We start from the raw sequence: 111,570 nt of genomic DNA, 5'->3' as shown, positions 1-111,570 counted from the left end.
CTAATTGTAATTACCCACAAATAACACGGATGATTCCATACAACACGCATCGCAAGTACAACAAAAGATCGGCTCTCTACTTTCATTGAATTTTGGGTGTTTTGTTCCATTTTTTAGCATTTAAAAAAAAAAATCAATGTTTCGAAACGGTATCCTGACTGAATGTTGACAGTTGACGTTGCTTATCCTACCTTTGTTATTAGTCTGAATAATTCATAATTTATGCTTTTTTATCTCCAGGATTATAGGTATCATTTCCTAGAAATAAGGTTTATTGACCATGAATTCCAAAAATAAGTGTAAAACTAATAATAAGTTGGTGTGTTTATACATGGTAGTGAAATAAAGTGTTAAACGGGGGGAAAAGGGGGCCAAAAACATTGAAAAAAAGTGCCAAAAGGGTCGAAAAAAGAGACAAAAACGTCAGAAAGAAAATTTTCAGTTTTGACCCGGGGGGGACCACAAGTGCGTGGTCCAATGGAAGACAACACAAGGGTTAAGCAAACCTGGCCAATAAAACTGATTCTGATTCTGATTTAACCCTCTGAAACTCAAGCCATTTTTGAGCGTTTTTTGCTCCTGTCACATTATTACTCAATGTGAGCTAATTTTTCTCTCTATCTGCAAGTCTGGCATCTCAAATTAAAAAACACAGCCATGGTCAGAAGTAGGAACAGCTCCTAAATATCCTTTGAGAAGTATAACAAAGTTATAATGGCATAAAACATAAAAAAGGAAAAACGTAAGTTAGATTTATTTGGTAATTTATTTATACAAAATAGTGAATCGGATAATAACCCATTTCCCAAAGGGAACCCATTTTTATACAATACAGGAAAAAGAATAATTTTGGCTGTACATTATTCACACAAATTAGTTACATTTGTCCAAACTTAATAAGCACACAAAAAAGTCCCTTCTCAGCTGAGTTCATAAATATTCCCGAATAGTATTTATAGTAAACCTAACCTACATGGGAAATGCCCTAAATGCACACGCACACAAACAAACTAAAGATTTAACATTGAACAGCGACAAACTCAGTTATTCATTTATTGTAAAAAGCAGTGTTTTTAGCCTTTTTTAAAAAGTGTTCAGTGTGGAAGCCCCTCTCAGTTCCACTGGCAGGGTGTCATTGGGGCATAGACATAGCCATAGACATAGCCAGGTTAGCTGTTCCCAGTAGCTTCAGGGGACGCACCCCCCCCCCCCTCCCAGAAAGGGGCGTAGTGATGAGAGCCTCCTCTGGATGACGTTTTGCAGACCGACACTCATTTAGAAAGCAAATAAAAAATAAATGTGCAATTATGAAATAAAACTCTGAAATAAATTAAAGGTGCTCTGAGCAATGTCACGCGTTTTTTAGGCTACATTTTTTTGTCACATACAGCAAACATCTCACTATCTGCTAGCTGCCTGTCCCCTGAACACACTGTAAAAAAACACACAGTCTCTGTAGACAGCCCAGGCTCCAAAACGGCAACAAAAACAAACTGCGCCAACCTGCACCACTAAACATAACAAACAGTGTTCCAGCCAATAACCAAAGAAGGATTTGGGGGTGGGGGTTGGGGGGGTTAGTGCGCGGAAGTTAGGGGGAAAGGACGGGAGGAGGAGGAGGGACCTGTAGGGGAGGTTAAGTTATTCCAGTCTGCATGTGTTTTTAATAATAATAATAATAATAATAATAATAATAATAATAATAATAATAATAATTGTTGTTTGTAAAGATTGTTTTGTTTAATTATTAATAGGACAGTCTGACGTTAATGCTGAAATAAATAGGCTAGATAGGCTATGTCGATGTTCACCCTCCTGAATATGACGTTTTATGGCTTCCAAATAGCGTATGTGTGTCCAACATTATAGTAATGACAATTACAAGAGGAAACTTGAACTCATAAAAACCTCCTTTGTTGTAGTTTCGTGTCAGCCGCAGTGACGGAGGCATTAGCTGCGCTGCAGTCGGCGCGTGCACTGCGGGGGTGCATTGCTACGGGCAACCGCGGCTCTCAAGTGCTCGACATGATCTCTCTGGCAGTTGCAGCCAAGCAGGGAGACGACATTACTTACAGGGAAAAGTTTTAAAAAAACAACTTCATGCTGTGAGGATTTTTTCTGACGGTTTAACAGATATGACTGACATACTGCGGCTGGTGCCCGAAGCGGACACACGGACTTTACCTACTCTCTCCCAGCTCTCTGAAAACGGTCGGACAACCCCCCCCCACACCCCCCTACACACACACACACACACACACACACACACACACACACACACACACACACACACACGCTTTTTTTTCTAATGACTGTGTGGTAAATAGTTTATTCTGCTGCTTGTAGTTTATAGTCTGTCTATACACTGCTAGTAAAGTGCGCATGCGTCTCCATTTAACCACATAATGTGTTTTTTTTTCAGATATCAACTGTATTTGGGCTGATATGTCCGCCTACATTGAACGTCAGATGACCTCACAGAAGGTTAGCCCATCTATCTATCTATCTATCTATCTATCTATCTATCTATCTATCTATCTAAACATGTACTGACTGATTGATTGACTGACTGATTGATTAAAACAGGGGGTCCACCTGGCAGGACTGGGGACCTTCACCTTCTCTCAGCAGAAGTTGGACATAGGAAACAAGTTCACAATGATCCAAAGACCCATCTTTCTCCTGGCTGGGAAACTAGTCCAGTCTCTGGGTTTAAAGCAGCTCAGGCCGCTGGCTGCAGGTGAGCGAATTTTTGAAGAAAAGCTATAGGCTACATGTGACTTCTGAAGATTTATTTAATCACAAACTCATCTGAAAAACAAAAAGAGTGCCACCAAATGGATAAAATATATACAATCAGGAAAATTAAAGGCCCTAAAAACATCTTTAATCAACTTTTTACTATGAGTGATGGAGTCCTATAAAGACACAATGTAACACGTTTGGTTGTTTTAAGAGATTTCTTTTTTTTTTCTGTGCTTGTGATAGCACATACTCCCATGCATCAATCGGGATTTAGAAATATTTGAATCAGAATCTTATAATAGTTGGTGGTTAGGTCGCTGTCAATCAAATGTGATCCAACGACAAAGTCCTCATGAAACAAGCTGAGTTTTTTTTGTTAAACTCTTAATAAACGTAACTAAACATGTTTTATGACTTTAATTGTTACCTATTTAATCATGAATATATAATGTAAAAAAGCCTTATTTTGAAGTTATATGGGCTTTAAGTAAAAAAGGGAGAAATGAGAATGCTGGACAATCATAGCTGCATTAAAATGAGGATTATATTATTATATTATAAGGATTTGTTGGTTTGTGTGTATGTCCCTTGCAGCAACACACCTACCAGTTGTGCAACTGAACTTTGCAGCTGTGTCACAAGATACTCCTTTCAGTCGTGACGTAGTGGAGGGCTGCATTAGAGAAACTCTTCTTCTCCTCTTCAGAGCTTTGGCCTCTGAACAAAATGTATTCCTCACCTTCCAGGGAATTGGAGTTTTGTCGTTCAAGAACAACAAGGTGGCTCGCTTACTCATACTGTATTTCTAAGTTGCAGACTATGACCACTGCTTTTCTGGTAAATGTAATGTCATCTGATGTTATTCAAAGGTGCGGATGAAGTTCAACAGAGAATTTATTAATGCCATGGATGGAACTGGTCGGCTGCTGTTAGCCTTTAACAATGTGAGTATAAAGAAGTGCATGTGTGTTTGCATGTTACAGTTAGTATGTTACAGTGCATGATACAGTACAATAGGCTATATAATGAATGTATATCATATGTATTGATACAGATCATCTTTACTTTTGCCCCTGCAGAGACCTGGGAGCAGTGTCTCTTTACTGTCTGGTGGCCTGTCCAGGCTGCAGAGGCCACAGACTGCCAACCCTGTCGCCTTGCCAACTGTCTGCTCTCCTCAGCCTGACAATAAAGCTGGTGACAAAGATCTATGGTGCTTGTCACCAGCTCCAGACCAGAGGAATGCAGGAAGTGAAAGAGCTTTTTGCACTAAATTAGGTATTGAATCAAATCCAGATCCTTTCAAATCTCCTATCAACTTGCTGCAAAGGAAAAATATTTCTTTTCTTCGTAGCTGAATCTGAAATAAACATGTGGGGGCTTATTTGATTTCTTGCTGAAATGTTAGCTGACTCTCCGTTAAATATAAAGCTACAGGCAACGGCCGATTAGCTCAGCTTAGCATAAAGCTAGTCTGGCTCTGTCCAAAAATAACAAAATCCACCTTCTGGTGCTTCTAAACTCATTGATTAACACGTTATATCTAATTAGCTTAATCCGTACAAAAAACTACGTGTAAAAATGACAATTTGGGGTTTTATGGGGAGTTATGTGCAAAATTTCTTGGGAGCAGTGACTTCCTGGAGTCTCGGCTGGTTGTCTGGTAACCTTTTGGTAACGATAAGACTCGAGGAGGTTTTTGTGCATACAAGCTAGTTGTTTTCCAATGCTTCCAGCTTTATGCTAAGCTAAGTTAAGGCTATTGTGCGTAGTTTCTGTCGCCCCCATGAGGAATTCTAAGTAATGACAACAGAACTGTTGACGCGTCCACATGATACAAGCTTTCCATGATCGCGCGTCACCCCCAACCCTCCTCCTCACAGTTGATAGTTGCCAACGAGGACACGGCGGATTAAAAAAACATGATGGACTCTTCAGAAGAGGTAATAAGTATTTCCCAAAATGTCAAACCATTCCTTTAAGCTGTGTCAGTTCACTTGAAGAACTGGTTGCACCAACAGTTTGAGGTGGAGCACCGGTTCACAAGTTACGCAAAATGACTCAAGCTTTTACTTTCAATTTGGTGTAGGCTACTATAGGCAATATTTAAGAATGGGAAACTCTACAGCTAGTTATAAAAGACTGAATTTGTTAGAGCTTAATGAGTCTAGGAATTTAACCTACTGTACTTGGATCTGCTATTGAAACCCATCTCTATCAAAAACTGAATGAATAGGGTGCAACAAAGGTTAAGATACAGCAAAGAAAGAATAGCTGTTGAGTTCAGAATGAAAGAATCAATAACGATAAATCTGGAGCTGCCATTTAAAGAGCAAGATAAGTTCAGTTACGTTTAGGAACAGTGAACCTACTCAGACTTGTATGTCTCCACAGAAGTTCCCCAACAGAGAGAATCTAAATCTCATCAGCCACTGCAGCCTGCCAAGATGAAAGCTGTCAGCCTGTCTGAAAACCTGAATCCAAAACCCCCCATGGAGGCCACAGACAAGTACAACACACACAAAGACACAAAACCACACAGACAGACAAGCACACACAATCTATGGGGAGGTACAGTTTGCAGTGCACAGAGCTGTTGTTTGCAGGTAGATGAGTCAGTGAGAACTGAGAGCTCAGTGGTGGTCTTACATTGTTACAGTCCTGAGGCAGCTTCCAGCTCCATCAATGATGCACAACTACCTGTGGGACAGATTTCTCTTCTGTCATTACCTATCCACACTGTCAGAGAGCGAGAGCACGCACGAACACACACACGCACACACACACTTAACTTGGAATAAATATCTGGATAATCACTTTATTCATTTGGTTTCTATAAGAAATATTTTCAGTACATCTCTTTTTCTGGTTCAGTAAAATTATAAATAACTTTTATTATTTGTCAATCCACACACAGTAACTACAGTTAAAATGTATCTTTCGCAGATCCCCTTTTACACAACCTAGGAAGGATCTAAAGATAATGTGTAAAGTTAATTATATGTTCATGTAGACATGTTTACACCAATGTAATAATCTGTGAAGAATGTAACACTTAATTCAAAATTTCTTTCGCACAAGGAAATCACACTGCTTAGATAATCCCCTTTACCGTATTAAGATAACACCAAACTGCACATGTACAAGGGACATCGTTCTCTTTGATGAACAATATACAGAAGTAAAGAATCTGTTTCCCCTCCCAGGCCTACCACCTCCATCACACCACCAGAGGTCACTCCCAAACTAGAGGAACCTCACGTGAATGTTGGCTGCTCTGGCCACACCCGTGCTGGACAGGTGAGTGTTTGTCATAGATTGTATAATAAGGGGGCGGAGCCACAGTGACGTTACCTATCGGTTTGTGGACTACATTTTTGAAGCCCCTAGCTTGGCATTTTGGAAAGCTGTAGCTTTGCGAAGCCTCTATGATGATTAACATGGCCATTAAAAATAATGCAGGTTTAAGGCACTTCAGCATTGGCTTCACTTTTCAGACCTGTAGGCTATGTCCACTTCTTTTATGTCTGTAAAACCCAAACAAGCATTCTCTACAAATTTGAAAGCCTGTGAGGAAAATGAAAATAACTATATGTTCACGTTACTAATAATTACAGTTTATGATTGTAATAACTGTTGTTTCTTGTTATCATAGGAACTGTGCTACCTGTGTATGCAGCGGGCACAAAGAAATGTTCCAGTCTATCTGAGGGAGCAGCAGCAGGCAGAGGAGAAAGTGTACGAGAAACTCTTACTGCTTGAAGAACAACAGAGAGACAAGCAGTACATGGACGAAGAACAGGTGTGTGCGTGACCTGTGTGTTTGCGTGAATGCATTGTGTGCACTTGGTGTGTTTGACAAGGACAAGGACAAGAAGTGAAGCAAATTGGCATCTTGCATCATGCGTGCAAATTTGATTGCTGGAATGCTTGTCAATCTGTGTTAATTCCCCTGTAGTCTCGCTTTGCCAGACCTTCCTCCACAGCGCTGGTTTATTGGCATTTCTTTAAACCAATCACAATTGTCATGGGCGGCGGACGAAGCCACGGTGCCGCTGCAAAATAGCCTCGGGAAGGAACTTGTTTTGGTGGAACATGTGTACATTTAAAGGTTGTTTTAGTCTTGCAACAGAAAACTCAGATTCAACAGATAGTCTAGCTAGCTGTCTGGATTTACCCTGCAGAGATCTGAGGAGCAGTCAACCGTAGTCCTCATAAATCGACCCAAATTTAAAATTCTAACACAAAGAAAGCGACATGTAACGGACATCCGGCCGAAAAGAGCGTCACCCGGCAGAATTTCCGGCGGCAACGGAGTAATCCCGGAAGTGGAACATCGTCGACAGACTAATTCCCCTGAAACATCCAAACAGCCTCTTTGAGCTAAATGCTAATGTCAGCATGGTTACATCAGGAGGTGTAATGGTTACCGTGGTCACCACGTTAGTTTAGCATGTTAGCATGCTAACATTTGGTAATTACTGTTACACAAACACAGCAACGGCTGATAAGAATTTTGTTAGTTTTGTAAGTATTTGGTCATAAACCCAAGTATTGGATAAAAGTACTTTTTGAGCTAATGATGGTGCTATATGAAGGGGATCACACAAGTTATTATGATCCTGAGGGGAACATGAATGAACCAAATAGCAATCCATCAAATAGTTATTTGTCAATAGTAGTCAAGATATTGCAGTCCGGACCGACTCAGAGACCAACATTGACCTTCCCAGAGTCTTTGTGATTTGTGAGTCCTGGGATTTGGGGATTTTTTTGTTGTTTTTAGTCAAAGCAAAACACAGACTGTGGATGGAGAAACTGCTGGTCCCATGGTCAGAGGCAGAAGTAAGATACAACTCAAGCATTATTTCAAGAGAAAGTGAAAGCAGCAATAAAAACACAATAAAAATATCTCAACAATTGAGGAGTTAAGGGTGGTTCCAGACTGGTTGGGGCCAGAGAGCTGAGAAAACAGCTTTATCCTTTTTATAGCACTGGGAAAGAGGTGTTGGACATGTGGGATATTATATATAACATTTTAAAGTGCTTTGCATGTTGACTTTGCCAATATTATTTCATGGTTCAATAAAACGTCCCTCTGAAAAAAGTTCATGTTTTACCCTGTATATGTCATGCTCTCAATGTCTATTTCTTCCAGTCAATATGATGATAAAAGGCGTTTGTTTTTGTGTGTTCATCTGGCAGGAAAAGCTGAATGAGCATCGTGAGCATGCAAAGCAGGTTGCTACATTCAACCTGAAAATGTCAAAGAAGAAAGAGAAAACTTACTGTCCTCTCTTGCCTGTGAGTAGAACCTGGACGTTAAAGCGTTTCAGGATTTCAGTCCTGGTAACTTAGCTAACACTCCTTGAGCAGCTGGTTTGTAAGAAGTACATCAGAGGAGGGTCTGTTTACAGTGCAGCCAAACAAACTCATGTTGTTTTACTGAATCTAAGTACATTGAATGGCTATTGCAGAAAAAATGCCGAGCATAAATACCAATCTTGTACATTATGACTTTAAACATGAAATAAGATGTATTAACGATTGTCACTCACTGCATCTTTTTAAGGTAACTCAAGCTGTTAAAATTCAAAGTCTTCTCTGGGCTACTTGTCTTTAGACCTCATTTGTCTTCCCGGCTCGGCCCTTCACTCCTGCCAGGAGGATCCAGCAGCATCGCTACATGAACGAGCTTCAGAGCCAGATAGAGACACGGCGGCAACATGATGTTCAAGACCAGCAGAACCGTCTCCTCATGGAGCGTCTAGACCAGGTCCAGCTGGTCCAGGAGTGAGTCCTTAACAGCGGTACTGCTCTGGCATTTCATATAGTCATCTGTTGTGATAAATAGTGTGTCATCTGGTGTGTATGTGTGTGTGTTTTAGGATAGCTTTGCAAAAGGCTCAGCAGCTCCAGCAGAAACACAAGAGAACAATGCATTACAAGAGGGCTCTGGACACTCAGGCAAGAAAATGTCTTCACAAAGTTGACTTTCAGACTTTTGCAAAATATGAGTGAGTATTCTTTGTAGTCTTGGTATTGTAGCACAGTTACAAACATAGCAGCACAAGCAATTTAACAAACAATGATTTGAGTTCATGAAGTTAACATTAGGTGATACATGTTCTTGCATTTCAACATGTTTTACAAATACTTGCAGCAAGAGAGAATACTTGGTCATTGGTTTTTATTATAATGTTAGTTTTGGTTAACATAATAGCTCTGGTGTTAATAGGCTTTAAAGATATATATATTTTAGGTGAATTGAGATCTTTTACAGAAATTATTTTGTCCCTTCTGTATTCCTTTCTGATTACGAAAGCATCTCAGGTTCAGATACGATTATGGATGGCTAACTGTGCTGTTGTGTTGTTCAGCTTGAGGAAGGTTGTAGGTCAAAGGAAGGCAGCAGAGTACAGCTGCCGCCCATCCTGCCAGTTAAAGGAACCAGTGCCAGCAGGCTGTCCAGACCAAATACTTAAAGCATTAAAAAACATTATAAATTGGATCTGGTTACTTTGTTTATTACACCATTAGAAGATGTCTGAGTCACATCATATCATTAAACTTCCATTTAAATAAACCATTTAATTACTGGATTTATATAGTAAGTGTAGCTTACCTGATTTTTTTTTTCTGACTCAAAAAACAAAACTCAAACAAAAATCATTCCAGTTTCTTTGTTAATAAAGAAGCATAAATTTACACACCAAAGTCTGTTTACAGGTCTTGGGGCGCTGACTTGTGATGTCACATGACTCAGCATTGGTTGTAGCTGAAGACTTTAACATTACAAAATAGAAATCTGGGGGTGTGGAGTTCTGTCTGTAGCCCACTCCTCATCTCTTAGGCAGTTTAAGGCTGCATTAGCAGCTACTAGCATAACACACCGAATCTGGGACTGAACTGTCAGAAGTTGAGTTGTATTGAGGGTAGATTTAGACAAGGAAGAATAATGCATGGCATATTAAACGATAGTTATGGTTCTGCTGCATTGAGTTTGACATATAAAAAAAACCAACTGATAACCAATATTTATTTTGGGATAACAACAAAGGGCACCAGCAAAATAAAATTCACTGGGCTTTGTTTTGACCTTGTGGGCCACCACAGCACATCTGGCCCAGAGGCTGTATTATGCCATGGTCTGCTCTATGGTAACCTTAAAACTGAAATGAGTCTGTTCTGTCCTTTAGGTGGGAGATAAGAAGTGCAAAGACCCTCCAGAGTGCCAGCATGACAACTCCGGGTTTAACCGCTGTGAGACAGCAGCCAATAACGCAGAGAGCCGAGAGAGGGCACAGAAGGTCACCTCTGTTTCTTAAACCTAATTTTTCCACGTGGCCTCTTGCAGATGTCAGAAATAAGAAGTCATAGTTGTTTAATCATCTCTGCATAGTTTTTCTGCAATGACAGTGACAGAAGAGGTATTCAGAACCTGAAGTAAAAGTAGCAATACCACAGTGTAGAATTAATGTGCTATTATTATAAATTATATTATTGGATTATTCATTCATTCAATCATTGATCCATTAACATGTAAGCAGCAGTTTTATGTTGCAGTTGGTTGAGATGTAGATAATTAAACTTCTTTAAATAGGGTAGGGTGCTTAAACTTTAAAAATGCATCACATTTTGTTGATCAAATGTTTTATATGTAAAATGTTTACCAGCAAAAGTATTACAAATTATAGATGTTAGATAAATGTGGTGGAATAAAAACTACAATATTGCCTTCTAAAATGTTGTGACGTTAATGTATAAAGTAGAATAAAATGTAAATACTATGTAAAATACAAGTTTCTCAAAATCATACCTACAGTATTTGAGTAAATATACTTCTTTTCTACCACAGTTTTTTGGTTGACAGGCAAACAAATATTCTCAGGCCTGTTACTGTAAGTCTTGTTGTTGTTTTTTAAATTGGTCTACTATTTTATCAAAGTTAATGTGATTTTATTTTGCATACTGGCAGCTCTTCCGGGTAAATTTCAGTGCTGCCACTCAGAGGAAGAAAGAAGAACTGCACAACCGCCGAGAACAGCTGGAGAAAGAGAGAGAAGTTCTCAAACACAACAAAATGGAGTGAGTAAAGGAAGGGGGGGTGAACAAAATGGATAACAATCAAGAATTAGAGAAAAAGCAGAAACCTAAGTCCAAAAATGTTTTCTTTCTGTGGAAACTAGTTTGTCTTTCTGTGGTATGTTTTCTGTCCAGGTTAATATTGGACCGCATTAGTCGCTTTGAGAAGAAGCAGGACATCAGTAAGTCACTGGAGGACGAGTGGAGTCGTAGTGTGAAGCTCAAACACCAGCGAGAGGACGAGGAGAGGCAATTCCTGAGGTGTGTAGCTGTACGACTGCATAAACATTCACCCATGCACTTACATCTATTTAAATAATCATACGTGGGTTAACCTTTCATTCACACAATTTGGTACTTAGTCTGACTCAGGCATGGGCCGGTATAACATTCTGACGGTATGATAACCTTCAGCATAAATATCACGGTTTCATGGTATTGCAATGACAGCTTTACAATGTGTTATTTTTTAATTTCCTAAATGTCCGGATAAAAAACATCAACTTTTTTTTCAATTGAACACAATATATTTTATTTTTAATCACACTGCACACTGGCAGGGAGAAGGATTTCTTAACTGCACTTTCTGTCCTTGACGACTCAGCTTATACCGCAGGAACAGTATGATGGCAAATTTTAGAGGTTTTGAAACCGTAACTTTTTCAAATCGCGGTATACCTTGAAACCGGTAACCGGCCCATGCCTAGTCTGACTGGCATTACAGTTCTTGCACCCTGGGACAATGTTCCTTATTTTAGTTCCTGGCCCATTCTGACATCTTACATACAAGAATTTAAAGTGGCTTGATTAAAGGTAAAACATATCCAACTTTGAAAAGCTGTAACACATTGCTCTAATTGTGAATAAATGCTCTCCTGAGTTTGGCTACAACATTCATCTGATTGCGATGTACTAGACCTTGGTACTGACCGACCTAAAAGATACACCGTGGCCTACATCATTCATGCTATACAACATGTTTTTCTGGTCACTCAACCGTTCTTTTGCTTCTTGCTTTCTGTCTGTGGTCAGGTCTGCTGGTCAACTCCTGGTTGATAAGCTTGAGCAGTATAGGCGCTGCTGCCAGTGTAAGAGGAGGACCACCAACTGTGGAGAGACCAACATCTGGAAAGACTCCTATTATCTTTCTGGCTCACAGTTCATGATCTGATAAACAGTGTAGCCTAGAGCAGGACTTACACATCAATACCTAAACAAGATCTCAACCTTTGTAACTCATCATGTGACGGTCACTAAAGATACTTGGATGTTTTGGTGTGCAGCATGCACTATCCTCTGCTCCTTTCCTAAATTAGTCTTTGGAGTTCATGTTTGTTGTACTTTGTATTTTTCCTAGAATATGGTTGTTTTTAGTATTTACATATCCCACGTTTGCATGTTACAATAATACTCACCCATACAAAAGGTTTGTAATATTCACAGACAGGATTTTACAACTCTGGAAAGTTATCACAGTGGCAACTATTTTATCCTTTGTTGTTTAATAGTGTTAAAAATTAGCTGATGTCAGCTTATTTTCAATCCATTCAGAAACCAGATAATATGGCAATGACCTACTTCACCGTAGCAACCAGCAGAAACACGTTATCAACCATCTTAAAGTCCCACAGTAACCTCCTGGAACACCCTACCAATCATCTTAAACATCTCAGCAGCCACGTATTAATACAATAGCAACCACACCAAACACCATAGCAACCACCTAGAAGCAATCTAGTGACACTCACAGAAACTTACAGTACCCAACACTTTAGAATCAACAGCAGCACCCTAACAGCTACTCAGCAATGAAATAGCAATGCCCTGTATGTTATTCACCCAGTGTACACTATGTATGCTAAATAGATTGTAAAGCCCATTGAGATGAATTTGTGATTTTGTGTTATAGAAATAAAACTGACTTGACCCCCTTGATCAAATCTCTCATTCAGTTGGGTTAAGAGGCCCAGTGTACTAATGTAAGACTTTGTATTATTGGAGACAAAAACTAAGTAGCTGCAGTAGTTACTGTAGCATGCAGGTAGAAGTTAATGTTAAACTTTGTAAACATGGCTTACACTCAGTTACAACAAATAGGAATCATCCTCTCTAGTAAGTGCCGTTTACGTAGACTATAGTGCAGGTGACGCCATATTATCATGTCAAGTTTGACTGTTAAAAAATAAATAAAAAATGTTTCTGCCTAGGTTTCTGCCAAAGTAAAAAAACAAACATGGTTAACATAAAAAACGTTTTGTTTTTGCTTCTGAAAGGCTTACACTGTGAAAACCCAGGGTGTTCATCAGTGCAGCACATTGGCAAAGTAAGTTAAGAGACTGTCTGTGGTGTCTTTGAGAAGTACAGTACAAAGAGATGAGAAGCAACAGGGCCCCAACAGGTAAATCATTGTTTTTCTTCATAAGCCATCATTGGTTGAAAACAAATTGGAGGAAACATAAGTATGGGGGAAAAAAACAAGTTGAAGATGAAAGAAGGTATGCAGCCTCGATGTGGGAGGATTGGTTAATGCAGTGAAGAGTTTCTATAGATGATAAATGTGTTCCAGGATCATAACAATATTATTCTGGCTGTGGTCCCAGTTCTCTCTGAAGCCAGAATTCCCTTAATGAGCTCATGGAGGCATTTTACCAAAACAGATGCACAATTGACTGCTCAACACACTGGCTGATTAATTTACTAACTGACAGATAGATTATGTGTACGGACAAATATGTGTGTGTAGGGAGGGGGATATATAGCATAGACTGTATATGTAGTGGTACAGAAACCTCATGGATGTTGTATCTCAGGAAAGAGGTATGTGATCCAGAACAGACCTTACAATAAAACAGTTGCTTTATAATACATTACTGCTGCAGACCTGCAGGTCAAAAAATTACCTGTTGAGATATGCATGGGGTAATCTATACAAGAGTCAGAGATACAGTCATAGATGTGCCAAACTGCACAAAACAGTTTAAACAAAATTCAGTGCGTGAGACATTCCGAGAAAATGTCAAATACTCACTCACTTTTCTCCTCTGTTTTAACTGTTTGCATGTGTCTGTGTATAACCCACCCATATCCTGCAAAGTCGTGTGGTGTGTGTTATTAGGGTTTTGATAAGCCCTTGTCGACTTACCCTTAAGCGATGTTCTATTACTCTGTAAACACATGGATTTGAGAGGGATCGACCCTTGAAGAACTGAGGAAGGGACAATGTTAGCATGTTGACGTTAGGGCTTGTGCTTAAGGGCATTTTTAATTTCAAGTTTCCCTAAACATTATGAAAAAAACAACTATTAGTTGAAATGTAACAAAAGCTCTTAATGCTCTTTTACTAATCATATTTCGAGCATGGATCACTTGCTCTCTGGGTGGTTTGTGTGTTGAATAAAATATTAAGGATTTAGGACTTGGAATCAACATCTGGTGACTACATTTGTTATGGATTCATCATTGTCTTTAAGTGAGGTGATGTCGTCCAAGCTGGGTCATTGGAGAGGATTGAGGGGTTATTAGAGGGGTGGAGGGCACTGTCTCATGGGGCATTTATGCTCCCCTAGAGGAGCAGACAGCAGACCAACAGCAACATACTGTATGCTGTTTGTCATGCACTTGTTGACTGATAGCCAATGGAGGGAGTTATATGAGGCAGAGCAAATTTGCACAACAGCACAAAAGTGTCCTCATGTACTATAGTTGACTCAAATGTGAGCCACTTTTCTCTGGAGGAAATCTGTGAAATGTGTGAAATTAAGGACACTTGTGAAACACCCTCTATTTCCTCTCTCTTCCCTCTCCTTTTCTCTTTTGTGTGTGCATGTTTCAGTGTTTCCCAGGGCTAGTAGATCCAATGGATATTCTGGCAGGCAGATTGTGGTTGGCTTTTTGACAGTTAGTGTCCGAGCTTCATTTCAGATCCAGATGTTTCCACCCTGCCCACACGCCATCCCACAATGACCAGAGCACAATCCCCATGAACCAACACATGGTGAGAGCAGGCGGGCTGCGTCTTTGAATCACAGCCAACATATGATCAGTTGTTTACACTCTGCGAGTAACTAATGGAGAATGATACTGTGTGTATGTCCACTGTAAGAAAACCTGGTATGTATAAAATATAATAGTTCAATGAAATGAGCAGGAGATATGTATAGTCATGTAGTTTAGATACTTTAACCCTTAATACTATGTCATGATCTGTGTCAAAATGAAGATATTTTAAAGCTGAACTAATCAACATTTTTATATTACCATTGGATCCAATGACTATGTGTAAGTGACAAACCCACAGAGAATCACACTGCAGTTCCCTCAGCTCATTTTAACATAACTTTATACTGTTTTGGTTCACTCTCACTGCTCTCATCAACCTGGCCAGCACCAAACAGCAAAGTTAGCAACTGGTGAACATAGTGGAGAAAACAGCAAACGCAAAGATGCAGATATGTAAAGCTATGGATTTCTCCACAGTTGAAGGGCTCAAGAACAACATATGCTTAAACTGTGTGTTTGTCTGCTGTAACATAAGCCGCAATTGTTAGTATATCCGGCTATACTATGGGTTACAGGTTATGTTAAAGAAAGCAGTTCTTTAATGTTGCCAATTGTCGTTGTGTTCTCTTCTTTTTTTTAATCGTATGGTATTAAGTATCAGTTCAGGCACTGTTCAAGCACTGGCACCATTTTAAAAGTATTGGGAAACAGAAAGCTTTACAGGCTTCGCAATTCATGTTTAAAAACTGAATGAGAAGCTATGAGTCTGTTTGCAATCACTTTTTTCTCTGACAAAAAAAGTCTAAATTACTCTAAGTTATCAGAAATAATTGATGATGATGAAAGTGAGATCTGTTGTTGATTAGAGTCATTTTCAGCACGTCTGAGAAGCAAAAGCTGTTTCCAGTGATGAAACCAGTACAGACCAGAAAAACCACGCCTGCTCCCTAAAGCTCTTAACAGCGTGTCTTAAATACAATATGAACACGTGAGTGCACACGCACATGCACACACAGTCTCTGTCTGTCTCACACAACCATGCAAAGGGCATCTAAGGCTCACACACTCTGCATGTCAAAAAATGTAATTTCCTGACACAAACATTATTCTACTGTTCTATTGAAGACTCCTCCTTTCCTGTTCCTCTTCCGATCATAAAGGTACATCCTAATAGTTCACACATGAATAACAACAACACAGGCAGATGCACAGAGAAATGATTTGGACTGTTGCCTAAGGGCAGCAGTAGTTGTATTATATGGATTTGGACCAAACTCCCCTTCTAATCTTCCTCTTTTTTCCGCATTTTGCAATTTCTCTGACCTGCAACAGTACATGATCATCCTTCCTCTGTCTCCTCTTTAATTGTTTTTCTTTTGGACTTTGATTAATGTCCTTCTAGATGACTACCCATCCTTCACCACCTCTTCTCTACATATTTAGCCTATCTTACTTTCATCTGTACCTTTGCCTGTCTCCAGTGTATTATCTAAGGTTCCTGTCCACTGTAACACAATACAGGTCTTCAGTTATAAGCATGAAGACACAGCTGCTGCAGGGAGCCCATCTTGGCACAGGGAGGTCAGCATGGATGTGTGTGCGTGTGCTGTGGTTTGTTGTACAATGCCATTCAATGTGTACAGCACCATGCGTAATTAGAAACCGTTTCTCAAGCTTAAAGTTACTTCACTGCACTTAAACCGCTCATCCAGTGGGCTGCAATTTACACAACATAATGACTTCCATGTTAAGCAGAAAACAAATTAGCTATAAAGCTTCTCAAACCGAGTCTGAGCTGCTTGGGTAGCATGTTGTTTTATTTGCTAAAAGGAGCAGGTGGAGTTTGCATTAAATGCTTTTGAACTAAAATTAGTCAAATGTTCTGTTGTGTGCCTTTGTGTGTATATACGTACATGTGCACATCTACATGTTATGTTTGTGTGTTTCTAAGAATTCAGCTCTCTCTCATGCCCGTTTATGGTCAAACTATGCTAGCAGGGTCACTCAGAGCACAGTAGACATGGGAAGAAGGAGAGAGAGTGATTGAGTGAAGGAGATAAACTAAAATATGTGCTTAAAAGCCAGTCATAAAATATAAAGCTCCCACTGTTAGTTACTGGTTTGTTTCAAATTAATTTATACTTTGCGTCCTGGCAGAAGTTTGGGTCTGTACTTTATTATTCGACGAGGGGAAAAAAAGGAATCACTTACTCATTAAATTAAAAAAGTTATCACATTACTTTCATCATTACTCAAAAGCAAATGTAATTAGTTACATTAATCCACCGATCCTTTTGTTACTAAGCATATCCCTGTCAAAGGTAACTATAAACGTGACACATTGTGGTTTCACAAGCAGTTTGGAGGTATTTACTGACCATCAATGGTGGAAGAAGTACTCAGATCCTTAACTAAAGTAGTGCAAAAACACTTAAAGCACAGTAAAAGTCCTATATTTAGAATCTTACTTAAGTAAAAGTACAGAGCTATTATGAGCTAAATGTACTTCTCTGATATATTTGTGGATTTGTGTTGTAGTAAACTTATATATTCAAGAAAGGGCAACTGAGGCTCATCAAGTTTATTCTATTAGTTCATCAAAATGGAGATTGACTGAAGTACAAGTTTTTCTACATCACCCACACTGTGTGAGTCACAGTAAATTGGATGCAGGCCGGCCCCCATGTCATCACTTGTTAATCGACTACAGTTCATTCGCTCCGATCCCTCTGCACTTGTTTTGTATCCTGTAATAACTGAGACAGAGGGTGTCTCCTGATATGATGAAGGAACCCAGTGAAGCCAGGAAGGTCCCAGTGAGCTGTAGCTTCAGCTGAACTAACAGCTGGAAGCAGATCATGGTCAAGATCATGGTTGTGATATTGCAGCACACTGCTGCTCTGCCTGAACAACAACACCACATTCGATGTCTGTGTCTGTGTGTGTGTGTGTGTGTGTGTGTGTGTGTGTGTGTGTGTGTGTCTGTGGTTGAATAGGATTCAGAACAATACCTCCATTCCAGCCCCTTAATTGCCTGCTGCTAATGAGCGGAGTCTTGATAGATGTGAACAGCTGGGAATGATGGGAAACTAAAGAAAGATGGAAATAATGTTGATAACCTGCCAAAATGCAGAAGCACGGCCACTGAGTGTGTGTGTGTGTGTGTGTGTGTGTGTGTGTGTGTGTGTGTGTGTGTGTGTGTGTGTGTGTGTGTGTGTGTGTGTGTGTGTGTATATACTGCAGGACCTACTCTAGACAAGGTGCTGAAGACGTTTCATGTTGTGAGGACATGTTGTTCATTCCTCACAGCATTAAAGAAACATTTTAAAATGGAATGATTGATTAAAGCAGCACTAATCCTTGGTATGTGACAGTTGTGTCACTTGTAATCACCAACCCACAGAGAATTATCATCCTACTCTAGGGTGACCAGATGAGAATGGGTAAAATCCGGTATAGGGGAGTTGAGGGCGGGCGTTGTCATGTGGCTACGGTGGGTGTGGCCTCCAGGCCTTGACATTTAGGGCCCTATCTTGCAACCCGGCGTGGTGCAAAGCCCGATGCAAGTCCATCCATCCATCCATCCATTCTGGCTCAGCTCTCTTTTCGTCACAACGGTGCGATAAATTGAATGTAATACCGCACCTGCTGTGCCGATTCTCCGACCAATCTCCCGCTCCATTGTCCCCTCACTCGCGAACAAGACCCCAAGGTACATGAACTCCCTCACTTGGGGTAAGGACTCATTCCCTACCTGGAGAAGGCACTCCATCGGTTTCCTGCTGAGAACCATGGCCTCCGATTTAGAGGTGCTGATCCTCATCCCAGCCGCTTCACACGAACTGGACGAACCGATCCAGTGAGTGCTGAAGGTCACAGGCCGATGATGCCATCAGGACCACATCATCTGCAAAAAGCAGCGATGAGATCCCCAGCCCACCGAACTGCAACCCCTCTCCACCCCGACTACGCCTCGATATCCTGTCCATAAATACTACAAACAGGATTGGTGACAAAGCGCAGCCCTGGCGGAGGCCAACTCTCACCTGAAACGAGTCCGACTTACTGCCGAGAACCCGGACACAGCTCTCGCTTTGGTCGTACAGAGATTGGATGGCCCTGAGAAGGGACCCCCTTACCCCGTACTCCCGCAGCACCTCCCACAGTATCTCCCGGGGCACCCGGTCATATGCCTTCTCCAGATCCACAAAACACATGTAGACTGGTTGGGCATACTCCCAGGCTCCCTCCAGGATCCTTGCGAGAGTAAAGATCTGGTCCGTTGTTCCACGACCAGGACGGAATCCGCATTGTTCTTCTTCAACCTGAGATTCGACTATCGACCGAACCCTCCTTTCCAGCACCTTGGAGTAGACTTTACCGGGGAGGCTGAGAAGTGTGATAACCCTGTAATTGGCACACACCCTCTGGTCCCCCTTTTTAAAAAGGGGAACCACCACCCCGGTCTGCCACTCCTTAGGCACCGTCCCAGACTTCCACGCAATGTTGAAGAGGTGTGTCAACCAAGACAACCCCTCCACACCCAGAGCTTTAAGCATTTCTGGACGGATCTCATCAATTCCTGGGGCTTTGCCACTGTGAAGTTGTTTAACTACCTCAGCAACCTCCACCAGGGAAATTGATGCCAATCCCCCATCATCCTCCAGCTCTGCCTCTACCATAGAGGGCGTATTAGTCGGATTTAGGAGTTCCTCAAAGTGCTCCTTCCACCGCCCTATTACCTCCTCAGTTGAGGTCAACAGCGTCCCATCCTTACTGTACACGGCTTTGATGGTTCCCCGCTTCCCCCTCCTGAGGTGGCGAACGGTTTTCCAGAAGCACCTTGGTGCCGACCGAAAGTCCTTCTCCATGTCTTCTCCGAACTTCTCCCACACACGCTGCTTTGCCTCTTTCACGGTAGAGGCTGCAGCCCTTCGGGCCCTTCGGTACCTTGCAACTGCCTCCGGAGTCGTCTGGGATAACATATCCCGGAAAGACTCCTTCTTCAGTCGGACGGCTTCCCTGACCACCGGTGTCCACCACGGTGTTCGTGGGTTACCGCCCCTTGAGGCACCTAAGACCCTAAGACCACAGCTCCTCACCGCAGCTTCAGCAATGGAAACTTTGAACATTGTCCACTCGGGTTCAATGCCCCCAGCCTCCACAGGGATGCACGAAAAGCTCCGCCGGAGGTGTGAGTTGAAAGTCTGTCGGACAGGGGCCTCCTCCAGACGTTCCCAATTTACCCACACATCATTACCCACGTGCGCGTTGAAGTCCCCCAGCAGAACTATGGAGTCCCCGACTGGAGCCCCATGCAGGTCTCCACTCAAGGTCTCCAAGAAGGCCGAATACTCCGAACTCTTGTTTGGTGCATATGCACAAACAACAAGAGTTTCCCCCCCCACAACCCGCAGGTGTAGGGAGGCGACCCTCTCGTCCACCGGGTTAAACTCCAACGTAGCGGCGCTCAGCCGGGGGCTTGTGAGTATCCCCACACCCGCCCGGCGCCTCACACCCTGGGCAACTCCGGAGAAGAAAAGAGACCAACCCCTATCCAGGAGTATGGTTCCAGAACCAAGACTGTGCGTAGAGGTAAGCCCCACCAGATCTAACCGGTAGCGCTCCACCTCCCGCACAAGTTCCGGCTCCTTCCCCCACAGAGAGGTGACATTCCACGTCCCCAGAGCCAGCCTCTGCTGCCCGGGTCTGGTCCGTCGAGGCCCCTGACCTTCACTGCCACCCATGTGGCAGCGCACCCGACCCCAGCGGTTCCTCCCACAGGTGGTGGGCCCATGGGATGCCCGATGCAAGTGTCTTTGCTATTTTAAGACTGTCCAGCGCCCACATCATTTAAATATCAAATGCACCTGCGCCCATCTTTGCGCACGCCCATGGGTGTGTTAAGGTGAATTCTTGGCTATCTTGAGGCAGCAAGAAGTGATCGCGCCATTGACCAACAAAAACTTGGTCTAAAGTCAATAGTGCAGCATTTCATTGTTATTTTAACAGTACATTATTAAAATGCGCCTACCAACCCTAGGCGCACACACAGGGACGCACAGCAGCACATGCAAAGGATTAAAAATAGAAATATTACAATGTGAAATTGTATTTTATGATATGACATGACCTGCTCGCACGCTTTCACTTCATGCACGAGCAGATCAGTTTCTTCTCTCCTTCCTGCTCAGCAAATACACCATCATAATAGCAATGCACCAAGGTACAAACACGCCTGGCCACGAAGTACAACCCTTTTTTTCCACCGTCAAACTAGCAAAAGTGGATTTGGCACGCCCTAAATGCACCTAGGCCATGCGCTTCACGCCGTACGCTTAGACCGTTAAAATAGGGCCCTCAGTGTCAACGAACATGACAGTAAAACTCAACACTAACATTTTTTTTCATGAACATAATGTCAATTGTCTGTCATTTGGAAAAAGAAACAAAATGATGATGAATGTAATGTAACAGTGTGACGTCTGCCTCCCCGCCGTGTGAAAGGCTAAATTCTTTAATACTTCGACTTTGCAAAACGCATAGTCATCTCTCTTACAGTTTGATCGACATAAAGTCCTAAACAAAATCAGCAAAAAAGTTCCTTAGCCATGATAAAAAAAAGTGCCAAAAAAGATCGAAAAAAGCAACAAAAACATAGAAAAAAAACGTCATAAAAAGTGTCAAAAACGTGGGGCAAAACACCAAAAGTGTCTACAAAAACTAGGTTGGCCAAAACTTATTGTGAACCTACATTCATATGTGGACCAGATCAAAATCTGTGAGGGGCCAGATTTGGCCTGCGGGCCTTGAGTTTGACACTTGCAATAAATGCTATTGTTGCTCAATGTGTGTTAAGGAACACATTTGTAATATTAACTTCATAACAAGATAACAATGTTGAGTTTACAGCTTGTTCTGCTTCCCACAAGTGGCCAAAAAAATCAAGATAAGAGTTAGACTGGTAGTGGTTATATAATTCCACAAGGAATACGTTTTAATATACTATGTCCTCACAAAACACTGTTTTTTGGTGTGTGTGTGTGTGTGTGTGTGTGTGTGTGTGTGTGTGTGTGTGCATTCGATACATCGCGATGCGGACCTAGACGATTCTGCATCAATTCACTGACAGACCATAATCGATTATCGCCTGCTTATGTTACTTGATTTTCCGGTTGCTGCTTTTTTTGTTTTTGCCTTTTGTCTGTTGTGTTCAGACTCCGCTACATTCAGGAAATGTCTTTTTTTAGGAGCAGATACAAAAAAAAGAGGAGTTCAATGTATACCTGACTGCTTGAATTAGTTGATGAAAACAATGTGTAGCAATATATAATAACATTGACGAGGTGACGCATTGTGACGTATCGTGATCGTGCGTGCGTGCATGCGTGTACTACAGCTCAGGTCCAAGATCAGCACATAACATAATTACTCACAGACCTGAAGTCGAGCCAAATTGGCTGTAGGCCATTTCGTGCTGCAGCCCCCATCCGAGACTGTACGTATTCAATATTACAACACTCTTCAACCATTTGTATCCTACTGAGACTCAAACTTCATCAATCTTAGTCAAAAACCCCATCTTAAAAATCTTTTTTTTAAGTGAATCATTTTGCCAGTTGGAAAGCTCCTCATTTCCACTGCAGTTAAGCTGATTCAGAAGAGGAGTCAAGAACCAGAAATAAAACAGGATAAGAAAGGCTGATTCTAGCAAAATTACATTCTCTCAAATTAGGTGATGCAGTTGATTAGATGAAACAAGTGAAACTGAACAAGTGAAAAATATAACATGGGCTATATAAAATATAAAATGAGTTATTTATTATTATATGTTATATTTTAACTTTAACTATTTTATGTCTTAGATTCAAATTGTTTTAGTTGCATGGTTTTCTTTTTGTAGCCAACATATTTAATAAGCATTGTTGGACGGAGCCTGTGATCGAAGATCTTCATTGCCAACGACTGCCTCTCTGTAACTGTTGTGCACATGACAATAAATAACTCAAAACTTACAAATCATGTGTTTTCCTACTTTATTAAAAAAAAAAAAAAAATAGTGGTAATATTTTAAAATAGAAAAAATGGCCCAGACAGGAAAAAATGAATAGCCTGGGACACTAAAACAATATTCCCACTGTCATAAAAACATGGAAAATCCCCTTTGTCAGAATGACTCAGAGGTCTCCCTCCTGCTGTGAACAAACCACTTCCCACACGGAAGCTCTCATTAACCCGAAAAGCTCCACACTTCTTGCTGGTCAGTGATTGTGCCCTGGTTACTATGGCAACAGTTGTTTTGTGGGAGCAAGACAGGTCAAAAGAATATTTGTCTGGTGTGAACACAGAAGCACAGTAACGTGTGTTTGTGTTAGTTGCTCAGCCTGTTTGGCAAATACAGCAGTGGTGGAGAGTAACTAAGTACATTTACTCAAGGACAATTTTGAGGTACGTTACTTGCGTATTTCCATTTTCTGCTACTTTATACTTCTACTTCACTACATCTCAGAGGCAAATATTGTACTTTTTATTCCACTACATTTAAATTAGTAGCTTAAGTAACTTAAGTTACTTTGCAGATCATGATTAACAATACAAAATACAATCAACAAATAAATGAAGATGTATTATAAGGTCTTATAGGTTATAAGATCAAACTTTATTGATCCCCAAGGGGAAATGCACAAGCTACCCAGCAGTAGAGCCCTGCACAGGGCAACAACTCCAGCCATATCCCAACCCTGGCCTGTGGCGTTAAAGCCCCAGCCCGACAAAGTCTACCATTTTTAAGACCAAGACTAACAGCAATCACTTTCAGCTCTGTCTGACACGCTCAGGCTCTTACTTAACCCTGATGATCTGCATGGTCAACAGAACTGTCACGTGTAATGCATGTGAATAAAATGGGTATGTATTGTGGTGGACCTTGTTTTCACAACTACTGTTTCTAAGGTCAAATGAAACTTGTGACATGAACTTTCAATCTCAACAAAACACTTAAAAAAAATGTTTTCGAACTTTGGCACTGCTCTGTTTATGGATAAAAACCTTTGAATGATAGGTAACTAGAAAAGACCCAGAAAACAGATTATATTCCGTCATGTAATACACAAGAGAAAAACAGCAAATCTCTTTGCTGAGCTACACTTATTTAAGTTTAGGGCTTTGATTCATACTGATTCAATTAGATAGTTTCAATTGACCAACACTTAGAATAGGGGACAATCATAACATGTCTCATGTTGTGTAGGCTTTTAGCCTATTGTTTGTCTCAAATTTGGTCTCTCTACCTCCCTCAAACTGACATTACAACATTAAGCTCCATGAAGTATCTCTCCAGCCAAACACTAGCTGAGTTTATTGTGTTTATAACTGTGAATACGCCCATTATCATGTTCTGATTCATGAGACAAACATACATGTATCAAGCCTTCCAGGGATTTCTGGAAGCACTTTTGCTTCTTCTCATACCAGTTTCAAAACAAACATATCATCAAAAAACATTATCCCTGGGAGGGTTGTTAACAGCAACCTTTTCAAACAACTTCACTTCTAGCTGCCTACTGGCAGTGGTGGAGGAAGTACTGAATCTCAGTACTTATTAAAAGTAAAAATAACCAGAGATATATTTACTTTAGTAAAAGTAAAAGTACAGCAATGAAAACCCTAATTAAGTAAAAGTAAAAAGTACCTGAAATTAAATGTACTTTAAGTATTAAAAGTAAAAGTACTTGCATAACGATTTATTCTCTTAATGTCTATATTCTAATAATAAAAAAAACTGTATGGGCTGTGGCATTTTAATTAAGTTAGTTTTAGGTTAATGTAATTGTGCTAACCATCTGTGGCCCAGTTTACATTCTGACTTACAATTCTGGTTATCTATCAGGGTGATCTGCATGAAGCTCGACTTGGCATTATTTCCCACGGGACAGTGAATGCTGCACACATTTATTTAGCGAGAACACACGGGCTTGGACAACAAGTACGTGGCTTCACAGCTGAGGAGTACCGGGAGTGTTTTTAAGATAGATATACGGGTTGTATACAGGGGCGCAACTACCCAGTGTCAGAGGGGTATGCAGCAACAATTTTGGCGACCCCCCCGCCCCCCCGAAGAAAAAAAAAGTGTGCATCATGTATAAGCTTTAAATAATAACGGTTTATTTTAAAGTATATCAGCGACGTTACCGGTCGCCCGGTTGCCCTTGGCAACCAAATTGTGACAATTGGCAACCTAATCATCACCCCTGGTTTGAGTGGTGAGTGGCTTTCAATCTCTGTCTGCACTATTTCTCCCCCCAAAAAGGACACAGTGAATAGGTTGGTCGACAGAACTTCAAACCATACTGGACATTTAGTTTTGTGTGGTCTAATAGAACTCCTACCTGATGTCATCACTGGTCTCATCTCTACCTGATGTCATCACTGCTCTCATCTCTACCTGATGTCATCACTGCTCTCATCTCTACCTGATGTCATCACTGCTCTCATCTCTACGTGATGCCATCGCCGACCTCATGTCTGTCTCATTCACTCCTTGCCTGTCTTCTTCTCCACTAAGACATCTTGTCAAACAAACATTATGTAATAGATTTTTCATTAGTTTTTCCATATTAATAATATTAAGAAATGAATCTGTTGGTATCAAATGGCTCCCCCTACACTTCCACCTAATGTTAGCCCTACCTGTTGCCTCCCCCTGTCTTTCCTGATCCACCATCCTCACACCTGAATGAAATGAACTCAGTTAAATATAGCAGCCTAAATTCAATTCTTAAATCAGCCTAGTGATGGCATCAGATAAGACAACTATTATGCAGTATGGTTGTGCTGCTGTTGAAATTACATTCATATTTTGTATTTTCAATATATATATATATATATATATATACAAAGTATATTCATATTTATTTATTTTTCTTCTTGTCATTTATTGTGCATGCTACCTTATATTTACCAGTTGTTATTTTACCTTAATAAGGTAAAACCAGGGTTTAACCAAAATCTAAATGTAGCTATCAGCAACATTGGTTTGCATTAAGTTAGCAAACACTAGCCAGTCTGTTAACATGGATATTTGCAAGCCTCCAAGTTTGGTAGCAAATCTATGCATGATTCCATGGTAAATCAGAGTTATAGCATTAGTTATGTTTTCCAGATTCTTGTCATTTATTGTGCTATATGCTACAATATATATGCTACCTTATATTTATCAGTTTTCAGCTCATCAACCTCGGTTTTGCATATTCGAAGCTAGCCATAAACCCCCATTTGGCTGCTACATTCCCAGTGTTAGCAAACGCTAGCTAGTCTGTTAACATGAATATTTGCAAGCCTCCAAGCACAAACGTCACGTTTAAATCCTACCTGTTGCCTCTCACCATCCACTTATTTAACTGCTGTCGCATCCCTTGACATGTCATCTCATTTTCCCTCTTTCTTTTTCTATTTTTAGCCCCAACAGCTGTTTTGCTTTGAACTTTTTCCATAGACGGCAACTTACTACTCGTACTCTCGTACCTGCTCTTATGAGACAGGGCACCTACTCTAGCCTGTTAGTCCTCTAAAATGTTATATAATAACATTGAGGAAGTGCAGAAATGATTTAGAACAACAGCAGCTACATATTGAAAATACCCCAAAAAAATACCCAACTTTTTTTTTTTTTTTACCATCACTTTGGTGTCCCCCATGGTGCTGCGCCCTTATGCGCCGCATATAGTGCATACCCACTTTTTGCGCCACTGGTTTTATATTAACCTTATGTGAACGGATGATTCACATATGACCAAGCAGAGTATCGGGAGCGGTACGCGCCTGGCCAATAAATGCTATTGAAGGGCGGGTCTTGGCGTGGCCATAGTGGGATTTGTAATATCGCGAGGGGCACCGGGAGCTGGACGGCCGCTCTTGAAGGCTTCCTGCAAACGTGTGATGGTCAGGAAGACGTTTTGTCAGGGGGAAAAACTGATCTGAAATGTAACGAAAAATTGAACGTTGTAGAAATGTAGTGGAGTAGAAAGTATAGATAATTGCTGCAAAATGTAACGAAGTAAAAGTCAAAAGTGGGCACTAGGCCTATTGATTGTACTTAAGTAAAGTACAGATACGTGAAAAATGTACTTAAGTACAGTAACGAAGTATTTGTACTTCGTTACATTCCACCACTGCCTACTGGAGGTCTGAAATGTGAGAATTTAGGCGCATCCTACCTTTGTACTGTTCTAGCGTTGCTTTCGGTGATACTGAGTGAGAGTGTTTGTTTCCCCAAAACCAAATAGCGAAAAATACACCACTCCTGTTACAAAAAAAAGCTAAATATTCACCTGAATCTGACTTGATTATTTCTAGTCTATATCCACGACATTCCACTTCCGGGATTGCTCCAGTGCTGCCAGAAATTACGTCGGATCACTTCAGTGCTTTCAGACAAATACACAAAAACAGTAAACACTTAAGACAAAGACAGGGAAAATGAATAAAAAAATAAACAAATAAAAAAATCCTACATTACACAGAAAAAGTCCACATTGTAGTTCCATAGTCATCTTGTACAATCGCTATTCAGAGCCAAGGTGCATTGTAAGTTGTTTCACATGTGAAATAAAAGGTTGCCACACCACATCAAACTTTCTCATTGATCTATTTAGTGTGTATCTATTTTTTTCTATCTTCAGGAAAAACATGACATCACAGAACCATCTGCCAAAGGAAGGGGGTTTGTCATTCTTCCAATTTAAAAGAATGAGTCGCCGAGCTAAAAGGGAGGAGTAGGCTATACAGCTTAACCTTCTGCTTTCTTTGTGTTGGAATTTTAAATTCCGGCCGATTTATGAGGGCTATGGTAAACTGCTCCTCAGATCTCCGCAGGGTAAATTGAGACAGCCAGTGTTTTGTTGCACGACTAAAACAATATAACGTACACACTTTCCACCAAGTTCCTTCATGAGGCTATTTTACAGCGGCTCCGTGTGGATCTTAGCGCTGCCCATGACGATTGTGATTGGTTTAAAGAAATGCCAATAAACCAGAACATGTTTTTCTCCCATCCCGGAATGCTGTGTGGACTAGCCAAACCCTCCTCCGCAGTGCTGTGGAGGAAAGTCTGGCAAAGTGAGACAACATTATTTCTGTTAAAATTATTAACTACTAATTGACTGCTGATGCATTTCAGTGTGTGCTTGTTAAGGATGGTAATAATGGCCACCATGGCCCACCACTTTGGTCCAGTCTAACATATCTCAACAACTATTTGATGGATTGCCATGCCATTTAGTTCAGACATCCATGTCCCCGTCAGGTTTAATTGTATTTGACTTTTTGTCCAATCCTTTGGTTGTCCAACTGGACTGGCCTCATTCAAGGGCAGCTTTTTTCCCAGTCAGAGCTAAAGTCGGTCTGAATGCTGCCTCAGTCTGGTTCACCACTGCAGTGCTGCTTTTTTCCTGACTTGTTTTGCAGAAACAAACACAATACAGTCCGTTCTTTATTTAGGTGCGCACCCAAGGGAATCCAGCTAAATGTAAGTCATGTATTTGTAAAATGTATATTAATACTAATAAACACACTATACAAAGTTTGGAAACAAAATGTCAGAGATGCCTGATCCATTTCAGGTCAAAATCCTGACCCCCATCACACACACTTATACACACACACACACATGCACACACACACACACACGCACACACACACACACACACACACACACACACACACACACATATACACACACATACACACACATACACACACACGCACGCACGCACGGTGGAGACAATTGGGTCTGGACAAGAGAAAAGGAGATCATTTCATCATCAAAAGTACTGAGGAGTATGATTTGTGGTCTGCTGGGTGCTTATTATGGTCAGAAGAGATCTTACTGGTATGCTGATAGACTCCATTTTCAAGCTTGTTTCGTGTGGTCAGACCACCTCTGACCTATGAGCCGTGATATCCTCAGAAATACAGAGGATCAACTTAGCGAGAGAAAAAAAGAGATCATGGTCCCTGCCATCAGCAGTGTGAGCGTAACAGGAAACCTGCAGCTGAATAACATTCATTGTGTTGATGATGTTTTGGGTTATCTGAGTCACACAGATAACCCTATCTGTAAACATGTACTGTCCCTGCAGCTCTGAAAGGAACATTAGAGATATGAATACAGTGTCTCCTGTGGAGCAGCTGCTTTCTCCTGACTTTGTACCACACACTAAACCACTTGTTGCTCCCTTGAAAGTGCACACACACTCGCATCTTGAATTGCTGTGGGGCAAGATGTTATCTCAAGATGTGCTTTGACTGTGAAAAAAATAGTTTCTCAATCACATAACTGATACAGACTCAAGAGTGAATACATTTTGCTCTGAGAATGAGGCAATCCCTGGATGACAACTCTGAAAAAAATCCTTTGTAAAGACCTACAGGGTTTAAAAATGGATTGGATTCACAGGAATTGCTGATTTCTGCGGTCTCTCAGTGGCTGACAGACTGTAACTTTCCTCAGTGTGTAGTTGCTCTCTCGGGGATGGGTGGATGCTCACAGTGACTCAACGTGGATCAAGATGGGAGCAAACTCAAGCAGATAGGGTAGTTGTTTGTGTCACAGCGTCCTTTGGCAGGCAGCATCGTGGAATTACATAAGCATGTTGCTGGTATTCTTTGAAAAAAATTGTAAACCGTATGATAATAAATATGACAAGCTTTGGACTAGATTTATCGTTGTGTTTTGTTGTGAAGCATAGTTGATATCAAGTTCATGCTGCTGTGACAACTGTCCATCTACAGTCTATCTGTGATTATCTCTATCTATGTTGGACAGACAGCCTGAAGAGTTAGCAGTCTAAAAATATAATTCAACATTTTGGGAAAAACACTTATTAGCTTCTTTTTCAGAGTAAAGGAGTAAAGTTTGTCATCTTGGACCTCGGACCATCTGTGTTGTTGTTTTACAATTCTCCTAAGTATAGACGCAACGTGATAGGTCTTTATTTGAAAGCTCAGAAAAATCTACCTTGTTCTGCAAAAAAATGATGTTCCATTTTTGCTGCATAATATTCACGTTCTGTGTGAAAGTACTCGTGACAAAAACAATTTGAAAAAATATATTGACGTGCGAATTAATCGCACCAAAAATACGCCCCCGGTGTGTAAAGGCCTTAAGATGAGAAGTTTGTCACTAATCTGGTGTTTGTGTTATAATTATACAGCAGGAGTCAGGGCGTGATTAGCCTAGCTTAGCATAAAGACGGGTAGCTGGAGAAACAGCTAGCCTTGGTCTGCAAAGTTCAATAAGATGCCTTAAACTGCATTAGACTCTGAGGGCCAGATGTACTAACGCTTTTGCGCCCACTTCAGGCGTATTTGTTTCGCAAAGTGCGCGTAAAAGCATGTCGAGGTATGTACAAACAGGCCGCACTGAGGTAAAAGCGCAGACTGCCTGTCGCGGGAACTGAAAATGGCAAATTGCGCTTTTCCGTGTCATGCATATGCATTCACGGGAGGGTCAAGTGGGAGTTTCCCATAAAGAGATGGGAGAGGAAGCGTAAAGTGCACCTAACTCTATATTCCGCGGTATGTACAAAAACCGCCCGTGAAAGCGCACCTCTATTTTGCGGTGAAAATTCTCCGCCTCTTAAAAGCAGGTGTAAACCAGCCACAAGCGGGTTTCCTCGCATATGCCTCCTGGTGAAATGGCAGCAGTAATCCGAGCAAGACGAAGACATACAGTAGGCCAAGGAGACGAGCTAAAATCATTAAGCGTTACAGATGAAGCAGCCATGCAATATTACATTTACTGGAAGAAATCAAAGATGACATAGAATCTCCAACTCAGCGTTCACATTCCATTCCAGCAGTTGTTAAACTCCTCGCTACATTACAAATTATTGGCATCAGGATCATTTCAAACAGTCATAGCATCAGCAGTGGGAATATCGCAGTCTGCACTCAGCCGTATCATAGCACCAGTACTTAACGCTTTGCTACAGCGCAATTGACGGTATAGTGGGCGGAGAAAGGCGCTGGTTACCCGATGAACTGCAGGTTTGGTAAATACGGCGTAAGCTGAAGTATCACAGCGTGTGCTTTCTGCGGGTTGGCCATGGCGCTGATAACGCCACATTAGCAAATGTACGTACATCTGGCCCTGAGGCTTTCTGGTTATTTTGGCCACCAGTACAGTTTTTTGAATAATTGTAATATACGTCATGATTTCATAATGTTATATACCAAACATTCCTCATGAAATCAATTGATACAAACTTGATAAATAGAGGCCTTAGTGCAGTTAAGATATATAGAACGTTTATAGAAATTGAATTTAAATTGTCCAGTCGTAATGTGTTATTCTGAGGGAGAAACTATTTTTTTTAATGCAGAAACTTAAAAAACAAATAGTGTAATGCTTGCTTTTGAGGGGGATTGTTGGGTCTCTGTAAATTATAGAGAGTGGTCTAGACCTACTCTGCCTGCAAAGTGTCCTGAGATAACCTCTGTTATGATTTGACATTATAAATAAAATTTAATTTAATTCAATTTAACCAAACAAACCATGAACATGCCCTTTATACTGAAGATGTCAACATCACATTTTAATTTGCAGGAATAAGAGTTGTTAATTCTGTACCACAAAAACTGCTAGTGTCACCACTATTACTCAGGCTCTCCGCCCTCAGGCTACATTATTCATCATTTAGCTGGCAGAAGGTTTTCTAATTATATGAAATGTCCCATAATAAAACAGGACTAGTACGACGCAACCTTAACATATTTTACAATGATGATGTAGGACAAAGACAAACACAATTAAAGCCAATTTTACACCAGTCATATAATTTCACGTATTATTTGTGTAACCTAACATCACATAAAGTACCTCAAACTAACCTTTACAGGCACACAACAGCAATGGTTCACAACCCAGCCAAAGCTGTCAATGGAGACAATAAGAAACGCGACTAAAACCCTTAGCAAAGAATGAAAATCAAAGAAATCTCTGGGGAGGTGATTCAAAGACAGCCAAAAAAAAGTAGAGCGGCTCCTTCTCATCATTCCCTCTGCATCTGTACTGTCAGATCATGTTTCTATTGGAAATGAATTGTACCCATGACCAGCATTCCCATTACTGAAGGCTAAATACCACAGAACTTTGTATAAAGAAACACTGTTTTGATTTAACTACCCTTTGATTCGATTATATGCGCTGGCCTAATGAGCGAAAAATGACTTCAGTGGTGAGGAGAGTTCAAATAATCCTTTATTTCTAAATTAACTGAATACATTTGTAAGGACATTAAATTACATCAAATTGTTAACAAAAAAAATAGCAATAGAAAACCAGAACTCCTGCTGGATGTCATCAATGTTTTGCTATAACTTTCAGAAGGATGTGAGTCATTTTCCAAAGAACCAGAGTATGACATGCCAAGCCAAGGGGTTTACCCATAGTTACAGTGCAAACCTTTTCTGTAGGCAAAAACTGCTTAGAAAAACATCAAAAGCATTTGTATGCAAGAGGACACTGAGGGAGAGGAGGAAATGCTATGACTGGGGGAATACTTTAGGGTGTACTGGGTACTTTTTGACATTATGATTCCCTATTTCTTTTACTTGCCTTCAATGTCATATGTCATGTCATGTGTGCATGATGCAAAAATGTGAACACACATAAAATAAAAATAAAAACTTACACTGCCCTATCTGGTTGAAACGTTCACTACATTGCACTGTATGTAAAAAATTAAGAATGAAGTTTAAGTTTTTCTTTTCTTTTTTTAAGTCTCTTAAATCACTGATGGATGTGGTCAGGGTCTGTAAATATCCGGAAATCTTCCAAGGGAAGTTAAGCTTGGGATTTGGCTTTGTTTATTTCAATATAAGAATTGTACCTTTTAATAGTTACTTATATACTTATACTTATATAACTTATATGGGGGGAAAAAAACACATAAGTCTTATGGCATGATTTGTTTAAAAGTAGCCTATGTCTCGGGTCGGTACATTTCTAGATATTGCAGTAAAGCTTGGGAATTTTAGAAAAAAAACATTTTATTTATAATTTAAATTAATTTAAATTAATTTTACATATAAAAATCATCCCTTTAGTGAACTTATTTCGGGGGGGGAAATACACATAAAATCAGAGTCTGACATGAAGGTCCATGGAGAGGATAAGAATAAGTATTTAGGCTAAGTCTTTTGGAGAATGGAACCAGTTGAGGTAGTTCGGGCATCTGATAGGATGCCGCCTGGGTGCCTCCCTAGGGAGGTGTTCCAGGCACGTCCAACTGGGAGGAGGCCTTGGGGAAAACCCAGGACTAGGTGGAGGGATTATATCTCCACCCTGGCCTGGGAACGCCTCGGGATCCCGCAGTCGGAGCTGGTTAATGTGGCTCGGGAAAGGGAGGTTTGGGGTCCCCTGCTGGACCCCGGATAAGCGGACGAAGATGGATGGATGGAGAATGGGGAATGTTTGTTTGTTATTGTTCAATGAAAGTTCAATACAATGCTAAATGATTTAACTTATTTAATTACAGATCAACTCAACAAAGCGTGAGAGATGCGCTGGATGTCCCTCCACTCTCGCTATCTTTCCTATTGGGGCTTAGCATGGCCGAGGACATTTGTGATTTGTTTAAAGAAATACAAACACGTCAGAGCGTTTTTACCCTTATTCCAGAATAGATACGTAGGTGGTGTAGCCAGACCATAGCCTACTCCACACTGACACTGCGCTGTGGAGAAAGGTCTGGCAATGCGAGCATTATCTGCATATGGCATGGTATATGCAGCCTGAGCAAATAACCCCTATATTTCCATTATTACTGTTATTTCCCATTGAACGTTTCTGTTAGGATAACAAAGACTGGACAAAATCACTGGAGTTCTCTCAAAGTTAATTTTTACTTGCAAGTAGAGTCAGTTAAGGGTTAGCACCTCAGCACAAGTACAGAAAAATGACATGTTCACAACAGTGTCTTAAAGGAGTTGGGAGTCAAGTTAGTTATTCGGTTCATGCAATCAGTAGGCCAGGCCCGGCATCTCCTCTACATTATGCGGTCTGCCCTCAGGGATACATCCTGTGCTCGTTGCAAGGTCACTCAACTTTCATGATTAACACATGAAAGACAGAAATACTAAAACAGCAGTTCGGATGCAAATGGTTTAACAAAGAAACTGAAGCAAAACTGTTATGTAAGCCTAATTTTTCTAACAGTTTCCACCTTGAATATTCCCAGAATGTTGCTACCCTAGTCAGAAGTGTGCTCTGTTGCAACTATAACTACGCCCAAAAGTGATTTCACATTGTACTGACCACACCTTGGAGTACCCTCCTATATCACCCGCTTCGTTATCAGCGTTATCAGCCATCACGATCAGTTGTTAATCATTACCATAGATGATGATATGAGGCGATGTGCAAATATCTAATAAGTAAGGGAATGCTTTGGCCTGAGGAATACATGGTGTGAATTTAAACTATTATCAGGTAGGACACCATCAACCCAACTGTCAATATGTAAAGTACAACATAAAGTAATTTTTGGGGCAACATTCTCAACCAATGTAAGTATAAAAATGCTCTTTTTATGTTACTACGTAATCATCACTGTTATTGTGGGACCTCTACGGGGCTTTCTGGGTAACAGGAATTCACAAAATTGCATATAAGCACACATGGCTAAATGGAGGAAAGTAAATACTCTAAACGGTAAAGTTGAAGACTTCATCAACAAATAACTTCTGGAATGCGCTGAGCATCAAGCGTGGACATTTCCTTTAACTGTAGATTAGTGAGACTGTTTACAATCTTTTTATGAGGCATTACAATGTACAGTATATATCAAACGTGCTTGCCAACAGTTGTATTCTCTTCCTTTTAGCTTTGCCTTGAGCTTTAAACTTGGCTTAAGTCCTCCCCGCCCCAACGATTTCACAGCAAATAACTTCTCAAAAGTACGCCAAACAGCTGTTTCGTGGCCTCTAGGGACGAGCGAGAGAAGAGGTCCAGGATGGGAGAGACCAACAAGATACTGAGAGGCACAGAGAGAGGAAAATACAAAGCAGGAAAGGAGACAAACAGATGGAAAGACAGAGACAGACAGAGGGACATAAAGAGAGAGGATTCAAACATGTGAGGCCGTCCACACTTGCTTGATTGTGTCCGTGTCCAGAAGCGAGAGGAGGAGAGTGGGAGGAATAAAACAATTAACATGAACAGTACTCTGGGGAATGTGGGTTTCCTTGACAACAGCCAGCATAGCCAAACAAATGGGCCCTTTCATAATAATTCAAAACAAACAGAAAGGTCTCCCTCATGAGCACCCATTGGTAAAAAGGGACATCCCTTCCAGTTGTCCTTGAGGAGAAATTAAAAAAAATCTTGTTTTATATTGATTTTAGCGTCTGTGCTCCATATTTCAAATGTGTCCAAATGTGCACAAATAAAACTGATTATTATCAAACAGCAACAACTGATCTGTTGGAATGGTGTGACAATATCTGCAGAGAATTTGGTTATAAAAGCTCAGGTAACTTTGGGTTCATGTGAAAATGTGAGAAACCAGTTCATCAGAGTTAACGGGACGAGAGGAGGACGAGACGCTGGCAGACCCTCCTGCTCCAGAGAGAGAGAGAGAGAGGTGTGTGTGTGTGTGTGTGTGTGTGTGTGTGTGTGTGTGTGTGTGTGTGTGTGTGTGTGTGGGATGGGATGGGTGGGGTTTTGGGTTATTCAAAGCAGTGTTTGATGAGCCAGCAGGTCCACCCAGTGTCCTGGCAAAGGTGCTCTTGTATAATCAGTTGCAGGAGACCTTGAACAGGATTTGAATCCTCATGAAGCAAAAGTTGACCAATGTATTTGGTTTTGTTGCAGAGAGTTTGATGAGGATTAATACCACTTCACATATCTGTTCAGTAAATATAAAGCTAAAGCCAGCATTTGATTAGCTTACCTCAGCATAAAGACTGAAATCAGGGGGAAACAGCTAGCCTGGCTCTGTCCAACTGAAAACAAAAATCCATCTACCAGCACCTCTAAAGCTCACAAATGAACATGTTATAATTTGTTTGTTTATTTGTATAAAAACAACAAGAGGATTATATGTCACAATTGTTCTTGCCAGGCACAGTAACTTCCTGTGTCCACTGGTTGCCTGGCATCCTCAGTGACAACAAGACGTGTTAATCAGTAAGCTTTAGAGGTGCTGCTAAGTGGATTTTATAATCTTTGGACGGAGCCAGGCTAGCCATTTCCCCGTTTTCAGTCTTTATCCTAAGATAAGCTGCCAAACTGCCAGGCTGTACAGACATAAGAGTGGTATCAACAATCTTCTCGTCTAACTCTCGTTCAGAAAGTCAATAAATGTATTTCCCAAAATGTAAAAAAAAAAATTGCTTTAAAAGCCTCTGAGGAGCCATCGGTCGACATTATAGTGATGGGACAACCAAATCTTTTACGCAATTCGGTTAAACCAGACGGTCGTTGGTTGGCCTACCGAGTTAATAGATTCAGTCGCGTGCCGTGGGTTGGTGATCGCGCATTTACTTTCCCCGCTATAGTCGCTCCAAGACATGTAGCCTCAAACTGCAAAATGTCCTGCTCTCCATGTCTCTGAAATAGGCTGACATACTATTTGTACACTCATACTGACCAACACTAGACTCACGCACTGGCCACGGTTACATTTGGTAGCCTGGTGCGCGGTCTCCTCGTGACAGCCTACCTACCATGTAGCAACATTCACTTCTCTAACATTTAACTCAACATAACTACCAAGATAACATGACATGTATTTGTATGTGATGCACTTCCCCATCGATAATGTGTGAATTGCCATGAACACAATCATCTAAGATGCACTTGAAACAAGTAATAACTCAAACTTGCCGAGAACCAAGACACCGCTTGATTACATTAGACTCGAGCGGTTGCACGTTACATTCGATCTCGTTCAGTAGCCTGGTGCACGGTCTCCTTGTGACAGCCTACCTTCTTAACATCGAACGTAACTACCAAGATTGCATAACGTTACATGTAGCCTGCTTGTACTGTATAAGTTATAATTCTTTCCCAGCGCTATTGTGCGGATTTGACCGAGAATCATAGACACCGTTTGATTACATTACTCGTGCGGCAGCGACGGTCACTCAGTCTCATTCAGTAGCTTAACGTTAGTCTTCTCGTTCGAAAAACGGACACCGGTTGATTAGGTCTCGTACGATCGCCAGGGTCTCTTCATGTCATTAACATAGCGTGCACCGCATTATTAAACAGTTGTCATGGACAAAATACTGCAAAGTGGTAATTTTGTAAACACAAACATAGGCTACATTAAAGAGCACAATTATATCACAGCCTTTTATTCGCAGAGTATTCAATGCACTGATACATTAAAATGGCTCATGGGATTGGCTCTCAACATTAGTAGTAGAGCATTCAGTAATTGAGTCAACAGTCCCTGAGAACACTCTTAGCGAGTAGCTCTCACCGCAACCGTTCTTCTACAACTCTTCAACAACTCTCTCGGTCCAATCATGCTGCTCGAGGGAGCCCATTTCCTGATTGATTCTACCACCACTCCAGTGGAGGCGCTAATGAGCTAGATTACTACACACACAGTAGCAGAAGAAGACCAGCTACACACAACGGAGCATACACCGATCACACTCAGCTTGAGCGAAGTGCTGCCGGCACGAATGAGGTAAAAAAATAAGAGTGAGTCGGATCATTGACGTATGGCACTCGATTCTCCCGGTTCAGTAACGCAACTCGGGTTAATTAACCGGCTCTTCGGTCAGTTTGTCAACACTACGACATTGCTTTCTTTAAGAGGCTGTAGCAGGGTGGGTTTTAAAGCTAGAGTGATGATACTGATATCATATGAAATTAGACAACCTCCTCAGGAATCCATTGGCATAACCCATGTCACCAGAAATTCGGGAAGGGGTCTAAATATCACTCCAAGGTTGGGCTAAATCTTGGCGAGGGAAAACTGGCATGGCCATTTTCAAAGGGGTCCCTTGACCTCTCACCTCAAGATATCTGGATGTAAATAGGTTATATGGACACCCATGAGTCTCCCCATTACAGACACGCCCACTTTATGATAATCTCATGCAGTTTGGGGCAAAAAGCATGGACTTTTTCTCATATAGTATAAATGTGTTAATTTTGCTTATTCTGAAATGGTGTATTTAAATATTTCTGCATACTGGGGTCCCTAAACAGTCTTGGAATTGCATTAATGGGGTATGACTTAAAAGCTGAGACTCTTGTGGATGGAATGAGCCCATTTGTATTCATGTGGGATCTGATCATTTTTAATCAATTTTCAAGTGGTAAAAACGTGTTAAATTGTGCAGAAAATCTCTGTAACAAATGGTATCAACCTACCATATACTTCCATCATAATGCACTAAGCACTTATACACTCTAACCAAACCCAATGTTTATTACAGATGTATGACTAGAAAAACCTGACACACAGCTGAACAGCATCTCAAAATAATATTCAAAATACCAGCTTTCAGATGATATTCCACTATGTGGCATACAGTGTTGACCTATCTCCCTCTAAAGAGCCCCTGTCCCTACCGTAAAACAGGCAAAATGGTTCTCAGAGGTTTAATATTTCAGTTAAAAAAACTCAGCTGCATATAGGGCAAAATCTTCTATACTGATATAGGTAATTTAATATCTCGATAAGATAAAGATCACAATATAGCATGTTTTTCTGGTACTTCAATAGTCTATATGAAATTACCACCATTACCATGGTACCATGGTAAAGCCTATTTTTGTAAACTCCTGTTTGAATTAACTTGACAAAATTGACAAACTATTGAGTATTTTCTCATTTTATGAAGAACTTTAGAGCAAAATTGACATAACGTGCAAGAATCAGAACAAGCGTCATCAAAAAGATGTAAATATTTCCGTAATGCAGCTCTATTTGTTGGCACTATGATTTTCATTACAAAGTCCACATACGAACAATTTGCTGCAGGACAGGGAGAGATGGGTGGAGGTTGGCTAACTGTTCAGCCATGCATGAGTCCCCACTCACCACTCCTCTTGTTCTTTCATTCTCCCTGTCTTCCTGGTGGCAGTTGAGCCTAATGAAATCATTACATAGCATAATATCAACAGCTTGCACATTTTCCGCATGGGTGGGTCAGGTGGAAATCAAACTTCCAGTCACAATAGCAGTAAGGTTGCCTTTGAATGTAAATGTCATATTTCAGAGAGAATAATCACAGCCTTGTGATGTGAAATGAGAGAGGTTTTGTTGTGAAATAAACAGCTTTCTCCCATGTGAACAGTCTTGTGTGATTAATGCCAAGACTCATGAGGCTGATCAACCCAGTGAATTAACAGGGTGAAAGTGTGTTTGGGCAAAACATTGAAGTATGTGTGTTAAATGAGTACTTGGTGGCCTTTGTGGATGCGAGACAGAGAGGAAGAATCATGTCATGTTGCCTGATCTAAAGAATGAATGTGGGTCAGTGTTTGTGTGGCGAGTAGGTCACTTTACGGAAGTGAAACTTCTCAATTTCTCACACACACACACACACACACACACACACACACACACACACACACACACACACACACACACAGACACACACAGAGTTTTGGACAGCCAGCACACTCCTCCGTCCAGCTGTTTTGGCCTGTTAGTAACAAAACGTCAAGCGAAGTATGGCTTGTAATAAAAATCCCAATTTTAAACAATTATGAAGAGGCTACTGGATATCTGTTTTGAATGAGCATAACTTCTTCCTAATAAATAAGCCTTTATATGTATCTGCAGACCAAATAGCTTAGCATGTGTAAATGGATTACCAACATTTATAACTACCAAGCAGAAAGGGAGTTTTCACAACCTTGTAACTCAAGTTATTCTTCTTAATGCCTTGTAACTCGTATATAACTTATTAATAAATAGGTTATTAAACATTAATAAAGATATGAATTATAAGCCCATTAAGATGAGTGACATAAGAAAGAAATACCATATTACAGTGATCAACAGAAAATAAATCAATCATTTTCAGTTATCTACAGTAATATAGTCTGTATTTATATTTTTGAGTCATATATTGAAGAAAGAATTGCCTCTTTTCATATGCAAGTATTTGCCAGATTTCTTTGTTGAACATTGTGATTGAATCCCTTTGGGATGTTTTATTGTTCAGACAAAGTAAGCAAACTAAATCTGTCATTTTGGTTTTTGTGAACTTACATGTCCATTGTTTACTGAAATTCTCTAGAAAACAAAACTATTAATTGATAAAAACCGGTTAATCGATAACGGAATTAATTAAATGCAGCTTAACGCGATGGATGTGTAATAGGCCTACCCAGTGCACAAAACTTTTTAAAACATTTCAGACCTAATTGAATCATCGTTAACTTCATTTCCTACTGATCCGAAAAGAAAGGAGGAGTAATCGGTAACCAGCAGCATTGATGTGATGCGTCTCATCGATTAGACGTGACAGTGTGAGCGCAGACAGACAGACAGACAGACAGACAGACAGGCAGGTAGGCAGGCAGGCAGGCAGACAGACAGACAGACAGACAGACCGCCTCCTCCAGCAGCGCACAATGATCCAACTCCTCCGCTGTCGACCCGGCTGCTGCCTTCAGAAAACTCCAGACTGTCACGGAATAAATAAAGTCGTCAGCTCCTGAGAACAGCGACAAGAAGCCTCTTTTCTTTGCAGCAGGAGTGCTCACCAGTTAAACTGCCATCGCGGGCTCTTCCTGTTCAGGTTTAAGGGGGGTTTTACCATCAATGTTCGACCACCGGCTCACCTGCAGAAGCCAAACAATGCGCTCCCAGGCTGCGGTCCCCCGGTAAGTCACCTCTATGTCCGGTTCGTCCGCACGTAACGGAAGGATTTACAGAAGTCAGAGAAGTCTGTAAGCAGCGGAAAAGTTATAAATCAAGAAATACATGTTAACTCTACTGTAACATTGTTGTGATGCAGTGCTAAATGATTATTTTCAGAAAATACTTATTCCCCTTAAAATAGCCTAAAGAATCTGCCCTTACATTTGTGATTATGAGTTGCAAGATGCAGCTATGTCATGGTATGTGTATGACTTTATTATATCTCTGCACTCTTTTATGACAACTTATGACATAGTTTAGCCTAGTCCCATGTGTCACAAAACTACGTCTTGATTACCTCTTACCCATTTACAAAAACTACAGTCTATATTCAGTGCAACAGAAAGTTATTCAGCCACTCTTTTTTCTTATAAGTCACCCATCTTAATGGGTTTATAATTCAAATCTTTATTCATGTTTAATAACTCATTTATTAATAAGGCAAATCCCCAGGCCACTTCAGGAATGTTTCCATCAGCCTAGTTATGCCTGATCTTTGCCCTGTCTGTCATATTTACAGCATTAAAAACAGTGGATGTTTACAGCTGCCAAATTCCAGCACAGATTATAAAAAAAAGTTGAAGTGCTCCTCCTTAACTCCCACGGTTGTAATTATAATTCCACGATGCTGGTTTCGGTCATGTTTAACAAAACCTACATAACTTCTGCAGAAATGTTTCGAGGTTATTGACAGTGAATGGGTCTTTAGTACATAAGTTCACCTGATCTGTCCTCATGTCCATCCACAGGTTTATGTCCCTTTTATTTGTCCTCTTCCTTCCCCCTGTTTTTTCCTCCTCCTCCCGTCCCCAGTGGGTTCTACAGCGTGTCCCTGTGGTCCTCCCACAGCAGACGGAGGCTCGATCAGCCCCTCATTTCCTGTCTCCGGCCCGCTTGGAGGTCAGCTCGCCCTGTGACCCAGGATGCCACAAAAGGGCCCCTCGCCCGAGCTACTGGGACCTGCGGCGTCTTCTGGCCTATGAGACACTACACTCTGATGGTCAACTTACTGAGACCGCCATTGGGATCTATGGCTACGACCCCAGTTCTAACACCAGCCCGGCCTACGCCTCAGGGTCGTCTGGGAAGGCTGAGCGGTCACATGTCAGGAGGAAGCGACAGATCTTCGGCCATGATGGGCGTTTTAGCATTGCTGGGCAGAACTTCCTGCTTAAATATCCATTCTCTGTGGCTGTCAAGCTGTCCACTGGGTGTTCTGGTACATTGGTGGGGGACCGTCATGTTCTCACAGCGGCTCATTGTGTTCATGATGGTAAAAACTACGTGAAAGGAGCCCAGAAGCTCCGGGTTGGGTTTCTAAAAACCAAGCAACGCGACACACGGGCTTCTCCATTTTACCTTCCCTCCAACTTCACCAACCATGTTGAAGGTGGCTCTGCTTCTTACACTCCACCAACCACCGACAAAATGAAGTTCCAGTGGATCAGAGCCAAGCGCACCCATGTCCCCAAAGGATGGATTAAAGGGAATGCCAATGACATTGGGATGGACTATGACTACGCTTTGCTTGAACTCAAGAAACCCCACAAACGCCGCCATATGAAGTTAGGAGTCAGTCCCCCAGCTCAGAGGCTGCCAGGTCGACGAGTCCACTTCTCAGGATTTGATAATGACCGTCCAGGCAAGCTGGTGTATCGGTTCTGTCGGGCTGGCGAGGAGACGTCAGACCTGCTGTACCAGCATTGTGATGCTCAGCCCGGTGCCAGCGGGTCCGGAGTCTACGCCCGGATGTGGGATGGGCAGCGCCGGCGCTGGGAGCGGAAGGTGATAGGCGTGTTTTCTGGGCATCAGTGGGTGGAGCGACAAGGGGCGTCTCAGGAATTTAACGTAGCGGTGAGAATCACACCTCTCAAATACGCACAGATCTGCTACTGGATAAAAGGAAACTTTGTGGACTGCCGAGAAGGGTAAGAGGTGCACTTATGAAACCATAGGCCCACTACATCCTCACACATCGTATTGGAATATTTGGGGCTGCAATAATTCACATATTTACCCCACCACTTGTAGTGCTGATGTAACAATCAATATAAACATTTACAACAAGCCAACATTTTGTTTGTTGCCCCCATTCTCAGACGCCAATACACCATTACTGTAAATACAGACCTGATAGACACAAATCCAATATTGACACTATATAAACAGGGCGTGTTCATTTCATTTATGCTGTTTTTTTTTATTTTTTATTATTGGGTCAAGGTCATGTGGTTTTGCAGAATAAATGCAGGCTTATCTGGTTCTCGGAACATTTGTCCAGATAACAAAGTTATCTGGAACTCCCTCAGATCTGAACATGGACTAATGTAAAACAACAGGCCCTCAGAAGGCGCAGGACTGGGAAAATGGTTTCAACATACATTCTAGCCTTTTTATTGTGCTAATACTAAAGATTGCACTGTTAAAACTCTTGTTATTCTATTGAGAATTATTTTTGTGGATGAATGTACGAGTCAGCAACCAAAGGTGCAGTTTCTGTCCAAACTATCATATATTCTCAGTGGACACACTAGTTCTCTACAAGGTGTACTCTCTCAGCTAAATAAACAGTGTTTTGAAAGAGCATTTAACTTGTTATACAGAATTATATTAAATGACTGCAGATGCCAAGGCTGGGGATTACTTGTTATAAGAAGCACATTTTGTTGAGTGTTGTACTTTAAAGCTTAGCTCCCTCTGGCGGCAAAGATAAAACATTGCCGGTGTCCAACATCATGCAGACTTAGCCCAGGACTAAATAAGCACTTATTACTTCCTCCCTGTTTAACATTTGTGAAATTGCATTATTTGTGTTTGAGAAACTGAAGACTGTGGTGAAATTTAATGAAAAATATGATTAGAAATAAGCAACCGGGTCACATTTGTCTTCTTATGTATGCACCAAATAACAAGACAAATTCCTAGTAAGTGTTACTTACTTGGCAATAAATCCTTTTCTGATTCTGATTTTCTGATTCTCCGTCTGCTTATACAACATATCCATAACACAACACAATATTTGTTTAAACACCATTTGTTTTATTTCAGATGTTAAAAGGCATTCTCAGAAATGTTGTGGGGAAACTGAACAGCGTAAGAAGCTGAAATAAGGACCAGGCTCTAACGACTTCTCCAGCAGCAACACATTCAACAACTGGTTCAACCAGGAGTCTGACGTTGCATACTGGGATATGGCACATAGAAAACACACTCTGCGACTCAATTTGACACTTTTTATAAGTAACGAAGAACAGATCAACATCATTAGCAACAATTTTACTTAAAACTTGTCTTCAAATTTCATGTAGGCTAGGTTAGAGGAAGATCAAGTACGCTTCGGGGCAATGTGGTCAACAGGTGATTGAACATAAAATCTTTCCAAATCTCATTCCTCTTCTTCAGCTGTGATTGTATGGGTTTCGCCAAAACAAAGAGGGGAGACTGAATGTGTGTCACTTGAGGATGACTCAACACTCAAGTAAGAACTGACAGAGCAGGATTTAAAGGACACCTTAAATGTCTACTTTCTGTGTTACTGAGATAAGGCTGAGTTAAAAGGTGACATAAAAGTACACCAATTAAAAAACTGGAATTTCAGTGATGGTGCTCAATTTTTAAGACATGTCAAGTCAACAGCAACATTCAGTTGAAGGATCTTTCAACATTCAAGTGGAAATGACCACGGACAAAACAGAAGCACCAAGGAGACAAAGCAGACCAATGAGCACATGTATGTATAATCGAAAGATTTCTCACCAGCGATCCAGATGTACGCTGGTTCATCTCAAAAAGCAGTTTTCTCCACCTCATTTACACTCAACATGAAAGTTGACTGAAGCTCACGACCACACAGGAAATATTGATCCTCCGATTTTCTATTCCGACTTGAACATACTGATCAAAATCAACAGAAAAGCCTTTTTATCTGAATACTAAACAGTCAATCATGCTCTGACGCTAATCTTTAATACTGCCCGAAGTTATGCACCAACTGCAGGTTGGAGCCAGTGAAGGAAAGGAGGCTCATAAAGAGGAACCAGCTTGAGAGTAAGTGGATATTCGCCAGGTGTGACTAAACAGAAGAACAACATGCAAGGCAACCAGTTCGTAACACCATTCTGGTAACTGAGAAAACAAACTGGTAATGAGGTGACACATACAGGGCCCTATCTTGCACCCGGCGCAAAGCCCAACGCAAGTGTCTTTGCTAGTTTAAGACCAACGCAGTTGTCAATTTCCCGTCCAGCGCCCACATCGTTTAAATAGAAAATGCACCTGCGCCCACCTTTGCGCCCATGGGCGTGCTGGTCTTACAGGGAGGTGTGTTCAGGTGAATTCTTGGCGTATTGCTATCTTGAGGCAGTGAGAAGTGATCGCGCCATTGACTGACAAAAACCTGGTCTAAAGTCAATATTTCAATTTCATTGTTATTTTAACAGCACATTAGTAAAATGTGCCTAGGCTTATGCACAGCACGCGCACTATGCTTGTTACACACACACACACACACACACACACACACACACACGGAAGCGCAGCAGCACACAAACATGCAAAAGATTACAAATAAAAATATTTCGGTGCAAATCCGCCATCGTAATAGCAATGCGCCAAGGTACAAACGCACCTGGCTTTTAAAGGGAATGGGAGATGACACTCCGATTGGTTTTTTGCATGTTACGCCCAAAACACACCTATGAATTAATGAAGACACTAAGAACAACCCTTTTAAACCACGAGCCTGGCGCACGGACCCTTTTTTCCTGCCGTCAAACTAGCAAAAGTGGATTTGGACACGCCTTAAACGCACCTGCGCCATGTGCTTCACGACGTGCGCTTAGATTGTTAAAATAGGGCCCACAGTCTTTGCCCTCCAGCCTTTGATCTGCATTCATCACTGATGAAGATGTCACTATTAATACATCCTCTGCTGTCATATCTACATAAGAGTGTGACGACAATGATACATTTCCAGTGGGAGAAGGGTTAGGTTCTGGGACGTACCAACAGACATATTTATTATCTACAGCCAATCCCTAAAGAGATGGACCAGATGTGGTATGGCCCTTAATATCATTATGGTTTAAGCATTTAGGCACCAAAATTGAACAAAATAACCATTGACGGGATCACCTTAGAAAACTCAAATGAGTCATACGCTATATCATAGCAAGAACATTTTTAGCATGTCAAAGTGTGGTCAGACATCAGTAAGTTGATTTTAATCATCACCTGGTTACAGCAGCAGCCCTTTAAATGTTACACTTGTTACGTAACAACAACCAGGGCAGGCAGGGCTGTATGGCGCGTTTTTTGTTTTTTTTTAAATGTAAAAAAAGAAGTGTGCTTTAAGTTTAAAGATGCCAAATTTCAGTCCCCTCTCACTTGCTGATATTCTGGTGTAGGTTTGTAAAGACTGGTGCTGTAACTGCCCTGATGTGAAACAAGCAGATACCGATAGTAAAAAAAAAACGTTAACAAACGTGAATGAGGAAGAATACAGCATTCTCTGCAGAGGCAGTGGATAAGAGAGTTCCTAAGGTGTTTTTCCTACAGACTGATCTCAAGTCAGTTTGTAGGAAAGTTTTATTCCATGGGTGGTAAGAAATAAATGCTGAGGCAAAGCAAAAGTTTGACAATTTGATGGGAAAAAGCTACACCACTCTCTCATCTGCCCATTAAATATGAAGCTACTGCAGGCAGCAGTAAAAAACATGTGTAAGAATGACAATTTGCTGTGTTACAGGGGCTAATATGCCATACCATTTCTTGGCCAGGGACAGCAACTTACGTTTTTACACTTCACTCTTTAAATTTTGTTTTTAGGAAACAGTTATAATTAGTGAGTTTTAGAGATGCTGGTAGGCAGACTTTGTTATGTTAGAATCAGGCTAGCTGTTTCCTTGTTTCCAGTCTTTGTGCTAACATTAAGCTAACCACCTGCGTGTTGTGGCATCATATTTGATAAACAGACTCTCCACCAGTATTTTCCTAAAATGTTGAAGTTTTGCTCTAAAATCACCAGTGAAGTCGTGGTTTTATTAGGATCCCCATTAGCTTCAGCATAAGCTAAAATCTATTCTTCCTGGTGAAGATGTTGAGAGCAGTGACAGTGTTTCCGTCCTGCTAACATTGCCCCAAAGAGCTCAGTTTAACTGGTTCTAGATTTAAGCTCCAAGAGCCTCAGGGTTGAACAGAACAGCCCAATCAGGAATCAGCATCTCAGACACAATCCTTTCCACTGCTCTGAATCGCTCGTCTGGTTTAACCAACTTTCAGAGGCCAAGTTCAAACTGTGATTGGCCACCTGCACTTAAAATATCTTTGGTGAAAGTCACCTCCTGGCATTCCATGACTTCCCTGTTAACAGCATAACACAACATGCTAATGTATTCAGCGTGGTAATGCCCGGCGTAACTCGAAATAGTATACAAAATAAAAATATTCTTTTAAATAGGTATATATAAACATTGCATTAAAAATAGAACCGTATCAAAACAAGATTATGAGTTCACAGTCTGTCCCTTAACCTCCAAGCGTGAGCGCTGATCAACCCTCCGGTCCTCCACCTTACCAGACCTCCACCCGTCTCCCCTCCACATCCAGAGTTCGTAGGTGAGGTCTCACTGTGCCAAGCCTTTACTGCGACTTGAGCCCCAAACTGTTGGAGGACAGAGGGTAAGAGTAGGCTTTGCCCAGCACAATGCGGTCTCGGAGCAGTTTAAAAAGGACATAGTAGTTGCAGAAGAGAATAAGGCCCAGAGACAAAGTGTGGTTCCAGCGCTCGGAGCGCAGCAGAGAGTATAACTGGTACAAAACCACACTGGACTCGATCCAGATCAGCAGGTTCAGGATCCGCAAAGGCTTGTGGAACAGGAACTGGAAGACCAAAGACAGGAAGAAAAGATTAGAGGAGAAATTACAGAGTGTATAGAAGGTCGAAGATATACATATTTAAATATGCAGGGGGTGGACACAATAAAATGTGCAATAAAACACTTGCACTAGCTATGATTACATTGTTTCATTCACTTTGTGACAAGAGACTATTACATGCTGTCGCCGTATTTACGATGTTCCATTAACTGTGATGGAGAGTGGGGGTTCGGTGAGCAGAGGTTTGCAGTGGGGATGCCTTTGTTAAAGGTTTGTTGGTGAAAAACAATCTCTAAGACAACAGAATGTATGTAACTGTATGAGAAACACAAACAGCCCAAGCTGACCAATCACACGTGGTATCTGCATAGCCGCTGTTGCCTGACCTGTAGTTACACCTTTTAGGGCACACGTCAAAAACAATGTAGCCTCTGAGCCTAGCCTACACATGCAGCTGCCATAGGTAGAGCATAAGCCCTTAAAGGAGACATATTATGCTTGCTGTCATTTCTATAATGTTACAATGTCAGATGTTCACATTAAATGTAGCCAAGCTTCAAATAATGAGGTAAACATATGTAAAAGCAATCCCTGTGAGCCAAAACCTGAGATTTCCCACTGTTCTGAACACGCCGGTTTCAACAGTTGTTTCTACTACGGTTCTATCATGTCATACGGAGCCGCACATTACATACCCTGTCATTGTTAGCTACCTGAGAATGGGAAACCTGTAATTATGGCTACTGATTGTTAATTTCGCTCCAATTTCAGGTCACATTCCTGCTACATACTCTGTTGCAGTCAGTCTCCACGGACAGAGGCAGCAATAGCAGAGCACAGATGCAGAGACCCAGAGATGCGGAAATGCTGACTGGGCTTTTTCGAGAGAGGGGCTTAAAGAGGCATGCGCTCCAACTGAGCGTCTCAGACAGACAGGTGCAGCAGCCATGGGAAGTATGAGAGAAATAAGGTATTTTTTGAACATTAAAGCACGTAAACATGTTCTAGTAGAAACACGAAAATACAAGTATGAACCTGAAAACTGTATATAATAGGTCTCCTTTAACACACAAGTATAAATCAGCTTAACTCGTTAAATATGTGGCTATGTAATAAAAGTATAATTTCTGCTGGTTAGCAAGGGTGGTGTTTATTTCAAGTGAGGTGGTGCATTTTATGCTTTCATAGGTTGCAGGAAACCAATTCTACAACTGTGTAGTTTGTCGTATTGTTGTATTACATTGTAAAGGTGTAATTATTGTGTCCACCCTCATCACAATGAATAATGTACAAGTTACTATGATCTAAAGTCCAGATACTCACATAAAACCTTGCATGGGAAACATCAGAGGGCAGAGCGACATTATAGGTTCCGACCGCCTTATAAAGAGATCGACTGTGTCGTACCAACACCCCCTGAGGCCAAATGGTACTTTCTGACCACCTGCAAAACATAGCAACATCACACTTATATCACAAACCATTAACAGTCATTTTTAAACCTCTGTGTGTGTGTGTACTAATGTGTGCACAAAGTGGCACTCACACATGCTGAGGTGCGTTGCTGTATGAGCCGTGCTCCAGTTTCTGCCAGCGGCCCAGGTGAGCCGCAGAGCGATGAAGCAGGTCGCAGTAACTGGGGGGCAGTAGCTGACTCATCAGCATCACAAACGCATTGATCCACACCATGATCAGATGCTCACATGACCAGCGCATGTCATAGTACTGGGTGCTCTATTAGAGTAAAGTGAAAGGATGGCTAAATTTACCTTAAAAAGAAAACGCACACAACTGTACGCAACATGAGGGGTAATGATGTAATGACACAGCAATAAAATAAATCGATAAAATAAAAATGCAAATGAAATGACAGATCGATACCAACCTTAACGAAGCAGAGCGGCAGAAAGGCTACATAGTAAGCACTGAACAGCGAGTTGAACAGCACTTCCTTGATCCGCCTGTTGAAGTCGCTCTTCAGCTCCTCCACTTCTGCTCGAATCAACTCTGGTGTGTGAGAGTGTGTGTGTGGTGGGCAGGTGTGCGTAGGCATGTGTGGGGGGCTGGAAAATTGCTCCCGGAGGTTCTCGCGCAACAGGAAGAGGAAGTCTCGTGGTCGAAAGATCGGGGTCTCCGTTAGGTCGGTCTGCTGGTGGTTGGCGGGGTAATCGCAGTCAGCCGGTGCCGTTTGGCTTTTCCCTCCCTCCTGATGGAAACAGCAAAGTGGGACGTACACACCAAATCTGGCATGGAAGGAGGGCGTTGAGCAAACGAGGACAAAAGAACAGAGCAGCGCATTTTAGTTTTTCAAATGATGGCCGGATGAAGTGGAAGATGTATGATGTGAAAACATCATGCATATTTAAAATGAGACACATTAAGGGAGGGTGGGTCCACAACTTCCTTTTCCATTTGCACACACATAAAACAAACAAAGCATTAACATGCTCACTATAACAGTATCACTGTGAATCACCGGATTAATAGCTACATGAATCATTCGTTTTTAAAACTGGTTAATATCCAGAAAGCTGAGTTGTTGCCTAAAGGTGTGAACACACAGAGCCGATAATCAGCCGTTGGACAGTCGGGTGAGGTCAGTGACTCGAGTCTGTTCGGTGTGTTCCATGCCGTCGTCCGTCCGAGGGGCCGTCGTCCTTCATTTTGGCCGATTTGACATGCATAAATCGGACTCAAATGACCCATCTGATTGGTAGAGTGCTAACCCGGAAACGGGGATCAGAATGAGCGTGACTAGAGTCTCTCAAAATCTGCCGAAGATCTTTTAAACTGACCTTTGTCGATCTGAAATGAAGACAGATTCAGCAGCTGCATGGCCTATTTCTCGCTTAAAATGTTTTCAGAAACACGTTTCGTGAACTATTTTAGTACAATATGAGATCGTATTCTGAACAAGCCGCCACGACAGTCTGTCTTTGAATTTCCAGAGAAACCAGACCCACGTGACACGTTGGTCCAATCAGCTGCTGGTTTTCATTTTTGGGCGACAATACAGATTAGCGCCGTCTGCTGTTATGGAGACGTATTACGTCTCGTCACTTTGGTGTGTTCCGAGGCACTTTTTTGACCAATTTGGGGAGACTGATCAGCCCAACTGCCTTTTCTGCCGACGTTTGGCCGTCGGCTCTGTGTGTCTGGGCCTTAAAGGAAACGTCTCGTAAGTTTTAGGTGTTTTACACAGTTTAAGTGTAGGTCTTTTCTTCCACCTTGGCACCCCGACAGCAATGTGATGGTTTGTGTATGGAAGCAATGTTTTGCATACGGTTCAGTCCCTGACCTCCATGGCACACACAGAATCAAAACAAAACAGAAATCAAACTTAAATAAGAGTTTTTAGTCACTTCTTTTAGAGTTTGATGTCACAGTAACTAGGTCACCTGGGTCAGGTGTTAACATGACAGTTTGGTATTGTGGTTCCTGCGCATCACGGAGCGCCACTTTGCTTCAAACAAAATGCTTATCCAATCAACAAACATCTTTACGATGCAGGAATCAGGCTGTAATCGATCATTTCTTTACTTTGCACGGCAGCTGACACGGCGTAGTTTAGGTACATGTGACGACACAATGAAGTTAGCCTAGATGCTGGAATAGCATCAGTTGTGTCAGAACTGGAGAGTAGTTCTTTGAAAGAAAAGCAATGGCACTGAAGGCTTTTCTCGATGGAAAAGATGTTTTCACTCTTCTCCAGACTGGCTTTGGCAAGAGTTTGATTAGACAGATGTTTCGACCAATCACTTGCCAAGTATATATAAGTGCCTGCCCCTTTTCTAACAGTTTCTAATGTCGGCTTCTTGGATGGTTCTGTGTAACAAACCATTTGGCACTTTGGGATAATCATTTCCTGCAACTTCTGTAAAACAGGACAATTCGACTGTATAAAGTGAAGTGTGCAGAGAGTAAAACGTAAGCAGGGTTTGAACTTCTCTATAAACGGGTTTTGTGCGAAGAACCGAGTGAAACCCTAAGAATGCATTTGAGGAGAGAAAGCGTGCACTGTTATCCCAAATTGTATGATATTTGCATCTCGTCCCTCTCTAGATGGCCTTTTGCCCTGCCTTCATATGAGGCTATTCAGAACAGGTATTAAAAAGGTATAAAACACTTTTGCTTTGAGATATGGTCGGTGACAACGTATACACATCCTGGCCTTTCGGAGGGTTGGGGTGCGCTATTAAAGACTCACGGGTATCCCAGGAAGAGGAGGTTGAGCACAGAGTAGTTCTTGCAGAGGTTGACCAGTGTCCAGCAGAGCACCCAGCCACACATGGTCAGCAGGCTGAGCCGAGCTGCGATGAGAACCACGTAGCGGAGCAGTGATCTGCCGCTGCTCTGAGACACCTGGACGAGACACGAGGACTCACAGTTACCAGAAAGACATCAGTGGGGTTGCCTTCTACAGGTGCTATGTGTACTAAAATGTGTCAGCTGATTGTACGTATGTACAGGTCTGTGTGTTTACCTCTGAAACTATAGTCCAAACAAGCCTCCTGGCCAACATGACCGTGATGAAGATAGCCAGGTGGTAGTCCATTAGATGAAAGTTCTGTTCAATTACAAAAGAGAAAGAAGCTATAATTATTTTTCCATGAAAACATTTATGAATTGTACATATTGAATTAGACCTGAATGATACAAAATTGTTATGGTGATAGACAAATCAGCGTTGGTGTGTGCAATGGCTGAACGAAACGTGTCCATTTTTAACTTTCAAGAGATCCATCACCAAAATAAAAAACATTGCAGGCTAATGTTCACCATTTTTGGTGTTTACCATGCATTTAAAACATTAAAAAAAATAAAAAATAAAAAGGGTTGGTTCTCCCCCCCCCCATGTTGTGTTTCCTGCTCCAAGAAAAAATTTGGTTCATTGGAGTTTATTGTAAAAAGTCTCAATCACAGCACATAATGAAAGTGAAGGGAAAAAAATTGCCTACAGATTGCAGTAACTCAAAGTAAAAAAAAAGAAAACAATAAAAAGCTAAACTACAGAGGATTTACACTACAGAGGTCACTCAAGTTTTTAATATTCAAAGTACTAATACATATTTAATATCATATTTAATAATATTTGTAATAAAAAAAATGTAAAAAAGTTGAGGCCTATTTTTAGGGTTAGTGTGGAATTTTCATTTTTAAAGCTTAAGGGGCTGTTCTCGAAATATTGAAAAAAAACGTGGGCCAGGGTCGGCTATCAAAACAAAAAAAAGGCTCAGATTACAACACAGATGTCGCTCACATAGAGAGTGTCACTTCATTTTCTGCTCAGGACACCATTACTCCCCTATATCTTTACATAGAAAATATTTGTTTACTGCTATATTATTGTTTCAAAATGTTGAGAAGAGACCCTTTAAGAAAAGAAAAAGCAATGATTGCCAGTAACAACAGAGCTGATTAATGTGTGTGTGTGTGTGTGTGTGTGTGTGTGTGTGTGTGTGTGTGTGTGTGTGTGTGTGTGTGTGCGTGTGCGCTCTTACAAGCGAGGTAGAGGCAGCAGGGTGGCTGTATGGATACCACCACACCGTCCTGTAGATGTTTATGTATTGGACAAACAACGCCACCAGCAAATAAAGAAAGAGCAGGAACTCAAACAGCAGGCTGCTGTCCAAAGGCAGCTCGGGAATCCTCGAGTGACGGACCGGCTCCGGAGTAATGAGGGCCGAAAGAGGGGGCGCAGACAGACCTACCGCGTTACTGCTCCTGAAAGAAGACACACAGACATAAATTCAAACAGTAGACAAAGAACAATGTTTGTGTCACATCACACCCGCTGCACTTTTCCTACTTCTCAAACATGAACTGCGAGAGCTCCTACCAAGTACCACCTACGAGGCTCTGCATAAATCTCTTTTTTTTGGAGTAAATATCATCCCAAACCAATCAGTAACCAAGTGAAATAACTCTATTAGGGCAATTAAGAGCTAATAATTGGACATTTAAACAGTCAATTTGCAACTATTTTGATGAACCGTTACGGGTACGTTATTTTTTAAAATTGTTTAAATTTAAAGTATGCCCTTCGAGCATGCAGACTCGATTTGGCTGCCTGAACTAGTTTGCAGGTTTTGCTTCATTAGTCTTATAATAAGTGAAATGTCAAGAAATTGTGAAAAAGGTCCATCACAGTCCAATGCAAAGTCTTCAAATGTCTTGTTTTAAGCAGTCCAAAACTCAAATATATTGAGTTTAAAATCTTAGAAAACAAAAAGTCTTCACATGAGAAGCTGGAACCAGAGAATGTTGAATCGATAATCAACATATTTCTGATTAAAATTGATTAGATCGAAACCATTATCTCCAAGGACGGAGCTTGTGTGCCCAATGTCTGTATCATATCAAATGTAGCAGCTTCAGGTTGTCTGATTAAGCAACAATAAAGTTACAGTCACCCACTCAGGGAGGCGTTTTGATAGACTGAATATAAACTGCCTGTATGACAAAGTTGTATGTGCATTTAGCCTGAGACATGGTCGAAAGTTGACTGTTGCCCGTTTGCAAACGTGACAATAGAACTCAAAAGGCTCTCTTGTTTGTGAGCCTTTATTTAACAGAAATTCCCACCACATAAAAACAGGGTTGGTCTACAGACTGATAAGAGAAATTGCGGGTTGTTAAGTAAAAACATTTCAATTCAGTAAAACGGGTGATGAACATATCGTGTGTGCTCACCTGCTCCTGAGGCCTATGCCATTGCCGAGGTTGCTTCCAACCAGAGTCTGCAGGGACGGCAGAGCAGAGCGACTTAGCTGCTGTCTGCTGGGACCCCTGCGACCTCCTGGCATGGTCGCCAGTTACCGTGGCAACCACGGACGCCGCCCACCAACCAACAGCCACTAGCACTCCTCCCCTTCTCGTCAATGAGCCACCATGTACAGCCAGACCACTGAGGAGGAAACCCGAAAGACAAGACAGAGTCAGAACAAGAAAAGTACACAGATTCTCAAACATACAAGTCATGCGTAGAGATGGAAAAAAACCTGAGGCCTAATCAACATTTACAGCACCCTGGAGTCAAATTAAATATAATTTAATTTAGATGTGTACACGTAGTAAGTAAACAGTAGGGAAGATAATTTGGGAAAGGATATTTGAGTACTGCAACGGTTCTCCAGTTTTTCCATGAGATGGTTTTTCCCTTTCTGATATTATTTTCAAAACTGACGTTTGATTATTCTATACAAGGACCGCGATCCACTTTAATGGAACATTTTTGCAAGACTTGTAATGTTCCTGCTATGCAATACAAACTTCAAATACTGAGCTTTAGACTAGATATATTCTACCGCCACTGTCGGTAATTACAAATAGAGCAGACGGATCTTTACCACTGTTGAATCATTTGGATTAAACATGGAAAACAGAGTTAAGGTATGTCCTTGAAAAAGCCAACGACGAAACTTCAGCATGAGAATCTTCTGCATTTTGAAACATACAAACACATTCATGTTTACTCATTCATCGAGGTTTGAAGATGTTAAGATATCAATATTGTACCATGTGTCTGTTTGGCACTGCTTTGATCAGCCTTTATCAAACCTACTTCAGGTGAAAGGAATGACATGTCATCATGACATAAACTAAGTCAGCAATACATTTCAACCCTCACAAACCTGCCAGGGGTTTCCCCAGGAAACTATTAAGCAGAGGTTGTGAGCCACTCATATTCTAGTGAAGGATCAGTTTAATTTGTATATGATAGCCTAAAAACCACACACACACACACACACACACACACACACGCGCACGCACGCACACTGACTCAGAGTACTTAACTTTCGCCACGGCAGTTTCACTTCTTTGAAAAAGATCCACTTATTACCACTGCTACCAAATCAGAGAACCATCCCAAAGCCTTCCTGGTGGCAACACAGAGCCGTCACCAAATCTACAACTATACCCAGAGTAGTTGACTCTTTTATATGCAGACTGCCTGCTGAAGCTCGTATTGGGAAACAATTGCCTGGAGGTGTTTGCAGAGGCAATGACAAATTGCTAAGTGTATGTCTAGATGAAATGACTGATGAGGGGTATTCACTCAATAGCTAACGCATCTTTTAAGGCATTTACATCAGTGCTAGAACTGTTTTCTAGAAGAAGACATTTTTAGGCCTTTATTGACAGGACAGCTGAAGAAATGAAAGGGGAGAAAGAGGGGGAATGACATGCAGCAAAGGGCCGCAGGTCGGAGTCGAACCCGGGCCCACTGCGTCAAGAAGTAAACCTCTATATATGGGCGCCCACTCTACCAACTGAGCTATCCGGGCAGTCAGGATGAACAATACTCTTGACACACCGAACTGGCATGCAGCCATTAGCCTAATTATGTTGTTATTATTAGAATACACCTGGCCTTCTACAACACGTCAAACCAGTTGTTGTTAATAAGACTAATAAGCTCTTACTTTGTCTCACTCTCAAAACATTTTCACACTCATTACCTTATCATAGACATGTAAACACGTATAGTCCAGTTGTGGAAAGTTATGAATAATTTATTGCAAAGATGACCTGCTTAGTGATTTTTTTCTTCTTTTCTCAACACTTTTGGTTTATACTCAAAAAGATATCTGCTTTTTTATTTACACTGTGTAGTGCTAAAACACGGCTGTTTGGTTGTTATGGTTAATTATTGTTATTGTATTGTATATGTTAATTGTGGCCGGCTTGGTTCAGAGGGTAGAGCAGGCGCACATGTACTGAGAGGTTATGCTTCGACGCAGAGGTCTAGGGTTCGAATCCAACCTGTGACGATTTCCTGCATGTCTTCCTGCTGTTTCTCGCCTAGCTGTCCTGTCAAAAATTAAAAAGGCGGAAAATGTTCTGTTTCACATCATATGTGACAAAGAAAAGCAACAAATCCTCATGTGGGAGAAAATGGAACCGCCAGATGTTTGAATGAAACGATTTATCGATTATCAAAACAGTTGATGATTCATTTCCTGCCGTTTGGCTAATTGATTAATCTAAAAGATAAACACATCATGTTGCGGAAATGTATATTTTATACATGGTAGCTCTCCAAACTTGATGGCTAAAAAAAAGAGAGTTGAATCGACAGAAAAATAATTGGAAACTATTTTGGTCAACGATTCATAATTTGGCAAAAGTGCCCGTAAAATGTGGTTCCAGCTTCTCAAATGTGCTCCTATTCTTTATCTTATTTCATTGTAAACTGGATATCTTTTGGATTTTGGACTTCTGGTCGGGCAAAACAAGCAATTTAAAGACATCACTTGGACTCAGAAAACTTGTAATTGACATTTTCCCAAGATTTTATGACACTTCGAGAAAATGACTTAATTTATCCAGAAACTAAGCGTCAGATTAATCTACAATGTAGGCTAAGTAATTAAGAAATAAAATAAGTCCCATCTGTGCTTGTGTAGTTGTAACTGAACGCCATAAAATACTACTGTATAATGTTTCTTATCATCACAGCTCAGTGGGGTAAAGTAGTCCCACCCCACTTCATCAGCCAGTGATAGGCTCCTAAAACGAAACACAAACCAGAGCCAGATAACATCCAACCTCCGTGTGTATCATTTCCTTTATGCTCAGAACCATGATGGAGAGGATAGTACAGCATGCTCTGTGGCCAGTCTGCAGCTCCAATATTAATGAATCTTCAACAGGAAACAGCCATTAACACACAAACACACACACACAGCAAGGGACCACAATTACAGTTGAAAGTCAAAAGTGAAAACAGGAACTGTGAACTAGAAAATGAACTACAGTGGAGGGATTGCAGGACGGTATTTTGTGGAAGGACAAGCTTATAGAATTCCCCTCAACGAAAGTCCTTTTAAAAAGTGTTCAAATGCAGTGGGGGAAAATAAACTAAGTACATGTTACTCATGTAGCTACTGTACTTAAGTACAAATGCACGAGGTGTACTTTAGTTGAGTATTTTCATTTTATGCTACTTTATCCTTTTACTCCACTACATCTCAGAGACAAATGTTGTACATCTTACTACACTACATTTGTAGTGTAAATTTGGGGATTATGAATGTTTTGTGATAAACTGAAGAATAACAGTATAAAAGGACGTAACATTAGCACAACCTTAAACATCTAACGTTACAGTAGTAAAACGCAACATACACATGCATGCATCAGTAATATTAATTTATTAATTCATATTAATAAAAAAGTAATATTAGTCCTATAATATAAAACACTACCAGGGAACATTTTACGGCACAGTGAGTAGGCCTACTTTTACTTTTGATACCTTAGCTAAGTAGCTACATTTTTTGTATACTTAAGTAAGGTTTGAATGCACACTTGTAATGTTAACGTACATGTAACGTTAGTGGCGTATTTTCAGTGTGGTATTAGTGCTTTACTTAACAATTAAAGCATCTGAATACTTTTTTCGCCACTGTTAACAGGCGACTAACAAGGGTGAGGAAACATATGTTTAAAATGAAGCTGTGTTGAGCTGACGTGTTTGTTGGACTGTGTTTTTGTTGTTGTTGCAAAGACTTGCTAAGACATGCACTAAAGCAGCCTGTCTGAATCGTAACACCAGGCAGCAGCGTTGACATGTTGTACACTGAAACACATTGAAACTTGTGAGCACACTTTAACAAACGTTAAAACATAAATATGTAAACTTGTAGGTAACGCTAGCTGTTAGCTTGCAGTTTTAAAGCCAAGATATATATATATATATTGTTTTTATTAAATCTCCGTAAAGCCACCGTTACTCACACAACACACGGGGGGGAGAAGTGAACAAGGATGCATCAGTCAGTTATGTGGCTTCCAGCCTGACGAGTCCAGACAGCACCTAGCATTTTCTCCGCCTTCCTGCTTCAATGTTCCCGACTGCACTGGTATGGCGACGGGCTACGACAAGGCTGGAGGGTCGCTTTCTCTCCGGGTGAACACATAAAAAACGGCTTTAAAAGTTAGCCCCGGGCTTCAGAAGCAACAGTGTAAATGCGTTGCACAGAGACCGACGTGGCAAACCCGCACCGCCTCTCTCTGCCACGTCATCAGCGAGCGACTTAAACGAAACTACTGCACAGTCGCAGTTTGACCGTAGACTGTGTATTAATGTTATATTTGACAAAACAAACAGCTGGTGGTTTCGAGTTTTCTTCTTCCTTTTACTTAGTCGACTTGCACCCAGTCCGGTCTGGAGTCAGTGCTGCCTTTAACTTTTATCAGAGACGGTTTTTTTGAATCTCTGATTTTATTCACGATAGTATTCATTATTAATAAATTGTATTCATTTATTTTAACTAGCACATTTCTAATTAACCAAATTACCAATGTAGCCTAATTTCTTTTCACTTCAAGTACTACGGTATTTACATAAACAAACAAAACACCAGTTTATACTGTACTTGGGTAGCCTAGATGGTACATGTACTTTACTTGAGTATGTCCACGTTGTTATGTAATGTAATGTTATTCTACATTACAGCCTACTTCTAATCTACTACACTCTGGAGGCAAATATTGTACCTTTATTTGACAGTTGTATAGGCTACTATTTACTTTGCAGATTTAGATTATTAATACAAAATATAAATCAACTAATACATTATGATATAGGTTTTCATAGTTTAAGCTACCGAACAGTAGTTATAAAGTAGCCTAATTAAAATCAGGCCCACATTAATCAGCTGCGACATTAAAGAGATATTTTGATGCTACAGCTTTTATACTTTTCCTTAAGTAAGATTTTAAATGCAGGACATTTACTTGTAACAGATTATTTTAACACTTGTATATTGCTACTTTCATAGCTACTATTACTACTTTTATTAATGTATTTAAACTAGCAGTTTTCTAATTAACCAAACGGCCAATGTCATTCTTCTTTTCACCAAAGTCATATATGCATCATTTTACTCTACATTTTATTCATATTAGGATATAGCCTACACTCAGTTGCCATGTTTATTAGGTACATCCACCTAAAATTCATGCAGTCTAATTCAACAACCCTCAATAAATCCTACATTCATGAAGGTTGTAATGTTCAGTTTTTGTTTGAAACTTTTTTTTAGAGACATTTTGATTTAACTTAACTAATTTTGGAGGCTGCAATGCTGTATTGACTTATGCTGTCATACTGAGAGGTGTTTCTAATATTTAGTGTAACCTCACTGATATCAATTGGTAGAAACATCAGTGTAATGCAACACAGTTCAATAGCACCACAAACTGCAGCCTCCAAAATTACCTTAAAAGTTGAATCAACATCTCTCTATAACTGAACATCATAACCTTAATGAAGGGAGGATTTATAGCAGGACTTCTACCAAGCTGTTCCCAATAAACTGGCAACGGAGTGTAAGTCGTTGTACATTTACATGTGAAAACAAACTGTAACTTGATGAATAATGATTGTTCTTTTGTTTTGCTTGTCTGTAAAATATCAGAAAACAGTGAAAAGCATTCATAATTTCCAGGAGCCTAAAGAGACACATTTAAATTCCTTGTTTTGACTGACCAACAGTCCATAAACCAAATAAATTCAGTTTAAGAAGCAAGAGAAAAGAAGCAAATATTTGGCCATTTTGCTTGGAAAATGACTAAAACAATTAATCCATTAACACATTTATTGTTTCAGCTCTATTCAATTTGGACTGCAATTTGTGTTTTTTATAAACCAACATTATGTAAATTCAAAATTTGGTTATTTTAACATAAATGTATTTGCACATTTTGGCGAGATTGTCATGATTGGCTTTTTGTTCCCCCGATGGCTCTAAATTATTTTTTACAAAGACGTGAAATTTGAATGACAAATGCTCCCTTTCTTTGATGGATAAATCAATGAACTCGTGTAGATCAAGTGAATGTATGTAGTAGTACCACTATTCCTGAACATTTTTGCATAAACCAACCTAAATTTAGTTTTTGTATTTATGTTACTGTTCTGAATGTATGTTTTAATGTTCTGTTTCTCATAGGTTTGGTCAAATGTTGTTGCTTTTGAGTCTAAGCTAAAGCACATGCTATTATTTAGTCATTGGTAGTTATAGTTTAATAGTTTTTAAGTTAAGTGGAATATTTCTAACTGAAAGAAATGTTTTAACGTCTTTCAAAGTTAACTACTGTTGTCGAGAACACACACTCACAGAATAACTGCAGAAATAAAGCCTTCACTTTCTTGAATAAATAATAAACGTTTTGTTTTACATAAATACTACAAGAATTTCTTTGTTATGCATGTGCACTGTTGATGTTCTCTATATCGTCATCTTTCTCATGCAACTACCAACACATACAGTAATTGTGCATGGAAAACTTTAAAAGTATCATTAAGGTCAAAGTTCAAATGTATATAGAACAATAGACTAGAATAGTTTACTGACTGTAAAGTGTAAAAACAAAGATAAATAAAAATCCTTAAAAACATTAATGGAAAAGTCAACAACTTTAATTCCATGTGAAACTGATTATAAGTGTATTTTTAAATGATATGCAAAAGATGGGGACAAAGAAACTAGGCAAGTTTCCAGAACTGTACACTGAGAATGATAGTATAACATTTTCATATGGTGCTGACAACTGTAATTTAACTGAAAAAAAAAATCATATCCTACATCAACACCATGTATATGACTTATTTACAAGTGATACTTAATTTTATATACAAAAGTTTAAAACAAGACTAAATATTATCTAAACAGAGTGCAATACACCTTTTCCTTCAAAATATTAGTAAAACAAATACACAAGTCACTTCAAGACATCCAGGAGATATGAAAAATAACTATTTACAAAAATGATATAAACCTTAAAACTAATTCCAGCATCCACAAGAGTCTATTCATATTTATGTAGGTTTATATAGTTCTAATGTAAGAATTGTAATTTGCTTATACTTACTGGCCCTGAACGTCATTTCTTTTGCACGTAATGTTTTATGGCTTTATTGAATATAAGAACTAACTGTGTTCCTGCCAAGCAAATACTGTATGTTTTAAGAGGAGAAACATCCATTAAAGCCATCCATTACACTGATGAACCAGCAGAGGGAAATATTATCCCAAAAATTCCCCCTTTAGTAGAAGACCTGCACAGTTTTCTTAAAACAATATTTAAAAAAAAAAATGAGCATCTACTAAATAGGTTTCCTTACTGACATCGAACATTTGCTTTATCACCTGCACACTTTGAGAAGGAGGATTACTGCCAAACTCAAGATTGTCAATCTCACATTTTATGAATCGTTTTGCATATCAAGAGGGTGAAAGAAAAAGTTGATTCACGATTCATTTAAAAACATAACAAAATGTTGATATTTAAAAGTTTACCAGTAGCTATACAACAAGGCTTCCATTTCTAGTGAGGTGTGCTTGTTCTCTGAAACAGAGGTCGCAGGGCGTTCAGCTGGAGGGCTCAGATGACGACGCTGGTGCCACTACGAGAACTCTTGCCCTGAGAGAGACATACTAACTTTAAATCACTTCACTCGCAATCAACATAATTCAGACTTTTTTTTTAGAATGATTTGTGTGTTTGGTTATGTGTGGGTTTGTCTTTGGTATAAGTGCGTTGGTGTGTGTGTGTGTATGTGTCTATCAACTAAAGCATTGTGTGTCTTACAGAGTAGCGTTCATTCCTCCTTGATCCTGGTTTCTGTCCTGGTTCGTACTCCCTGTAGTTGGGAGGTTTTTCAACCCAGCCTCCACCTCCTCTCGTCCCTCCTCCTCTCCTGCTGCTGTCTTCATCATCCGAGCTCCAGGACCCTCTTCTGGAGCGCTGCGATGCTGGGGGAGAGTAGTTTCCTCTGGACCTGCTGTCAAACAGGTCGTCCCTGGAGCGGGAGCGGGGGCGGTCCATGCCTCCTCGTGGCCCGCTGCGATTGCGCCCGTCCAGTGAGTCCTGGCTATAGCTCCTGGGAACACCTCTAGACCGCGCGGGTGAGGGCTGGCGCCTGCCTGCTGATCCTCGGTCGTCGCGACGGCCAAAGCCGCTACGGCTGCTCTCGCTGGAGCTCGGCGGCCGAGTCTTGGGTGCAGGAGGTTGGATTCTGACCTGCTGCTCTCTTATTGGTGGAAGTGTGATGACACGGCGCTCTGTTGGGCCCTCGTCAAGGGCAGAGATCATGCTGGGAGGGCCGGGGGGAAAATGGGATGGTCATGGGCCGGTGCTGTGGGGGTGGCATCTGCTGCATGTGGTGGGGTGGAGGAGGCATCTGCTGCATGTGGTGGGGTGGAGGCAGCTGGGACTAATGTAAAGAAGACACCAGAAGAAGAAACAGAAGAAAATACAAATGAAAAACACCACTTGTACTAGAGCTGGGCCACAATTCGACCCTACAGGTTTAGTAATATAGCCTATTGTTTTGGCAGTTATAACAGTTTGTGTACCAACAAGAAATGACACAACCAGTGCCCTCACAGGTGTCAATCAAAACGCAACACTATCGACAATTTCTGCTTTAAAAAACAAAAAAAATGTTTCTCCAAATATGTTGTACTTTTGTTGTTCAGTGGTTGAGGCATGCCACCTCACCTGAAACAAAGACCACCCTTTGCTAATGAAATAAAAACGAGAAAGGGCACTATTTCACACAGCAAATGGTGTGTGTGTATATATATATATATATATATATATAAAAATAAATAAAACATGAGACAAAGTGTCAGGATCCGGTGGCTTTCCGCTCAGCTAAATAATTTCTTTGGGGGAAACCCTGTATCAACCATTAGTTTTTACTAGTTCGGATTGAGGATCAACCGATTCTAAAGCGCCCACACATGACTTTACACCACCCCCATCACAACTCTGGTTACATCTATGACTTGGCAAATATTGCTTTACTTAAAAAATCAAATTAAATGCCTAAAAAATGCACCCTCTGCAAAAACAAAAGCTTTGACAAAAACTCTGGTAGTTTGTGTGCAAAAGACCATTGGAATTGTCACCACAAACTCAGAATATAAATTATATTCTGTATTATTGGCCTTAAAGATACTACAACACTGCAATAAAGTAAACGTCTTCCGTTTACATAATCACATTTGAGAACATGAGCGGTTACATACCTGTAGCATAGGACTGGCCATGTCTATCCCCCTCACCTGGCTCTCCAGGTAATCAAGCATGTGATTGCTGTTTGCAGGGGTGTGGTTGCCATGGACACTGGGAGGAGGCATGCTGTAAGCTGAAGTATGAGGAGGAGGGAGGGGCATGGGCTGCATCTGGATGCTCTTTCCTGAAACAGATCCTGGAGCGACAAAAACAAAATAAAAGTTATTTATTTGGAGACATCTGTGGATGAATACCACCTACAGTCTGAAGGTATTAAAGCCACAGTGTGCTCACAATATGTGTGTGTGTGTGTGTGTGTGTGTGTACCTTGGTAGAGCAGTGGGTTCATCTGGGAGGAGGCGTTGCTCATTGGTCCATATACCGGCTGTCCTCCAAACCAGGGAGCCATGGCCCTCTGAGCGTCCTTCATCATACGATGCTGCATCACCGCTGAAAGAAGGGATCAGCACATTCATTCATATTTATCAATACAGGAAGGTCTTCACTGTGTATACAGTCTTTTTATCTGCATGGTGGCTGACAAGTTTTGAGGGACTTTTGTTTTATTAACACAACAAATGTGGTATTCTTTACCCCAAAAGATTTACAAAGCATACAAAAAGACTTCATTTTGTACCTGCCAGGTAACATTGATTTTGGTTTATACTAGAACATTATGAAAATCAACTTGTGGAGATATAGTTGGGTAACCCATTAAAATGCACATTTACTTGTCTTAAGGCCAGTTAACTTCACACAGGATTGGAGTGCAGAGCAGAAACTGTTTTAAAAGTTTTAACTTTAAGAAATAAGTTCACAATTTTTCAAGTCTGTCTCAAAACAGTACTCACATGCCCATTGGTACTGTACATTAGGAGAGTTATTGGTTGCTGTAATCATTTCCCGTCCAGCTCTGTCTAGCTGTGATAGGATCCCTTCCTAACATGATTTCAAAGTATGTGATGGGGACATAAATTGGGCATTGTACGTGTCTATTGCATCATATCTTCCAGACATTTTACTAATATATTTTTTAACGTTTTACATATGTTTTTCGGGCATTTTACTAACCACTTTTAGGCATTTTAGTTACACTACACATAATGACCAAATTCACAATATCTGCCTTTTCTCTCCCAAGTTGCCTCATTGTTTGTCTCATGTGCATTTCTAACAGGTTGTGACTTTAACACTCTTGTGCAGCCCACTCCCTTGGCTTGAATGTCGGGGAATTTTTAAAGCACCAACAAGGACAGTTTTCTAAATGCGGTTCGGCATTCTACCTTTTTCAGGACAGCAGCATTGCTGTGGACAGCAGGGACAGCGAACATAGCAGCAGCATTTCTGAGGGCAGCACTGACAGCAGCATATACAGAAGAGGAGGATCAGAATGAGGGCTCCGATGATCATGGCCAACACTGTTAGCCAGCCTGGAGAGGAATGAGAGATATGCTTATTGTGGTGTGCCCAAAGACAGAAAACTTGTTAATTGATATTTCTGACACTTATTTTATTATAGCGCCAAAAAGCAACATATAATGCTACACACATTTAGGTTTACACAAATAAACAGTAGATGTTGTGGAAATTCACTATTTGGAGCGACAATAAAAGTGTATGTTTCACCATATATATGTACCATATTTTCTTTTTGTTTCTTACCGTAAACAATGACATTGACTACTTTGTCAGAGTCTCCAGAGGTGTCTCCAGCAGCACTGACAGAGCAATAGTACACCCCGTTGTCCCACCACATCACCTCGGTGATCACCAGGTCTGCCTCTGCACATGCACAATTTGCAGCGGTCAAGTTAAAAAAATGACATTATCTCCTTTTACTGAGACAGAGCCACAATTTAAAAAACTAAAATTATTTTCATTTATTTATTTTTTCAATTATTAATTAAATGTCTATAAAATGTCAGAAAATACTGAAAATGCTTGTCACTATTTCTCAGAGACCAAAGTGAGTGAAATAATTTCTAATTTCTCTGACCAACAGTCCAAAACACAAAAACACTAAAAAAAAATATAGGCAATAATGTATCCACAAACAGTAATTTTTTGGGACATTTTAAAAGTACGTAAATGAGTAATTGATTATCAAAATTGTTACAGATTCAGTTTGTCAATCCACTAATTAGTCGACTAATCATTTCAGCTCTGTTATGAAGTTTGAACAGGCAAAATAAAAAGGTGAAGCAAAGAATGATGAGGATTGGAGTGTTCTTTGGTTCTTAAAACTACGTTTTGTCTCAATACACAAATTCATCTTATTCCCGTCACAACTGACGCCATGCTGGATGGAACCACATAGTGTTTGCACGAACTCACTATTTTGGATGGTGAGCTTGCGTTCACGGTATTCCGGTCCCAGTGTCGGCTCGCTGCTTCCTTTCTTCTGGATCACTGTGCGCACCGTCCGCTTACTGTCTGGACAGTCATTCGACGGGTCCTGTCCCAACTGTAGTTGAGACTGGTACGCTGCAAAACCAGACGCAAAGTTTCCATTAACACAATAAATAAAAATCTTTTCTATGGTTGGTAACCATATATACACCTTCTATTTATATATGCTTGGTCAATTCATCACTTTGGTACAAACTGAAATATCTCAACGACTAATGGACGGATTGAGTTTAATTAGAGACATTCATGGTCCCCCGAGGATGAATCCTACTTGGTGATCCCCGGACAATCATCAGGTCAAAATTTTAGTTTGTCCAATATGCTAACATGCAAAATAAGCTTGTTTTAGAATTTATTTCAAAGCACCACTGTGCCTAAGTACAGCCTCACATAGTCGCTAGCATGGCTGTACTCTTAGTCATATAAATAAGATAAAATGTTGTCAATATCATCAACCATGCAAAAATAATGTATAACTTCGTTCAGCAAGTCCCCATGTCAAAATTCAGGGTAAAAATAAAAGCTTTTTATTAATGTGAGCACATGGTTTTATTTCCAACATCTGTTTAATGTTATTGCTTTTTATTTGTTGTAACTACTTGTGGTTATTTTTAATTTAATATCCAGTTTTGTATTGTTCTTATTATTTGATTTTATTTCACTGCAGTCATGAAATGTTGTTGTTCCTGGTTCAACCATGTAAAACACGCAACTTTGTTTTGGAAAGTGCCATATAAATAAAGATGATTATTATTATTTTTCACAAAATATGTCGTGAAATACACTGTGTCATACACATTAGGGCTGATTAGTGTAAAATAAATATAGATTAAAATGATCAAGTATCATACGTGCAGGGCAGTGCAAAGGATTCACAAAGGACAATGTGCTTATTATTGGCAAGAGGAGAGTTGGAGCCTACACCTCTCATAAACACCTTTTTTATATTAGGCTGACTGCATATGGGAAGTAATACGTTTTAGTAAAGTTCAGAGAGAACATGAGAGTATTTATATAATCATAAAGCCTCAGGGAGAAGTATAGGCTACTGTGATTTATGCTCTATTGTGGTGTGGGTTGGTTGGTTGGTTGTTACCTGTGGAGTAATAATCCAGCACGGGGTCCATGCAGAAGGACTTGTACTTCCAGATGACCAGAACATCTTGGAGGTTTGCAGAGGTGGAGTAGTCACACCGGATGGTCACAGCGGCAAACAGAGCTGTGCTGTACTGCGTCTGAGGAACAATCACCTGAACACACACTGACACTGTTGGGAGGGACAGCAAACAGATTGTTACAAAATAGTAGTTTGTGTATTTGTATTCCAAAGAATAAAGCTATATCTTGTGTGCTGGAAATGAAGCTGGTAATTTAGAGAAACGGTAGCTTATGTGTGGCCAAAAGTCAAGGAAAAGTGTGTTCAAACTGAAATAATGTGTGTGAGGGTTTCTCTCAACCAAGACGTTCATTTCAAAAGTGGCAGAACCAGAAAAACAGGTGACACAGACCGAGGCACAGGAAATATGCTTACTGTGAAACCACCAACCAAACATTCAAAAGCTGGAATGAAACCTGTTGACTTAATCTGTCCCTAAATATGGACAGCTCACATTGACTCTTAAAAACTCTTAAAAGTTAAGACCTTCGAATAATAAAAACAAGATTTAATAATACATTTTTCAAACATATTCTACAGCTCTGCAAAAACTTTGGTTAGCTTTATCCTACAGTAGAAACTATAGCCACTAGACTGTAGGCTACAATAGGCCGACTATCTCTGTGTCAGATAAACACATCATGTGATCGATACCTCCAGTTGGCAAGGTAAGGCAGCTTTATTTCTATAGCACATTTCAGCAACATGGCAATTCAAAGTGCTTTACATAAGACATTAAAGAGCAGTTAAAAACGATTAAAAAATGAAAATCGGATAAAATACGAGAATAAAATGTACAGTGCAGTATAAGAAAGATAGTATATATATAGTTATATAGTAGACAAACTGTCATTTCATAAACAGGTTTAGTCGACTTTTTAAAGCAACACGAGTCCAATATGTTAAGAGATGGAAAGTACCTTTCAGAAGTGACAGCATGAGGAGGGCAGCAGCTAATCTCCCCATGATGACAAAAAAAACAACCTTGAGCTGCGAATAATTAGTGCCAAACAAAACTCCTCGAATGACGAAAATAAATGAATAAATAGGCCTAAAAATAAGCAAGAAAAGTCCGTTAGCGTTCAACTAAAACACCAGTGTTCATTGTGTCGTCCTGAACAGTGCAGGCGGTGACTACCTGAGCCTGCAGTCATCTCCTGCCACACCCCGAAACAGGTGAATTCATCCGAACCGTGACGTCACAGAAACCCCCTCCAAAAAGAGTGGAATTCAGCTTCAATGCTAATGTATCATTACATACATAAATAAACATGTTATTCTTATAGTAATTTATACTGTAAACACGTGTGTCTCTGGTGCTTAGGCCTACTGAGCTTACTTCTGTTAAGGCAATATTAAAATGTTAGTACAAATATTGACATAATTTGCTCAGGTGCATTTGATAAAATTGTTTTTCAGATGTCCTGAATCCTAAAGAGCAAATGTAATTTTTCCAAAGCTGACCTATGGTAGGCCTATTTAAAATGGATTTAGTGACATAACTGACAGAAAGGCCTGCCAGTGCTATTGCACAAGTCAAAAAATAGTACATATGATAATATTGAAATCATATGAAATATTGTTGGATTTTTTTATTATATTTTCCGAAAACTAGCCATGAATATATTTAGGCCGTCACCACAACTGAGAAGCTCATAATCATTTTAATTACATGCTATAGCATTTTCAAGTCTCACTAATGAGATTTTGATCATAATGTGATTTCCTGATTAAATAAAGTATATATATATATATATTATTATTTTTTTTAAACAAACACAAGATATAAAAAAGATATAACAATGCCATTAGTTAAGAAAAGGCCATACAAGTGATTTTTAAAGAGACTTATAAGAGAGGATACTGAGACTGATGAACCAAAGTTTGCAATCCGACAATATCCAATACAATTATTATTATATTATTATTACAATATCAATAAGTATTGATGTTCTAGCATCGGAAAATACCTTTCTAATTATATGACATAACAACAGACTCTGTCACTCTGGTTTTCTGCATTCAGTCAACACTCAGGTGTAACTCTGATCTAGCACCACTAGATGTCAGCCTAACCTTGTTTTTAATTTGAGCTGGCTATTCATTATTCTGTGTTTCTTATTTAAGTCAGACTCTTGAATTCTCTACAGTTTAAATTATAAAACCAAGCTGTTTATTCCCTGGAGGAAAGATGCTTTTTAAACGTGTCCTCCTTCATAAACGTCTAGGCCCATCTGCAAATAATTGAGACTACTTTTGTGTGTTGTGCTTTCCAAGTCCTTCAGATTGTCAAAGATTGTTTTCCCTCTAAGCACACCCACTCTGCACCTGCAGCCCTTCAGAGCTCATATATTTTCCTGGAAACTCCTGCCAAAATCCACTCTGTTTCCTACTCGTTCTCCCTTATATCCTGTTCTTCTGCTGAGGCCCTAAAGTGCAAGCACATTGTTATGCATTTGATTTGATATGGTACAAAAGTAAACTTGTAATCACTTACACTGAAAACATGCCCTCTTTAAATTTGCCTAAACCTTACGCATTATTGTTCTCGGGTCAAATTTGACCCGTTTAAAAAAAAATTTATATCAGAAATATGGGTTTCTTACAACCAAATTCCCCCAAAATAACTTGGATGCATGCATCTACATTGTATGGAACCCAGACAACATATACATCCATGCATCCATGTTCTTCACAGGTAAAATGAATGATTACTTCCATTGAATTTTGGTTGTTTTATTTAATGTCATGGCATTTGAAAAATAATGTTTAAATGGTTTCAAAACAGCATCCTGTCTGTGATTCACTCAACATCCTCTGATCTTAACTATTCTATTAGTCAAAATAATTCATAATTTATGCCTTTTTTTCCAAACTCAAACATTTGGTATAATGTCATTTTATTAGGTTTATTGACCATAAATTTAAAAAAAAAGCATTGAAAAGAGGGACAGCGTTTAAAAAAGCGTCAAAAAAGCATACATTTTTCTATTTTTACCCGGAATGACAAGTTCATGGACGACGGTGAAGACAACACAACTTAAAAACTCAGCTAATCTGCTTCATCAGGACTGTGTGTGTGTGAGAGTGTGTGTGTGTGTGTGTGTGTGTGCTTTGATTAGATTTGATTGACAGTGAACAAACACCCAAATGTCATCAGATTTTGATTCAAATGTTTTACTAAATGCTAAATGCTGATTGGTGCAGAGTCCCATCTATTTCAAACCAGCAAGAGGAACACAGAAAAGAAGCACAACTCTTTTACTCTATGGTGTCTGCTGATGTCATATTTCCCTGCTGATGACTCTGTGAAGCCCAGGAGGACATTGCTTAACAACATCCCTGGCGTACTCTCCAGCTGTGAGTGGTCACCTACTTCTCCGATCCCTCCCATCACAAACATACAGTGCATGAGCTCAGAAAGACACACATCTCTCACACACAGACAGCACAACACACAAAACCAATAGAGTGAGCCCTTTCTGTGAATGTCATAAAAATAATTTCTTATTTTTAATTCTTTCTTAATTTCTTAATGTCCCTGTAGTGGTTGAAGAAGGACTTACATTCTCTTTATAACCTGAATAAACAATTTAAAACCCCATTGGATTGATTGTTTTAGCTCATGAAAAGCAGCTGGACTATGTCAAATGCAAGAAGCATATTACTGTAGTTGGTGAGAGCCGTTTGAACTTTGTACTTTATATACTGTTGGGTAGTAACATTTAAAACAATGAATTATGTATGTAAAATCTTTCTATACAAAGTAAATAGTAACTACATATAACTCAAAGAAAACACTAAATACTCTAAAGTATCAAAACTGTATCAGAATTATACTTGAGTACAATAGTTATGTACAGAATAAATGTGTAAAATTCCATCACCGCCTGTACAATCTTAATATCTTAAAGGTGCTCTAAGCGATGTGACGCGTTTTTTAGGCTACAACATTTTTTGTCACATACAGCAAACATCTCCTCACTATCCGCTAGCTGCCTGTCCCCTGAACACACTGTAAAAAACCACGGTCTCTGTAGACAGCCCAGGCTCCAAAAAAGGCAACAAAAACAAACTGTGCCAACCTGCACCATGAAACATAACAAACAGTGTTCCAGCCAATAACCGACAAGAAGGATTTGGGGGGTTAGTGCGTGGAAACACGGAAGGGAGTGGGAGGGGGCGGGATGAGGAGGAGGGAGGGGCGAGCTAGCCTCGTTTTGTTTGAAAATACTTCGAACGTCAACAAGAAGTGACGTCACCCAACATCGCTTAGAGCACCTTTAAAGCCAAGCAGTTGAAAACTGAAGAACAATAAGCCTCAATAAAACCTGGGTTTCATTATTTCTGTTAGACTTATTTGCCGAGATGATGGAGAGATAGACACTGTTGGTCTTTATGTTTGTGTTATTTATATAAATAAATACTTTATGGACAAAAGTTGTGAGAAATTATTTTATGTGGATGTCAAAACAACTGCGACGCAGATCTCTGTGGTTGAGCTGGCAGAAGTGATATGTGAGTTTTGACACAGCTGTGTCGTGAAGACAGGCAGTCTGTGATTACAACAATGAACAAAGACATGAGTCATACTCAATTACACATTGTCTCCTTAACAGAAAAGTAAAGAGTCATCTCACACACACATACACACACACACACACACACACACACACACACACACACACACACACACACACACACACACACACACACACACACACACACACACACACACAGTTGTCAGTACCAGACAGCAGAAAACATGAACTAAAACACAGATTTAGACTTTTTTCAAGAAGACTTAAATGGAGGCAGGAATAATAAAATACAGTTTGGTGTATTGTTAGATCAAAATAAGTAACAATCAGTCAGCTAATATGTGTTTTGTATATGTGTGTGACTGTTGACAATGTATGAAAGTGCTGGTTTAGCTATTGAATAAGCAGTGATAAGAAAAGGCTGAATTACAGTTATCAAGTCAAAGGCACTTCATCTTATGTACACAGTCACACTGGAAAGCTTAAACAAACATAATCATTTACAAATTACATCGATCATATCACACCACACACATAAATAGGTCTGGTTTACATATAAAAATGTCTTCATACTGTAGTAAAAAAAAAAAAACCTTTAAAAAGGACAGTGGCAGTTCAATACCTTTAACTTAAAGGTTTACAAAAAACAAACATTTCATAAGGTTTTAGTTAATTGCAGAAAATAGTTACTTTGTGCAAACTCTAACATGTTATTATGTAGTAGACGATGAAAAGCTCCACTGATATACAAGATGGAGAAAACATAACGTTACTGGTTCATGAATAAAGAAGTAACTAAATCACCACTGCCAATGCTGCAAGTGGGGGTCACATTGGATCAGTATGCAGTATTAGTGCATAGCCTCATTAGTTTACTACTTTGTCAGTGTAGCTTTCTGTGTTTGGCATATACTGTATGTTGTCATGAATTTCAAAAGGATTCCCATTGACCTATCAAATACATTTGTGATTGGCACTCCTGCATTTTTAGCACACAATATTCAATATTTCAAAAGCTCTGTTTCCATCTTCTGTTGCTTTAAAAATGCCTAAAATATACAGTAATAAAAATGAAATTGATGAAGCTGAAAAATGTTGCTACATGGCATTGAACCGAACAAGTTAAGTTACTTAAAGAAACATTAATAGACTTTGTTGGCCACATGGGGCCTGTAGAAGATGTAAACACACTTGTATAAACAAAATTAAAAAACAAAACAGTTATCACCTTATAAAATTGTAATGGCGAACATTTTAGCAAACACTTTAGATATGCAGCAGATACAGGGCAACATTAGTATTCATTTGGAGTTGTGTTTGTGTGCACCTGATGAATATTAGTCCAATATTCACTCTCCATTAAGCTCCGTTTAGCTGTTTTAGCTCTGTTGTTGTTTCTTGAAACAACTCCTGAGGGAAATGTCTGGCTTTTTTTGGCTGCTAAACACTGCACTAGCCACCAGGTAGTTGCTAACTGTGTCTGTCTGCTGTTTGGTGCTGAAAAGGTATTGTACAGTGGCTTTTTAAGAGCTTTTAATATTATTATACTGTATACTAAAAAACAGATGCCTGCTGTTGCTGTAAACATGATTGAGAGCGGTGAAAGTGAATCAAAACAGTAAATGTGCAGTGTGCAAACCTCAAACAATGAGTTCAAAGACACTACGCGGCTCTGTAGAGTTGAGCAAAACTGCAAAGAATTGACACCATTCACTCTTTTACTGATCCATTGTCAATATACCCAGACCGGGTCAAACCTAGCATATGGCTCAATCGTGTAACGGCCAATGTGATAAATTCTGGCCAAAATGTTAATCTGCAAATGTCTGTAGTGCCGCAGTAATATTTGTTCTTAAAGTGACTGAAGTAGCATATCAAATGATATGGTTAAGCTACGTTTGAGTCAATAATTGAGACGTTTGTGCCTATTTGCCTATTTGAAAGAGCAACGGCCAATGTGGAACTCCAACACTCGACCGATCAATAATGTAACTTCATCACTCACTCAGTAAGTCAGTGACAAACTATTGCGTTTATAGAGCTGGTCCAACTTTTGCTTAATGCAGCTTTAAGAGTCCTTTTCCAGGAGGTGCTTACATTATTTTGTCCACCCCTCTGTAGATACACATCATATCAACATTTGATAATGTTGGTTACTACTACGAGCTTTAGTTAACATTAAAATCTCTTTGCAAAAGCCGTCTGAATTAGGTGCTTTAGTCCCTGAATATGCTGCTGAATGTCACAGTGTGTGTATTGTCATTCAGCTGAAGCTACAGTATGTTCTTTACAATAATGCTGTTGTCATGTACCTCCTTTACTGCAACTGTGCTTATTTAAAGCAGATATCTCATCAAGTGGAAATGAATGCACTCTTTGTACTGGAAGCGTAAAGCGTATAGGGATGAGGGGAGACGAACAGTGTCCCACTGGGAGGGACAGTCCAGGACACTGACCCAGTCACCATTAGTTCAGTGTTAGTCCAGTTGAGCTATACATGTATATGAGTCATCCGGTGACAGAAACTGAACAGCAATGACTTCATCATTCATCGAACATCATCGTAACAGGCAGGAACCCTAGTGACAGTCTCGATAGAAAAAGTTTGTCTGTTGTCCATTTCTGTGCTGATTCAGCTTTCCTTCACGATCAGTTGCATATTTTTGATGGTGCATATAGTCACTTCTATCATCTTTCCTCAGCTGACATGCGGCTCCTGTAGAGTGTAAGTGCTCAGTCTGCGTGGCTTTCAGTCCATCAGACGATGAGGGAGTCCCGGCTGAGAAGAGTGCTCTGGTGAGGATTAAAAAAAAGGTTTAAGTGATCAACACAATAGCAGAGAGCTTACACCAAAATACTCGTTTACAGTAGAATGAGAAGGAGTAAAAGATAGTAAACATTAGCCAAACAGGGTTATTATGGTGAACCTGGGACAAACTGCATTTCAACCTTTTTTCAAATGATTTAAAGATTTGATTGAAGCTCCTGAAAGCTGGTTCTGTGGAATGAATTTATCTTGTACATGAATTCTTTGACGTTGAATACCTTTTTGACCCAGGTTTATCAGGGAGGAGACAACCAGTTATGATTGAGTAGTAGTGGAGAGTAGTTGGATACAGAACAGAGTATTCTACCTAGTTTTCATTGTAGTAGCATCTGAACCTGACCTGTCAAAGGTACAACAACAACAGCCTTAGAGCTGGGACCCCGTGTGGGGAAGACAACATAATGATATGAGTTTGAAATATATAATATTTTCTGTATATAGTTCCTAAACCATCATAAAGTTCTACCCCTGATGCTGGGACTTTTTGCCCAAAATGACTATCGTACAGGAACTTAAAGGTGCACTATGAGTTCCTGCATGACGTCACTTCTGTTGACGTTCCAAGTAAATTCCAAACAAAACAGAGCAAGCTCGCCCCTCCTCCTATGTTTCCGTAACTGTCATGACTAACTGACTAACTGGTACTAACCCCCACCCCCTCCCCCAACCATCTTGTCGGTGATTGGCTGGAGTGGTTTGTTGTATTTTGGTGCACAGTGTCATGGTGCTGTCTGTTTTCCCTCTCCCTTGTTTTTGTTTTGTCTTCTGTCTGTCGTGTGCTGAGTGGGTATGGCGCTCCTGGTTCTCTCTCCCGCCTCGCCAGGACACCTGTGGCTTCCTACTCACCTGAAGCATATCCAGCAATCACCGCTCCTGTCTAAAACCCCGGCTTTCCAACCAGTCTCTGCCAGATCGTCCGTTCACCTAAGTGGTAACACTCGCTACGGCCAGCCTAAGTGTTTTTTTGAAAGTCTGCCTTTTTGTATTTCCTGTTGAAAGCTTAGTTTTGACTTTGTGTGTTTTTTGCTCCTGCTCCAGATTCCTGCTTCAGCCCTGGAAGCCCAGTCTGCCTGGCTGTGCCAGATAGTTTTTTGTTGGACCTGCCTCTCGCCTGTCTGCCCGCTCTCAGCCCCAGAGGATTTCTAAGCACCTTCATTACTTTTTGTGTTCAATAAACCTCTTTACCTGTTTCAACCTTTTCTCTGTGTCTGCTCCTGGATCTGGACAGCCCCAGCCTAACACACAGCCTGTGCCTCTAAGTGTTTGTTTGACGTTTACGACCCCTGTGCTGTCTCCCGAGACCGGGCTTTTTCACAGTGTATTCAGGGGGCAGGCAGCTAGCGGATCAAGGAGAGATGCCTACCATTTGAGACAAAAATGAAATCGCGCTGAAACCATGCAGGAACTCATAGTGCACCTTTAATGTAATCTCTGGTTCCTCCGGACGAAACGCAGATTTAGTTCTTCAAAAGGTTCTTGAGCCCCTGTGGAAACGCCCTAGTAAACTCCCTTCAAAGCAGTGAAATCCAACATTGAGTGTTAAACACTTTGCCGTTAGCCTAGTGTTAAACTTTTTATCAATTACACATCAATCAACTAGTTTTCAATAACTAGAAAATATGCAACATGAGTTCTACTCACTGCTGTTGATCTGCAAATTAGCATCACCAGCAAACAATGCTACCAATAGTTGATAGGCTTAGATGTTACTCACCACTTTCCGGGTTTTGTCTCTGGGCTCCTCTGTGTGACCGGGCAGGGAATGGGCAGGAGGTTGAGAGGAGCAAGTGTTTGCTGGGAGCGGCCGCGGAGATGGCCTGTCCGTTCTGCTTCGCTCTGTGTCTGAGTAAGGAGGAAGGGAATCCGCCTCAGGCCTGTTACTGGGCGAGCGGCTGCAGTGCCGACTCGATTCCCCGCTGCTCTTTTTCGAGCTGCCCTTAGAGGTTGTGTCTGAATCCCCCTCCCTCCGGGCCCCACTCTTCCCCTGGCTGACCCCTCGTAACTTGGCCTTACGCTCCATCAGGCTGGTCAGGAACGTGCCATCGTAGTCCTTCTCTTGAGAAGAAGTCGATGGTGGACTGACTCTGGGAGGAGGTGGGACAGGTCGCTCACTGTCCCAAGTGCCCCTTCTCTTTTCGGGTGACTGAAGGGGGCTTATGTAATGTCCGTTATTCTTGTTTCTTCTGAGACGATCCTCACGGTCGCTGTTGTCGCCAAGCTCATTTTCATCATTGTGATAATGCTGAGGTGGACCATTACGGTATGAAGGATACCGACTGAACTCCAGACGCTCCATCTCATAGTCTCCCCTGTCCTCTTCCCTTTTCTCTTCCCCTCTGTCTCCTCTCTGCTTGTAAGAAGCAGCGAACTCCTCCAGCTCGTCTAGTGAGCCGGTTCGTCCGGCAGTACGGTACGTCTTTCTCCGCAGGTGTTCTGAACGAGGGTTCCACCTGCGAAACACAACACAAGGCCAAGAGAAGACAGACAGGGTGAGGGAGGGAACAAGGGAACAGGATGCAAGAGAAGGTCAGGAGTATTGTGTATATTTAGAGGCAGATATTCAGAATCTGTTTGCATTCACAAGTCGCTGAGTTTACATGTGCTTAAGTAAATGAGTTACTGGCTTTCTCCAGTAAGCTGATTGCTTAAGGCGCTGACACACCAACCCGATTATCGGCCGTCGCACAGTCTGGCGAGGTCGGTGACTCGAGTCTGTTCGGTGTGTTCCGTGCCGTCATCAGTCGGAGGAGCTGTCGGCGTTCGTTTGGGCCGATTTAACTTCAGGCAGTCGGACTCAATGACCAATCTGACTGGTGGAGTGCTAACCCGGAAATGACGAGCGGGATGAGCGTGACGAACGCCTCTCAAAATCTAACGAAAATCTTTTAAACTGACCTTTGTCGATCTGAAATGAAGACAGATTCAGCAGCTGCATGGCCTATTTCTCGCTTAAAATGTTTTCAGAAACACGTTTCTGTGAACTATTTTCGCAAAATACGAGATTGTATTCCGAACGAGCCACCATTATGGTCCAATCAGCAGCCGTCTCGCGCACGCGCAGAACGTACGCTCAAGTCGGCGTCGCTTCGGTGTGTTCCGAGGCACTTTTTTGACCAACTCTGGGAGGCAGTCAGTCCGACCGGCTGTCGGGTTGGTGTGTCAGCGCCTTTAAACGTCATCTACTATACACGGGAAACCCGTTTTCTGTAATCAGGTAGGAAATTAGAGAAACTTGATTTTTTTCCCCATGAAAACGGACTCTGTATGTCTAAAACAGTTGCTTTCCACCACTGAACAGTTGACTATTTGTAATGTAAAGGAAAAATGTGCCTGTGTCTGTCTGTCATCTCACTGCCCCGTCACTCTGCCCTGACATCAAAAAAGTCAGGAAGTGTCTTCTATAGCAGTTAAATTAGTAAGCCATGCTTCTAAAATAAAGTAAGAACCCAGGTCATTTCAGTGCATGTAAACACACACAGACAGAGAGTACCTTTTGTGGTTGTCCTCTTCGCTGTGATTCTGTTGCCGTTGATTTCGGCCGGGCCTGCGCAACTGGGACGAGGACGGAGGGTCATCGCTGTACCGCCGCGGAGGAAGGGGCTCATCCTGGCAGCGGCGAGGCTCTGAGTCGCGGTCATCGTGATATCGATGGGGTGAAGGGGGATTGTCACGGTAACGCTGCGGCTCTGGGCTGCGGTTGTCACGGTAGCGTTGGGGCTCAGGCTGAGGGTCATGGTCAGGGATGGCGGGCAGAGCTTTCCTCTGGACATTTCGGTATGTTTGGCGGAAGTTGGTTTCTCCCTCATGGAGGGAGCTCAGCTCGGACAGGCTACAGGCTGGACAGGTCAAAATAAAGGAATGGATAAATGAAGAATGACTGAATAAACTGAACATTTCTCTTTAAAGTGCTCATATTAAGCTTTTTGGCCTTTTCCCCTTTCCTTTATTGTGTTCTATATCTTTTTTGTGCACGTTATAGGTTTACAAAGTGAAAAAGCCCAAAGTCCACCCCAAAGGGAGACTTACCATCTCCAACAGAAAACACTGTTCACAAACTGCTCCAAACAGCTCTGTTGTAGTCCAGCCTTTACTTCTGTGACAAACGTGCGTCACTTTGTAACACACGTTATAATGCTCGCCTAGCTGCTAGCGTGGCACGCCCTCATACTCTGCAACTGATTGGCTAGTAGTCCTTACCTAGGTACTGAGCATGTGTGACTCCCAACAAAGATGGAACAGAAGTGAGATGTCTCACTCTGTAGCTAAAACAGAGAGCTCAACACACAGGGTGAAAAGAGGAGCTGCAGCAATGTGCAGTACAACAAAAATATGGTGTTTTTTGAAAATTAAACCATGTAAACCTATTTTGATATAACCTCCAAATACAATTATGAACCTGAAAACGAGCATAATATGAGCACTTTAAGGTATCAGAGAATTTAAGAGAAGTTATAACAAAGACTGCAGAAGAAGAAAGTCAGAGTCGATGTCTGTAAGCGATCACATTAATTGTTGGAGAGAGAATCCTAAAAACACATTCTTTCAGGTGAGTAGGCATGCACAGCTGCTACTATGCACATCTGAACTACAGGGAATTCAATACGCAGAATGCTTGTGCAGAGAGGCAAGCCAAGACACGCTCAAAAGGATAAAAAGAAAATAGAAACTACCAACAGTATAGATAGTGCAGCATGCATTGTCTATTGAGTGTATCAACATGCAATAGAAGATGTGGACAGCATTTTCAGAGAGTAAACCCATAGGATGGGTTTATGGAGCTTACACTGGTGGCTGATTGACCTGGCAGGGTTGAAGTGAGCCAGTTGTTTCTCTACATACTGTAGCACCCTGAGAGAGTCCTGATCCTGAGGTGAAGGAACGCGGTAGGGAACCCCTACAGCATGCATTGGCACTGTAGACACACACTTGACCCATCAGCATGGAAAAGTTTTGTCTTTGTGTGTTTGGTCATTGTGGATCGAGGACCATTAGTAGTGCTTTTTCTCGTTTTCTATTTTCACTACCTTATTGTATTACTATTGTTTCTGGCCAAAATTGCAGAATAAAATAGTTGACATGCTTTCAAATGAGAACACACAAATCAATTTACAACATTCCCAAAATAAAATAGTAACCGAAAGAAACAATTACATTTCTCATAGAACTGTTTTGAATGCTGTAATTAAATATCTGATACAAAGGCACGGTTTTCAAATGAAGCTTATCTTGCAGATTATTCAACGCCCAGCAAATGCAATATAAAAAAGTGCAGAATAAACTCTGGGGATGAGTATATTAAAAAAACAACAACATTGATATGGTCAGTAATTCTAAAAACACAGATTCACTTGCTTGAAAAAGAGTAAGACCTCACCTGCTGTGAGTATGCTGCCATCTGAAGTGGGGAGGGAAGACATCTTGTCCACCAGAGATGGGGGTGCGATGGGAACCATCGTCGGAACACCAGTGACAAAGTATGGAGGGTAGGCAGGTGTCTGAGGCGTGGAGGTGCCCGTCTTTATACCCTTACCTGCCTCATAAACTACAAAAGCAACACACAATCCCATTCTGACTTTCCAGAAAAACACATTTTCAATAGTCAGTCAGTGTTCTGAGCAATAGCTTTTTCTGCGTGTGTGTGTGTGTGTTCATACTCACGGTGTCTTGGGCAGCAGCATGTGTCGGGACAGCACCAGCAGCTGATGTAGCAGCAGCAGGAGTGAGGACAACACTGACACCAACAAACCCCGACCAACAGCAGGAATAAGACACTGCCCAGTGCCACCGCCGACACAAACACCCACTCTGAAAGTACACACAACACAGAATCCTGCGTTTAGATAAGTACCAACACATATTAAGTTAGAGAGAAACTGTTTGACTTGATCAGATCACTGTGTACTCTACTATACTAAAATGGCTGTTTGCTTTAGACATCAAAATTGATGCAGCAGAACCAGAGATGTTGTCTTTTTCTCTTTCTTGGCTTCTACATGACCCACGATGCAACTCTACCGCTGACAGTTTGGTCAGAGATTTGTGTGTCATGCTAAAAACAGCTAATGTAGGCTCGAGCCGCTGGCCTCAAGCAGAACTGAAGAAACTACAGAGGATGGGTAAGGTCACTTCTTTCTAACTCCACTCCTCAGATTTTTAAAAGTGTAGTCTTCAGCTGACTCAAGTGACATCACTTGAGGCAATTTATCAGATTTCACACAGCTCCCCCTGGAGCAACAAAAGGCTTTACTAGTTTTTCACATATGCAGTAATACAAGGACTGTAAATGGTTTATAATCAGTGGTTTCACTTTAAATCTGTATTTTACCGCTTTCCCTCTGTACAGTATGCCTCCATGTTTACACTGACTGCAATCCAATACTGTATACTAGTGTAACCTTATTTTGAGAATGTCCCACGTTTACATTTGAAGTAAACTTAAAATGCCAACATGTATACTAAAACTGTTGGATTTTTGAGTACCCTGTTGATGAACTCAATGGCCCTAAAATACATTGTTGAACACAAATGAAGAACCAATTCATAGTTACAAAAATGGGCATAAAGGTCGTAGTAGTTGCAAATAATTAGTTAATAAAAAAAAATAAAAAAATAATATATATATATATATATATATATATATATATATATATATATATATATATACACACACACACACACTAGGGATTAGTTGATTAAAAAGTAACTTCATTAAAATTTAGACAACCAATGAACTGTTGAAGGGATGTGGACTTGTAGAATATAAGAGCAACTGGTAATTAGGAAGTAAAAATGTTTGATTGAATGTTCTGATTTCCCTTTTGTTGTGAGAACCTTAAATGTATTTAATGTCAACAGAAACATGTATTCTTAATCAACCTTTATACAATCTCTCAAACTTCACTATTTAACATGGGAGCTACAGATGTCCTTACGTGTTACATTAGGGTTGTTTATAACATGAGAGAAATCCCCAAACCCCGGCTGACAGTGTGACCAGTTTAGTAAATTACTGTAATAACCAGAGATGATAACCAAGACATTAACCAAGATTTTATCCAAATAAAAAGAAAGAAATATTTGAACATATGTTTTCATGCATGCATGTAAGCTGCTATAAGCACCGATGAAATGGTAGGATTTCTTCCTGGGATGGGACATAACACAGTGAGGAATGATTCCTGTAGAGCTATGAGACATCAGCTAAGAGAGAAAAGGCTGAATTGTTGAAAAATGTGTCCTCTATCATGTGGAGTTTTTAATTTCCTTTGCCTGTTTTTCCAAAAAGTAAATGTTTTTCTTGGGACGTAACAAATCAGAACAAATTCAATCTTAACCAGAATGAGCCAGAACTAAAGAAATAAGATGGTTTTACACCGAGTATTTGTGCTGAAGTGAGTGATAAGGCAAGTACAACAGATAAACAACATGTATCTGTCTACAGGGACAAAGCAAAGCAAAGCAAAGCAAAGACAAGGAGAGGGCAGATAAGGAAATCTTAACAATGTAAAACCAAGGACAACGCTGTCTCTCTAAAAACACACACAGGAAACCAGATTTTGCTACAGGAAGGAAATGGTCAGTTTACGCTGCTCTGTACGACACACACACACACACACACACACACACACACACACACACACGCACACGACTGAAGCTAACACAGTACATTTTACACATTTCAGAGCACAGTGGGAGTCGATGTGGATAACAACACATACTAATGCAACACTAACACCAGAGATAAGCTTGCAGTAACCATACTAGCTGAGTGATTCATACCATGTCATTTTGGGAGCTACATCCACAGAATTCATCTATTCATTTATCACCTCCCCACAAACCCTGTGATAATTAACTGTGTATGACAGGAATTTGATGTGACATAAACAAACCTCACTCCCTCTTGACCGCTGTGTTTTTTTTACTGGGTAGTGTCCAAATGATGTGGGACGACATGCTAACCACAACCATAAATAACTGTAATGACCATAATAGCTGTTTGTCAGCACAGCTCAACGTAGTGGGAGTGAGCTCTTATCTAAAGGGTGTGGCATAAAAACGTCTCTGAACTCAACTCTGTCAAAGCCTCATTATAGCTGAATCACACCGGTCGGTTGCATTATTTACTCATCCCATCTCAAGGAATTCTCCCTACCACCTCCCAAATGGTTCCTACATCCATTGTTAGAGCGGTGAGTAGGGTTAGTATGAATGGAAGGAACCAGGTGAGGGGGAGAATACATTATGCCCCTACCTGGCATAATCTTCATATCAAAGTCTGGCAGGAGATCTTCAGGCACACCTGAGAAACCTGCAGAGAGACAGAGCAGAGGTGACAACAGGAGAGGAGAAGAGGAGAGGAGAGGGAATGGGGTTGATATAAATGAGTGATTCAAAGAAAGTTGTTGCAGCAGCGGCATGCGTGATGAGAGAAGCAAGACAGAACAGACAGAGTGCGATACAGGGAAAGATTAACAGATAAAAAAAAAAAGAGTTGGCAGCTCAACAGCAGCATGCAGCAAAGGACAATCTGATCTTGTTCCTGAAAGTCTCCATATCAGATCAACTGATAAGCAGGTTGATCATCTGATTTCTGATATCATAAGCTGTGAGGTCATCGGTCTGGTAAGAAGACAGACTGGAACGTGGATCTTTCTTATGACATATAGGCAGAAGCTGTGAGTAATGTCACATGCAAAAAATCACAGGTAGGAACATTCTTCACGTCCAGAGCCAGGAAAACAGAGTGCAGAGAAACATTTTGTTTCTGAAACTGTTTATTTGTCTTTGTCTCTCTGTTATCTATCCAGTGAAGAGGGAAGGGGCCCAGGGACGAGCCCTGGAGAACCATAAGTCCATTATTTCTCTTGATAATAAGCTCTCTCCAATTTAACAAATCATCCTGTTGAATAATTCAAGAAAAGTTGCTGTAGACACCTGAAGTTGCACGCCACCTCCGTGTAGTTAAATGTGTTCTTTCCTCATGCTGAAACATGTCCCTGCGCTTTTCTGTCGATATTCTGAAATTATACATGTTGCGATTCCTTTAACTACAGCTACAGAAATGTTGGTGGAGGGAAAGATCGATTACTTCTACACATAAATATGTTTCAGGGAAAGAAAGGAGAAACATGAACACCAGATAAAACCCAAGTCCTTAAAAACCATCACCGCCTGTCAACTGTTGATCCTGGTATCTTCCTAGTGTTATGTCTTTCTCTTAAAAATGTTCTCTTTAAAAATAGCTCTAAGGGGCTCCACACAAGGTCAGCAGATGTCTGAATGAAACATTTACATGATAGATGCTGTAAGGGGTGACAAGTGTGTTTTGTTTGGGTGCATGTGTCCATGTGAGCACAGTAAGTTGAAGCTTTGTGAAAAGTGAAAAGGCCAGTAGGTGAGTGTGAGCTGAGCAGATACTGGTGTTTTACTGTTGATAGTGTGATTATTGCTGAGAGGAGGAGTGTTGAGCGCCAGAAAGAAGGACTGGAGAAACAGACAGCAGGCTGGACTGTCTTGGCCTGACTCTGGCTGACAGTGCTGCACATACCTCACTTTGTATCTTTCTGGAAGGCTAAACGTGTTCTTTGCTGAATTTGAAAACAGAAAGAACCCTATTAAGTTCATTGAGAAGCCGCTGAACCACCACATTAATTCAAAAAACTAGGTGCTGGAATTTGCATTTAAGGCTCCATGTTTTGTTGTTATGTGTTCTTTCTCCATTCTGCTCAAACAAGTACGGCAGCTTACTTGCGGAGTTCCCACTCACACGTGAATTTGCTTGCAGGCCGGTGATTCACCGGAGATTCAAATATTTTGGGTTTGCTTGTTTTTCTCCATATGGTTATACAGGCGGGTGGTATTTGTACACTGCCACGCATATTCCTCCTATGGAAATTAATTGTAAAGAGAAGGTCAGCCTATATGCTGGTAGAGCTCTACAGAGATACACAAAACACACACACACACACACACACACACACACACACACACAGATATTAAAACCATACCAAGGGAGAACAGAGGGAAGCAGAATTCTTCCTTCATTTTTATCAGCAAATTAATTCTCAGTCGAGTGTTTCACATGGTGTCACCCCTCCATCTTTTGTATCATTGTGCTCTGCTGTCCCTCCTACACGTCATTAAATCTTCCCTCCCTTCTTTGCTGTGAAGTAATTTACACAAAAAAGATAAAAGCCCCCCCCCCCAGCCTCATCCATTCACAGAGGCCCCAACTGTTGTTATGGAAACTCAAGTGCCTCACATGCCATATTAGCTACACGCAGACCAGAAAATACAACTTTTTTCACTGTTGTAGATGTAGGGTCTCTTATGCCAGGTTTATATATATATATTTACTTATATTTAATATATATATATATATATATACACACACACACACACACACACACACACAACATATCGTAACAGGGCCCTACCCACATTTAATCGGATTCAGTATTCACTCAAGTCTTTGCAAACTGTAAAAGCTTATTGCCCATTACTTCTGTGTGTATGTGCGTGTCTTTTGTGCATACACATAAGTCTTTGAGTGCCAGCCAAACAAAAGTTCAGCCTCAGAGTGAATTAGAGCACCAAGAGCCACATAGCTTCTCAGCAGTTGCTATGGTAACATTTGTAACTGATCACGGACAAGTCCACTGTCACTGTAAAGACACAACACATTGCAGATACTTAAACACCAAGAGACACGCAGATTCTATGCGCACGCATGCACACGCGCGCGCACACACACACACACACACACACACACACACACACACACACACACACACACACACACACACACACACACACAATTAAATGGCATTTCAAAGACTCAAACAAGTGATAACTATTCTGCAGCAGCAACTAAGTTTCAAAACCTTCTTGTGGTAATATACAGTATGAGTTAATGCAGTTGCTTTGTTTACAGATTAGGCAAAACTGCCCAAGAAGTGCCACTGCTAGTTGTAAATCAGCTCATTAATGAGCTTGTATTGTGCTGCCTGAATAGGTCAGCTTATAAAGGCTGTGTTATGTAACAGCAGCTCGTAGAAAAATTATATTTATTTTTGTGTCTACGAGTAATTACATATACACGGTTGCTCAAAGATACTGCAGCGTGTGGTCTGCCAGTCTTATCACATCTATGAACCAAAGTGATGGGACACCGCTAGAATCTATGACTCAATAAGCCATTGTTTCAAATGGTATACCGTGTAAGTTTGCAGGTTTAAAGTTCCACAATGATGAATCTGCCAGAGCTCACACCAAAACTGGAAACACGGTGTTGCCGCTTGAACTTCAATGGATGTCAATGAGACATAAAGTAGAGGCAATATTCACAGAGAAGGTCGTGTAAGTGTGATCAAGCTTAGGCTTATCTTTTTAATTTCAAAACTAAAATCCTTTACAATAGGCATGTTAGGAAAGTAGTGGCAGCTTACCAAGAACCAGCAGCTCCACAGAGGCTTCGTTCTGTCCCTCTAAATCATCAGATATAACCACTTTACAGATGTAAACTCCACTGTCTCCCCACTGGACCTCTCCTATGCGCAGGTCTGCCTCTGCATGAGAAAAAGGGAAGAGGTTCAAAATGACAAAATCCTCCTAAATCATTTTAAAACATTTTGAATGTCTGAGCATCTTTGGCAAAAAAAAAAAATGTTTTTGAGGATGAACTAATTTTACTCATTTTCAGGTTGTAACAACTTTTAAAAGTTGAAAACGTAACATGCATAGGTTAACTAAAAGGTTTGAAAGAATTTAGATGAAATAGGAAAACCCTGTTTAAACACGTATGCACTTGTGAAGCACAATGCCTCACCGTCCTTTGTTAGGTCATAAGAACGTCTTACTTATTTAGTCTGTCTTACGCGTAATGTATGTTTAATGTTAAATGTTTATTGTTTTACAATTGTGCCCATTCATTTTCTTCTGTGATCCTAAAAATAATAATGCCTCACTGTTTCAAGCTGCTGGGGGTGAAAAGAAATGAAAATGTCATCATGATTTCAATTCATTAATTATTATGCTGCCAGTACAGCCGTCACTCTTCTGGGAAGATTTTCCACAAGGTTTTGGAACCTGGCCGCAGGGATTTATTCCCTTTCAGGAACTAGAGCATTACTGAGGTCCAACTCTGACGTTGGGCGATAAGGTCTGGCTCGTCCCCCGGGGTTCCTATTCCTCCCAAAGGTGTTGGATGGGAGTGAGGATAGGGATCTGTGTAGACCAGTCAACTAGTTCTTCCACCCCAAACTCAGAAAAACACTAGGGCTGCACAATTAATCGCAATTTTATCGAAATCGCAATATGAACTAGTGCAATATCCAAATCGCAGGGGGGCGCAATATTTGTTAAAGGCAAAATATGTGTCAAACCATTCTAAAATAAAGTACTGTGGTGCTGCAGAGACATCCCAGCCTATAAATCGTATCCTACAGACTAAAGAAAAAAAATGTTGTTTGGTACAGAGCCTCGAAAAAAATCACACTTCAATCATTTTTATTGTTTTTAAAAAAAAAATTCAATGAAAATTATAATAAATGATACAAAAATGATCATTTCCTCCAATATCGTGAATCATATCGCAATCGCAATATCAGTCAAAATAATCGCAATTAGATATTTTCCTAATATCGTGCAGCCCTAAACACACATTAAAGGGTGTGCCTCCCTAGACATGTCCCTGGCTTCCCCTGTGCCCCCGTGCTGACCAAATAAAAAATTATGAATTTATTGTGTTTTTACACGCGAGCGCCAAAAGCGGAACTAATGTGCGACGCAATGTTCTACACCGGTAAATTAGAGCGGCGCACCCAAACACTAGCCTGTAGCCTGCAGCGTGTGGTGCTGCTCGGTGCATGAGACAGCAACTACTCTTGGAGAGAGCAGAGGAGCTACGATTTGTCCTGTTGGTAAGCAAAACGATTTCATTTCGTAAAGTGACTTGTTGTTCTTGCACATAAACGTGTTACTTTTGTTGCTCACACTGATAATGAAATCAAGTTTGTAAATGTCTGGTCTCCATGTGTTGAGAAACTTAATCATATCTAAGCAAACTCATCGAAGCAGAAGTGAATATCCAAATGTTAGTATCCTTGCTAGGTCTACACAATGATGTGATGTTAACCACGTTACTTCATCCGTCTTGGCTGTTGCATTGCGATAACAAATACATTTGAGTAAAGTAATCAACAGGCTATCTGCCCGTGTTAAGTAGGGAGGGATGGTTAGGCAACGAAATATAATGCATGCCCCTACGTTTTTTCTTCTTCTAATAGTTATCATGAAATGAGGAAGGGACATAGCGTCCTTTTTTGCCCCAGTAAACAAAAAAGTGAGAAAAACAGCAGTGAGAGAAACAAATCAATGTGTTGAGGAGCAGGAAGAGGGAGAGCCAGAGGAATCGGTGGAGGTTGGAGAGAGGGCATGTGATGAAGGTGAGGGCTCTGACACAGAGTGGGTAATTCCAGAGGGTGAGGAGGATGAAGAAGAGGGTGAGGAGCATGAAGAGGGTGAGGAGGATGAAGAAGAGGGTGAGGAGGAAGAAAACATCCAGGGACAGAGAGAGGAACAGCCAGAGGGGCAGTAAGTGGATCCATGTGGATCAAGTAATGCACCATCAGGTTTGTGATGAAGAAGGTTCTTACTATTTGCAAAGCAGTGCAATTACAATTCCATTGTAGCCTACTGTGTGTCCTTAAAATTATGCTTTCTGCTGTAAGTTCTTTTTTGTGTCAATATGGCTCATATAAGAATATGTTTCTTTTTTTTTTAAAGTAAATACTTGGCCTACATTTTGAAATACATGCAGATATACATCCATCCTCATCCATCCTTCATCCATCTTCATCTGTTTATCCGGGGTCGGGTCGCGGGGGTAGCAGCTCCAGCAGGGGACCCCAAACTTCCCTTTCCCGGGCCACATTAACCAGCTCCGACTGGGGGATCCCGAGGCGTTCCCAGGCCAGGTTAGAGATATAATCCCTCCACCTAGTCCTGGGTCTCCCCCGAGGCCTCCTCCCAGCTGGACGTGACTGGAACACCTCCCTAGGGAGGCGCCCAGGGGGCATCCTTACCAGATGCCCGAACCACCTCAACTGGCTCCTTTCGACGCAAAGGAGCAGCGGCTCTACTCCGAGCTCCTCACGGATAACTGAGCTTCTCACCCTATCTCTAAGGGAGACGCCAGCTACCCTCCTGAGGAAACCCATTTCGGCCGCTTGTACCTTGGATCTTGTTCTTTTGGTCATGACCCAGCCTTCATGACCATAGGTGAGAGTAGGAACAAAAACTGACCGGTAGATTGAGAGCTTTGCCTTCTGGCTCAGCTCTCTTTTACATCTAGCAGTGCGATAAATTGAATGTAATACCGCACCTGCTGTGCCGATTCTCCGACCAATCTCCCGCTCCATTGTCCCCTCACTCGCGAACAAGACCCCAAGGTACATGAACTCCTTCACTTGGGGTAAGGACTCATTCCCTACCTGGAGAAGGCACTCCATCGGTTTCCTGCTGAGAACCATGGCCTCCGATTTAGAGGTGCTGATCCTCATCCCAGCCGCTTCACACTCGGCTGCGAACCGATCCAGTGAGTGCTGAAGGTCACAGGCCGATGATGCCATCAGGACCACATCATCTGCAAAAAGCAGCGATGAGATCCCCAGCCCACCGAACTGCAACCCCTCTCCACCCGACTACGCCTCGATATCCTGTCCATAAATACTACAAACAGGATTGGTGACAAAGCGCAGCCCTGGCGGAGCCAACTCTCACCTGAAAGCGAGTCCGACTTACTGCCGAGAACCCGGACACAGCTCTCGCTTTGGTCGTACAGAGATTGGATGGCCCTGAGAGGGAACCCCCTCACCCGTACTCCCGCAGCACCTCCCACAGTATCTTCCCGGGGCACCCGGTCATCGCCTTCTCCAGATCCACAAAACACATGTAGACTGGTTGGGCATACTCCCAGGCTCCCTCAGGATCCTTGCGAGGTAAAGATCTGGTCCGTTGTTCCCACGACCAGGGCGGAATCCGCATTGTTCCTCTTCAACCTGAGATTCGACTATCGACCCGAACCCTCCTTTCCAGCACCTTGGAGTAGACTTTACCGGGAGGCTGAGAAGTGTGATACCCCTGTAGTGGCACACACCCTCTGGTCCCCCCTTTTTAAAGGGAACCACCACCGGTCTGCCACTCCTTAGGCACCGTCCCAGACTTCCACGCAATGTTGAAGAGCGTGTCAACCAAGACAACCCCTCCACACCCAGAGCTTTAAGCATTTCTGGACGGATCTCATCAATTCCTGGGGCTTTGCCACTGTGGAGTTGTTTAACTACCTCAGCAACCTCCACCAGGGAAATTGATGCCAATCCCCCCTCATCCTCCAGCTCTGCCTCTACCATAGAGGCGTATTAGTCGGTTTAGGAGTTCCTCAAAGTGCTCCTTCCACCGCCCTATTACCTCCTCAGTTGAGGTCAACAGCGTCCCATCCTTACTGTACACAGCTTGGATGGTTCCCCTTCCCCCCCTCCTGAGGTGGCGAGCGGTTTTCAGAAGCACCTTGGTGCCGACCCGAAAGATCCTTCTCCATGTCTTCTCCGAACTTCTCCCACACACGCTGCTTTGCCTTTTTCACGGCAGAGGCTGCAGCCCTTCGGTACCTTGCAACTGCCTCCGGAGTCCTCTGGGATAACATATCCCGGAAAGACTCCTTCTTCAGTCGGACGGCTTCCCTGACCACCGGTGTCCACCACGGTGTTCGTGGGTTACCGCCCCTTGAGGCACCTAAGACCCTAAGACCACAGCTCCTCACCGCAGCTTCAGCAATGGAAACTTTGAACATTGTCCACTCGGGTTCAATAGATATACATGCATAAGTAAATAAATGTTGTAGTTGTGCTCAAGTTTACTGTACATTTCTACAGATATCAGCAAGTCCAAGAATGATGTACCAGTACAGCCCAACTTGAATATATTCCCAATCATTTTGATGGGGGACAGAAGTCGGAGCTTCAGGCCAAACTGGTATAATCTTCATCCATGGCTTGAGTATTCTGTCATGATGGTATATGCATGTAGACATTTTTCATTTTTTATTGCCCTACCTCTCTTGCACCTGCACTCACGCTTGTACAAAATAAATGTTTATATGATTTTATAGTAAAATAAAGTTTATAATCTTTAAATATCATTTGTTGCTATTTTTTTATGTGCCCCCCTTGTTAAACACTGGCCCCTCCTTGGCCCGCCCCTAGCAAAATTTGTCTAGAACCCCCACTGTTGCTCCGGTTAGTAGTCCTGCGGCGAAAAGTAAACAGAGAAGTGCACTACAGTCGGGACACCTAGTAGTAGCCTAGTACAGCGGTATTGAAGCACTGGATTGGAAACGAAGGACTGGGCAACATGGTGTTTCAGTGTGCATTTAGATATTGTAAAAATAAACCAAACAGATGGGCACCACAAAGTTTCCACAAATTTCCATTGGGAGATCCAGAAAGGAACCAACTGTGGCTTCTTGCTGCTGGCTTGGACATCAAGGCGGAGACTCTACTCAAGTGGCAAATGTGTAGTGATCATTTTAGACCAAATGACTTTGAAAACCCCCGCAATCTAAAGGTCCACAAGTCACTGACGACAAATGCGGTTCCATCTGTCTTTCCAGATGCACCAACAGCTACTGATGAACAGGTAATAACTTGTGGTAGGCTACTCTAGCTAATAAAGCTAGCCCCTTTCTGTGTTAGCCTAGCTGCTACTGATAGATTGAGACTGACAACGTTAGTGGAGATAACGTTACAGTTCAATGCATTGTGGAGAGTGACAACGTTAGCTAACGGTATAGCTACACTCTTGGTAGATACCTGGCTGAGCTAACCGCTAACTTTAGGTAATTGCTGACAGAAAAGTCACGTAAGCTCTGACAGTTTACATGCAAATTGCAGCGGCAGGTAAATAAACTTGTGTGATTGTCATGGAAACCGGCTTTCTCAGTAGCCTAGGTAATATCACTCCGCTGCTGCTGTAGCCTATGCTACCAACTACAGGGAACAAAGTATAACTATTGCAATGCGATGCAAGGGTACTTTTATTTCTAACATTATTCTATCAACACAGACATTCACATCATAGTCTGGCGTTATAATTTATTTGCCTCGGGTGTACTGTGGAGTGGGTTAAGACTGTTTTTAGTGGCAGGCTAGCAGATACTGTTGACTTGCGCTAGCCTAGCACCAGCGAACTCTGCAACTGGAAGGACTAGATGAAAAGTGTTGAAAACGTTCTCCACTGATAAATAACACACTGGCTAACTTGGAAATGAGGTCCTATGTCCAAAATTCTGAACCACCCCTTTAACCCAAACAATAAAAATGGGACTATGGTTCCCACAAACCTTTGGCCACATTGGTACTTTACAGGAGAGGCCAGAGTCGCCTCTATTTTTTGAGGAGGCTAAGGTCCTTCAACATTTGTCAGAAGAAGCTGAGGATGTTTTATGAGTCTGTGGTGGCTAGTGCTCTCCTGTATGCTGTTGCATGCTGTGACAGCAGGCTGAGAATGGCTGACACCAACAGACTCAACAAACTAATACAGAAGGCCAGTGATGTTGTTGGTGCGGAGCTGGACTCCTTAAAGTCAGTGTCAGAGAGGAGGATGCTGTCCAAAGTACACTCCATCCTGGACAACTCCGCCCACCCACTCCACAATACACAGGTCAGTCTGAGGAGCACCTTCAGCCACAGTCAGACACCCACAATGCACCACAGAGCGCCACAGGAGGTCGTTCCTGCCTGTGGCCATCAAACTATATAACTCCTCCCTGTGTCACACGCTTAGAGTTAAAACTGGTCTCACAGCACGCATCCCCACATCACATCGCGATATTCTTGGAGAATTATATACAATAATTCCTGCAATAGTTATCAGCTCCATGAACAAAAGTGTTATTTATTGATTCACTGCTGCTACTTGTATTCACTTGTGTACACTGCACTACAATAGAATGTGTACAATCCATTGAAACAATCTTTTTACCCTAATCTGACTTGTAACCTAATCTGACTTACTTCTACTTAATGTTTTTATTTATGTCTTATTGTAGATATGTTACTTATTTACTGTATACACTTATTGACTTGCTTTTTTCTTACTCTTATTTTACCTTAAATGTGACTGTGAGCCACTGCAAATTAATCATTTCCCTGAGGGATCAATAAAGTATTCTGATTCTGATAAGGTATTATGTATATGTATGATAGCTCAGGATAATGCATATAGCATTTACATTCTTTTTTTTAATGTTTTTCTAATTATGGAAGCAAAGATTCCAACAAAGTGCTATTTCATAAGACTGAATAGGCCATAAAAACAATTCCAATATAGTTTGGCCCAAGAATCCAACACACAAGACAATACTGGGCCACTGACTCTATTGTAAGGGGGTCACACATGTAACTACAGCAGACAGGAAACAGGGTTATATAATGCACTTCCTTTTCCTGTCAGCCAAGGAAGGGGGAGGGGAGACAGGCTGACCTGTCTCTCCTTTAACACAGTAACACCTCCACTCATTCAACATACAATGTTATAGTGTTTATTTCACACACTCCAACCACATGCAAGTCAGATGGACTGCCACCTTTTAAAGGGCCAGAAGTGCAGGTCAGTGTGTTGGTTTGTCTGTTAGCCATGTGATTAACAGAACAGCCCCTGTCCAGTGCATGCTGGGACAGACTCCAGCCTCGCTGTGACCCTGAATAGGATTACATGAGTCTGGATCACTGGGCGTCTCTAAAGGCAACATTGTTAAACTTTTTACTTTTCTGTCCATTTACAACATTTCTGCGCTGACCTGTTTCAGGACAGGAGGTGGAGTGGGACAGAAAAAGAGAAACGACAAAGTGAAAGAAACGCCCTGCACTGAGAGAAATGAGTGTGTGGATGGTGGGACGTGGAGAGATCTAGAGAGTGAAAATAAAAGTGGGACATTGATGTACATCAGAGGGAAGGAGTGAGAGGTCAGGATGAATGAGAGGACAGCATGAAAACCATTTCTTTTGTCTGTGTTTCTGGCTGGTAAAGAGAAGGTCGATTCTTCAACCAGAGTTAGAGCTCCATAAATCTGAGGCCTGCAAACAGGGCTACCTCTCTGTCTTCACCAAGCACACACACACACACACACACACACACACACACACACACACACACACACACACATACATACACACATACATACACACGCATGTATGCACAGTGTCCCTTAGATGATCCTTAAATTACATAATGGTAAGACAGTAAGGGACGATGGCATAAGCATTAATTGCTGTGGTTAATTTGTTGTAAACTAGTGCACTATTTTTTTTAAACCACTGCCTTTAATAGCATGACAGATTTGCTTTTAGTTACTTGAGCTAATAGATTATTTTCCATGTCATCAATGCTTAAAACATTCACAATAATTCATGACTGCAGGAAACACCCACTAATATTCAGAACATTGTTATTTCTGTTATAACAAGAAGTGACGTCATCCAACATCACTTAGAGCACCTTTAATATACTCATGGCCGTGTGGGGGATAGGGCTGCACAATTAATCACAATTGTATCGAAATGGTAATATGAACTAGTGCAATATCCAAATCGCAGGGGGGCGCAATATTTGTTAAAGGCAAAATATGTGTCAAACCATTCTGAATGAAGTATTGTGGTGCTGCTTGTGGAGACGTCCCGGCCTACAACTCGTATCCTACAGACTAAAGAAAAAAATCTTTGTTTGGTACAGATCCTCGCAAAAATCACACTATAATCATTTTAATTTCTTTCAATGTTAATCATTTTTAATGAAAATGAGAATGATACAAAAACGATCATTCCCTCCAATATCGTGAATCATATCGCTATCGCAATATCAGTCAAAATAATCGCAATTAGATATTTTCCTCATATCGTGCAGCCCTAGTGGGGGAGCACCCCTCTCTGCTGACCCAGGAAACAAAGAGAGCGAGCTGCCAAGTTTCAGAGGCCAATAATGATATTGATATTTGAGAGTTTGAAAAATGTGCTGAGCATTTGAAAAATAAACTTGTTATTGCTAACTGCTAGGCAAAATGTAATGGTGAAACCGTTTTTTTAAATGACTGCAAGCATATTTTCTGGTGTTTTTTTTCTGTGTTACATATCAGCCAACATACTGTCTGTGTCAATACCAGCATATCTGAGATGGTACAGTGTCAGAAAATCTTATGTATAAAACATATGTACAAACTTCTGTTTTATAATCTACAGTACATTCTTAAATTAAGTCTGAATGTGTAACTCCATGTTATGATCATTATCGAGATACATTTGGCAATGCCTTTACTGTGCAATGAGCATTTTGGGCAGTTTGTACTTTTGACACATTCCAGGCTTCACACACGCGGTTGATTAGTGATTTCTGACTGGATGGATGGTGAGCTTTGCCTTCTTTTTTCTCTGAGAACCAACCTCCCCTTCTCTAACATCTAACACCTAGCTCTTGTCTTCTCATGCCAAACTGCAGAACTGGAAAACAACTGTAATACTAGTGGGTATGTATGTATTATTTTTGTGTTATGTAACCTGATTGTTCTGAAAAAGTCTAAATGGTTTCAGTAAAGCCACCTCTGTCTTTCACCCTCCTCTACATGTGTGCAGAATCTCTCTGACTTCACGTTGGGCATTTAATCATCAGGAATCTGTGTGAAGGATGGGCCAATGCTCTGATATATGGCTTTTGATCAAACTTTCCAGGCTTGGCTGTAGAAGAAATAAGAACATTACAAACAGTTTGGATCAATACGTTACAAAACAACCAGAAAAGCTGCTATTTCTTTAAAGTAAACTGGACACCCCAAAAAAACATGCTTTTGAAAAAAAAACAAAAAAAAACTTAAGATCGTTTTCAGCATGGGCATCAGAGAAACTAGGGCTGGGCGATAGGGAGAAAATCAGATATCATGATATTCTTGACCAAATACCTCAATATCGATATTGTGGTGATATTCTAGGGTTGACAATTGGTGCTTTAACAAAATATCTTCACACTTAGATTTTAGATAAATAATCATCAGTAATGTGGACATAATGTCTAAGTGGGTAAAAGACAAATAATAGAACAGCTAGAACAGTCTGGTAGGTTCAGAAAAGTACATCACTTTACTGTAATGCAGCCTTTAAAACCAGTAAAAGACAACACGTATGTCATATTACGATATCCAAAATCTAAGACAAAATCTAGTCCCACATCACGATATCGATATAATATCGATATGTTGTCCAGCCCTAAGAGAAACTGAACCAGAGGTGCAAGTAGCACTGCATAAGACTTACTGTTGATGATGGAGATGTCTCTGCTCTTGTAGTACTCTGACAGTGTGATTGAGGAACCAGACATGGAGGCCACAGTTCGGACCGTCCGGCTGCTGTCAGAGCAGTCAAGGTAGCTCGCTGTCATCCCCGTCTCGTACCCTCCACCGGTTCCTCTGGTTCCACCCGTTAGCCCACCTCCTCTCTGGCCTCCACTCATGCTGTCTGGGAAGTTGAACGAATCCCGCGTGCGGTCCTGACAGTACGACTTGTAGACCCATTGCACCACAGGGATCTGGGTGGACACGCTGTTGTACTGACACGGCAGAACCACCGACTGGAACAGCACAGCATACCTCTTCTCATCTCTCACAAACACATGAACCCCCGAGCAATGGGGAAGGAGGACATCTGTGGGAGAGTAAGGAGATAATGAAGGATCAATAAAATGTGAAAGAAGAAAGGGTTAAAACAAGTAAGTCTAGATAATCATTGCATTCATTATGTTCAATTTGCGTCAATAATCGCTCTCCTCCGCAGAGTTATGAGCCAGATCTGAATATACAGACATCTTGGATGTCTATCGCAAAAAAAGTCCATAAATCTGATTAGATATCATAAAAAAAAACCATTTCTTATAACTTCAGAACTTGCGTGTGAATTTTCACATTTTTTAAAGTTTTTTTCAGTATTAAGTGTAGTTGTCTGTACATCCATGGCTTATTCAACATTCTTGTAATGGTGTCAATTTGTGGGGCTTATACAAACACAACACAGATCTGGCAGCCAAACCAGATTTTAATAATAACTGGGTATGTGTAATAAAGGGGATTTAAGGACTACCACAGCAGACAGCAACACACAACGAGTCAGATGCTGAGTCAAGGTTTAAGGAGACACCTGTTCCTGTTCACTTTAAAAATACCTGACAAATGAAATCACACACTACCGTCATTGCATCATGGAAAGCATGCCCTCTCTTTTCGAAAATGAGATTCAGTAGAGTAGAAGTATGTCAGGATAAACACTAACTAGAAATACTTGCATGCTTTTATTTTACTTTTAGTGGGAATGAAATGACTCATCGCGCAGTTTGGCATGATGAGTGTAAGAAAATAAGGCTGTGTTGTTGAGACTGTTTGAGTTGCTTCTGCTCGGTTAAATCTGACCGTGAGCGGAGTTGACTCTGGGTCACATGATGACCAGGAGCTCAAGCTCAGCTGGTTCAACAGCAACACCCGCTAGAGATGACCATGTGAGAAAATCACACACACACCCAGAAAACATCTGTGCATGCTGCTGCTGCTGTGTGTGTATATGTGTGTGTGTGTGTGTGTGTGTGTGTGTGTGTGTGTGTGTGTGTGTTTTTTTTCAGGCTAAGCAGTGGGAGGTGTGACTGAACTGGACCATTGAACAGGGATGAGGTGATGGATTAGAGGGGGGCCGGCCTGTTGAAAGAGTTTTGTTTTCTTTCTGTTCTAAGAGTGAACCTAGCCAAACACCCACGCCTGGTTCCAAAGAACTAATATATTTCATCAAACATACTAACAAGCTACATTAAGCACAGTGATATGTTTACCAAGAGTATTAGTTCTTGGCTGTTTACAGACCTTGACAAGGACGTACACGCTGACACTTTTTCTAATAAAAAAACATCACAGGCCTAAACATAGTTACTAACTGGCGCTGAAACAATTGATCGGTTGTCAGTTGATCGATTAGTTGATCGACAGAATGTTAATCAACAACAACCTCTTTGAACAACTAATTGATTGATGGTTAAAGTCATTTATCAAGCAAAAATGCCAAACATTAGCTGGTTCTACCTTATCAGATGTAAGGATTTGCTGCTTTTTTCTTTTAGTTTTCTTTAGTTGTTTATTTGACTTTTGGTCTCTTGGTCAGACGAAACCAGCAATTTGAAGGCCTTTTTTTTAAAAATATTTTAGAGACTAAACGATTTCTTGATTATTATTAGAAATTATATTGTACACCCTAATTCAATAATGAAAACAGTCATTAGCTGCAGCCAGGCAGCCCTATAACCAACAGAATTACTGGTACAGTAGAACCCAAACAGTAAGATCAAAAACCAAACATTTCTGAACTCTCTTTACATGTAACCACCATGTGATCATACACAAAGCAATCCATGTCATACCTAAACATGATGAACGCACAGTTCAAAACACAAGTCAAACCAGTGAATCAGATGGACCATGAATCTCCCCTTCAAGTTGTTTGCTGATTCTGTAGGCTACTGTGAGGCCAGTTTACAATGTGTACATTTCAAAAATCTAACTAAACTGTAAAATGGGATGTTTTCGTTTTAAACCTTTGGATACTATTGTTCACATTCATTTCATCAAGTATGTATTCTGTAAGTGTGTCATTAAAGGCTTCTGTGAGTCATCTGAAGCCAATTTGGTTTTACAGTTTGGCTGGAGTGGTGTACATTTTTTGGAGGGGCAAGAAGCAATTCAGACCAAGACGAATCAAGCTGTCTTAAAACACAAATTCCTCAGGGAGAATATTTCTCTGACTTCTGAGAACTAGAACAAAAAAAAGACAGGAGGTTGGCCTTCCTGGGATCACAGGCGGGAGGGCGATCCAGGCTTTATTAGTTTTCAGAGGAAGCCACCTCCAGAGCAGAAAATGAAAGTAGCAGGAGGAGAAGGGCAAAGACAGTTACTGTTAAAATATTGGACAGAGGAGCCTTTTGAGTGTAGTATTAAAGTATTGCTGTCTTGATTTGTCTGCTTTTACGTGGGGAGAATCATTTCCTAAAACCTTTACAGATAAACATCTGTAAGCATGCTGTTCTGCTGATTTGTCATTACACTGGCTTTTGCTTTGAATTGAGATAGACATGTTATCTGCCTTTAATAAAGCATTTTTGTTCAATCCTCTCGTTGTTCCTTGCCGCTTTGATATTGGCAGATGAGCTGCTTCCTTCTGTTGGAAAAGTTTGGACCCACAATTGCTGCCTGTGGTCATACTTTATATTGTTTCTTCATTAGCTTTAGGCTATTAATTAATTAATAATAATAATAATAAGCTGGAGCCAGAAAAAAACGATAGGAAGCTACATCATTGGCTCTGCACAGATATTTCATTGAATTTGTTTTGGGGTAATGTACAGTGGGTTTTCTAATTTTAATGATTTGTTATTTGTTAGTATACTTATATATATATTATTATTATTATTTTTCTTTTTTTCACTTAGCTGTATTCTGTTTCTGGTCTGTTCTTGTGCTGTTGTGATGATATTTCCCTAATGGGGAAAAAGTTTATCTAACTTATTTAACTTGTTCTATTCGATGATCAAGCTATTTGGATCTAAATCATCCGCTAACGTTACTTCACATGCGTCGTCATATATTTTCTTTTTAGGTATTTTGTAAAACTAACTAAATAAAGTGGTAAACTGTCATTTCTGTCAGAAGTTAGACCTCCAAATCCACAACCCCTAAAGCTTCTAGTCGGATCATTCACACATGACTAGTCACAGTCGACTGAAGCACTGCTAACATACCAGACCACCACACACTACCAAGTACTTAGTACTTTTCTGTGTATAATATTGAAGCTTTGGCAGAATAGAAAGGACCTTAATGTGCTAAGGAAGAATAACTGACGCTCGGCTTATATAACTTCATAAAGTGTGAATCCAAATGCTCTATTCGACTGTAAAAGGTTTAATCATTAACATATTAGCTTAGTTAAAGTAACGCTAGCATTAACGTTAACGTTACTTCCAAACTTAAATCTGAGTTAAACAACCTGTTATGGTTACACCACATACTGTAGTTGACTCCATCTGTTCCCGTTCTTCTTACCTGTCAGACAAACGATTACAATCCACCATTTCGGCAGCAAAAACATTTTCCAAGTCCTGCAGGTGAAGTTCATAAAAGTTTTCTGATGAACGTCTAACGTTACTTCTTTTCCCTTTAGTCTCGTCCCTGGACGATGTTTCAGGTTCACACACCACGACAGTTACCAACTGTAAGATAACGGGACCAGAGTCAAGCTTGTCAAAATAAAACTCAGGATTTCCGGCAAGGGCTTCCAGAATAAAAGCTTTGTTGACGCGTGCAGTAAATGAGAAAATTTGTGTTGTGAAGTTATGTATTCAAGTAACGAATTGTATTTTAGTGTAGCTTTTGATATAGCCCTACTAATATAATTTTACCTGTACACACAAGCCAAAAACTGCAATGGAACATGCAAAAAGTAATAAACAAAATAATAATAATAATAATAATAATAATAATAATAATAATAATAATAAAAAAATAGGCTACCTGCGAAATTATTTTAATTTTGTTTAATAATATACTTTAACATTTAGTTTTTTTTAGAGTTACACTTTCATTGCACTCGCCAGGAGGTGCAGAGTAACATATCTGTGTGGCACATTAGCCTACTGGAAGCCACATAGAGGACTCAGTGATAGTCTAGTTGGAATTGCCCGGTGCTGCTGTCCTAAAAGCTTGCAGCCTATGTTTTGATAAGGCTTGCCGGTTAAATAAGAGGGGGAAGTGCAAGTTTTCTCAGTCTGAATGGGGAAACAAATACATTGCAAGTTACTTGTTAGTAGCCTAGCCTACTGTATTCATCTGATGGCTGTAAATACTAGGCTACTTAGGCTATAGCGCACTTTGGAGGAGGGTCTGGCAAAGCGAGACTACTTAGGCTATAATGTGACGAATGTAAGGATGTAGGCCTATGACCAAAGTAAAATGTCAAACCTTCGCCATCACAGAAAATAATAAAGCACAGGTGGTATCCTATCGTTCTTTATCGTATTTAAAAATGTTACAATCTTATTTTGAGGTCTGAAATGATCCCATATTAGGCAATAGCTGCATTGTGTAACGCAACAGGGAGTGAGGCGCAGAGACGCTCTTTCCAGACGATGGATGGTGGCGGTGATGGAGGGCATTTTTAACGACAAATAAAAGTTTATGACGAACTGAATCCACCAAATGACAATAATTAATACTACAACTGGTACTAGTAGTAATAATATATTTGTCTTTACCCCACATTTATCAATGTCGTGATTATATTAGAACAGTTGTTTTGCAGGTGTAATGTTGCCATCTAGTGTTCAGAATTCATGCATTTGCAAAAAGCTGTTTTGTTCATTTTATTTCAGCTTTATTTGTACAGCATATTTCATGATTAGAATGCACACAATGTTTCACTGTTTTACCACTGCTGAGATGAAATAATAGCATTTGTAATGTAGGCTAAATTCATTGCATTTCAACATAAATCTCTTTACAAAATAATTCAATATAAAACATCTTTGAAGGTGACATGGCAAAAGGAGATTATTTACATTCCAAATATAGACATTTATTTATTCTTTTAAAAATAGATCTGTGGTGAAATTATCAATCCCAACAATCAGAGGAAGAAAAAAAGCAACATTAAAACTGGTTAAATATCTGTTTCTATACAAGGATAGACATTAGCTAACTCAAATAAACAGAAATAATCCTATTAAGCATAAAAAATGACACAAAATGAAAGCTCTTTATATAGCGTACACACAGATATTCATTTTTTTAGCTGAACCTTTAAGTGGCTTAAATACATCGCTGCTGCCCTCGTCCACAGCCAGACATTGCTTAGCTTCCGTGGTTGACCTCCTGCCTGCTTTTCCAAACTGTGCGCGTGCCGACCGCCATCTACTGTAGGTAATACACTGACTATGGATAAGTACCTCATAACCCACTTCAAAAAATCTGAACTATTCCTTTAAGCATTGTGAATGGGCCATATCAGATGTTCACCCCGTTCACATCACAGCATCTTGTTCATCAGTCAGTGTGAGTGTGTTTTTAAGGGAGAAGAACTTTACCCCATGGCGTATTCCTCATCCTTTTTCTTCTTCCGACAGCAGCAGCAGCAGTAGATGACGATGATGAGCACGATCAACGCAGCGATTACTCCACCAGTGATTCCTGCAGTGGAGGCAACGTTCATGGAAGCTACAAGGAAGACGAGTTGGTAGAAGAGGAAGAAGAAAAGGATGCATATTATAATGCAGTGTTGTAAAGATGTGTTTAGTGGGAATACTAAGTTCCCAGACAGTTATGGAAACGCTGCTAAAAGAAGTTTTCTCACGCGGCATTACTGCGACGGTGAGGTTGTAGGAAGCCGAGCCAATCTTGTTTTTTGAGGTGCAGATGAAGAATCCCGATGTATCTTTGGAGATATTGTATAGAGACAGGATGCCTCCCTCTGAAAGACAGAGAGGCAGTCATACACACATCTCTTCTATAAAGAGGTTATTATTTTATAGACTACACATTCTTGTGCTATTGCTCATAAAAAAAATCCAAGCTCGCTTAATCAATAATCAGTGCTGTTTGCATTTCTCTTTTGATATCCAGCACCACAATGCAGTGTCACACCAACCCTTATTACAGTTTAAAAACACTGTTTCAAACAACACCTCAGCACCCCAGGAAACAGTGCTTCCTGAAAGTGTTATTGTATTTCCGATTTTAGTTTATCACAGATATTTTGATATCGGCCTAGATGTTGGCCGATAAACAACTTGCAATATAGAAGTGCCATATACAGTATATGTTTGAGGTCATTTCAAAAATAGTGTTCGCATTTTCATGAAATGTTTTTGTCCACAAGAGAGGACTGAGAAGATTGTTTTTTGACAGTAGTCACATTTCTTTAACAACCAAATTCAAGGGTTAAGGTTAGGGGCTGCTAGGTGTTCTACTGTAAATCACCAAATTTGCTTCTTACTCTTTGTTGGTGTTCAGAAAATCAATAGTGAACTGTGTTGACCCTCAAAACATCAGTGTTTTAAATAAATGTCTTGATTTATGAGCGCTACACACCACCATGTGGTTCACCTTTGAACATCAAGCTGAGATTTGACTTAGAAGCCTGCGTGACGGCAGATAAACTTCCAACTTGTATACCAGACCATACCTACCAGAGGTAGGCTAAGTAAACCTTTATACATTAAAAGTTGACCAATTTATTTTCCAGGATTGATAGTCCTGACAAAAAAAAAGATACTTACGGACGGTGGATCTGGGGGGTAGAACACGAGGTTTGTTCATGACGTCTAGACTTTGCCACGAATAAGTGGGTGGCGGGGAGCCTTCCGCTGACAAACAGATCAGGTTGATGTTCTGGCCATACTCTGCCTTTCCCTGGGTCGTACAGATGGGCGTAGATGGAGCCACTAGAAAGAAATTACAATGTAATTTGTCCTTAAAAATTACAATAAAACATAAAACATATATCTAGACTGACACAGTCACTGTATGTCTATGCCACCTGGTAACAGTAGAGGCAAAATGGTTAAAACAGGAAGAGACCTTTTGATGATCTACTTCCACATGCCTTTTTTTGCGCTTCAGTGCTATAAGCATGATGTATTGCAATAGCTTACATTAGAAAACATTTAAATGCTTAACATGATACTGATGGAGCTTTACACATGAAAAATACTTCCATAGGCCTATATACTACCTGATATTATGCTGAATGGAAAGCCAGAAACAACATGGAATACACAACTCTTTTCACCCACTTTTAAACAATTAAACAGAATATTTTTTTGAAAACAAATTAAATGTTACCTAGAACCACCAGACGTGTAGTGGCGGCCGGTGTGCCCTTAATGTCACCTTGAATCAGGGCATGGCACCGATACATCTTGTTGTCATCTAGTGTGGTGGACAACAGTTTCAGGTTGGCATTTGCCGTGGCAGCATCTACATCCAGGGACACCCGGCCTTCATACATCGTACTGATGTCAGTACCATGAGTAGTAGAATAATAAGTGAGGACATCAACCAACGAGAGCATCAGTGAAACATTAGAAACCGAAGATAAAGTTCTCCTAGCTGATAGATAATAGAGAATCATACACACACATCAACACATTGTAGTACTTTGGTCTGACCTCTTGAGCGCCCGGTGTGTCAGCCGTAGCAGACCATGTGACGATGTTTTTTTTGGGGGTACCAGTACCTTGAAATGTAATGCTGCAGGGCAGTGTGACACTATTACCCCTGGCAACCTCATATACAGGCTGAGGGATGGTCACAAGGATGGCACCAACACCTGACAGCACTGTCACAGTTTAAAAGAGAATAATAAAAGTAATGTTAATCTGACTGCATGACAGCCTGTGTGTAAAATGTGCCTTCACTGTGAATGATTCAGCAGCTCAACCAGATCGGCACAAATAACGTTATTACCCTGACACCCACATACACACACACACAGCAGCAGTGGTGGTATGGAACTAAAGTAGACTAAGGAACTAAGGAACGGAATACAACGCGGTTCCTCATTTCGGTTCCACTTAATGTCCATCCATCCATCCATCTTCATCCGCTTATCCGGGGTCGGGTCGCGGGGGTAGCAGCTCCAGCAGGGGACCCCAAACTTCCCTTTCCCGGGCCACATTAACCAGCTCCGACTGGGGGATCCCGAGGCGTTCCCAGGCCAGGTTAGAGATATAATCCCTCCACCTAGTCCTGGGTCTCCCCCGAGGCCTCCTCCCAGCTGGATGTGCCTGGAACACCTCCCTAGGGAGGCGCCCAGGGGGCATCCTTACCAGATGCCCGAACCACCTCAACTGGCTCCTTTCGACGCAAAGGAGCAGCGGCTCTACTCCGAGCTCCTCACGGATAACTGAGCTTCTCACCCTATCTCTAAGGGAGACGCCAGCTACCCTCCTGAGGAAACCCATTTCGGCCGCTTGTACCCTGGATCTTGTTCTTTCGGTCATGACCCAGCCTTCATGACCATAGGTGAGGGTAGGAACAAAAACTGACCGGTAGATTGAGAGCTTTGCCTTCTGGCTCAGCTCTCTTTTCGTCACAACGGTGCGATAAATTGAATGTAATACCGCACCTGCTGTGCCGATTCTCCGACCAATCTCCCGCTCCATTGTCCCCTCACTCGCGAACAAGACCCCAAGGTACTTGAACTCCTTCACTTGGGGGTAAGGACTCATTCCCTACCTGGAGAAGGCACTCCATCGGTTTCCTGCTGAGAACCATGGCCTCCGATTTAGAGGTGCTGATCCTCATCCCAGCCGCTTCACACTCGGCTGCGAACCGATCCAGTGAGTGCTGAAGGTCACAGGCCGATGATGCCATCAGGACCACATCATCTGCAAAAGCAGCGATGAGATCCCCAGCCCACCGAACTGCAACCCCATCTCCACCCCGACTACGCCTCGATATCCTGTCCATAAATACTACAAACAGGATTGGTGACAAAACGCAGCCCTGGAGGAGGCCAACTCTCACCTGAAACGAGTCCGACTTACTGCCGAGAACCCGGACACAGCTCTCGCTTTGGTCGTACAGAGATTGGATGGCCCTGAGAAGGGACCCCTCACCCCGTACTCCCGCAGCACCTCCCACAGTATCTCCCGGGGCACCCGGTCATACGCCTTCTCCAGATCCACAAAACACATGTAGACTGGTTGGGCATACTCCCAGGCTCCCTCCAGGATCCTTGTGAGAGTAAAGATCTGGTCCGTTGTTCCACGACCAGGACGGAATCCGCATTGTTCCTCTTCAACCTGAGATTCGACTATCGACCGAACCCTCCTTTCCAGCACCTTGGAGTAGACTTTACCGGGGGAGGCTGAGAAGTGTGATACCCTGTAATTGGCACACACCCTCTGGTCCCCCTCTTTTAAAAAGGGGGAACCACCACCCCGGTCTGCCACTCCTTAGGCACCGTCCCAGACTTCCACGCAATGTTGAAGAGGCGTGTCAACCAAGACAACCCCTCCACACCCAGAGCTTTAAGCATTTCTGGACGGATCTCATCAATTCCTGGGGCTTTGCCACTGTGGAGTTGTTTAACTACCTCAGCAACCTCCACCAGGGAAATTGATGCCAATCCCCCTCATCCTCCAGCTCTGCCTCTACCATAGAGGGCGTATTAGTCGGATTTAGGAGTTCCTCAAAGTGCTCCTTCCACCGCCCTATTACCTCCTCAGTTGAGGTCAACAGCGTCCCATCCTTACTGTATACAGCTTGGATGGTTCCCCGCTTCCCCTCCTGAGGTGGCGCGGTTTTCCAGAAGTACCTTGGTGCCGACCGAAAGTCCTTCTCCATGTCTTCTCCGAACTTCTCCCACACACGCTGCTTTGCCTCTTTCACGGCAGAGGCTGCAGCTCTTCGGGCCCTTCGGTACCTTGCAACTGCCTCCGGAGTCGCCTGGGATAACATATCCCGGAAAGACTCCTTCTTCAGTCGGACGGCTTCCCTGACCACCGGTATCCACCACGGTGTTCGTGGGTTACCGCCCCTTGAGGCACCCAAGACCCTAAGACCACAGCTCCTCACCGCAGCTTCAGCAATGGAAACTTTGAACATTGTCCACTCGGGTTCAATGCCCCCAGCCTCCACAGGGATGCACAAAAAGCTCCGCCGGAGGTGTGAGTTGAAAGTCTGTCGGACAGGGGCCTCCTCCAGACGTTCCCAATTTACCCGCACTACCCGTTTGGGCTTACCAGGTCTGTCCAGAGTCTTCCCCCCACCCCCTGACCCAACTCACCACCAGATGGTGATCGGTTGACAGCTCCGCCCCTCTCTTCACCCGAGTGTCCAAAACATATGACCTCAGATCAGATGAAACGATTATAAAATCGATCATTGACCTTTGGCCTAGGGTGCTCTGGTACCAAGTACACTTATGAGCATCCCTATGTTCGAACATGGTGTTCGTTATAGACAATCCATGACTAGCACAGAAGTCCAACAACAAACAACCACTCTGGTTTAGATCAGTGAGGCCGTTCCTCCCAATCACGCCTCTCCATGTGTCTACATCATTACCCACGTGCGCGTTGAAGTCCCCCAGCAGAACTATGGAGTCCCCGACTGGAGCCCCATGCAGGACTCCACTCAAGGTCTCCAAGAAGGCCGAATACTCTGAACTCTTGTTTGGTGCATATGCACAAACAACAGTCAGAGTTTTCCCCCCCACAACCCGCAGGCGTAGGGAGGCGACCCTCTCGTCCACCGGGTTAAACTCCAACGTAGCGGCGCTCAGCCGGGGGCTTGTGAGTATCCCCACACCCGCCCGGCGCCTCACACCCTGGGCAACTCCGGAGAAGAAAAGAGTCCAACCCCTATCCAGGAGTATGGTTCCAGAACCAAGACTGTGCGTAGAGGTAAGCCCCACCAGATCTAACCGGTAGCGCTCCACCTCCCGCATAGTTCCGGCTCCTTCCCCCCACAGAGAGGTGACATTCCACGTCCCCCAGAGCCAGCCTCTGCTGCCCGGGTCTGGTCCGTCGAGGCCCCTGACCTTCACTGCCACCCATGTGGCAGCGCACCCGACCCCAGCGGTTCCTCCCACAGGTGGTGGGCCCATGGGATGGAGGGATGTCCGCCACGTAGCTTTTTCGGGCTGTGCCCGACCGGGCTCCGTGGCAAACCCGGCCACCAGACGCTCGCTGACGAGCCCTCCATCTGGGCCTGGCTCCAGACGGGGGCCCCTTCCTCGATTTTTCATAGGATTTTTGAACCATTCTTTGTCTGGCCCCTCACCTGAGACCACTTTGCCTTGGGAGACCCTACCAGGAGCACAAAGCTCCAGACAACACAGCCCTCAGGGTCATAGGTGACACACAAACCTCTCCACCACGATAAGGTGATGGTTCCCGGAGAAGTCCACTTAATGTGTCTACTGAAATATTTTCCCTCTGTTCGTCATATTTCTTTTTAGGTATTTTGTAAAACTAACTAAATAAAGTGGTAAACTGTCATTTCTGTCAGAAGTTAGACCTCCAAATCCACAACCCCTAAAGCTTCTAGTCGGATCATTCACACATGACTAGTCACAGTCGACTGAAGCACTGCTAACATACCAGACCACCACACACTACCAAGTACTTAGTACTTTTCTGTGTATAATATTGAAGCTTTGACAGAATAGAAAGGACCTTAATGTGCTAAGGAAGAATAACTGATGCTCGGCTTATATAACTTCATAAAGTGTGAATCCAAATGCTCTATTCGACTGTAAAAGGTTTAATCATTAACATATTAGCTTAGTTAAAGTAACGCTAGCATTAACGTTAACGTTACTTCCAAACTTAAATCTGAGTTAAACAACCTGTTATGGTTACACCACATACTGTAGTTGACTCCATCTGTTCCCGTTCTTCTTACCTGTCAGACAAACGATTACAATCCACCATTTCGGCAGCAAAAACATTTTCCAAGTCCTGCAGGTGAAGTTCATAAAAGTTTTCTGATGAACGTCTAACGTTACTTCTTTTCCCTTTAGTCTCGTCCCTTGACGATGTTTCAGGTTCACACACCACCCGGACAGTTACCAACTGTAAGATAACGGGACCAGCGTCAAGCTTGTCAAAATAAAACTCAGGTTTTACGGCAAGGGCTTCCAGAATAAAAGCTTTGTTGACGCGGGCAGTAAATGAGAAAATTTGTGTCAAACAGGATGTAGCTAAACATGTTTGTGACTTCCTTTATATGCTTTGAAGGCTGATGGAAAACGTGTCCGACTTGACAGCGGATTTTTGTCACCGCCCCCGGCTGCTGCCGCCTGCTCTCATCCACATTACAGGCGAGGGGCAGCTCATCTCTAACGAGCCTAGTAACTGTCCGGGTGGTGTGTGAACCTGAAACATCGTCCAGGGACGAGACTAAAGGGAAAAGAAGTAACGTTAGACGTTCATCAGAAAACTTTTATGAACTTCACCTGCAGGACTTGGAAAATGTTTTGTGGAAAATGGTGGATTTTAATCGTTTGTCTGACAGGTAAGAAGAACAGGGGAACAGATGGAGTCAACTACAGTATGTGGTGTAACCATAACAGGTTGTTTAACTCAGATTTAAGTTTGGAAGTAACGTTAACGTTAATGCTAACACATTAATGATTAACCCTATATATATATATATATATATATATATATATATATATATATATATATAAATGTTAAATGTTAAATCTAAATGTTATATCTAAATCTTAAATATATATCTAAATATTATATCTAAATCTAAATCTTAAATATATATCTAAATGTGAAATGTTAAATCTAAATGTTATATCTAAATGTGTCGCCAAGTGTAAAGCTAAATATTTAGAAAATATTCAAATCCCAAGGAAACCATGCCCACTGCAGTGGCATGGAACAGTACATGTATTCGTATTGAACCGAAACGGTACAGGTGTCTCGGTCCGGTACATTAATTTACACGGAGAATACACGGTATAAAAATAAATAAAACTTGCGTGCAAATTAATTAATGTCACTTTCCTCACATTTAGCGCATTTTCCTCACATTTCAGACAGAAATTATATATATATATAAATGTTATATCTAAATCTAAATGTTAAATCTAAATCTAAATGTTAACTGTTAAATCTAAATGTTATATCTAAATCTAAATGTTAAATCTAAATGTTAAATGTTAAATCTAAATTTTATATCTAAATCTAAATTTATATCTAAATGTTATATCTAAATCTAAATGACAAATTTATATCTAAATGTTAATCGTTAAATCTAAATATTATATCTAAATCTAAATCTTAAATATATATCTAAATATTATATCTAAATGTTAAATCTAAATGTTATATCTAAATCTAAATGTTGAATTTATATCTAAATGTTAAATGTTAAATCTAAATATTATATCTAAATCTTAAATATATATCTAAATATTATATCTAAATGTTAAATCTAAATGTTATATCTAAATCTAAATTTATATCTAAATGTTAAATGTTAAATCTAAATGTTATATCTAAATCTAAATGTTAAATTTATATCTAAATGTTATATCTCAATCTAAATGTTGAATTTATATCTAAATGTTATATCTAAATCTAAATGTTATATCTAAATCTAAATGTTAAATCTAACTCTAAATGTTAAATATATATCTAAATGTTAAATCTAAATGTTATATCTAAATCTAAATGTTAAATTTATATCTAAATGTTATATCTAAATGTTAAATCTAAATGTTATATCTAAATCTAAATGTTGAATTTATATCTAAATGTTAAATGCTAAATCTAAATCTAAATGTTAAATCTAAATGTTAAATGTTAAATCTAAATGTTATATCTAAATCTAAATGTTAAATTTATATCTAAATGTTATATCTAAATCTAAATGTTAAATCTAAATGTTAAATCTAACTCTAAATGTTAAATATATATCTAAATGTTAAATGTTAAATCTAAATGTTAGGCTATATCTAAATGTAAATGTATATCTAAATGTTATATCTAAATCTAAATGTTAAATCTAAATGTTAAATGTTAAATGTAAATGTTATATCTAAATCTAAATGTTAAATTTATATCTAAATGTCACTTTCCTCACATTTAGCGCATTTTCCTCACATTTCAGACAGAAATTATATATATATATAAATGTTATATCTAAATCTAAATGTTAAATCTAAATCTAAATGTTAACTGTTAAATCTAAATGTTATATCTAAATCTAAATGCTAAATCTAAATCTAAATGTTAAATCTAAATGTTAAATCTAAATGTTATATCTAAATCTAAATTTATATCTAAATGTTATATCTAAATCTAAATGTTGAATTTATATCTAAATGTTAAATGTTAAATCTAAATATTATATCTAAATCTTAAATATATATCTAAATATTATATCTAAATGTTAAATCTAAATGTTATATCCAAATCTAAATGTTATATCTAAATCTAAATGTTAAATGTTAAATCTAAATGTTAAATCTAAATCTAAATGTTAAATATATATCTAAATGTTAAATGTTAAATCTAAATGTTATATCTAAATCTAAATGTTAAATTTATATCTAAATGTTAAATCTAAATAGTATATCTAAATCTAAATCTTAAATATATATCTAAATGTTAAATGTTAAATCTAAATGTTATATCTAAATGTGTCGCCAAGTGTAAAGCTAAATATTTTGAAAATATTCAAATCCCCAAGGAAACCATGCCCACTGCAGTGGCTTCAAATCGCGCTGCACCACAATTTTCAGTCAACACTTGTTGGTACAGTAAATACTGACTACAGTGGAACTGTTCGACTAATGTTACTGGATTAAAACACATTTCGGTCAGTATTTTGTATTTTGGACTTATATCACAGAAATGTCTTAATATTTGTGTGTACTATAATGCCGTTGTTTTGTTTGACTCATATCTCCTTGTGTGTTTAACGTTAATTTGACTCATCCTTCACAAGCGATCTAGCTCACACACTGCAGCCGACATGTCATCTGAACAGACCTCGCAGCACTGTAACTAGCTAAGTTAGCTAGGTCAATACTTTGGTTACATTACCGTATTTTATTAACCTGAATTATGTTGCTATATTAGCTTGCGAAGGAGCTATCCGTTGCTAACGCTAATTTATCTCAAAAAGCAGAAACGTTAGCTAACTACTGCCAAGATATGATTTCACTAGAGACCAGAGAGGTGTTGTAAGATTCGTAAAGTGTTGTCATGTGTTTACACTGTCTTACAATGAAACCATATATTGGCAGTAACATTAGTTAGCTACTGCTTTTTGACATAAATTAGCTAGCTAACATTAGCGTTAGCAACGGATAGCTACTTTGTAAGCCAATAAAATATAGC

At 40.9% G+C, this 111,570-nt stretch overlaps 5 protein-coding genes, 1 long non-coding RNA gene and 1 pseudogene across 9 annotated transcripts; 3 read left to right on the top strand and 4 right to left on the bottom strand.

The window, feature by feature from the left end:
* Positions 1-1,948: 1,948 nt before the first annotated feature.
* LOC144515207 (coiled-coil domain-containing protein 81-like) lies at positions 1,949-12,902 on the top strand. Its single transcript, XM_078245842.1, has 16 exons — positions 1,949-2,211; positions 2,423-2,484; positions 2,587-2,740; positions 3,340-3,524; positions 3,615-3,689; positions 3,825-4,023; positions 5,140-5,254; positions 5,952-6,045; positions 6,401-6,547; positions 7,951-8,049; positions 8,369-8,538; positions 8,634-8,712; positions 9,945-10,055; positions 10,724-10,833; positions 10,966-11,091; positions 11,863-12,902. Exons 1-16 carry the CDS (start codon positions 2,136-2,138, stop codon positions 11,999-12,001), a joined length of 1,941 nt encoding a protein of 646 aa, XP_078101968.1. The 5' UTR covers positions 1,949-2,135; the 3' UTR covers positions 12,002-12,902.
* A 27,438-nt stretch (positions 12,903-40,340) lies between these two features.
* Positions 40,341-43,697, top strand: LOC144515201 (serine protease 23-like). The gene is made up of 2 exons (XM_078245828.1): positions 40,341-40,693; positions 41,480-43,697. Exons 1-2 carry the CDS (start codon positions 40,632-40,634, stop codon positions 42,660-42,662), a joined length of 1,245 nt encoding a protein of 414 aa, XP_078101954.1. The 5' UTR covers positions 40,341-40,631; the 3' UTR covers positions 42,663-43,697.
* A 51-nt stretch (positions 43,698-43,748) lies between these two features.
* On the bottom strand, positions 43,749-58,640 carry tmem39a (transmembrane protein 39A). The gene is made up of 9 exons (XM_078245815.1): positions 58,350-58,640; positions 54,300-54,513; positions 53,108-53,330; positions 52,090-52,173; positions 51,814-51,968; positions 49,492-49,849; positions 49,153-49,340; positions 48,930-49,050; positions 43,749-47,609 (listed from the first exon to the last, which is right to left on the bottom strand). Exons 2-9 carry the CDS (start codon positions 54,410-54,412, stop codon positions 47,370-47,372), a joined length of 1,482 nt encoding a protein of 493 aa, XP_078101941.1. The 5' UTR covers positions 54,413-54,513; positions 58,350-58,640; the 3' UTR covers positions 43,749-47,369.
* A 2,380-nt stretch (positions 58,641-61,020) lies between these two features.
* Positions 61,021-68,367, bottom strand: LOC144515188 (immunoglobulin-like domain-containing receptor 1; annotated as a pseudogene). The gene is made up of 9 exons (XR_013501729.1): positions 68,127-68,367; positions 67,147-67,317; positions 65,976-66,125; positions 65,304-65,423; positions 64,925-65,071; positions 63,969-64,091; positions 63,656-63,837; positions 62,211-62,835; positions 61,021-62,042 (listed from the first exon to the last, which is right to left on the bottom strand). The product of XR_013501729.1 is annotated as an immunoglobulin-like domain-containing receptor 1 (transcript).
* Positions 68,368-72,027: 3,660 nt separating this feature from the next.
* On the bottom strand, positions 72,028-99,923 carry LOC144515170 (immunoglobulin-like domain-containing receptor 2). 3 transcript variants are annotated; one of them, XM_078245774.1, is made up of 10 exons: positions 99,749-99,923; positions 95,934-96,320; positions 86,025-86,144; positions 82,829-82,885; positions 80,233-80,379; positions 79,949-80,116; positions 79,358-79,486; positions 78,065-78,410; positions 76,289-77,024; positions 72,028-74,540 (listed from the first exon to the last, which is right to left on the bottom strand). In XM_078245774.1, the coding sequence occupies exons 1-10, from the start codon at positions 99,819-99,821 to the stop codon at positions 74,505-74,507; spliced, it is 2,199 nt and encodes a 732-aa protein (XP_078101900.1). In that variant the 5' UTR covers positions 99,822-99,923; the 3' UTR covers positions 72,028-74,504. The 3 variants fall into 3 exon arrangements, with proteins under 3 accessions (XP_078101900.1, XP_078101918.1, XP_078101909.1); XM_078245792.1 differs by lacking the exon at positions 79,358-79,486; XM_078245783.1 differs by lacking the exon at positions 82,829-82,885.
* On the top strand, positions 75,212-75,764 carry LOC144522202 (uncharacterized). Its single transcript, XR_013502382.1, has 2 exons — positions 75,212-75,505; positions 75,613-75,764. It is a non-coding gene; the product is annotated as an uncharacterized LOC144522202 (long non-coding RNA).
* A 1,128-nt stretch (positions 99,924-101,051) lies between the features above and the next one.
* On the bottom strand, positions 101,052-108,303 carry LOC144515162 (cell surface A33 antigen-like). The gene is made up of 5 exons (XM_078245763.1): positions 108,113-108,303; positions 103,541-103,710; positions 102,976-103,140; positions 102,051-102,167; positions 101,052-101,914 (listed from the first exon to the last, which is right to left on the bottom strand). The coding sequence occupies exons 1-5, from the start codon at positions 108,139-108,141 to the stop codon at positions 101,781-101,783; spliced, it is 615 nt and encodes a 204-aa protein (XP_078101889.1). The 5' UTR covers positions 108,142-108,303; the 3' UTR covers positions 101,052-101,780.
* Between the last annotated feature and the right edge of the window lie 3,267 nt (positions 108,304-111,570).

This window comes from Sander vitreus, chromosome 1, assembly GCF_031162955.1.
Source record: "Sander vitreus isolate 19-12246 chromosome 1, sanVit1, whole genome shotgun sequence".
Taxonomy (NCBI): Eukaryota; Metazoa; Chordata; class Actinopteri; order Perciformes; family Percidae; genus Sander; species Sander vitreus.
The sequence above is the reverse complement of the archived record's forward strand: the minus strand, read 5'-3'. Positions and strand labels throughout refer to the sequence as shown.

Excerpts from the sequence above, each read along its gene's own strand:
- LOC144515207 (XM_078245842.1), top strand. The coding sequence starts at position 2,136 with ATGACTGACATACTGCGGCTGGTGCCCGAAGCGGACACACGGACTTTA. Across the intron at positions 2,485-2,586 it reads GTCAGATGACCTCACAGAAG|GGGGTCCACCTGGCAGGACT; the intron begins GTTAGCCCATCT and ends TGATTAAAACAG. Across the intron at positions 10,834-10,965 it reads CTCAAACACAACAAAATGGA|GTTAATATTGGACCGCATTA; the intron begins GTGAGTAAAGGA and ends TTTTCTGTCCAG.
- LOC144515201 (XM_078245828.1), top strand. The coding sequence starts at position 40,632 with ATGTTCGACCACCGGCTCACCTGCAGAAGCCAAACAATGCGCTCCCAG. Across the intron at positions 40,694-41,479 it reads TCCCAGGCTGCGGTCCCCCG|GTTTATGTCCCTTTTATTTG; the intron begins GTAAGTCACCTC and ends GTCCATCCACAG.
- tmem39a (XM_078245815.1), bottom strand. The coding sequence starts at position 54,412 with ATGCCAGGAGGTCGCAGGGGTCCCAGCAGACAGCAGCTAAGTCGCTCT. Across the intron at positions 52,174-53,107 it reads CTGCTGCCTCTACCTCGCTT|AACTTTCATCTAATGGACTA; the intron begins GTAAGAGCGCAC and ends GTAATTGAACAG. Across the intron at positions 49,341-49,491 it reads TGCCGCTCTGCTTCGTTAAG|AGCACCCAGTACTATGACAT; the intron begins GTTGGTATCGAT and ends TTACTCTAATAG.
- LOC144515170 (XM_078245774.1), bottom strand. The coding sequence starts at position 99,821 with ATGAACTTCACCTGCAGGACTTGGAAAATGTTTTTGCTGCCGAAATGG. Across the intron at positions 96,321-99,748 it reads TGTAATCGTTTGTCTGACAG|ATGTCCTCCTTCCCCATTGC; the intron begins GTAAGAAGAACG and ends ACTCTCCCACAG. Across the intron at positions 78,411-79,357 it reads CAGGTCAATCAGCCACCAGT|CCTGTAGCCTGTCCGAGCTG; the intron begins GTAAGCTCCATA and ends TGACCTGTCCAG.
- LOC144515162 (XM_078245763.1), bottom strand. The coding sequence starts at position 108,141 with ATGGTGGATTGTAATCGTTTGTCTGACAG. Across the intron at positions 103,711-108,112 it reads TGTAATCGTTTGTCTGACAG|TACGATGTATGAAGGCCGGG; the intron begins GTAAGAAGAACG and ends TACTGACATCAG. Across the intron at positions 103,141-103,540 it reads TACACGTCTGGTGGTTCTAG|TGGCTCCATCTACGCCCATC; the intron begins GTAACATTTAAT and ends ATTTCTTTCTAG.